The following is a 144179-nucleotide window of genomic DNA, read 5'->3' as shown; positions in this document are numbered from 1 at the left end:
GCACACACATACACTTACATCCAAACAGTTAAGGTTGATAAGCGAATAATTAACAAGGTCATAATGTGACTGAAGAAGAATGAATAAATTGGCTTGTTAGGAAGCCAAAATAAGTCATGTGGGCTTAAAATAGTAATTGACACTACAAATTTCTTTCACGTTTTCTTCAACTTTGTGAAAGTGAATAATGAAAAAATGTAAACGGCTTAATACCATTCATAATGCCCCCAAATGCCTTGGTACGGCCGAGAACGGGGTGGACCCACCCTCCCTCTCCAAATACTCTCACATGGTCACGCGTATATAGCCTCTGTCAGGGAAGTCCTACTCATTGCCTTCTCGTGACGAGGGTGTTGTTTACGAAAATGAGAGGACGAGAAGCGAATGTCCAGCGCTTTAACCGGATTCCAAACCAATGTTGCACATGGGCTCCAGTATCCTGTGGGAACAAATGGCGTATGAATCAATTCCTTGGTCACCGGCTACAATCGGACTGAATCTTCTCATGATGCTCCATTGCCTTGTGGGTAAGACCTTCAGGTCGAAGGATCAGGGTGTGGCCCCCTAAGATAATCACCTGCTTCGGTCTGGGCACCCGGGCAGTATCACAGCCCTCACACAAATCGAATGATTTATGTGGCGCATATGTATTTGGTGCCTCCTTGTACCAATGTTTATGTGTTTAGATAAATAAAATACCATTCATAATGAATTCGAACAAGTTATGAATAAGTAATATATTAGTCAAGAAGACATATATTTCGATAATTACTTATCAGTAACATTATGAGTTGATTGAGGTTATACATGTAGACCGTTGAATGTCAAAGTAGTAGTCTAGAAGTTAAGCTGTTTCAGTGAGATATAATCATCCTAAAATTCACTCCTCGATGATATTTCGAATTCTTACTACTGAGAAATCCTATATAAAGATGAAATAGCTGTTCAATCTTTTCAGATCCCGATCAATTGTTTAAACAAGATCTGTTCATGATGTAGATTATAAGCAATTAATAATTGGGTTGAAAGTATTTGTATAAAATTTTTTATCAATGATTCTGGTTAGCGTTTTTTTTAGTGAGTTAGTTTTCCACGGGATGTGGCCGCTAACATCATGCCCAACTCTCTTCCTTTATTCGGGCTTAGGATCGGCAGTAGTCCAAGAGGAGCTCGAAGCGGAGTTCTGATTGAATGTTACTTGAATTTTTCATAAAGTGCCAAAGTAACACAAGAATTCTTCTATAAGTTAAGTTTTACAATTAAGTAGAATCAAGCGTTGACTGTCTTCAGTTATCCGATATTGAAATCAATCATTAAGTCCTTTCACTTAATGGTCATATTGAAAAAGACTAGTCTATAGAATCCATTATGTGTTGATTGTGTCGACTGTTTGAAATATCAATTCTTAGATACAAGTGATTGCTTACTGAACTAGTCATAGGATTACTCCAATGGAATATATGTTTGAACTGTTTTATCTTATACAATATCTACAATATCCTCCTAAGTGTTGAGTCGGCTTTCCGAGAACTGCAACGGAGCCTCCAGAGGCCTTAGAGGAGCCGAAGAATCCTAGCCAGTCAGAGCATGATGGAGCTTTCTAGAATGTCAACGTGGCGTGCTACTATTGGTCAGTAGCATAATATGTCTTTTAGCGAATTGGCCAGAATATGATGTTGATTTAACAAATGTTAACATCTATAAATACCCGTGTTTTCTGTACAAAAATGAACCTTGGAGTAAAGTATTTCTAGCATACTGTGCGTCTTCTCTCTTGTGTTCAGGTCGCTGTATAGTTCTAGCTTGGGGGTTACAAAATAGCTTAGGAGACGAATATAGCGTTCGATTCGCAAGACTTATCACTAAGAAATACAAGTTAATTTGAAAAACAAACGCTTTACATTAGGGACACATCTTGATTTTATTTGAATTCGAAACTATTCATAATATACACATATATAGCCATTTTGGGAGAATTCCATTTTTTTGTGTCCCTGTTTGAGTGTGCAGGGTATGTAATTCACTCACAGAAGAAATCTTGCTAGGCTGACTCTTTCTAAGGAAGGTTTAGGATTTACTTTCATACTTTATGATAAGTCTTGCTAATTGAACGTTGTATTCAGTTCCTAAGCTATTCTCGTAATCCCCAAGCTAGAACTACACAGAGACCTAAGTACGAAAGAAAAAGCGCAAAATATGCGAGAAGCACTTTACTTCAAATGTTCATTTCCGTACATAGAATATAGGGTTTTTATAGTATTTTAGATGTCCTTGGGTTTCCGAAAAATTCTGGAATGCTACTGAACATAGTAGCAGTATAGTAATCAGCCAACCAGAAACTCTACATGTGACTTTTAACTTTCTTGATGCTTCTGACTAAACTTCTAGTGGACGCTATTTGGATAAAATGCATCTTAGTGCTTCCTGAGTCTTTCTTGTCTTTTGCGAGAAGTTTTCTGGACCGCCCCAACACTTTATAGTAGTGACAATGAACATTCTAGGCATCAATAATTTTCCAAACATATTGACCCATCTGGAGCTTTCCAGGTATATGTAGAATCGGAGAACTAGAACATTCCCTTTTAGACCCAGGAACCATCTTCACTAAATATGATAAAGATGCTTAAGGAATATTATACATTTTTATTTCTGGATGTCTAGGATTTACGATTAGTAGTAAGCCAGAATATGGATGGCGTTTTTTTAGCCAGATTATTTCCTACGGGATGGGGTTGCCGACTTCATGCCCAATCCTTCTCTTTTACCTGTACTTGGGACCGGCAGTAACTGTAGAAGAGCTACACGCGGGCCGCATTCCTACAGCTGAAGAACATATGGAACTAGAAACAACTTTCAATCCATATCAAAGTCACAATCTTTAATACGAACGTCAAGACACTTCCACTGTACTGAGCTGAAGCTTGCAGAACTACCACAACTATCATCAAAAAGGTACATCAAACTGCATCACAAGGCAAGTCTTAACATAGAATCCGGGATGGAGACGGAAAAGAGGAATACCAAGGAACACACTGAGTCGAGAATTGGAAGTAGAAATGAAAAGAATGAATAGCAAGTGGAAACAACTGGAGAAATTGGGCCCAGGACAGAATTGGCTGGAGAGTGCTGGTGGTTGGCCTATGCTCCTCCACGAGGAGTAACAAGCGTAAGTAAGTAGTAATCCAGAATACTGAGCAATACACAGATCGGATCCTTCTGTAATCTCAGAGATTTTAAAATTGCTGGAAGTATGTAATACCTTTTGTGATACTTCTAAAGCATCTATCATAACACGCTTTTGATACATTCACTTCGAATTATTTCACTATGAAAAAACATCCTTTCAATGTGAAACTAGAAAAGACGTGTTGGAAGAATAAAGAATCTCTATTAACCTTAGTAAAACATGGTTTTCACATTTTATAAAATTATAAAATACGACTTTCAACAGTATTTCTATGTATATTACTTTATCGACATTTAAATGACCACTGTTCAAAAGGAATTAGAAAAACGATACTTTTTTGTTTAAACAATTTAACTACTAACAAAATATTTAGTAGTAGAATAATGTAAAGCTTCATTATATCAACCTGTGTTATACATTTCATTTATTTAAATTTACCACCGATATATTTATTTCTTTTGATAGCTCAGATTTTCTTCATTAGAAGGTCATAGAAGATTACTCCTCCAAAGTTGTACTATTCTGTAAATAAAATATGGCCAACCATAAATATCAAAGAGAATTTACAAAGAAAATAGTTTCAACAGTTGAGATCATGAGTCAATTGAAGCTAGACCACCATGGACGGTTTTTCATGGTGGCCTAGCTTCATTTGACTCATCATCTCAACTGTTGAAATTACTACAATCACCACAAAACCCTTTCTGGCACTAAAGAAAATAGTGTGTTATACGAATGTTTCTCTTTCCCCCATGAGTTTTTTGAAGCTCGAGATTTCCATATCCATGGTAGACATCATGATAAATCAACTCAAATGGAAGGGACTAGGGTGTCTATAATATATATGTTTGTATTTTTCTGTGAATAGATTCTTAATCTTTTTCTTAGATACCTGAAATATATTTAGTCCTTGTAATCAATACGCTTTAGTGTCAATCGAATATTGAAATTTTATCAATGAAGTTAGTAGAGAAAATTAATGAACAAACTGAAGCAATTTTCAATACTTTGTAGATGATCTTGTAGTAAGAAATATGATTTAAACGAAACTGTTAATATACAATAGAAGAATAAAGTTTTGAACTTCTTCAGAAATAGATCCACCATTGGATATCAGTAACTTTATTTCGACGAATTGTTAGTATAGTGAATGAGAACACAATTGGGAACAATCAAATGTATTTGAATACAAAATTACAGAACATTTTAGTAGAATCTGAGAACCATACAGTAAATACTTCATTTATAAGATGTCAATCAATTGACTGTCCCTTTGTTTCCACACCAATCATTCTCTGTCCTCGTTCTGTTTTCTGTGATCTTCTTAACCTTCTACTGTGGTGAACACGAACACCACTGGGGACAATCGAATGTATTAAACACAAAATTACAGGACTTGTTAATAAAATCTAACAATCATAAAATAAATGCTTAATTTGTAGAATGTCCATCAATTGTCTCATAATGACTCAGACTTCATTGTTCTAGCATTTTCATACAAATTGCATCTTGTTTCCATTCTTTACTATTCGGTCCTCTTGTCCCTCTGCTGTCAGACCTTCTGTTCACGATTAACATCATCTACTACCTGTGTCAATATAATTAGCACACACCACACTACCACTAAGCATTTCACATTTGATTGATGATATATACTACTTATATCTGTCGACATCAGTAGCACACACTGCAATGTGTATATTCACCAAATATATAAATTCCGTTGATTTCAAAGCAGTTGCTTTACATAGTAAGTAATGTAAATGGTCTTATCTAATCTAAGCTATTGGTAAAAAGAACATGGTGTCTATGAGACAATACATGAAGTTGACTGCACACTAATTGGATTAAATATCTAATTGCTGGTCATTTTGAAGTAACTTATTACTGATTATATTGTCACATTCAAGAGTATCAGCTTTTTAGGCATGAACTAATTACAATGCACATGTTGACAATGTTGTCAAAATTAACTGTGTATCATCTGTCTTTTCACTCATTGAACACTTACATACATTTAGATTTTCTGTATTCCCTACATGTACGACATACAAATTATACACTGCAATTAAAATTTGAAAAGTAGATTATAAATCATCTTACTTCTAGTTGTAGTTCATTATAAGTATTCTGTCAGTGAATTGAAATTGGTCTTTCTTATTCAATTCATTCACAAGCATGACATTACAGTCTTTCTACTAAGAAAATATTGGTTCCTAACTTTCACGTCCCATACAACATCGATTACTTTAAAAACGCTTATGTCTTTGTAGATGTATCACTTTCATAGTTTACTTATATTCTTCTTATACTACTAACTAAGAACCACTTTGTGTTTATGTTGGGATATTCAGGAAAATATCCCAAAAATTATCCTGTTAAGGCAAATGCTATCCTTGGACATGAAATGGTATCATCTTATTGGCCAATATTTATTTAACGTGTCATTTTCCTGTTGGCCATTATTGTACAATGTTATTTTTTATTTTATGGTACGTTGTCGTCTGCTTGATTGGTATATAAACAAAGTATGTTTGAAATATAATGATTCATATATCCGAGGCTGACACTTGTGTTCTGGACTCAACTGGCTGGGTTAGACAGGGTAAGCGGGACCAATCAGAACCCTAGGCCGTTCTACGTGTTCGCGCGTCTTTGGTCCGATCAACAATTCGCTACCCCTTAATCATTAGCATATATTTTTCACAGTCATAACAGTTTACTAAGCTCTGATAACAATACTGTACCCAAAAATGTTACCATCTATGATTATGCATTTTGTTATCTTCCCCATTGTTAAAATCCTTGTGAGAAATAGTCAATCAAAGTAAATTAGGAATCATTACTTATCAAATAATGTACACTTTTTTGTATTGAATTAACAATGCTCATAAACTGATATTCATTATTGTCAGAATATAAATGGTATATTGTCATTATTCCAATTCGAAAATGATGACATTCTATTAACTAAAAGAGTTGATGAATGAATAGGAAGACGCATATTTCCTTAACTATGTATCTCTACGATACAAAAGACGTTTGATAAAAACTCTTAACTATCAAATATGTACTATATGTTTTATCAATATAGTTGAAAAACAGCTAAACGCATTGAGTAATACACTTAAGGAAAACAGGTACCCCGGGAAGTTTATAAACAAATATATGATCACAAAGATTAGAACTAAGTGGAATACAAACGACAGATAAGAAAGTCCTGTTCATTTGCTTAAAAACTCAGAGGTAATGTAGTCAAAGAAACATTAATTCAGAGATTGCATAGAACAATCCAAAGAATATTCAACACCAGAAAGCTAAAACTGGTGTTTTCTACTCTCCTGAGATTCAAAGATGAATTAACTGGAATGATCACTTTGTTTTGTATTTATCAATTTGACCGCTCTTATGAAGCACGTTATGTTGGCAAAAGTTCTAGAAATCTATATCTTCGTGCTCGCGAGCATCTCCGAGAATGACTAAATAAAGGCGTAGAGTGAACAGCTCAATACTGGCTATCTATTGTAAACTAGTCACAGTGCCGGTATAAACCAATCCTTCGCAATAATTTATCGGATCAGTAAATTTTCACCAAAGTCGGTGCAACACAAAGTCTTCAAATGGCAGAAGCGATAGTCATTAGGATTAAAAAACCGGTGCTACGTAGGAAAGAAGAGATCTTCAACCACTCCCCTTACCTTGGCCAACTTCAGGACCAATTAATCATTAGTAATCTTAGCAAAAAGGGAACTGAATAATAAACAAGATTTCGAGTTCAGTAGGTGTTTTGTAACTTTAAACTATTATTATTACTGTTATATCTTGTGACCGCCGATTAGAGAGCAGTGACTTAACGATCGGACCAAGGACGCGTAAACATGTGCGACAAGCCTAAAGTCCAGATTGGCCCTGCTTCCTGTCTAGCCCAGCCAGTTAAGTCCAGAACACAAGTCTCAGCCTCTGCAATATTAATCATGTATTTCAAACATACTCTCTTTATATGCCAATCAAACAGACCACATCGTACCATAAAATAGAAAATAACATTTCTACTTGATTTGGCCAAATGTGGCTGTGAATGTGGGAGGTAGTGATTAATAGACAGAGAATAATTCAAGAATGGAAAATCTTATAATAACAGTTCGTAGGTTAAAATAAAGCTTATGATAAGAGAGATATGAATACGAATAGTTTAGTTAATTAACAATAATACGGTAAAAATATACGCACAGTATTCGTCCGTAAATAGATCCAAAAAATCACCACTCATTATGCAACTCGGGACACAACAATTACTTACGCCTGTTACCACTCGTCGAAGAGCATAGGCCGCCCACTAGAATTCTCCATCCAACCCTGTCCTGAACAATCTTTCCAAGCTCTTTCCCGTTGTTATTCAACCTTTTCATATCTGATTCTATTTCCCGATGTAATGTGTTCTTTGGTCTTCCACTTTTCCGTTTCGTTTCAGGATTCTAAGTTAGGGATTGCCTCATGATACAGTTTGATTATTTACGTAATGTATGTACTATCCATTTCCATCGTCTTTTCCTAATTTCCTCTTCAACTGCAATCTGGTTTGTTCTCTCCCACAGAAGGCTGTTGCTGATGGTATCCGGCCACTGGATGTTGAATATCTTGTGTAGACAACTATTTATAAATACTTGTACCTTCTTGATGATGGTTGTATTACTTCTCCAAGTTTCAGCTCCGTACAGTAGAACTTCCTTTACGTTCGTATTGAAGATTCTGACTTTGATATTGGTTGATAGACAGTTGTTTTGAGTTCCATATGTTCTTCAATTGTAGGAATGCGACCCTCGCTTTGCAAATCCTCGTCTTTACGTCTGCATCTGAACCTCCTTGTTCATCGATGATGCTTCCCAGGTATGTGAAGGATTCTACATCTTCCAGAGTTTCGCCATCAAGAGTGATTGGATTTTTGTTCTTCGTTTCGAATTTGAGGACCTTGGTTTTCTCCTTGTGTATGCTGAGGCCTACTGATGCCGAGACCGCTGCTACACTGGCTGTCTTTAACTGCATTTGTTCATGCCGCTTTACACAACCTTAAACAAATTTCAGATACATATAAGTAAAACAATTCAGCCGATTTGAACCAAGTATCAGTCATAAATAAAATAAAACTTGGAACAAATGTGATTCTATCCAAGACGGTATACCATATTAGAATAACGAGATGAAGTTATAATGGTAATTTATATGATGAAGAAAAATTTCATGAATCTCTTCAGTTATTGGAATCATTGTCTTTCATTTGTTCACTTTTATCATTCTTACACAAACCTAAACCAAACAACAAGGTTGATTGTCGAGATGAGAGATGGTTAGACGTATGAACCGTTTCACTTAAAATACTCTAATCATAAAATGTAAACATTAGAATTCAGTAATCTCAACGATTGTGATTTAGATAATTCCAGAGTTTCGTTCAGTCAATTATTTGGAACTTCTTCAAAGGAAATATGATCGAAATCAACATTATCATATACATATATAAGGTATAAATCATTAAATAACACTAAAAGTTTGTTCAATGATATTGATCAAATCGTAACATGAGGCGAGATCGTAGATGCGCACTGTTGAGGGGTCCCACAATAGGATGATAAAGCCATCCAATGCTCCCAGGTTTTCTATGATGGTATAACTTCAATTGACTCATAATCTTAACTATTACAATAATTAGTTATTATCATAGTAACTATTGATTAACAAGTCAATACAAAGATCGTAGGCATCCATCAATTAGAATTTATTTATTTATTTATTTCAACACATAGATATTGGTACAAGGAGGCACCAAATAGATATGCGCCACACAAATCTCATTCGATATGTGTGAGGGCTGTAATACTGCCCGGGTGCCCAAACCAAAGCAGGTGATTTTCTTAGGGGGCCATACCCCGAGTCATTGACCTAAAGGTCTAACCCACAAGGCAGTGGAGCATCGTAAGGAGATGCAGTCCCATGGAAGCCGGTGACCAAAAATTGGTTCATACGCTATTTGTTCCCTCAGGATACTGGAGCCCATGTGCACCATTGGTTTGGGATCCGGTTAAAGCGCCGGACATTCGCTCTTCGTCCTCTCATTTTCGTAAACAACACCCTCGTCACGAGAAGGCAGTGAGTAGGACTTCCCTGGCAGAGGCTATATACGCGTGGCCGTGTGAGAGCATTTCGAGAGGGAGAGCGGACTCTCTCCACTCTCAGCCGTACCAGGGCATTTGGGGGCTATCAATTAGAAAATGAATATCAACAATAACTGAATCTTCATATATATTTGATTTATTGATCATTTTCATTAATTGAATTGAATTTCAATTCAACTGATTTATATTACTCAAATATACTTTCAGATCATAAATAAAGATAATGATAACAATTACTTATTGTTCTCTAATAACAACAGTCTGCAGATACATTCACACACACACATACATACATACACAGAGAGACTTACTGACATGTATAACATGAATAAACAATTACTATATCAGTTGGTTTCATTAACCTATTATAAACAAAAGTGAACTTTTACTGGATAAGCTTTAATTGTAATTTTATTACATTGATGAAGTCTTGGCACTTAGATCAATCAGCAGACATATTGAAATCGATTCAATTTATCAACCAATCAGAAAAACTATGGACAAATATAGGACCGAGAACCGAAGCAATGGGAGATACAATCAAAATAAAGTAAACAATGTGCTATTTTGGAAGAGATTACGAGTTCACCTAATCTGAGAACGGAACGAAGACCCTGTGACACAATCACTAATAAGCTAGCTATTCCCGACGCGTACCAGCCCTACTAACTAGAAAGAGAAGTCCAAGTTCAGAAGAGGGAAATATATTCCACAAACAGCTAGAAGCACTAACAACAACAACAAGCACAAATCAAGAGTATATATACAGTATAAAAACGTCCTTAGGAAGCGTTAAAAAATAGCATACTAAAACATACAACGAACCAATAGTGTTTAAGATCCCCTCAGGTAAGAAATACAACATGAAGGCGAAAGTGAACGTCTTTGGCGCGAAAACAAGAAATCCAAATTTTTAAAATAGAATTACAAAAATGAAGTATTCAACAAGTGAGTTCTGTGGATCTAACATCTCCAACTCAATAACAGGTTAAAAGTCAACAGTAACCAATCAAGACCAAGGTCTACAAGACAAGCTAAAAGTCATATGTGAAGAGATTCGAACACATCACTTCTACCTGAAGTTTTTGCTGATATTGTTGTTCAGAAGAAAAGAAAACACAACGAAAGCACCACGACATAACCATCTAACTTAGACAACAAAACTCCATCAAAATCATCCGCCTAAACTACAAATTCTTCTCCATTATCGAAATTTTAAAATTTCTATATTTATTTCTTTGACCATTTCCTTTTGAAGAAGTGAAGACAAGTTTTACCAAGATAAGAAACATTAGAATTATTTAAATTGAAATCAATCAAATTATTTAAAACATTTACTAACTTTCAGGTATTCAATGTTGAATTTCTGCTGAAATCTTGACGACGACGACGACTGGATTACTTAGATCATTACATAACTTGATTCACTACTTGATCCACTACCATTATTGTTTACAGAAATAAAAGAACATAAATAATAATCGGGAGGGAGAAGTGGGGAAGAGTGAAGGGGTGGATGAGCATAAAATTTCATTTTAATCACAGCTACAAGTTTTATTCAATTTTTCTAATGTTGTATATGGAAACTATACAAAAATTACATTAAACATATTGACTAGAAGAATAAAGTACAATAATACAATGAAACATCTATACAAGATGTTTGTTTTTACAATAGATTATTTATGTAATAATAAACAAATTCATTAAATTAGCTTTTTAATTTTGGTAAATGAATTTGTTGAACATGACTTCGTAGAAATGGACGCCAACCACGAATTAGTTGTTGATTTTGACTAAGATAACGTTGACATTCATACCAATTATGAAAAGAATTCGATTCAGTAGCACCAATTAAATTTGCACCATGTACAGCCATAACACAACCGGTTAACTAATGAAGAGAAAATATATTGATAAAATAAGATATACTATTGATGATAGTTAATAATAATATTTCTAAACTATAGTATCAATTCACTACTACTCAAGAGTTGAAGATTACAATGGTTGAGATCATGAGTCAATTGAAGCTAGATCACCATGGAAAACCTGGAAACACTGGATGGACTTAACCAGTTCTATGAATCTGATATTCATCTTGTTGTGCTAATGAAGTATGGCAACTTAGACCGACGCATATATGTGCCTGCCTGATCCTACGTTGTAGCTGACTGACTGACTTAAACAAACTAAACAACACAAAATCAGTTTTTAGTGATATTTTACTCTTTGAGTGAGACAGTTTAATTGAAAGCTTCCACTATCGCTATGCTAAATATCACATAGGCTTCCATACAACAAAGTATAAGTTGATAATTTTGTTCAGAACTATAATGAACATAACCCTAACTAAAAGTATCCATTTAAGCTGAATATCTTCTGAATCATTTCAAAACAATTATCAACTGATTAATACAACGGTAAAAATTGAAGTCTTTTGATGTGATCTTACTTTTACAATGATTGGAAAGTAATAATTCTGATTCTTAACAAAAAAAAAACTTATATCAACCAGTCAAATAAAAGAATTCCTCGACACTTCACATTACTACTACTACTACTACTCATCACATTAAACTTACTTCAAATGGATAAGTATAATTATGTAATGTATAGTATAATAATACACGTAAAATATTCATATTTTCAGTAGATCTTCTACCTAATCCAAATATTAATAATCTGACCAGACGACAAGAACAATAATAAGCTGATGTTAAAATCATTTCACCAATTAAACGTGGTATAAAACCCTTTGAATAATAAAAGAAAATAAAAGAAGAAAAATCAAGTGAAAATAAATAAAAATAAAACGTGACTATGACATTAGTTCATGAAATCCATCGACAATTGAACTTAACCATCTTAATAAATACAGATTATCTGGTTGGATTATCGTAACCAATGGTTAAAGACTATTAAATTGCGATACAATGAATCATTGTTGGACAATCTGTTGAATGAAACTCGTCACTATACATCAACTTCCTTGACTATGTGAAAATAGATAAGAGAACCTTATAGAACCTTCTTCGACACTATGGAGTACCTAAAAAAAAGTCGTCAATATCATACGGAATTAATACGACGGACTATATTGAAAAGTGGTGAATGAAGGATAGCTGATAGACTCATTCCAAGTGATGACCGGTGTCAGATAAGATTGTCTACTCTCCCTGTTTCTCTTCTTTCTGGTGGTTGACTCGATTATGAAAGCCTCGACATCTGAGGGGAAGCGCAGAACACAATGAACAGCATGGATGCAACTGGATGACTTGGACCTTGCAGATGACCTATCTCTTCCATCCCATACACATCGACAAATGCAGGTAAAGACAAACAGTGTATCAGAGGTCTTTACGGCAGTAGGCCTCAACATACACATGGGAAAAACCAAGATCCTTAAATACAACATAGAGAACACCAAACTAATCACACTTAGTAGAGGAACTCTGAAAGAGATGGAACCTTTCATATGTCTAGGTAGCATCATTGATAAGCTGGGAGGATCTAATGCAAAAGTAAAGGCAATAATTGTCAAAGCAAGGACAGTATTCTTACAGTTGAAGAACATATGGAACTTAAAACAACTATCAATCGACATAAAAGTTGTAATCTTCAATACGAGAGCCAAGACAGTCCTAATGCACGGGGCTGAAACTTGGAGAAAGCTTCCAACTAAAGAGGAAATTAAGAAAAGACGTTGGAGGTGGATAGGTCAAACACTGTGGAAATCACCAAACTGAATCATGAGGCGAGCACCAACTTGGAATCCTGAAGGAAGAAGAAAAAGAGGAAGACCAAGCAACACACTGCGTCGAAAGGTGGAGGCAGACATCAGAAGAATGAATAGCAACTGGAAAGTATTGCCCAGGATAGAATTGGTTGGAGAATCCTGGTGGGCAGTCTATGCTCATCTACGAAGGGTAACAGGCGTAAGTGACCAAGTAAATTAATTGATTATCGATCGTGAATAAAACTATAAATAGTACAAACACACATCTGTCAAAGTTGTTTGACAACATCAGCACTATAAGTTAAAATTAAAAAGATGGATAGAAAATAATTTGAAATAACAATAACAGTGTAAATTACGTTAAGAAACTAAACATAAAAATATGGTTTGCAAACAAAGAATACAAGTGAGAAATCAAAACACGAGGTATTAATGAGACTGAATTAGTATTTACTTAGTCAAAATGTTGGCTTATAGCGACTCACGTGCAAATGAGTTTAGTCTCATCTAACGCAGTTAACCCCTTTTGCTAACTCATTTAGCGGACAAAGTCATCCGCACTATAACAACTTATTGTACCCTTATTATTTTGTGCTTGTATGAAATACGTATGCTTGAATATTGCTTACGGCCTACGCATTTATTCACTCTGCTAGTCTTACTACTAACTGCTTATTTGATTCGATTGCTCATTCGTTTCACATGGTATATATATGTCCATGTTATTCATATTCAACACACACTCTCGTCTCGCTCTTGCTCTGGCTCCCGCTCGCTTGCTTGCCTTTCGGCACAACTCTTCTATGCTTGTTTAACGCATCTGTACATTTGGATATATGTGTGTGGTCTCGTAATAAACGTAATCAACACTTCGTATTTGCCTTCTGATTAATATACCGTTGGGACGTTATATAGAACGGTTATCAAGACGAACTGTATACGAAGTTTAAGGATTATATCGAATACCGACCACCACAGGCTCTCATATGATACATTTAGCTTACAGGCTAAGTATGCTTGATCGGTATACGTCTCAAGTTTAGATTAATCTAATAGTAGCTGAGTAGTACATGTTTGTAAATTTAACTTTGAATTCTACACATTTTACGTACGATGGTTACCCGAATCGAAGTGCAGGAAGCCAATCATTAGACGAGAGAACGAGACAGGAATCAATAAAACGTATCATAGGATAAAACAATCATCGCCTACCTGGAAAAATCCTAAAATACCATTTTCACGATAAACAGCTCGAACAGCCATAGGAAAAAATGTATACTGAGTTTCCTTGCCAATCAAAGCTGCAATCTGTCGAACAGTAATCACTGAATTAATAAAACATAGACTATTATGTGGTTTCTAACATTTTAAAAGATAACAAATTAAAGAACAAGAATTAGTAGATGTCTAAAATACTTTTTTTGTGTGATCTACAATCTCTATGCAATATATATACTTTACCTGTTAATACATGTAAACGTTCTTGAATAAGTTGCATGTTGAATTATCTGCATAACTCTTAAACCTTACCATTAACGCTGTGGATTTGGAATCTAGGAAAAAGTATGTTACTTTTAAAGTCAACAATTCTGAACCCTTTCTTCTGTCTTTGGGAAGATAGCATCACTGCAGATGTTGATTGTATGTCGAAAATACTGATTCGCTATCAAGTCTTAATTTAATTGACTTGTTAGGAATTATAGGATCTCGATAAAAACGAATGTTTTAATCAATACAGCTTAACTGGATCACCGTGATGAAGAAACTTGACCACCACGTTGAAACAGTAATCAAGATTGAAAGACATTTAATAGGCTTTAACGGACAAGTTGACATTTAGACAAAAGTATATTATTAGCCTAAGAAAATATTCAAAATTATGATCACGGATATGAATGGGTTATTCTAATATTTAGCAGTTCATAAAGAGATTTGGTATAAAAATAGAATGATTGATTGATTACTGACATAATCAAATGAATATGGTTTGAAACATGGTGTGACGTTGTAGATGAAGGTGCACATAATCTAATATTTGTAACAAAAATACAAATCTATCCAAAAATTTGTTGCATACGTATCTGTTTAGATCTATAATTTTGACTGGAATATTAGAAAGTCCCAAAGTATCTAAGCTCCAGAAAAGAATTAATTTGTAATAATAATTAGTAGTTCTCAGCAGTCACCTTGTGCTATTGCTATAGTAAGGATAATCTGCTGAAAATCTTATGCAACAGGTTAATCAATCTTAACAATAAGTTGAAAGAAGTTTAAGAAAGGCTACAAAACAACATGATACTAGTCTACAACATTAGTCCCAGATGTGTAAAAAGCTAGAAACTTTCAGGTAGGATTGCGTGAGATCCTCGTAAATCGTGATTATAGAACTTAAGGAGCCATAGCTATAACTTAGTTGCCCCCAAATGCTCTGGTATGGCCGAGAATGGGGTGGACTCGCCCTCCTCGAAATGCGCTCACATGGTCACGCGTATACAGCCTCTGCCAGGGAAGTCCTACTCACTGCCTTCTCGTGACGAGGGTGTTGTTTACGAAAATGAGAGGATGAAAAGCGAACGTCTGGCGCTTTAACCGGATTCCAAACCAATGGTGCACATGGGCTCCAGTATCCTGAGGGAACAAATAGCGTATGAAACAATCGTTGGTCACCGGCTACAATGGAACTGCATCTCCTGACGTTGCTCAACTGCCTGGTGGGTCAGACCATTAGGTCAATGACTCGGGGTGTGGCCCCCTAAGAAAACCACCTGCCTCGGTCTGGGCACCCGGGCAGTATCACAGCTCACACACAAATAAAATGAAGATGACGATATTTACGGAAAATTCTATTTTTGCTTCGATTTCCAGTCAAACAATTCACATTATTATTATTATTATTAGTATTATTATTATTATCTTTATTTACTACGTCACTTATTCCCACTCGGTGTATCCTTATTTTTTGACTTATACAGTAGCTCCCCTGTGGTGGAAACTCGGTTCTATCTAAACGTTCTCGAGTCACTGTCCGGTTGAAAATTGAGTGCAACCACCAAATATGAATACTGAAGCAGTTTTTCTGAAACCACGGGCATCATTCAAACTGGCTGCCTTCAACGTTCGCACACTTATGCAGATCGGACAACAGATAGGATTAGCTATGTCATTAGAAAGTCTTAATATCGACGTTCGTTGTCTATCCGAGACCCATATTCAAGACTCTGGTGAAGTACTGTAAATGAGCCCTCCATCTGTCGCTTCAAAAAGCTTGTTTGACGTGCGCTTATCCGGAGACCCAGTGGAATCTTCTTCTGGTCTTGCTGGCGTTCGTGTCGCACTAAGCGCTAGAGCTGAGGCAGCACTAATCGATTGGATCCCCATTAATAGTCGGTTATGTGCTGTTAGATTAGAGAGTTCCATCAAAGTGAGAAACTGGTGTGAGAAACGATGTCTTTTCGTTATCTCCGCCTATGCCCCGACAGATTGCAGCCCGGATGCAATCAAGGATGTTTTACCACCAGTTATGGGCACAATTCTTCGAAGGGCAGTTCAACTGGCCTGCTGCTCCGGAAACATCGGTCAGACTGTCCTACCCTCCACGAACCGTGACGACTGATCCACCAAACGAGGAGGAAGTCCGCAAGGAAATCCAACTCCTGAAGCGTTACAAATCACCGGGCACAGATGACTTACCTCCGGCTCTTTTTAAAGATGGTGGTGACTTTCTGACTAAGGGACTGACGACGTTGTTTACAAAAGTCTGGGAACTAGAGAGTGTACCAACATCATGGAATGAGTCGATAGTTGTCCCTATCTTTAAAAAGGGTTCACGTCGTTCCTGTAACAACTACCGGGGGATAAGTTTAGTTCCGATTGCATCCGAGCTATTGGCTTCCGTCATACTTCGTAGGTTGTTCAAAACCCGAGAAAGATTGACTCACGAGGAGCAGGCTGATTTTCGTTCCAGTCGAGGATGTATTGATCATATCTTCACCCTCCGCCGAATGTTAGAACACCGCCATACTTATCAAAGGCCAACAATCGTAGTGTTTCTTGACATCAGGGCTGCCTTCGATTCGTTGGACAGGACTGTTCTCTGGGATTGTCTATTGAAGAAGGGTGTGCCTGAGAAGTTTATTAACATCCTAAAAGCCCTATACACAAACACCTCAGGCAGAGTGAGGGCATACAACCACCTCTCTCCATTATTCCATTCGAGCAGTGTGGCTAGACAGGGTTGCCCAATCTCACCATTCCTCTTCAACTTTGCCATCGATGACATTCTGGAAACTGCTCTGATGGAAGTAGGTAATGATAGTGTGGATCTGTTGCCTGGAGAAAGACTTCTCTACCTTGAGTATGCGGACGATATTGTCTTACTGTGCGATAATGCCCAAGGCATGCAATCCGCACTTAATCAGTTGGCAATCAGTGTCCGTACGTATGGTATGTGCTTTTCACCTTCGAAGTGCAAAGTACTTCTACAAGACTGGCAGGATTCTAATCCTGTACTCACCCTGGATGGTGAGCAGTTAGAAGTAGTCGAGAAGTTCGTGTATCTAGGTAGTTGCATAAGTGCTGGTGGCGTGAGTGATGAGATCAATGCACGTATAGTGAAAGCCAGAGTGGCTTATGCCAATCTGGGCCACCTTTGGCGCCTTCATGATTTTAGTCTGACTGTAAAATGTCGGATCTGCAACGCGTCGGTGAGAGCAGTTTTGCTCTATGCATGTGAAACCTGGCCTCTCCGAGTTGAGGATGTTAGACGACTCTCTGTGTTTGATCATCGCTGTCTCCGAAGGATTGCTGACATCCAGTGGCAACACCATGTTGGTAATGCAGAGGTTCGGCATCGTGTGTTCGGTCACAGAGATGATAATGCAATTGGTGTCACCGACTTCGGTGGCTTGAGCATGTTCTACGAATGTCGTCCCAGAGAATTCCACGTTGTGCATTATTTGCCGACGCTGGGACTGGTTGGAAGAAGCGGAGAGGTGGTCAGTGTATGATATGGTTTCGTGGTATGAAAGAAAGCTGCAAAGGGCTGGCTCCTAATGGTCCTTCACGACTCCCTGGTTGGGGTCCTAGAGATGGTGCGACGCAGTGACTAGAGACGTCATCAGATATGGCTCAGAATAGAAGCCAGTGGAGATCCTGCTGTAACCTTTTACTTCATAAAAAGTGGTTGTATCTTCCTTAACTGAAAGATTTCTCCTGATTGTACCTTTCCGTTTCCCCCATTATTACTATCATTATTATTACTACACTACCTTACACTAATCTGTTCTTTTCTTTTTTTCCTACACGCACCTTACCTTCTTTCTCTTCCCATTCTCATTGCTTTGTGTGGCACATATACATTTGGTGCCCCCTTGTACCAATATTTATGTGTTCAAATAAATAATAAATAAATACCACCTTCAACACAGGCGATATATCTATCTGCCTATCAGAGCACGAGTACACAGCTTGGTAGCCAACTCTCTATTAAATCGAAAACGGAAATTGTGTACGTTATTGGTTTGTCTTGGCCAGGAGGCTTCTAGTTCTATCCTGAAACCAGCTACCATAGTGATTCAAGGTAGGTTGAACGGTATACATAATATGTGTTCCAGCTACCTCATTCGATGAAGACTCACTACTTCATAAATCGATTCACTACTTATACCTAATAGCCTACTTTTAACCTCGACATCGCTTACTCAGTGATCTAGAAATGCTAAGCAAGCATCTATGGCCAAAAACTAGTGGTCTACGAACATCCTCTATCTCTCTAAGTTCACATTTCACGGCCATAAAGTAAAACAAACAGGACTTATTGTGAAGTATACTCGTTACTTTGTTGGTAGGAAAGTATTCCACCTAAACCACAGGTGACTTAAGTTGGTGAAAGTAAAGTTTCTAGATCCATGGTGAGATTTCGCCAGACACCAGCCCATTAGGGTTTATGAAAATTACAAAATAAGTAAAGTGTTCATAATATATTTAGTTCCTTCAAATACTTTTGTCCCAAACCCCCATGTTCTTAAAATAATCAACTGGATAATATCTGGACAAAAAAGAATAAGTACGAATTCAAACTAAAAAATACCATTCTTTGAACCGTATTAAGGTCTTGATTCTGAGTATCTCCATATACATCCCTTTACATTCCATGTTTTTTAACCATATTTCCAATGTTTAATCGTTCTTATTACCATTTTCACTACTAGTACTTGGACTTCTTAGCCACTCATCTTGTTAATTTCCTTTCGTTGGGCTGATGTGGTATGGGAACATGGGCCAACACATTTGTGCTAGGCTCTACGTTATGACTAACTGACAGTCTCTTTGGGCTGAGATTCCAAACTACTCGGTATGAAACTCTACTTGACCTAAGTTTCTTGACAGTCTGGATTTGTCAGGTGTAACTGTAATATTTTGGGAACGTGGTCACGGGGCAGTCAATAATCTCCTATGAGACAGAAGTTTAAACTGGTTGATCACTGGGTAAGTGACCAATGTCATGTTTATCCATTCCTTAGTGATGATTAAGTTCCGTCGATCGAGTTTCAATGAATTTATTGTCCTACGTGACTCGACATCACGAACACTATGTTTTGACACCAGGTGGTCGGTAAAAAACCGTGGACCTGAGCACCGTGCTAGTTGGTACCCATTACCAAGGGATGCCTGAATAATATAACAATCAGATGATACATAAATACATATATACACATTAATGTTGATATGACAGTTCTACGGAAATGGGATATGCAAAAGAAATAGAAGTATACGAGATAAAATAGAACATACCATAAAATGGATGACTGACTAAGACTTCCCAAAGTTTCAGTGATAATATCTCAGTAAATCTTTCAAAGAAAACTGAAAGTCTTGACTCTTCCAAAAGTCTTTCAGCCTGAAATTCTTTATTGGTTTGTTGATTAGTAGTAGTATGAATGACGATCTGTTTTTTATTGTGAAAATTATTTTCTGTTCGCATCCATATATTTGTTCTTCGTCTAAACGCTGCACGAAATATTTCCACAATAAAATCATGTGTAGCATTTGCAAACAATCCTGTTGACAGCACATTCCAAACACCTATTGTTTTCATTAAATGATAGGTATACTTAAAGAAATTCGGATAGACATAAATTGGAGATGATAAACCAAATAGAACAAGAGGCGAACTGAACTGAACTGGTGCCAATGGTTCATAGCCCAACTTGATAAGCGTCCAGGCAACACGAAAAGGATTAGCCAATTGTCTCAGGAAGTAAACTTCAATACCAGCTACAGGTTGTTGTTCTACATAAGGTACAATTGTACACGATACATGTTGTGAAAATTCATCAGTATCACTGTCAATCATGGAGTCTAGGAAATAGACAAAAATATAAATAATTTATATAGTATTTGTCATGCATATGAAAAACTATGATTTAAAATATATTTACCACGTCACAATATTACACCATCAAATGATAAATTGAAAATAAGTATAAATATAAATTGAACAAGTTAAAATAATGGTCACTTATTATTAACGTGGCGGCCTATGCTCCATTGGGAGTAACAGGCGTAAGTAAGTAAGTAATTATTAACGTGGAACCTTGGATGAGTGTATTTTCGGTCTAAGTTGGTGCACCACAAAATGAAGCATAGGAAGGGGAAATTTTTCAAAATCAACGAAAACTTAAACATGAGAAATACATTCCAAACCAAACAAATGGAACCACAAACTGAATAGTTAAACACAATATTAAACAGACGTTTGAGAGAAATATACAAAATAAGTGCAACTACTCCATTTTGACTGAATTACAACCAATATTATTTGAATTATCTGGGATTATTTTTGCAGATAATGGAAAATTTCGGGGAACGAGTAAACCGCTTCCTTTTGCTTCATTATAGAACGCAAGATCTTATTTATTTCGTACTTTGAATAATGACTTGGGCACTAAAAAGTCCTGTATTATTCTTTCCTTAAAATTCATCTCTGAAAGCTTAAAAGTCATGATCGAATACTATCCTCTCCCCATAATACTGGGACGCTACCTTTTATCTTAGTCATTCGGTTCGTTTACAAATTTAAACATGTAGTATAATCTACAGACCCCTTAACAAGCTTTTCTCCATACAATCTTCTAGACTTGCAGAGGGTCGAGGCACAAGTATTACGAACTTCTTGATATTGAGATTTTTTCTAGTCAGTATCCAGTAACCTAAATCTCTTCCACCTCCTCTTACGGAGGTTACTAACCTCATCACTGAACCAGTGGCGAGTTTCTCGGATAATTTGATGTAGTACAAGGAATGTGAGGTGCGGTAAACTTTGTGCATATTTCTGAATACCTTCTAGGCCGTGTCAACGGGGGATTCTGGTTCTAATATCCTATCTACCGAGTGCATAATTTCTTCTACATCTGCTTCAAAATGTTTGATTTAGCATGAGCTGCTCATCACTGTTGACAACAATGTGGAATTCAAAGACTAGAACTGCATGGTCAGTATTACCTACGGGTAGTATATAATCAAGGTCTGCAAAACCATCTTGATAATATGAGATCTAGTAGAAATGATTCGGAGCCCGTGTCGTACCTAGCTGCTTCCTACACATTTTGAACTAAGGGATGTGTAGTAACCACGTCAACGAATTTTCGTTCGAAAGAATTTTCTGACATCTTAGCACTCAGATTTTTCCAGTTTACCTTAGGTGAATTAAAGTCTCCTAAAACTAATCATCGACCGCTTGATAACCATGTGTTAAATCCGTCTAGCAAGACCTCATTCACCTTACAATTTGGACTGGCAAACCGAACCAATCAACAGCTCCTTTCCTTTGCATCTCGAGCAGTGGCTAACTAAGTTGCATGTTCCGCTTTTGTAATATGTTATCGATAACGGCAAAGAAGATGGTATAATTATTATTTATTATTTATTTATTTGAACACATGAATATTGGTACACAAGAGCGCCAATATATATGCGCAACACAAAACAATGAGAATTCGAAGAGCAATAAAAAAAAACTAAGGAGCGCAAAAAGAAAAAGAGAACAATAACGAAGAGATTGGTGTAAGGTAGTGTGGTAGTAACGAGGGAACGGAAAGGTACAACAGAAGAATTCTTTCAGGTAAGGGAGACACAACCACTTTTTATGAAGAAAGTAAAAGAAGGTTACAGCAGGATCGCCACTGGCTTCTATTCTGAGCCATATCTGATGTCGTCTCTAGTCACTGTGTAGCACCATCTCTAGGACCCCAACTAGGGAGTCGTGAAGGACCGACAGAAGCCAGTCCTTTGCAGCTTTCTTTCATACCACGACACCATGTCATGCACTGACCACCTCTCCGCTTCTTCCAACCAGTCCCAGCGTCGGCAAATAATGCACAACGTGGAATTCTCTGGGACGACATTCGTAGAACATGCTCAAGCCACCGAAGTCGGTGACACCAATTGCATTATCATCTCTGTGACCGAACACACGATGCCGAACCTCTGCATTACCAACATGGTGTTGCCACTGGATGTCAGCAATCCTTCGGAGACAGCGATGATCAAACACAGAGAGTCGTCTAACATCCTCAACTCGGAGAGGCCAGGTTTCACATGCATAGAGCAAAACTGCTCTCACCGACGCGTTGCAGATCCGACATTTTACAGTCAGACTAAAATCATGAAGGCGCCAAAGGTGGCCCAGATTGGCATAAGCCACTCTGGCTTTCACTATACGTGCATTGATCTCATCACTCACGCCACCAGCACTTATGCAACTACCTAGATACACGAACTTCTCGACTACTTCTAACTGCTCACCATCCAGGGTGAGTACAGGATTAGAATCCTGCCAGTCTTGTAGAAGTACTTTGCACTTCGAAGGTGAAAAGCACATACCATACGTACGGACACTGATTGCCAACTGATTAAGTGCGGATTGCATGCCTTGGGCATTATAGCACAGTAAGACAATATCGTCCGCATACTCAAGGTAGAGAAGTCTTTCTCCAGGCAACAGATCCACACTATCATTACCTACTTCCATCAGAGCAGTTTCCAGAATGTCATCGATGGCAAAGTTGAAGAGGAATGGTGAGATTGGGCAACCCTGTCTAGCCACACTGCTCGAATGGAATAATGGAGAGAGGTGGTTGTATGCCCTCACTCTGCCTGAGGTGTTTGTGTATAGGGCTTTTAGGATGTTAATAAACTTCTCAGGCACACCCTTCTTCAATAGACAATCCCAGAGAACAGTCCTGTCCAACGAATCGAAGGCAGCCCTGATGTCAAGAAACACTACGATTGTTGGCCTTTGATAAGTATGGCGGTGTTCTAACATTCGGCGGAGGGTGAAGATATGATCAATACATCCTCGACTGGAACGAAAATCAGCCTGCTCCTCGTGAGTCAATCTTTCTCGGGTTTTGAACAACCTACGAAGTATGACGGAAGCCAATAGCTCGGATGCAATCGGAACTAAACTTATCCCCCGGTAGTTGTTACAGGAACGACGTGAACCCTTTTTAAAGATAGGGACAACTATCGACTCATTCCATGATGTTGGTACACTCTCTAGTTCCCAGACTTTTGTAAACAACGTCGTCAGTCCCTTAGTCAGAAAGTCACCACCATCTTTAAAAAGAGCCGGAGGTAAGTCATCTGTGCCAGGTGATTTGTAACGCTTCAGGAGTTGGATTTCCTTGCGGACTTCCTCCTCGTTTGGTGGATCAGTCGTCACGGTTCGTGGAGGGTAGGACAGTCTGACCGATGTTTCCGGAGCAGCAGGCCAGTTGAACTGCCCTTCGAAAAATTCTGCCCATCGTCCAAGACGTCGATGGATGTTAGTGATTGGCATCCCATCATCCTCGCAGATTGTTTCACTCACACCAGACTTCTTGCTGCCAGTGGCTCGGATGAGTTAGAAGAGCTTCCGGTAATTACCAGATGCAGCTGCTGCTTCCAGCTCATTAACACGCTCCGACCACCAGGCTTCTCGGTCCTTACGCAAGCTTTGCCCAATTTCCTTACGTAACATCCTTCGTTTGTGGTCAAACTCATGGTCACCCGGGGTAGACCGACGGGCTTCAATGAGTTGTAAGGAACCTGCAGAAACCCAGTGCTTTTAAGCGGGACGTTTTGCAAACCCACAACTGACTGTACCCGCCATTTTCATGGCGTCATGCAATTGCAACCAATGCTCATCTATACTTTTCGGTGGAGTGGTAGCTAGCCTAGAAGCTAGCTCGGTTCGATACTTACTTGCAACAGGAGTTGCAACCAGCTTGCTCATATCAATCAGTTGATGGCGGTCACTTCGTTGTCCACTAAAAAGTAAGGTAAGATTGGCGCAGACCAAGGCATGGTCAGAGTCCAGATAGGTATTCCAAAAGGAGCGGCAGTCTTGTACACAACCACGCCAGCGGTAGCTGATCGCAATGTGATCAATCTGAGTCCAGGCTTGGGATACAGAGGGAGGACGCCAGGTGGCACATCGGCGACGACTGTGCCGAAAGTTAGTGCTAGCCAGAAACAGGTTGTGGTCTGTGCACAGTTGCAGTAGACGATCCCCGTTATCTGTCCTGCGACCAACAAGTCCCTATCGGCCACCTAAACGACTCTCTTCTGTGCCTAGACGCTCGACCTGAGCATTCAAGTCTCTGGCTAGTACTACAATATCTGTAGAACGCACTCCCTGGAGAAGAACAGATAACTGGTGGTAGAATTCATTCTTGGTTGCATCCGGGTTGCAATCTGTCGGGGCATAGGCAGAGATGACAAGAAGATATCGTTTCTCGCGCCGATTTCTTCTCACTTTGATGGAACTTTCCAATCTAACAGCACATAACCGACTGTTAATGGGGATCCAATCGATTAGTGCTGCCTCAGCTCTAGCGCTTAGTGCGACACCAACGCCAGCAAGACCAGACGAAGATTCCACTGGGTCTCCGGATAAGCGCACGTCAAACAAGCTTTTTGAAGCGACAGATGGAGGGCTCATTTACAGTACTTCACCAGAGTCTTGAATATGGGTCTCGGATAGACAACGAACGTCGATATTAAGACTTTCTAAAGACATAGCTAATCCTATCTGTTGTCCGATCTGCATAAGTGTGCGAACGTTGAAGGCAGCCAGTTTGAATGATGCCCGTGGTTTCAGAAAAACTGCTTCAGTATTCATATTTGGTGGTTGCACTCAATTTTCAACCGGACAGTGACTCGAAAACGTTTAGATACAGTCGAATTTCCACCAAAGACGAGCCGCTGTATGAGTATAAAAGAGGGTGAATAATGTGGAAAATAATAATAATAATAATAATAATAATAATAATAATAATAATAATAATAATAATGACAATAATAGTAATAATAATAATAGTATTAATAATGACAATAATTGTAATGATAATAATTTGAATCAATTGATTGTTTTTCGAAGTGAGAAAAGTAATTTCCATAGACATAAAGAGTTCATCATTTGTGTGTGGGCTGTGATACTGCCCGGGTGTCCAAACCGAAGCAGGTGGTTATCTTAGGGGGCCACACCCAGAGCCTTTGACCTAAAGGTCTAATCCACAAGGCAGTGGAGCATCGTAAGGAGATGCAATCCCATTGTAGCCGGTGACCAAAAATTGGTTCATACACCATTTGTTCCCACAGGATACTGGAGCCCATGTGCACCATTGGTTTGTGATCCGGTTAAAGCGCCGGACATTCGCTTTTCGTCCTCTCATTTTCGTAAACAACACCCCCGCCACGAGAACGCAATGAGTAGGACTTCCCTGACAGAGGCTGTATATGCGCGGCCGTGTGAGAGTATTTCGAGAGGGAGAGCGGACTCTCTCCACTCTCGGCCGTACCAGGACATTCGGGGGTTCTGTCGGTTCTTACTAATGTAAAATTTTGAACATCAAGTTCCCTATTGTCTATAGACTGAGTCAGCCTAGTTTCTGTGACGACAGTTACACCCATCTAGGTAGAATATATCTGTACATGTAGCTCCTATCGCTTATTAAACTCCTGTGATTTGTGTGACAGATCCGAAGACCATTTAAGTAGCTTCATGTTGTACCCAGAGTGGCTTCGGTATCATTCTCTGTCGAATCCTCATAGCCCGAAAATTTATAGTTCTAAGTTGCCTAGTTTTAGTACCGTTACATCGTGCTTTTTTAAGCAGCCCACGAGCGATAAGACTTTACCAACAAGAACTCCTGAACTTTTTAATTCATGTACATTATATGGCATTAAGTCCCTTTCATTGGGCGATTGAAATACAATTTTTAGCAGCCTGGTTTAGTCCTATTGCAAGTCCGCTTGGCTACCTAGTCGACAAACCTTCAGCAAGGTAACCCTAGAAATACCTTGATGCATCAGCTAGTTAAGTAGATCTTTTACCAACCCAATGTCGTGCTCAACGAGTTTTGAGCTGAGTTTTTGCTCTCCTTGACTCTGAAAGATGACTGACCTGTCACTAGAATCATTCACCTATTTCTTAACTTCTGTTAACGAAACATGAGGTTATTTTTTATCCATGATTTATGTCCAGTCATCAGTTTCCACAGGGGTAGCAATCACAGTTGTGATACACACACTGGGAGACCTGGATGATTGTCGGAGTTTTGGGCGGTCAGGTTTTTGTTTCTCCTGCCAAAAACAGACCTAGCCATGAGATTGAATTTTCCAGGTGTTTTCTAAATGCTTTCACTTTGAGAGCTGGAAGCAGAAGAAATCTGCCTTCATGAGTACTTTCTCCTTAGACCCATGTAAGTCCATAGACTTTGGGATTATTTGGGATGACAGCAAATCCATCTATGTATCGACAAAGCATTATTAAATCCGTCATGATTGCGCTTACGAATATGCATTTTAGCAGCCTAAAACATTGTAGGGGTCTCAAAAGACAAGCACTTAGTATCAGAGGCTCATTGCTGGAATGACTATATTCATCCACTTTCACGCAACCTTTTGGAAGCCGCAAAAGTTGGAGTTGTATGTACTCACTGCTACCATCTTTCGTACTCAACGCACTGTATGCAACTTTCTGAATGATATTTATAGCACAGGCTAGGTATTGATAATTGCTTCTTAAGAAGCACTTATCTAAAATTTTAGTCTAAAATTTTGGACTATCTAGTCATCAGTCAGCTGTTTAAAAATAGCAAAGACACTTAAACACGTAGATAATAAAGCTGAGAACAAGCAAAAAAGGTGAATTATGAACTATTAAGTTCAAAAGTGCAACAAACAGAAACAAAACTGGTATACTCAATTAAAGAACGTGTATAAAATTACTTTTGAAAAGTAAAGATATTCTTGGTGTTGCTTCAACTGACGTTAGCTCAATTAAAGTGAATACGGCGGACTTGATCTGTAATAAACAATCAAAACTATAATTCTAACACACCTTAATCTCAAATAGAGCGCCCTTACTTCGGTAATAAGATGCTCGGCATCCTCAAGGTCGTGCGGTCAATATTTCTGAAGGAATGTTCACATGGATATTGCCTTCGAATTGGCTTGTGAAGCACTCAAATGTAACGAAGTTCCAGTAGGATGTGCTTTTGTTTATAATGGAGAAGTAATTGCATCTGGTCGCAACGAAGTAACTCATTAGTAGGAGTTTTGTGATTTCTAGGTGAATGCAACTAGAGATGCTACTCAACATGCCGAGATGGTTACTATTAGACGGCTGGAACAATGGTGTCGAAATAACGAAAAAGAGCTTGACAAGGTTTTGACCGAATGCGACCTTTTTGTTACAGTGGAACCCTGCATTATGTGTACGGCTGCTATATGATCAGTTTCAAAGTGTTTTAAGTGGTTCTGGGTGGAATAGAAGTTTTCGCTTAGCGAATGTAGCGATAAATAAATACTCAAAATCAGTAACACTGTACGTCTTTGAAATTTAATGCTGACTACATTACTTTTAATGTACTCACCCAGCTGAAGGCGCTCAGTGATGCATCTGCACCAGATCACGATTGGCACTCCGAGCTCAGCTTATCCTGCAATCTCTGGCCAATTTAGACCAGTCACCTCTCCATATATTTATGACATATCAAATATATCTTCGAAACTCTTCGCCTCTTACTTTTTATTTCACTGGGTGAGCACGATTCAATTATTGAGTGTTACTGATTAAATTGTTGTCAAACTACAAATACTTGTGGCATTCTTCACTGGTGAGCCGACGTGATCTGGTACACCGACTCGTAAACTGTAAGTCTTTTCCTATTAGGAAGTTCATATATCATTACTCTACCTAAATTTTTATATATTGTGATATTTTTTCATATTTTTGGATCTTTTTTCCCTCGTTCATTCATGTACTTCATCTTCGCCATAACAGAACAGACTCCTAAGGTACTTAAGATCAAGACTTTGACACCACCCTCATTCTAGCTAGTGCCATGCTGGCTGGACAACATCAAAGCCTGGTTCTGCTACATAGAGGCTGACCTCTACGAGCATTGAATGACCGATGCACGCGCACAATTCCTCGTAGTGGTCAAGGCACTAACACGCGAATTCTGCAGGTACAGACACCTAGTACGTTTACTAGTGATGTTTCGGAACCTTATGAAACTGTAAAACGGCCTATTCTGAAACGCGGGAATCTAACAGATCAACAAAGGTTGGATCAACTCCTTAATAACATCGATCTTCAACATGGCTCGGCAACGGACGTGTTGTTACGAATGAGCGATGTAATTGATCAAAGGACTTTCGACGATGACCTGTTTAAACAAATGCTTTTGTCTAACCTTCCTCAAGAGGTGCAAGCTGTACTTGTCTCGATTCGAAACAATACAGTAGACGAGCTGGCTGAATCTGCAGACCTCAATCTGGAGATAACCAAGTCTCCTAACTCCGATGTTTCTACAGTCAACGAAAAACCACAAGCGACACACAATGACATTACGGAACTATGTCATACGTTGACACGTTACCTTCGTATTCATAATGACCGTGAACGATCGCAAACCTGTAAAAGGAGTTCTTCACGTAAACGATCTGTCGCTAGCCCATGAGGGACAGATTACCCCGACTGGTGCTGGTATCACAATCAGTAAGGAAGATCTCGAAACAACAGTAAACCCTGTAATTTTCAGAACTCCAAACCGACCGACATTAAAAACGTTTCAGGAAACTTCCCGGCCGGTACGCTTTAACGGCAACCATAACCGGTGAACATAGCCATCTATTAAACGTCACTGATGTGATTGCGAAAATTGGCTACCTCGTCGATGACGGAGCACAAGCTAGCGTTCTTCCGGCAAATTCTAACGACCGATTGCACGAACCCGTTTTAAACTTACTGTCGTCAAACGGAAAACCGATCATCACATATGGTAAGCAGTACTTCTATCTTAAGGTGGGTTTACGCAGACCCATCCACTGAATTTTCGTTTTCGCAGACGTTTCTATGCCAACCATCGATACAGACTTGCTACAATATCATAATTTACTAATCGACACGCACAAATGTAGGTTAGCAGTCGGAAACAATAATTTGTCTGTTTGTGTAACTTCTTCTGATTGTAGACTATCCTCAGTCATAGTAAGGCACACGATCGATCCATACTACCAACATATACTCGATAAGTACCCTGCGCTATACCAAACGCAACCGAAATTTCAGTGCGTAACCAGCAACGTTACATGTCACAACACGACTACAGGATCCCCTGTATTTTCGAAAGAGCGCCGACTACCTCTCGAAAAACTGAGATTTGCTAAAAACGAATTCGATCACGTGATGGATTGAGGAATCATCCAGCAATCTCAAACCCACTCCGCCCTGGGCCTTCATTTCTAGTTCCATCCAATTCTTGTTCATTTTTCTCATGTCTATCTCCATTTGTCGACGTAATGTGTTCTTTGGTCTTCCTCTTTTCCTTTGGCCTTGAGGATTCCATACGAGAGCTTGCCTTGTGATGCAGTTAGGTGCTTCCCTCAATATGTGTTCTATCCACTTTCAGCACTTCTTCCCGATTTCTTCTTCCTCTGGAATCTGGTTTGTTCTCTCCCATAGTAGTAGGCTGTTGCTGATAGTGTGTATCCAACGAATCCGAAGTTTTTGTTAAGACGGCTATTTATAAATACTTTTATCTTCTGGGTGATTACTTTCGTAGTTCTCCAAGGTTTCGCACCATACAGTAGAACTGTCTTGCCATTCGTATTGAAAATTCTCACTTTGGTGTTTTTTGACAGCTGCTTGGAGTTCCAGATGTTCCTCAGTTGTAAATATGCTGCTCTTGCTTTGCCGATCTGCGCCTTCACATCTGCATCAGATCCAACGTGTTCATCAATGATGCTGCCCAGATATGTGAAGGGTTTTACATCTTCAAAATCTTCGCCGTCAATTGTGATTGGATTGGTGCATACTGTGCTGTATCGGAAAATCTTGCTTTACCCTTTGTATATATTGAGACCTACTGCTGCTAAGGCTGCTGCCACACTGGTCATCTCCTGCACTTGTTGATGCGTTTGCGATAGGAGGGCCAGATCATCTGCGAAATCTAGATCGTCCAAATGCATTCTAACTATCCACTTTATCCCATGCTTCCTCTCAGATCACAACTGATTGATCACTGGGTGGTGATCAATGTCATGCTTGTCTAGTCCTTATTAGTGCAGATCGAATGCTATCGATCATGTCGCAATGTGGCCACCAGTCTAGGTGACTCGACACTGCGGGCACTATGTACTGAGATTTAGATGGTGGTTGGAGGTAATCTACAGGAAACCCTGGACACGGGTTTCGTGCTACTTGGTACTCGTCAGCAAGGTGTACCTGTAATCCTGAGGGAACAGGTGCTCCCTGGCGGATTCGATCACGTGTCACCCAGCTTCACAGTCAGAGACGTTACCACTGAGCTATCCGAGCCGCGACTGACCTCCTGTAGGACTGAGATGTAATCCCGATTGATTGATCACTGAGTGCTGATCAATTTCATGGGTGTCAGGTACACCCTGCTGACGAGTGCCAAGTAGCACGAAACCCGTGTTTAGGGTTTCCTGTTGACTACCTCCAACCATCACGTGGCTTCAATAAAGCGCACTCAATGTCGAGTCATCTAGACTAGTGTCTGCTTTGCAAATCGGTCGATAGCATTGAATGAGCACTAAGAAGGACTTGACACACATGACATTGACCACCACTCAGTGATCAATCAATTGTGACTCAAAACAACTGTCAATTAATATCAAAGTGTGAATCTTCAATACGAACTTCAAGACAGTTCTATTGTATAAAGCTGAAACTTGGAGAACTATTGCAACCATCATTAAAAATGTACAGGTACTTATAAACCTTTCACTCTTGGCTCCTTTAGGTATAGGCAATCATGTCATCATAGCCTTGTAGCGACCGAACAACCAATAGTCGGATGGAACAACGGACTAACGAACTAAAATTTATTCGATTAGACCAGACCACGTTCCTCTGTATAACTCACAACGCGTTTTTGAGATACTCGTATTATATTATATCAAAACACAAACTCTGTGCTCAATATAAACGGTTCTAATTTAGAAAACAGAACAAATTACATCAAAAGTACAAAATACCTCAAACGGTACAGCCTGTGCTATACAGTCAGAAGTTTCTCTAACGCAAAGTAGCGCGCTAAACAATAAAAGAGACAGTTAATACTAAGGGGTTTGATACCTGAGAATCAATACAAATATTCCCAACAAGATGGGATCAAATATCTATCCGCAGGGATTCCAGCAATCCTCCCAAGCAGACAATCAAGAGGTTAACAATCACACACTGAACCACGCCGTGACCTTCAGCTTAGTCAAACACGACCTTACTGTCAATGGTCCGGCAACATGCAATGATAACTTAGGCAACAAAAGATAAGTCTTTAATCAAAATCACATGATAAAAGATCAGACGAGGAAGACTGAAGAACAAAAGATATGGTTAAACGAGATCTGAACAAAGGTTAAAATACACGATAGGGAGAAGGAACAAATAAATGACAATACTGTTCAACAAAGAAGCTGCAGAGGGATTTTCATCGTTCTCTTTCCGTTACAGCCTTCAATTTTATCAGCACAATTGAACTAAGACATCCTACCAACAACAGGCGTTGGATATGTCAGCTTCACAGGGCAATCCGGAGCAGGTGGACTGGGAATTTCACCCTCAACTTGATGTGGATGCTCATTAGGATTCCTCAATGCACAGAATTTTATGTGCTACAAAGTAGTCTGTTCCGCAAACGTTCCTCAGGAACTACAAGCAATCTACAGTCATCAAGAATCGCACTCTTCGTTTGCCAAGCCACAAAAGGCACCACTCGGTGGAACACAAGCGAACTGATAACAATGGTGCATACAAGCAATCCAAACAAGCAAGGAAACAGTGCACAAAGGCAGGAAGAGAAGACAGGTTTCAATACCAGGCAAAGCTTATCGATAGATTTGTATCGGACCCGAAAAGCTTATTCCACCACGCAGTCTCTCTTTGACGGGCCGAACCCGGAGTTCCCTGACTGCTAGGTCCTAATGGCTTGACCAACAACGACGCTGATGCCTCTGACCCTCTGGTAGAACAGTACTTTTAGACATTTCAACCGACCCACGCTAACCACATTGATAAAAGCTTCACCTGCAACTCCATAGGACTCTCGTAAGAGAACCTGAGATCTGGCTTCGTGTATCGGAAACCGCAGCATTTAAACAGAGACACTTTGTGGTGGCGTTGGTCTCTAACCACGCGAGCTTTGAAGCTGAGCGTATAATTATTAGGAAGATTGACATTCAATACGTAACACTAAGAGAAGGTCAACAATAGTGAATGCGGGAACAATTGATCGGTATGGCATAGCTCAGCCATGCAGACGTGGTCATCGGTGTAACAAACCCCTATTCACATTAAAATATATTATTCTATCCTCAACCTAAATGTGTTTTTCAGAAGTGCTAAATATCGTATTGCTGATGGTTACGATACGAGATAATGATGTGACGTCCATGTAATATCTTATGAACTAGGTAATCACGTCATGACAAATCCACAATTTTGGGATCAGGTCTACCATAATGGTGACAAAGATGAATGTGCTATTACCGAACCAGACCATTATTCCATAAATTATCCTGACCCGGATATGGTCCATTTTACTTTACTGAGGGAAGCAGCTTTAACCTTGGCAACACCGCATAGTGCTGTTCTCACATTCGCTAAGTCGAGGCAGCTCGATGGTACTCCTCTCAATGCCCCCAAGAATTGTGGAGTCCCTGGTATGCGACGGCATACGTAACTACTTACTATCCATGAACTTCTTTTCACCCAGACAGCACGGTTTCAGAAAGGGTTACTCTTGTATAGCCAACCTACTGACTTCCGTGGACAGATGGACAACCGTCTTTAATCATAAGGGGAAGGTTGACGTTGTATATCTTGACTTCGCATTAGCTTTTGATAGGGTTAATTATATGTCTTATCAGTAAGTTCAAACGATTGGGTATCAAATTACCTTTAGTTGATTGGCTTACTTCGGATTTAATTTCACTTTCTCTCCGGCTATGGAATATCCTAGTGGGATCTCCCAGCCATCAGTGCTAGTGGGGAAAATCGGATGTATTTGAACACAAAATTACAGAACCTCTTAGTGAAATTTGAGAACTATACACTAAATGCTTAATTTGCAAAAATATAAATCAATTGTCTCAAACTTGACTGTTCCTCTTGCAAATGGCAATCAATCGTCGCAGACTTTATTAGTCTTTCGATTCCACGCCAATCATTCTTTGTTCTCGTTCTCTTTTCCTTGATCTTCCAAACCTTCTGCCTCCATGCATTTCACTTTTGACTGATGATACACACCACTTATATCTGTCGACATCAGTAGCACGCACCACACTGGGAAATCTTCCCTCCTTGATTTACATGAACGATATTCCATAGCAGGTGTTGTCAGATTTATTACTCCTCGCCGATGAGGTGAAACTCTGGAGAGAAGTTTGCAACGAAGAGGATTATCTGGCACTTCAGGAGGATCTGAGTGGACTTTAAAGTTGAGCAGATGACAACGGACTTACCTTTAATACTTCAAACTGTAAAGTAGTCCATCTGTGACGTGTTACAGGTTACAAATACAACTTAGGCAACTCACCTTTAGAGGTATCTCAAGTTGAAAAGATCTGGGAATGTTGGTACCCTATGATCTGAAGTCTTATACTAACTACGACAAAAATGCCTTCCAAGCAAACGTTACACTAATGACGGTGAAGCACATTTCCGGCCATTCCGACGGAAGAACTTAACGCATAATCTTTAACAGTTTTATTTGACCTCATTTAGAGTACAGAAACAGTATTCCCTCCTTCATTCCAAAAGGATAAGGACACTGGGACGTATATAACGGCGAGCAACAAAATCAGTTCGGGGACTCAAGTTTAAGCCTTGTGAAGAGCGCGTCCAGTCACCGGATCTTTTATTAATTAACGTACGGACGTCTTAGAGGTAACCTTCTAATGACTTACAGTGTCTCAAACACTTCTATGCATCTAATTAAACACCTACTTAGGCTTATAACCAACACTAACCTTAGGAGTAACACCTAGAGACTGGAGACACAACACAGCAGAGTGAACTGTAGACACGCCTTCTAATCCTTAAGAGTAGTTAAATGCTTGCATTCTCTGCCGGCTGAGCTGGTCCAAGAGACTTCCCAGAAGTCCTTCAAGAGAACACTTGACATGTTCTAAAGGACTAAGGATAGTATCTTGCTAAAAACTAATTTCTTCTCTTTTATTGTTAAATATACCTAGGTTATTATCTGGAGGTATCAGTGATCCACTGTTAATGGATATGGAAGCCCGTTAAGTGAAAGCGTCTTCTATTCTAACCAGAATCGTTTGATGTTCGGCATCCTCAAGGTCGTGCGGTCAATATTTCTGAAGGAATGTTCACATGGATATTGCCTTCGAATTGGCTTGTGAAGCACTCAAATGTAACGAAGTTCCAGTAGGATGTGCTTTTGTTTATAATGGAGAAGTAATTGCATCTGGTCGCAACGAAGTAACTCATTAGTAGGAGTTTTGTGATTTCTAGGTGAATGCAACTAGAGATGCTACTCAACATGCCGAGATGGTTACTATTAGACGGCTGGAACAATGGTGTCGAAATAACGAAAAAGAGCTTGACAAGGTTTTGACCGAATGCGACCTTTTTGTTACAGTGGAACCCTGCATTATGTGTACGGCTGCTATACGGTTTTGTCTTCCAGCTCATCTGAGAAGGTAAGTTTATTTCTTACTTTGACTTTGTCACTAGTATTACGTACGGTGCTCGTAATGAACGGTTTGGTGGATGTGGTTCAGTCCTAAGTGTACACAATTCTCCTAGTCCAGTCGCTCCGCTAAACTGCATATCCGGAGTTGAAGCGGAGGCAGCTGTTAAACTGCTTAAGAAGTTCTATGAACAAGAAAACGAAAATGCTCCCGAAGAACTTCGAAAACGCAAGCGTGTGACGTAGTTGTGTTGAGTAATTGGGCATTTTTATGTTGCCATCGACTTTTTGTTGTAAATAAATGTAAGTAGTCGTTGAAGTTGCTTTCTTTTTATATGATAGTGGAAGTCGCATTGATTGTCATTTGTTCACCCCTCAACATACTCTATATGTGTTAAATTTTATCGTAATAAACATAACATATTTATTTGTCGATCTACCTTGAAGATCGAACGTCTTAAGTAGAAAATATTTTAAAACTTTATCGTCTACTCTTCTTATCATTCCGTTTATGAAGTGTGTGTTCACTATATGGTAGAAAGCCATACTCGTGTCATGCCTTTGTGTAATTGCTCCAGGTACCAACGACAACCATTTAGCGCTGCTATGAAGATGGTCGCTTTTCCCGATGAATTGCTTCGGGAGCTAGTTTGCCCTACACTATCCTACTTCACATTAAATGACTTAAAATGTGTAGGACACTAAGAGATGTCCTTATATCTGGTGTTTTCTCTTCAGTCTAGGTAACAATAAGTTATATGACGTAACAGGGAAGTTCAAAAGCCAAGAATAAGCGATATATTCATGAAGCACATACTTTCCCTTTGAGCAATCAGCACTTAGAAGCTGTTATTGGAAGTGCTGCACATGTCTCCCCTTGCAGGAGAATATGCATTTACTCCATGTCAATAGGCAGGTTCAGTTCTGCAAACACGATGTTGCCATTGAAACTTTAGTACCTAAGTGGCTTAGTGATGACTTGGAACCTTTGTCTAGTCACAGTTTTGATAGGGGATGTCTGTAGACTTGTCGCACATTCCCAAGTCTATTCAGGTTCAAAAGTTCACCAACAGACATACGCCATTTACTTAAAAGGTCCAAAAATCTTCATTTGAGGGTATGGGACTCATATAATATTTCGTAGGCTTCTATGACATGATTTTACGGCCTTACGTTTCCCGCTTAACCCCCATCTCATACTTAGCGTAACAGAGTGAATTGGTGTATATCTTCCTCATTTCCTGTAGGCATATGAATGACCCATCAGTGTCATCACTACTGTATTTGACGTATCCTGAGTATGTTGGTCGATTAATTCACTGTTTATCCCTAAAATAAATATTTGAACAAACTCTTTTTTAACTTATTGTGTGACAAACAAATCTCAGAAACACTTGGATCTTTACTGTTAATAAAATATTTTTAATCGCGTTCAATATAGAACATCTCCATTCATTGTATGTTGTTTACAGTAGAAACAGATTTTTCCTATTCCATGAGTTACTTTGTGACAAATTTATTTGGTAAAGTTGATAAATATGAGTTGATATAATGTAATGAGAAGACGAAAATTATCAGGACTATGTGATATATTAGCGTAATACATTTCGAACAATTTGATCATGCATATACTTGTTAAGAACATTCATATATCAAAATGAGAGGTCAACTAATAGAGGAATTAATATAAAAAACAATGTGGGACTCATCACGCTGGATCACACGTAATTGGCACTGTATTTCACTAAAATTCTAAGAGTATTTTTACAGTCCATTTGTAGCATTACCATTTTCTTGACAAGCATGCTATACTACTGTAAATGATTTGTGGAATTTTCAGTTTAAATCACGATTCGACCTCATCTAGATCAACATTGAAAGTTCGGAAGGACTGGACGACCGTTTCATCTCAGTATGGGACTCCCTCGCAGTGGGAACCCACGATCCTGGACGCGGGAATCAAACTTAGGGTCTCCGGCCTCGCGCACAAACACCTAATCTTTAGACCACCAGGTTGATATCCAACGGTGTTAATATCTTCAATCTAGTGCTTCCAGGTCTGCGATAGAGGTCTAGCTGGGAACTGTTTGTGATTTAAACTGAAAATAAGCTTAGCATGGATATCATCAGGGCTCCTCAAATTCATCATTTGACCACCTATTTAGGGATTCACGTATTAATTTAGTTAGCAACTGACATAGTTCTGATTGATGAGAATGCTGACGAAATTTCAGGTGTTCTGAACTCCCTCGATAACGAAATATTATTGTTTGGATTGTGTTTCTCTTTCCTTGAATCCGAAACCTTATTTCAAGGCTATTCTACGTCAGCGTATATTTAATCATAGGGATCGAAGTGGCTGACCACTTCCCTTGTCCTGATGAGTCTGTCCCTGACGAAATCATGTCGTGGATACGAAAAGAGAATTTGGTTTTCGTCAATCTGCTGATTAATATGATAGTGGACTTAAAGCCCACTAGGAGTTATGAGACCAAAAAACTGCACCATGAATTCATTGACTGTTGATCTTATCAATGCTGGAGTAGACTACATGTTTGAGATCAGCATAATAAATGCGATCAGTGGTTGGAGACCTTGCGTGGGATAGTTCAAAGTTGGTCTCAGTGGAATAAATGCATTTATCTGTCCCTAAATCGTGAGGTCAAATGCTGTTTTACCAAACGAGTGGATCTTGTCACTCCAAACGTTATTCTTTGTGTTTTCTCTAACGAGATAGATACTAAGCAAATTTGAACGGTCCTTGCTGAATTTATTGTCTATAATTTTGTATAATTATTAACTACTCAAACTATTGCATTTTTTTCCTCCTACCTTCAAACTTCCCCGTGATGCATAAGCTGATGTTATGGGTTGTACCCTTCTTTAGCTACTATTACTTCATTACGGACCTATTACTCAGCACTCTTCCATTTATGGCATGGTTACCCCTGTATTGTGATTCCTTAAATATCAGAGAGGGGATTGTAGTAGTTTTAACCGCCGAATTGAGTCTATCTAAGCTAGACCACCATTGATTATAGGAGTAGGTTGGAAGAAAGCTAGGGGCGACCAGACCAAAACATGGCACAAATCCGTGAAGTCACTGACAAGTGGACTGAGCCATGTCGGTAGGTGTAAACTACCTGGTTGGGGACCGTGAGATGATAGCAACCGATGGTTAGAGACGTTGAATGACATGGCTCAAAATCGTTTTCAATGGCGCAGGTGCATACACTCTTTGTGTTCTCTCAAATGCTATTGTTCAGAATTCTTCATGTCCTTTATTTTCTAAATTTATTTCACTGTATTATACTCCCTGAATAACATCTTCAAACCCTAATCTTTCCGATTACTGCTTATACTTTTACTACTATGTGGTTTGAGTCGACAATTGTATGTGTGTGCTAATGTGGTGTGGCAACTCGAACTAATGTACGTACGTACGAAGTTCTACGTTGGTACTGACTGATCTATAATTGGTATTATTGTTGTAGCCTGTCGGTTTCTGATACTCTGGAAGTATCCCTTTTGTGATGATCCACCATATATACGAAAGACTTGCTAATTATACTTAATGAAGTATTAGTTACTCAGTCTTCTATAACACTCGTATTGAATTTACGTTTTCTGACAAATTTTTCGTCTATTCCTACGATTCTTCCAAAAGACTGATTCACGATTGTCATGTTTATTGCACATATATCTTGACAGTACTCATACCATTTTGAGATGATGGAGAAGATTTGTAGCTCAGGTGGATGATTTTGATGGATTTTTGCTCTCTGAGGTGTGTGCTGATGATGTTCGGAAGAACGATGAAAGCTCCACGACCAAACCATCCAGCTCAGAGAAAAAAAATCCAACAAAAAGTACTCATACCATCAAACTTCTAAAACTCATAATATGTGCAAAAGTTGCAGCCAGTGTTACTACCGTTCTTATTATTCAGTTTGCAAACATTGTCACAAACTTTCCATGTCAATCGGGACCGAGTGAAAAAAGTTCCCGTCCTAGTAGACTTTTTCCCTAAATGTATATTACATCGAAATACAACATCGTCAGAATGTTCAGCAGTCAGTCACTGCAATCATAAATAAATGAGGCTCTCAGTAATCCCATCCATTGAGATCGCTCACTTCTAACTTGCTGCTTAAAAACCGGACGTCAACCGATCTACATAAGCATTGGGTACTAAAATAAGCACCGTGACCTTGAACTCGTTCACTTGATTCTATAACACATTGCTTTAACTTTGATAGTTTTAACAAATAATACAACCTATTCAAGATGATCTATTCGACACATTGGATCCACATTTTAAAAAAAAAGTTCACAGACTAAGGATATGTTTTATTGATTAGTTAATTTGTGTTCATGTATATATATACGTGTGTGTGCATGTAGCCCTTTTAGCAGTATTATAGAAAATTGCTTTTATAATAGTCTAATGATATGCAACAGATATGAATACCCGCCGGTAAACACTCATACGCACAACTTTTACACCTAGTATAGTTTCAAAATAACTCCGCCTGGAGTCCCTCCGGGGGCTACTGCCGGTCCCAAGCCCGGATAAAGGAGGAGGGTTGGGCATGGGGTTAGCGTCCCCATCCCGTAGAAAACTAACTCGCTAAAAAAACGCTAAACAGAAAAAATTATTCAAATCTTTTAAACTCTGCCCTGGGAGTCAGAAGGTCTTCATTTAGAAGGATTATGACGCCTCATGATGAAAGCCGAATTCCTTCGGAAGTTACGAGGCCGATGCCCCTTCTGACAACCAGAGCGACCATTTATTTAGGTACATGGAATGTTCGTACAATGTGGGACACCGGAAGAGCCTTCCAAATTGCTGCAGAAATGAGAAGATGCAACCTAGAGGTACTTGGGATCAGTGAAACACATTGGACACAAGTTAGACAACAACGACTAACTACAGGAGAGCTCCTGTTATACTCCGGCCATGAAAAAGAAAATGCACCACACACAAGGAGTTGCATTGATGCTGTCCAAACAAGCGCAAAATGCACTTATAGGATGGGAATCTCATGGACCAAGGATCATCAAAGCGTCGTTTAAAACAAAGAAAGAGGGCATTTCAATGAACATCATCCAATGCTATGCGCCTACCAACGACTACAATGAAGACGCTAAAGGTCAATTCTACAATAGGCTGCAGTCAATCGTCGAGAAGTGCCCAAAAAAGGACCTGACCATTCTGATGGGAGATTTCAACGCCAAGGTTGGAACGGACAACACTGGATATGAAGACATAATGGGATGACACGGACTGGGAGAAAGAAACGAAAATGGTGAGAGATTTGCAAATCTATGTGCCTTCAATAAACTGGTCATAGGCGGCACCATATTCCCACATAAACGCATACACAAAACCACATGGACTTCACCGGATCATACTACACAAAACCAAATCGACCATATTTGCATCAACAAAACGTTCAGGAGGACTATAGAGGACGTGAGAACCAAGAGAGGAGCTGACATAGCATCAGATCATCACCTACTGGTCGCTAAGATGAAATTGAAACTCAAGAAGCACTGGACAACGGGGCGGACAGTATCACAAAAGTTCAATACGGCCTTTCTCCAGGATACTAGCAAACTCAACAAATTCAAGATAGTCCTCAGCAATAAGTTCCAGGCCTTTCATGATCTACTCAATGGAGAAGGAACTACTGTGGAGAGCAACTGGAAGTGGATCAAAGAGGCAATCACTTCAACATGTCATGAGGTCTTGGGTCACAAGAAGCACCATCACAAGGAATGGATCACTGTTGATACACTGGATAAGATTCAAGAAAGAAGGAACAAGAAGGCAGCAACCAATACCAGCCGAACAAGAGCAGAAAAAGCCAAGGCACAAGCTGAATACACGGAAATAAACAAACAAGTGAAGAGGAGCATCAGAACCGACAAACGTAAATACGTGGAAGATTTAGCAACGACGGCGGAAAAGGCTGCAAGAGAAGGAAACATGAGACAATTGTATGACACGACAAAGAAACTCTCTGGAAATCGCCGCAAACCAGAACGACCAGTAAAAAGCAAGGAAGGCGAGGTAATCACCAACATTGAAGAGCAACAAAACAGGTGGGTAGAACACTTCAAAGAACTCTTGAATCGACCAGCTCCACTGAACCCACCCAACATCGAAGTAGCACCCACGGACCTCCCAATCAATGTTGGCCCACCAACAATTGAAGAAATCAGCATGGCCATCAGACAAATCAAGAGTGGCAAAGCAGCAGGACCAGACAACATCCCAGCAGAGGCACTAAAAGCAGACGTAGCGGCAACTGCAAGGATACTCCACATTCTCTTCAGCAAAATTTGGGATGAGGAAGAAGTACCAACAGACTGGAAAGAAGGACTTCTGGTCAAAATACCGAAGAAAGGCGATCTCAGCAAGTGTGATAACTACAGGGGCATCACTCTTCTCTCAATACCGGGAAAAGTCTTCAACAGTGTATTGTTAAACAGGATGAAGGACTGCGTAGACGCCCAACTTCGGGACCAACAGGCAGGATTCCGTAAGGATAGATCGTGTACAGACCAAATCGCAACTCTACGGATCATTGTGGAACAATCAATTGAATGGAATTCATCACTCTACATAAACTTCATTGACTACGAAAAGGCATTTGATAGCGTGGACAGAACAACACTATGGAAACTTCTTCGACACTACGGCGTGCCTCAGAAGATAGTCAATATCATACAGAACTCATATGATGGATTACACTGCAAAATCGTGCATGGAGGACAGTTGACAAAGTCGTTCGAAGTGAAGACCGGTGTTAAGCAAGGTTACCTACTCTCACCCTTTCTCTTTCTCCTGGTGATCGACTGGATCATGAAGACGTCAACGTCTGAAGGGAAGCGCGGGATACAATGGACATCTAAGATGCAGTTGGATGATCTAGACTTCGCAGACGATCTGGCCCTTCTATCCCAAACGCAACAACAGATGCAGGAGAAGACGAACAGTGTGGCAGCAGCCTCAGCAGCAATAGGTCTCAATATACACAAAGGGAAAAGCAAGATTCTCCGATACAACACAGAATGCACCAATCCAATCACAACTGACGGAGAAGATTTGGAAGATGTAAAAACCTTTACATATTTGGGCAGCATCATTGATGAACAGGGTGGATCTGATGCAGATGTGAAGGCGCGGATCGGCAAAGAAAGAGCAGCATATTTACAACCGAGGAACATCTGGAACTCAAAGCAACTGTCAACCAACACCAAGGTCAGGATTTTCAATACAAATGTCAAGACAGTTCTACTGTATGGGGCAGAAACCTGGAGAACTACAAAAGCCATCATCCAGAAAATACAGGTGTTTATCAACAATTGTCTACGCAAAATACTTCAGATCCATTGGCCAGACACTATTAGCAATAACGTACTGTGGAAGAGAACAAACCAGATCCCAGCGGAGGAAGAAATCAGAAAGAAGCGCTGGAAGTGGATAGGACACACATTGAGGAAAGCACCCAACTGCGTCACAAGACAAGCCCTCACATGGAATCCTCAAGGCTAAACAAAGGAAAAGAGGAAGACCAAAGAACACATTACGCCGAGAAATGGAAATAGACATGAGAAAAATGAACAAGAATTGGAGGGAACTAGAAAAGAAGGCCCAGAACAGAGTGGGTTGGAGAATGCTGGTCAGCGGTCTATGCTCCATTGGGAGTAACAGGCGTAAGTAAGTAAGTAAGTAAGTAATAGTTTCAAAATGAATACAAATCATTCAATAAATGTTAAAGTAATAAAGAATAATAATAATGATTATTTTCACAGATTGAAATCATGAGTCAATTGAAGCTAGACCACCATTGAAAACCTGGAAGCACTGGACGGCCGTTTCGTCCTAGTACGGGACTCCTCAGCAGTGCGCATCCACGATCCTGCACCCCGCGGAACCCGAACCCAGGACCTATTGGCTTCGCGCGCGAGCACTTAACCACTAGACCACTGAGCCAGCATCCAACGGTGTTAATGTCTAACTTCAACCAATCCACGAAGTTGCGCCACCGTACACCATTGTCTTCAGTGAGCTGATATCTCACAACAGACCTGGTTAAGCTCCACTGGTAACGGCTTCCCACTAGAACTCCAGGAGTATCTCTTGAAGTCAGTCACTAGTGAGCAGATGATTATTATCAGAAGGGGTTTCAATTGACTCATGATTTCAATCTGTGAAAATTTCTAAAATCTCCACAAACCCCTTCTGATAATAATGATTATTATTACTTAAATGAACAAATTCTGTTTGTTTGTTCCGTTAAGAAAGAAAGAAAACAACAACAACAAAAGATCATTTAACCACGGGATAGAAATAAGTGAATGACAATGTTGATCAAACATATCCAAGTCAGAACTGTAATACAAAATAAAGAAAGAGAAGTCTAAGAAGCATAAAAATGAACTAAACTATAAGATGTTCACTAAGTGACTCCAATATATAGAAGAAATCATAAAAGCCTAATTGTAAATGTGATATATATATATATATATATATATATATATATATATATATATATATATATATATATCATGTCTTTCACACTATGTCGCTTTATATGTATCGAATCAATTATTGAATAATTAAACTAAGATATAAATACAAAATTAGTCGATATATTGTCTGTTTGTATCTATGTATATAAATATTTGTTTCCAAGCCTGTATACATATATATATATGTGTGTGTTAGTTAGTTATAATGAATGTACGTGTGTATACTTATGTTCTTTAGTGTTGATACCTTCAACTAACAATAATGTGAGTAAGAGTAGTGAGACAGAAAGTTTATGTATATTTATATATCTATCTATCTACATATATATACACTTATGCATATAGGACAGAGTTTGATGAAGAATGCTAGTGAGCGGCGGCCTATGCTCCTCCATGAAGGGTAACAGGCATAAGTAAGTAAGTAGGTATGCATATATTTGTAATATTTAACAAGGGAATAATAATAAATAGATATTCATTAATACATATACATACAAGACATGATTATATATTTAGAAACATTGAGATATATATATATATGACTATTTTATTCTACTCCATTTCTCTACTCAGATTTACAAATACATACTGGAAAGAAACAACAAGTTGAAGTATTTAGTTTAAAATAATGAAGAAGGAAAAGACAAAGAGATGTCAGTATAAGGAGGTATGTATATATATATATATATATGGTAGATAAAGAAGTTGTTTGCTTGTTTGTTCTTATTTTCAATTAATTATACCGAATTGTTGCTACGACAAAAGAAAGAACATTAAATACAAAAAATCAATATATTGGGAAATGAATCATATTTGCTTGAATTGAACTATATTGTACAACTTGTACAAAACTTGGCACAAGAATATAGTTTTATTCTTTTTGTTGATGTTGTTGTTGTTTACAAGTAGTAGTGATCGAAACTACATATTGCAAGATAAATGTGAATACATATCAAGGCCAAAGAAGAAGAAGTGTGTGTGTGTGTGTACGTGCGAGATATATATATATATGAGTAAACGGAAAGAGATATGTAACAGGTTGCTTTGTGAACTGATCCCTCACTTTGTTTTTTTAATGTTGGGATATGAATGAAACAAAACGAAAGACAAACAAACCATAGATATACATAAACACATATATATAAATATACCAAGAAGAAGAAGAAAAAGAAGACCTAATCAACAATTCATGATAACCAATTGTGATGATACATTCTTTTGGTGTCTATTTATTATTCACAGTTTATATTATTTTTAATAGTTCATTTAATTTCATTATCATGATCAATATTAGTGTTTTGTTTCTAATTGTCAGGTTGATCGATTGTCCAAAGTAGTAGTAGTAGTAGTACTAATCATGGTAAGAGTAGTACAGATTTTGGACAAATGGTTCACATGTATTAGTAACTGAGTTATTGTTGTTGTTTGTTTGTTTTGTAATCAAACTAAGATGAATTCACAGAAAGAAAAGAAACTACATTTAGTGTACAGTATGAGCATACACAAATATTAGTCATTGAGTTTATAATTGTTTAAATAAATAAATAATTAGGTATGTATAATGTGTGTGTGTGTTTTTTAAATACAGATCACTAACTAATGAAAGACAAGTAAATTTATGGAACAAAAAGAAAAGAAAAGAAAGAAAGAAATAACAATCAATAGAAGCATTGACCGAAGGGAATTTTATTGTCACGGTTATATACTATTCCCGAAAGTTGACGTTACTGTAGATGATGATGAGGATGATGATAATTGTGTTGCACTTGGATTTGTATACTGCATCAAGTAGGCTAGTGTAGAAGAGGTTAGAGAATATGAAAAATAAAATTAATACATTGACTGGTAATGAACAAATTAACTTATATGATGAACAGTTGAAAAACAAACAAACAGGGGTAATTGTTAAGTATGAGACTTCAGAGACAGTAATATTCTCACAATTCCTCATGGGAATAAACTCAAAGATATTAAAGTAAGAATGATATCTTAAGATGTTTCAAACTAAGTTATAGCAGTTGTCCAATGTGTGATCGGAATAGACAAGGATTCATATTGACCACTTTAATAAATGTGAAGTATTCAATAAATCAGCAAACCTACATAATACAATCAAGTAATTTTACAAATATTTCTAAACTAAAATTCTGATTAGATATTACACTGAGACCCCAGTAACAAAACTAAACTTTATGTATTTTTCAATCTTGTTAATCAACCAGTGTTACGATCTTCATATAACTCCATAATTCCACTTCAATGACTAAGAATTTTAATTGACCAATGGACCTAATCTATGTCGGGTAGAGACAGGTATCTACCTCAGTACAATGAAAGATGGTCGCTCAATTTCGTGGATTGGTTGAGGTTGGACATTAACACTGTTGAATGCCGGCTGGCTCAGTGGTCTACAAGTTGGGCATTCGCGCGTGAGACCGAAGGCCCTGAGTTTAAGTCCAATAAGCGGGGTCGTGGATGTGCACTCCTGAGTGTCTGGCAATAGGACGGGACGACCGTCCACTGCTACCAGGTTTTCGATAATGGTCTAGCATTAATCGGTTCATGATCTCGATCAAAAACTTAATAATCTCCACAACGCCATACTGATCACAATTGATATGGTTGATAATCGGTTTAAAATATCACACAACATGTACACATTCCTTATCTTTTTCCTAAATGTTATCTGTGACAGCCTAATCAATTTTTTTCCAGCCAACTATATAACTATTGATAAAAAACCTTCCCATTCTGTATCTATTTTGACTGACAATAGATATAATAAAGGTAATTGTTACATCTAAAACGTGGTTGAAAAAAATTACGGTTCAAAATCATTGAAAGTTAATCACCACAGAAAAGCCTATTTATGGATATCATGAACCGATTTAAGTTAGACCACCAGTGAAAACCTGGAAGCACTAAGACCCTTTAGAAGTACACATCCACGATCCCACATGTAAAACTCGAACCCAGGAACTTCGGTCTCGCGCGCCAACCTCTAGACCACTGACTCGGTATCCAATGATGTTATTGTCTAACCTCAATCAGTCCATAACATTGCGTTAAATTAGTAACTATTTCACATCCGATATAGATTGGCTTCCCTGTTCACGGCTTCTCACTAGAAATACTGAAATTCCCACTTGAAGCTAGTCACTAGTGAATCTCATACTATGACAAAACAGCTGTCCATTGCTTCCAGATTTTCAGTAGTGGTGATTTCAATGAAATTAAACAATTTCCACAACCCTATACTGACTATTTATGGATAGTTTTTTTCCTAAGATTCACGACCTATTTCTTATTCCGAATAAAGTGAATACTATTATTCTTTCATGAGTAGGCTCCTACCAGAATATTTGCAACTACCGATTTGGCTCAAATTAAAAGTTCGTGACTTCATAGACTAATATTATATCTTGATTTGGTCACCCCTTAATTACTTTTCTAAATTGCTTCTATGCCACCTAACATTCTGTGTCGAAATAGGTGATTAGGACTTGTGTTAAGCATATCATAAATACTGGTACCGAACACGTTCAAGCTTCAACATAACTCTATTTCTATTCTATACTTACCTGCAGATAATTTCAATGGATCTAATCTTTCCGGATTTAAAGTTAGATTACCGCTGTTATTATTATTACTACTACTATTAAATGATTGAAAATTTTGTACATTCGAAAGATTATTCCCATAATTTTGAAAGAATTGTGGATTAAAAAATCGATTATTCATTGTACCATCCAATATTCCTGAATTTGATGAAAGTGACATATTTGAAGAGGATAAATTATTTGTTTTACTTATAGAATTACCATTACTATTCATATTACTAGTACTAGTAGGATTAGTCGTATTGTTCATCAATGAATTCTGATTAAAATATGATTTAAAAGCTTCCGGTATACAGGAATATGATGAAGCATTTGATGCTAGTGTACTTAAAGCAGCAACTAAAAAGTCTGGTATACCATAATACATACTATTAGTAGTACTATTAAGATCTGCACTCTGATTTGAAGTAGTATTTAAACTTGTACCAAGTGGATGATGATTAGACGGAATATATTGTTTTGAATCATTGAATGGTTGCAATGTTGTGGACATTTCATGCATGGATAATGACGGTGTGGACGAACATGGCATAGTGTTTATGGGATTGTTATTAACAAGACTGCCCGAAGAAGTAAGTGTTGACATATTCGGATATGTGGGCAGATATAATGAAGACGGTAAACCATTAGTTAATGAATTCATAGTAGATTTCAATTCATCATCTTTACTATTATTATTATTAAACGACAATGGCATAGACTGTGTGTACGTAGACGAATTCGGCAGTTGAAGATTCCATGCATTTTGGAAAAGTAACGATGGGATCATATTATTATTATTATTAGACAGTGATGTATTAAATTCTTGCTGGTTAACTGTTAAATTCTTCAATTTCGACATTGTACTCATAGTAGTAGTAGCGGTAGTATTCGATAAAGCATGACACATTGTTAAATTCATCATATAATCATTGTTCAATTCACTTTTTATTGACTGTTGTTCTAAACTACCACAATGATGAGTACCACCACTGTAACGAGAATAATTCATCACTGTAGAATTATTATTATTATTAATATCGGTTTTTATATTTTGATAAGACAATTTATTTGATAAATGTTGTTGTTGTCCTCCTTTATGTTTACTACTGAAATCACGTGGAGTAGCTGATGATGATGACGATGATGTTGGAGTTGTTCGCTTAGAGCAGTGAAATGAATTACCATTGTTAGTTTGATGGTTTTGTTGTTGTCCATAATGATTTTGATGTTGATTAGATCGAGAATTTGAATTGCCAGCAATGTCTAATGAACCATGAGGCACTGATACTGTATGCGCTGTTACCGTACGTACATTATTACCATTATAATTACTCAATGAAGTGATATCAATAACTGGACTATTGTTATTAGATGACATGGATGTAGATAAACGTTTCTTATTGCCAGAATGCTTATTTATTTCATTATTCCGTTGTTTACTAACTGAATGCATCACATTATTCATACTATTATTATCATTATTCGTATTCATCATTACATTTATATAATCATTTGATATATTTGTATCAAATAATTTCTGTTCATTTTTATTATACAATTTATAATTAGGATGATGAGTAGGCATGTTATTTTGTTGTACATGCATAGACATTGTATCTCGATTATATTCAGATGTTAATTGTGGTACTGGACAACTTTGTAATTGTGGATCATATGGATTGGATTCTTGCTTTAACTGATGCTGCAACGACGATGATGATGATGATGGCAATAGTGGTCCACCAAATGAATTCAGTAGATCTGGAGTTGTTATTCCTGTTGGTAATGGGGATGAACTGGAAGGCTGACACGGTGAAATAGTTGGTGGACACTTCAAATGTGTTGAACTACAATTCCCTGCATTGCTATTATTCTTATTATCATTAGTACTGGTAGTAGTTGTAGCTGTTGATGTTGTTGTAATATAGCTGGCATTAATGAAATCTCGTTTCTTTAAATCAATACTAGAAGGACGTTTCTTATGAGAATCTAATAAATTACAATGTGATGTATGATTCAAATGGAAACGTAAAGCTAGAACATGTGAGAAACGTTTTTTACAACCATCAATTGGACAACCAATTGGAAATGTTTCATGTAATTCATCATTTTCTTCAAAACAAACACGATCACTACTATTATTATCAGTGTTATTAGTATTCATATTATTATTATTATTTGTACATAATGGAGTATGTGGTCGAGAATGATCAGGATTTTGTGGATCACAGAGTATTCCATCAGTTTTACCGGTGAAATCTCCAATTTCAGATAATTTCTCAAGATCCGGTAGAACTTCCGATGGACAATCGCTTGATGATGTACTACTACCTCGAAAAAGTTTACGACTTTTATTATGTAACTTAATTTTTCTATTATTACTACTTCGTGTTAGTTGTTCTTCATCAGATACATGAGGAAGACATTGAGTTAAATCAGTATCCTCTTGAATAGCATTATCATTGATTAATTCTTTCTCAGTATCGATTTTTGTTAGATTATGTGTATTGCAACGATTTGTTGTTGAACTTGTCTCAATCCCATTACTATTATTGACTGCAGGTGAATTTGAAGCTCGACCACGTAATCGATGTCTTCCAGTTGAAGTAGATTTCCAATTACAATCATTAGTTGTAAGATGATTCGTTAAATTTGACTTATAATTTGTTCCAACTCCAGTTCGACGTTTTGTACGATTACTAGATCGTATTGATGATTTAAATGGAGGTACGTAATCTCGTGGACTATAAAATAAATATTATGAGGAAATACATGAGTAAATATAAGTATCAGTAGTTATATAACTTAAATATTGAATTGTTCATAGGTTGGAAAAGAATTTCTTCATGGATATGAATAAGGAACTTATTTTTCAAGAATAAAAACGAAGATTACACTGACCAATTATTATTCACTTATCAGTAACAGTAATTTTAATGAAATTCAATTTTTAAAAATGAAACAGTTCTAATAAAAACTACTTATATTTGTCACAGTACAATTCGAACTCTTACACACAATTGGTTGAAGTTAGACATTAACACAGTTGGATGCCGGCTGACCGGCTCAGTGGTTTAGAGGTTAAGCGTTCGCGCACAAGACTGATAGGTCCTGGGGTTCGAATCTCGCGGGGGGCGGGATCGTGGATGCGCACTGCTGAGGAGTCCCACACTAGGACGAAACGGCCGTTTAGTGCTTCCAGGTTTTCTATATTGGTCTAGCTTCAAATGACTCATGGTTTCAACTACTGAAATTAAATAGAACTTAAAAGAATAATTATACGTTACATGTAGACCGATAACACACAGGTTTTATCCCATATATCCCATAGCACACATATATGTATATCCATCTACCTGGGAGTGTAGATTTTCACCACTCCTTTGGAAATGTATTTACTACCCCAGACTCTCTTTTACACATTACAAGCACATCATTTACCCCATGGCTACCGCCGCAGTACTTCTTGACACATACATAAGCATATGTATTCTCTCAGAGGAGGTTGTTGGTCACCTCTCCCTAGTATTTGCTAACATTTTATTATGTCTTCGACTTGGCAGATTAGGCAGACAATATTTTAGCTGTCGTTTCCTTTATACGACACCACACGCACACCCGTTGCATATACCTACATACAGAAATACATAGGTTCGAGGACCTCTGCAATACCTATATATAAACATACACATCAGGAAGGTTAAGTGAGTCTCGAGTGGAACCCGAGTTGGCCCAAGATACAACAGTTGGGTTATTATTCCGATGTCTGTCGATCGCCTAAGTTGGCTAGCAAGACTGCCCCTAGTATTCAGCAACGCCATGAGGAGGTCTTAGATCGGATTATGCAACAAAATCTCTTCTCAGTTAAGCAAAAACATAAGACTTGGTTAAACGATCGCGATAGTTGTATAAAATCAAAAATTTTCACTTCATACATAAACTTTTCTAATTGATCTATTAAACTGATTAATTATGGATAGTTCTGTTGAGATGACAATCATCTAGATTCGTGTATTTATTGAACATATTTGTCTCTCATTGATTCACTCCTATTAACTAGAATGCCCCCAAATGCCCTGGTACGGCCGAGAGTGGGGAGAGTCCGCTCTCCCTCTCGAAATGGTCTCACATGGCCACGCGTATACAGCATCTGTCAGTGAAGTCCTACTCACTGCCTTCTCGTGGCGCGGTTGTTGTTTGCGAAATTGAGAGGACGAAAAGCGAATGTCCGGTGCTTTAACCGGATTCCAAACCAATGGTGCATATGAGCTCCAGTATCCTGAGAGAACAAATGGTGTATGAACCAATTTTTGGTCACCGGCTACCATGAGACTACATCTCCTCACGGTGCTCCACTGCCTTGTGGATCAGACCTTAAGATCAAAGGCTCGGGGTGTGGCCCCCCTAAGATAACCACCTTCTTCGGTTTGGGCACCCGGGCAGTATCACGGCCCTCACACAAATCGAATGATTTATGTGGCGCATATCTATTTGGTGCCTCCTTGTACCAATATCTATGTGTTAAAATAAATAATAAACTAGAACAGTTTGTCTTGTACAATACACTGTACACAGATGGGGACAATCAAATGTATTTCAATACAACATTGCCGAATATGTTGGCAAATCTCAGATCTATATAGTAATACGTCATCTGCAAAATATTCATCAGTTGTCTCGGACTTTGTTGCTCCTTCGTTCCCATATCAATCACTCTCTGTCCTCGTTCTCGTCAGTTTTTTTCAACCTTCTGCTGTTAGGCATTCCACTTTCGATTGATGATACATACCACTCATATCTGTTGACATCAGTAGTACATACCACAGTACTACTGTAGTGAACAGAACACGGGTAAGGAAAACCAAATGTACTTGGCACAAAATTACAGAGCATCTCAATAAAATCTGAGAACTATATATTAAATCATTAACTTGCAAAATGTCCACCAATTGTCTCAAAATGCCTCAGACTTCATTGTTCTTACATTTTCATACAGATTGCATTCTATTCCCGCTCTTGCTTTCTTGATCTTCCCTCATCTTCTGCTGCCAGACATTACATTCCTGACTCGCATAATATACTACTTATATCAATATAAGTAGCATGCACCACACTACTACTACCTCTACTGATATTTTAACTGATATTAATTTTTCTATGGAATCTAATCTTCCTTTTTTGGATTAGATTATTAATTTTCTAGAAATGACAAAATTGTCATGTCAAACTAATTAGTAATTAAGAATAATCAATATTAACTTACCATGGTGGAGCGAAATCATGTTGTGTTGCATCTAACAAAGTACCAATATACGTTCGACCTCTCCATGTCACATTGACAACTAATACTCCTTTGAAAAAAAAGAAACATGAAGATGAAGTAGGGAGAAAAAAATTAGAAATAATTTCTTTCGGAAAGGGGAATTTTTTAAACAATTACTAAGTGACACACCTACATGAAGTAAAAAGAAAACAATTATGTTCAGTATGGGGTTATGGAGATGGTTGAATTTTACTGAAATCATGTTAGACTACCACTGAAAACTTGGAAGTATTGAAAGGCCATTTCACTATAGTATGGGACTCCTCAAAAGTATGCATCCACGATCCCACATGTGAAACTCGAACCCAGGAACTTCGGTCTCGCGCGCCAACCTCTAGACCCGGATAGCTGAGTGGAAACGTCTCTGACTGTGAGACTGGATGACTCGGGATCAAATCCGTCAAGGAGCACCAGTTCTCTCAAGATTACAAGTAAACCTTGCTGACGAGTGCCAAATAGCACGAAACCCGGCTTCAGGGTTTCCTCTTGACTACCTCCAATTACCATCTTATCTCAAAAACTTTTAGTCCTAAACTTAATTCTTTTTAGATCATTGAGTAGTAAATTATATCAACTTCATTTTGATAAGCTAAAATTGACTTTGCGTCCATTTTAAATATTGTTAAAAGTAATCAGTTAAGTATACTTTCAGCTACAAATTATCTGTGGAGCACAAGTTTTTGTATGTAGATTTAAGCCTTATCTATTTTTGTGTGACAGTTAGTGATATCACCAAATTCGCCTGGTGAAATTATGTGGAACGGGTTTCGAACCTGTGACTTAGTGATTAAAAACTGAGTCATATAGTTACCAAGTCACTAATCCATTTTGAGATGTATTGAATGTGCATAATTGACCAACATTGTCATTTCATAAAATACCAATTTAATTGAGATGGTGGAGAAGATTTGTAGCTCGGGTGGATGATTTTGGTGGAGCTTTGTTTTCTGAGTTGGATGGTGCACAGAACAAGCTTTGAAACACATATGGAGAAATTCAAACACTTCACTTCTAATTTAAGTTTGTGCTGATGATGTCGTTCAGAAGAACGATGAAAGCTCCACGACCAAACCATCCAGCTCAGAGAAAAAAACTGCACCAAAACCAATTTAATTACAGTTAAAAAGTAAAGTAAAATGAAATCTACAAACGAGTTGATATCGTGATCGACTTTTATCATTTCAACAATAATGACTGTTAGTATCCTCTAATGGAGACTTCAAATCTAAAGAGAATATGGTTTGATATATCAGTGTTGCTGAAGTTGAATCATACAAAGATGAATATTCATCTAGATAAAGGACTGAAATTAATTTCTTTTGGCTTACGTGAATTCTGTGCGGACTGCTTGCATATTTTCATTAAGTTACAAGTCTCCTTTTAATGACGCTAAATAGAAATCAGTAGTGGAATTGAGGATGACTGTTGCATCTTATTTCAGGGTTCATCACATGGGTGTTCTCATATTTCGCTGTTGATGTTCACATCAGGACTTGAACTCAATACCTTCCCCTCCAAATGCCTATCAGTTTATTCATTGAGCTATTGAGTCCATATAACCACTAACGACAGGTACATAGAACTTACTTATGCCTATTACCCTTCGTGGAGGAGCATAGGCCGCCCACCAGCCTTTTCCATCCATAGAACTAATATGTCTTAAATAAGATGAAATGCTCTATCTGTTAGTCACTATTCAACATTAGTAAGACGAAATGTAACTAGTGGAGCTAATCTGTACCAGGTAGAGATAGTTATAAACCCCAGACAATGAAAGATGGTCGAGCAATTTCGTGAATTGGTTAAAGTTAGACATTAACATTTAGATGTTGTCTCCGTGACCTAAAGTTTAAGCGTTTGTGCTCGAGACAGAAGATCCTGAATTCGAATCTAGAGAACTGAATCGTGGACATACACTGCTCAAGAGTTCCATACCAGTTTAACATCAATCGATATATGATCTCAATCAAAAGACAAAACATACTTTTCACAATAATAAGAGCCCATTACAACACAATAACATTAAAATAACTCAGTTATATTATCAATTATGTTTTTATGTATCGACTACTTCATTTATGCATATTTATTAATAACATGTAAGTAAAAATAAGTTTAGATACAAACCATACAAATATACACTACAAACACAATGTACCCACCCATATAAGACAAGTGCACATACACAAATCAAAGATACCGTGATTTGTATCTGTGTCTGTAGCTAGAATGTATATGCATGACACACACACACACACGAAGGAGAGAGAGGGAGAAAGAATTTCACATATTTACAATATTCAACCCAATTGTTATCAGATGTATATACTGACTTTTCTTCGTCTTACATCCATCCAACCACACACGGATGCACATACAAACATACATACATAGGAATCGTGCACACATACACACACAAAACCGTTACAGACCAATGATTTCCGTTTTGCATTGAAATCAAGTTAAAAATAAATAAATTCTGTTTTTCATTTGTTTGTTTGTTGTCATAGTCAATGTGAAAACTACTTTGTATGTTTAAAAATAAAATTAACAAAGAACAAAGAAAAAAAAAAGGAAGTTAAAAGAAGGAATTTCTAGTTTAGACCATTTCATGAAATGTTTAGGTGACAATTAGTTTAGTGTAAGTAGTTAAGATGAATTGAATAGATTTGTATATCCCATAGTTGAAATCATGAGTCAATTGAATTTAGACTAACATGGAAAATCTAGAACTATTGGATGGACAACTTATCCTATTATGCAACTACTAAGTAGTGCTCATCATCCACGATCCTATCTCGTGAGATTCGAACCCAGCACCTATCAAACTCTAGACACCACTGAGCTAGTCGGCATCCAACAGTGTTAATGTCTAACTTCAACTAATCTATGAAATTCAGCGATGTACATCCACCATTGTCTTCAGTGAGTTACTATCTCATTACAGACCCGGTTTAATTCCACTGGTCACTGCTTCTCACCACAACTTCAGGAGCATATGTTGATTCATATTAGAAGGGGTTTTGTATTTGTTCTATTATATAACTAAGATTAAAAATGTATAGTTTAATCACATGTCAACTTAGCTGATTTATATTGTTGTGAAGTTTTCTTGAACACTGGAAGGTTAGGATTCAATCTCTAACGTGGTCATTAGTAATGTATTATTGTCGAAATTCCTAACAGTTAATTAGCTTGTTAATCTTTTCCCTTTAAACTAGAAACCGATTTGTGAATCTGAAGAAAATCGAAAGAGCCAGAAAGCAATAAGATGGTATCAAAATGAACTGACCCTCTTATTTGCCTTAGGTTAATTTACTATGTAACATTTTTGTTACTTGACGAAAAATACTGAATAAGTCGTGCAATGTTCAGTATTTCGCACAATCAGCTGGCTATCAGGACTTAGTAGCCAAGTGGGTAATGCGATGGCGTTTGAAGCAACCAGTACTGGGTTCGAGTCCTGGAGTCAATATCAACTGTGATGCGGGCACATCCGGCTGATGAGTTCCGAACGGGACGAAACGCACGTCCTGGATTCCACTGTTAGCCACTAACCATCTTTGCTTAAAAAGAGGCATACTTTGTGTCTGACACAATGTATGCATATATGCGTATCTGTACATTGGGATTTTAAATATATAAATGTGAAAATTAAAGGCTTTTCCAACTTCTAGCATAGATGGTTTTTGGTTAGCAGTGAAATCCATATAATGAGTTCTCATCTAGTATGTAAACTTATGACAGAATGACTATACCGAGTAAGTTCTCAAAGGATGCACATATACCAAATGAGAATGATCAGTTATAACTCATCACATTAACAACAGGAAGATACAGACACTTAGGAATTAAAATTTATACCCGTTAAACAGGTCAGGGATTATCTGAACCGAGTAGCTTAGTGGATCACTTGATGGGTATTTAAAACGGAAGGTACTGAGTTCGAATCCTAGCATTAATATCTACACTGAGGTGTAAGTAGACCTTACTGACTAGTTCGAAATAAGACTTCATTGTTAACCAGTATTCTAACTGTAATCATAAAACCTTTTCTGTCTATGTATATATGTTTGTTTATCCATTGATATACATATATATTCGTGATAAACCAGCTGGTGGTTATTTGTTGTTCATTCACAGCTTGAAGAAGGAAACCATAAATAAGATTGATACCATAAGTTATCATCTATAGGTAACATACACATTCATTATTTATGCATAAGTAACTGACGTACAGGAATATATGTGGTGTGTGTACATGTGCATATGTATGTGCTTGATAATGTCAACTGAAGTATAACTGGAAACATGCTGTGTGTGTGTGTATGTAGGTTTGTATTTAATGAACATGATCGTCTTGGCTATTATCATTGTCATAGTGTTATTCGAGGTCAATGAATGTTTTGTCTAAAATACACAAGTGTTAATCTAATTTTTAAATGAAAACATTATGAAATAGAATGTTAAGTAATGGGAATAATGAAAATAGTTGAATTCATGAATCGATCTAAGATAACCTGGAAGTACTAGATGGTTGTTTCGTTATAGTATGAGATTCCTTAGCATTATGCATCCACAATCCCACATATAGGACTTCAATCCAAGATCTTCGGTGTCGCGCGTGAATGCTTAAACTCTAGACTATTGAACCAGCATATGCAGACGTAAAGGCGAGGATTGGTAAAACAAGGACAGCATTCTTACAATTCAAGAACAAATGGAACTCAACCAATATCAAAGTCACAATCTTCAATACGAACGTCAAGACAGTTCTACTGTATGGAGCTGAAACTTGGAGAACTACTACAACCATCATCAAGAAGGTACAAGTATTTATAAATAGCTGTCTACGCAGGATACTCAACATCCATTGGCCAGATACCATCAGTAACAGCCTGCTGTGGGAGAGAACAAACCAGCTTCCAACTGAATTGGAAATTAGGAAAGACGATGGGAATGCATAGGACATACATTTAGGAAATCACCAATTTGCATCACGAGTCAAGCCGTAACTTGGAATTCGGAAGGGAAGCGTAAAAGAGGAAGGCCAAAGAACATATTACGTCGGGAAATAGAAGCAAATATGAAAAGGATGAATAACAACTGGAAGGAGCTGGAAATGATTGTCCAGGACAGGGTTGGATGGAGAATGCTGGTGAGCGGCCTATGCTCCTTCACGAGGAGTAAGTAAGTAAGTAATTGAACCAGCATCGAACAGTGTTAATGTCTAACTTCAATCGATCCATGATCTTGTGCAACCATTCATCCATTATCTGAGATAGATAACTGTCTTTACCCGACACAGATCGGACTCCATTGGTCACAGATTCTCATTATAACTTCATGAAATCTATCTTGACTAAAATTTTGATTTATAATATAAATTATTCTGTTTCTAGGTCATCTACTACTATTACTACTGAATACTTTCTAAAATCGTGAAGATTACCTACTAATCAAGTGTCTTAATCATCATACTTTCGTTTGGGTGTTATGGCTTAAATTGCATGGATGATAACAATTAAATTGTTTGATTCAAAACTGTGACGAAGGACCACGGGTGAGCTCGAGGAATCTGTAAGAGGCTCAGAAGGAGTCGAAGATGTTCCATCCAATCACCTTTCGGAAGAATATTCTAGAATTCCTACGTGTAGCTCCCCGATTGGACAATGCTAATAGTCCCTTGTACTATAATTGACACTGTTTGGAATAATATTCCTTTCATTAGTCTTTTATCTTCTTATTGAGACTTGGAAGGGTTTTGGTGTTCTAGTGTTCTGTTATACGCGGTATATCAAGAAATCAACATTCAAGATATAACAAAAACTAGTTAGAAATCGATGTTTTTCAATTAAAATTGACATTTTAAAACAATCTTATGAACTCCATAACTCAGTGGATAACCTGTCTATGTTTAAAGAGAATGATATTAGATTCGAGTCCCAATGTGAATATCAACACTAGGATGAAGAGAATCAAATATCCCGAAATAGGATGAAACGCGATTATTAGATTCTATAAATAGCAACATATATGCAACAATCCAAGTTGCTACATGTCACACCACAACTCGAAAATGGAATAAAGGATAGTATCGAATCTAATAGTAAGTTATACAGACCTCATATGGAATAAATGTAATCGGTGCTATGAATGACACACAATTGAAGATCTATTTTTAGAAGACACAGAATAAATACAAATATGCTTTTATGATCGATCTTGAATTATGTTACTCAATGTCTCCACAATCATAGATATTACAACTTCCGTTTATTGAAAATATTAGTAATGTCGAGTTTAATTAATGAAGTACAATCTTTATGGGTGATGAATGTAAGATGATATTGATGTCATGTTATACTAAATACACCTAGAAAATGACTAACATGTTTTTTTGGAATTAGAAGGGGTTAGTCACTAACCAAATCTGTCAGTGATCATATTTATGTAACTATGACACTAGATCTTGAATTTTAATATTCCGCTACATAACATTTTTCATTCTATCATTTTGAACCACGTTCTCATTATAATTGCTACTACATTATTTCGATTCGTTTGCTAGTCATCGTGCTAATTTGATATAATAACATAAGTTAACACAAATTTATGTCACACTCTACGTTGATTATTTGGGGATGGTTGGAAGAAAGTTAGGGGCGGCCAAACCAAAACGTCGCATCAGTGCTTGAAGTCACTAACTTCTAGTATGAGCCATGTTGGTAGATGCAGACTACTTGGTTGGAGTCCGCGTCACTATCGTAACCAATGGTTGGAAACTGTGAGTGGAATGGCTCAGAATCAATCACAATGGAGTAGGTGTATACATTCTCTATCTTCCCTTAAACTAAGAGATTAAAATCGCTTCATATCTTTCTTTCTACGAACTAATTCTTCCTTCCTGTACTATATCCTTATTGCAATCTTTCCTTTATATGTTACCCCCATTGAATTAATTACTTCTATGAATCCGGTTTTCATCTTGTTGTGCTAATGAGTAAGGTATGGCAACTTGGACCGATGCATCTATGTGCCTGGTCCTACGTTGTAGCTGACTGACTGACTACATTGATTATAACAGACTAACTGAATGTTTATGACTAAGACATATTAGATAGCATCGATTCGAATTCTATAGGGAGTATTGGTCTCCAAGAAACTAGAGATACACCAGGTTGGTGACATCTAGTATGAAACCAATATTATCCTAGGTACTTCATCTTTTTTTACCAGTCACCACCCATAACTTGATTAACTTGTCTGTAAAACTTTCGAAATTAAACATCGAAAAAATAGAAAGAATTTATGGTTTCAGTTTAGGTCTATTTGATTTTTCATTTTGCGTCATTTTCATATTCAATATAAAACGTAACGTTAATGAACTGTCTACTACTATTACTAGTACCACTACTACCAATGGTGTATAACCATTCTTCTTTCTTTCGCTTTCTCTCTCTCTCTCCCTCTGTCGCTCTTTCACGATCACTCGGCCTATCTGAGCAATATTGTACTTACTTAGATGCATACACATACACAGACACACATACCTTTTTATGGATGATAAACACCCTAAATCAGCTGATTATTTTTAAACATGGTTATAATGCAAAACAAGGCGACTGATTAGAGCCATAGAGAAGAAATCAATAAAATAAAGAAAACAAAAACTAAATGTTTTCTTTAAATTACCCATATAGATGACAAAATAATTCCAAACAAAATTACGACAATACTAATACTACTACTCCCTTCTGATAATAATCATCATATGCTCACTAGTGACTGGTATCAAGAGGTATTTCCTAGAGTTCTAGTGAGAAGCCGTGACCAGTGGAGTTCAACTGGGTCTGTTGTGAGATAGTAACTCACTGAAGACAATGGTGGATGTGTTACTGAATTTCATGGATTAGTTGAATTTAGACATTAACATGGTTGGATGCTGACAGGTTAAGTGTTCACTCGCAGGTGAGACTGATAGGTGCTGGGTTCGAATCTCACGAGGCAGGATCGTGGATGCGCACTACTGAGGAGTGTTATATTAAGACGAAATAACCATCCAGTGATTCCATGTTTTCCATGGTGATCTAGCTTTAATCGACTCATGAATTCAACTATTAAATTACTAAAATCTCCACAAAACCCCCTTCTGATAAAATTTAAAAATAATGGTAAAACATAGTTAACTACAATTAATCGGGAGAAAAATGGTAGAACAATCTCGTTTTTTTAAAACGATTCTCCTGAGGTGATTCTCTCCCATTTTCTCTCTCTGTGACCAACTATCAATTGATATGTGATTTTAATTATTCATGTGGTTTGTTTAAAAAGGGATGATATAAAAGTTCAGTTTAATGATTATGCATAGATTTTCTTGATTGCAAGAGTTGTTGAGGTTGAATGATTTTTTCAGATGAAGGAGGATGATACCCTAGGTCAGTCAGACATAGACCAAACGATAAATAATTCATGCTGATGGTTGTATACTATTAGTTAAGACTTGACTTGACTCTCTGAGGAAAAAGACTTGTTGGTTGAAAATGCTTCTTTATCTTCCGAGGGAGAGAGATATATATTTATGAATGAGCTCTACATGTACTCTCAAATCGATCTGATTCTTTTTTAGTGAGTGTTATATCCACTAATGTAAGATAAGACTCAATATATCAATTTCGATTGATCAGTGATGGTTTAATGGTTATATTATTCGGCTTTTGACTACTGAATCGCATGTTCGAGCTCATCTCCGTTTACTTCAGTTTGAGCATCCAGCTACCATCACAAAGTATTACATACATTAACGGAGTAGCTGAAAGCGGATCACACAAACAATCAATCATGAACAACGTTGAGTCTAACAGAAGTTTGTATTAAACCAAGTTACCATACCATATCAATACAATGAAGTAGGAAGTTAACAAAATGAATAACCAAGTAGTTGAAATAACTGCAGTAGAAGGAATAAAAATTTAAAAAAATTACTTCGAAAGGAATAATCGAAAGGCGTATATGAAAAGATACTATAATTAAAAACCTAGAGGAAGACTAAGATTGAATTTATCTGCTTCACTGTGACTGGTTTTAAGCCACATCACCTAGCGTTGCCAACCATTGGTCACGATAATTGCATGTATCCGTCTCATGATACGTGAACAATCCTTCAAAGACACATGAGATCAAAAATTTGCAACCTACACATTTCTTGCATCTATATGTACCCTGTTTCATAGTCACTGAGTAGTACAGGGTAAACTGCTGCACAATATACTCAACATTTGGCCGGTAAGGGGATATTTCTCCTAGGCATTAATTGACGAAAGCTAGACAAAAGCCAGAGTTTTCTATATACGTATTGAAATTTCGTCAGCAACAACTCTCATCAAGTCTGAAAGGACCTCAAAGACAAGTGATGTAGTCAGTGCGCCCAAATATTTCACTTGTTGGCCAAGGAATTGACGTAGGCCATCAGTGAATGGCATTCGGTCACATATTGTGTGATTGGCTCTTAACTATGGTTGAACTGTATGGAACAACTTGGAATTTAGAGTCATTACAATTCTGAAAAAAGAAACCCTGACATTTTGACTCACTCTGTCATGTTAGTTAGTTAGTTAGGAACAACTGACAGGCAGCTTTATTTAACAAAAAGTATTTACAATCTCCATGGAATTCGAACGATATCTTACATCATCTTGTGATAAGTCTAGTTGATATATTCAAGCTCATTCGTATTCTTTTCAAAAAAAGACATTGTTGTAACTAATAGGTCATGAATTCTAGTCATGTATGTTGAGTTGGAGGTAAAAATGAGTAAGATATTAAACGTGGTATTCTTAAACAAAGAGAAGTTATTTCCGAGATGGGTAGACAGATAGACAGTAGGACATGTATATAACTAATGCAATTATACAAAATACAGTGGAGTACAGACAACGATACAATTAGACTATTTGTATTACTTATGGATATAGATTCGAATAACCATGGTAATATTATTGTAACGGAAAGAGAACGATGAAAATCCCTCTGCAGCTTCTTTGTTGAACAGTATTGTCATTTATTTGTTCCTTCTCCCTATCGTGTATTTTAACCTTTGTTCAGATCTCGTTTAACCATATCTTTTGTTCTTCAGTCTTCCTCGTCTGATCTTTTATCATGTGATTTTGATTAAAGACTTATCTTTTGTTGCCTAAGTTATCATTGCATGTTGCCGGACCATTGACAGTAAGGTCGTATTTGACTAACTGAAGGTCACGGCGTGGTTCAGTGCGTGATTGTTAACCTCTTGATTGTCTTCTTGGGAGGATTGCTGGAATCCCTGCGGATAGATATTTGATCCCATCTTGTTGGGAATATTTGTATTGATTCTCAGGTATCAAACCCCTTAGTATTAACTGTCTCTTTCATTGTTTAGCGCGCTACTTTGCGTTAGAGAAACTTCTGACTGTATAGCACAGGCTGTACCGTTTGAGGTATTTTGTATTTTTGATGTAATCTGTTATGTTTTCTAAATTAGAACCGTTTATATTGAGCACAGAGTTTGTGTTTTGATATAATATAATACGAGCATCTCAAAAACGCATTGTGAGCTATACAGAGGAACGTGGTCTGGTCTAATCGAACAAATTTTAGTTCGTCAGTCCGGTGTTCCAACCGAATACTGGTTGTTCGGTCGTTACAATTATAATGACTGAATCTTTTGTAATAACCTTATCTCTATTAGAAAATAATTTACCGTATGTAACAAGAGAATAAGATACATATCGAAGTGAATCCATGAGTCGATGTAAGCTAGATCACCATTGAAAATGTGGAAGCACTGGAAGGATGTCTAGTGTTCTAATATGGGACAACTCAGCACTGTGCCTCCACAATTCTGTACGCGCGACTCGAACAATAGTAAATTAACTAACTATATACAAGAAATAATGTAATTCAGAATGTGTATATGTTATATTTATTAAATGTAACATCTTTACCAATAATGATAATAATTAGAAACTAAATTTGATTTATTTTGATGCAAACTATTCATTTAATCAATTTAATAGAAGTGAAAAAACTTACCAGTTGTAGTCTCTAACCAAACAATTCCATTTAAACAAATTGTAGTGCCCGGTTCACATGGTCCTAATAAATCTGGTTCAGTTAATGTAGCCTTGGAATTATCTAATAGAGTATTGACACCGGTACATCGTCTTTCCGGTAGAATTGTTGGAAACGTTGTGTTGGTAGTAGTAGTCGACGACGACGTCGTATACAGTTGACTAGATGAGATTAATGATGTTGTTGCTAATGAGGATGACAATGCAGAGGAGAGAGAAAGGGAGGTGGTGGCAGGTAACAATGTTGAGGTAGTAGTTGATGACATCATCAATGGCGATTTAACTGAAGATTGTATTGATGATGATGATGACGAAGAGGGCAAACTATTCGATGTTACTTGCGATGAAACCACTGTTGTTGGTGTTGTTGCCATTGTTATCGTCATTGCTAATGGTGGTGGTGGGGATGGTGGTTGGGAAGAGGAGAAAGAGGAAGAGGTGGGGGAATGTGAAATAATCCATGTTTCTGATGGGTGACTTTTTTCGAAATTATTCAATATTGCATTCGATGTAAAAGATGAAGGATTGTGCATACTACTTAATGTTTGATTATTATCATTAGTAGTGTCAATATTGCGACAAATTTTAATAGATATATTATCATTTTTATTCTTATCAACAGAGTTAGTGACATTAGATGTAGTATCACATAATGAAGGGTCACTAGCTGGTATGGTAGATGGAGTTTCGGCTCTGGTGTCAGTCAACTTTGACTGTGTCGGGAATGACATCAATGAATCTGATGTAACTGATATATTTGCATTGATCTCACTGGTTGTATAATAATTATGAGGTGATGATGATGTAGACGAATTTATTTTCATGTTATCAGTAGTACTAACAGGAGTAGCATCTACAATATCTGATTTACGGCGTGTAATTCCACTTCCAATACTACTTCCGTTAATGTTATTATTATTAGTAGTAATAATATTGTTGTTACTATTCGAACTAGAGAAATCAGTGAATACAGACAATGGACGTGTACAGGACTGAGCAAGTGGTGAAGAATTGGGACCAGGACTTGAATGATTAAAGGAATTATCACTACGATTAGTATTAATGATTGTAGTAGTATGTAACATTGGACTACTTCTAGCTGAATCAGTAGTCAGTGCGCTACAACGTTCATCATTCTTTAGAAGAAAAAAAAACAAAGAATGATTAATAATAGTAATAATTGTAGAACAGCATATAGTCAAGCGTAACAAAATTCATTTTCAGATAGAGTATGGATTATCATTAAGTTGTAAATCTCTAAGCCTGCTTTGCAAATTGGTTGGTTTATCTTCATTAAATAACCATAGTAATTTACACAATTGTCACCAACTGGCTCATACACATACACATACATAAAAACACATTACTTCTTGGATGTAACATCCTTATGCCCCCAAATGCCCTGGTATCGCCAAGAGTGGGGCGGACCCACCCTCCCTCTCCAAATCCTCTCACATGGCCACGCGTATACAGCATCTGTCAGTGAAGTCCTACTCACTGCCTTCTCGTGGCGCGGTTGTTGTTTACGAAATTGAGAGGACGAAAAGCGAATGTCCGGTGCTTTAACCGGATTCCAAACCAATGTTGCACATGGGCTCCAGTATCCTGAGAGAACAAATGGTGTATGAACCAATTTTTGGTCACCGGCTACCATGAGACTACATCTCCTCACGGTGCTCCACTGCCTTGTGGATCAGACCTTAAGGTCAAAGGCTCGGGGTGTGGCCCCCCCTAAGATAACCACCTTCTTCGGTCTGGGCACCCGGGCAGTATCACGGCCCTCACACAAATCGAATGATTTATGTGGCGCATATCTATTTGGTGCCTCCTTGTACCAATGTTTGTGTTTAAATAAATAAATAAAATAACATCCTTATAAAATGAATGCAAACTTATTCATATCTAAACGTTGTAACACATAATCATTGATAAGGTTATTCAGTGTTTAAGTGTTTCGAGCCGTGTTGTATATATTCACTCTAGTGATATAGTCTACCTAGTCAAATTGTAAAGTTAGATAGATAAAGTTTTAGAATTTACAACTGTCCGATCAAGAAGCGAATCCATTAAACACTACGGCATTAATATACTTTCTTATTGTGTTTATAACTTACTCTATAATTGGTTGCATTAATCGTTTTGAAATGAGCTTAACAATCAGGAAATTCATTGATTGCTTCTGTGAAATTCGCTTTAATCTAACTGTAAATTATTTTGAATAGTATCCAAAAGGAACTGTCACAACTGAATATTGTTATCAAATTACGATTACATTATTATTCATAGTAACACATTATTTTGGTAATCTTTGAGAGGTTCTTGTTTATGCAATTCCCCCCTCCTTATATTTGGAATCAGTCAGTCAGTTAGTTAGTTAGCACTGCGCGTCGTGGTAATCGTAGTTCAGGCATACGTAATACGTGGCCCAACCATCTCGGATGGTGAAGATTCACAACCTCATCAACTGATTTATCATCATTCCGTAATACCCTGCGTCTAACGTCACTATTAATTACCCGATTATCCCAGCAGATGCGAACAATATTTCTAAGATATCTGTGATCAGATACTAGTAACTTACGAGTATTTTCTACTCTTAATGGTTAGACACTAACACCATTGAATGCCTAATCAAGAATCTGGAGTTTAGGCATTCTCACGCGAAAACGATTGTTACGAGTTCGGCGACCGGATGTGGGTTCGCTAATATGCATTCCTGAAGAGTTTCATACTACGATGAGACGGCCGTCCAAGTTTCTAATGATGGTATAGTTCAGGTCATTCCATATTTTAAACCCTCAATATTTTAAAATCACACACACGCCCTGTACTAATAAGAATATTAAATAATTATTCACTATTTTCAAAGTTAAAAGACCTCTATAGAATTAATTCTAACAATTGTTTCGTATTTCAATATGGCGAGCTTATCCGGGATGAAATAGTGTCATCTTGATTTCACTATCCTGAATCCTGTATGACTACTACCAAAAGGAGCAAATATTCTACTATGAGTCTAGATACAAATTTGTACAGTCGGTCATTTGTTATAATCAAAAATAGTTGACAGGAAACTCCACCCAATTTGAATTTCGTATTAGTTGGCACTCGTCAGTAAGATGAACTGATTCTCCATGTGAAATTCGAATCAACATCATTTAGCTTTACAGTCTTAAACTTTACCATTGAATGATCAGGGCCGTAACTGACTTCTTATAAGTCAATTGTACTATCTAACAAACAGCTCAGGCTAAAATAGGTGATTATCAGTTTAAGGGTTGTGGAGATTGTTAAGTTTTTTTTATTGGAATCATGGGTCAATTGAAGCTAGACCTGGAAGCACTGGACGGCCGTTTCGTCCTAGTATGGGACTCCTCAGCAATGTGCATCCTGGCGCCTGGCGTGAGACTGATAGGTCCTGGGTTCGAATCTCGCGGGGTGCGGCGCCGTGGATGAACACTGCTGAGGAGTCCCATACTAGAACGAAACGGCCGTCCAGTGCTTCCAGGTTTTCCATGATGGTCTAGCTTCAACTGACCCATGATTCCAATCCATAAAATAGGTGGAATAGGGTTCGAATCCATAAACCACTAATTCACAAGGTTAAAAAAAGGTTACGTAAGCGCTATTATTGTCACTGCTTCACTTTAAAATAAGTAAGTATCAGATATGAATATCAGTCAATCAGATCAATTATGATTAACCTTAAGATAGATCGAATAGTGAAACATTGAAATTAATTAAAATTGAAATAAAGATTAAATAAATGAGGTTAATTTTTTGTTTCTTTATTCTCATTCAGGATAATTACAGAAGGGGAGAATTTATTATTTTGTAAAAAAAAAAATACCCAATCTACTTTCATTGCAACCCCCCCCCCTCAAACACACACACATACACACTTTTATACAAAGAATTCTAAACATATGTATGTGTATGTGTGTGTTTTAATGTGACAGTGAACATTTGAATAGTTACTGACAGTGGAATTCAAGATGTGTTCATTTCGTTCTGTTTAGGACTAATCAAATGGATGTAACTTGGATATTTTAATGTTGATAATTACAAAGAAACTGAAACTTTTAGTCTATCATTTTGAACACCAATGCGTTATTCACTAAGTTACTGATTAGATAAATAACCACTAATTTGTTCAACAAGTAAATGAATCTCTTAATAAGCGTTTGTAATTTCACCTTCCCCACCCCCTGTTGATATATCCAGTACTGAAATTGATCAGTTCTTAAAATATCAACTTTGGGACATTAGTAAACCACAGGTATACAAAATATTATTGTTTATTGTCATTTAATTTTTGTCAATCAGTCAGACAGTAACAACGTAGGACCAGGCACATAGATGCATCGGTCCAAGTTGCCATACCTTACTCATTAGCACAACAAGATGGACAGCGGATTCATAAAAGTAGTTAATTCAATGGTAGTAATATATAAAAGAAGGATTGCAATAAGGATATAGTACAGGAAGGAAGAATTAGTTCGTAGAAAGAAAGATATGAAGCGATTTTAATCTCTTAGTTTAAGGGAAGATAGAGAATGTATACACCTACTCCATTGTGATTGATTCTGAGCCATTCCACTCACAGTTTCCAACCATTGGTTACGATAGTGACGCGGACTCCAACCAAGTAGTCTGCATCTACCAACATGGCTCATACTAGAAATTAGTGACTTCAAGCACTGATTTTTGTATCCTTCTTTGATATTATTGTTATCATCGAGAGTATGAATTAGATAAATAATGAAAATAAATTAATTGATTCAAAGATTTCCATAGCTATTCCTATTTATACCGTAACAGAGGTACTGTCATTAACAACCGGCAAACCTACTCATATTATACACGCATAAATGTAAATTATTACATTTTCAGATGTTCTTCTAATGTGAACGTGTTCTAAGACGAACTTGATGGAACAGCAAATGACTAATATGAGATAAAGAAGGTATAACTTTCAGAATAGTTTTATATTCCTAATAGAATTCGAAGATTGAAATAGAACAACTGTTTATTTAGCAGCATTCAGTAACCTTGGGGTACATAATGAATTTAATAAGCAAAAGAAAAGAGCAACGACCAATCAGATAACAGCAAAAATCATTTCAAGGATGTGAATTAAGTCTTGGGTTCGAATCCCGTGTGCGGGATCGTAGATGCGCACTGCTGAGGAGTCCCATACTAAAACGAAGCGGTCATTTACCGCTTCCAGGTTTTCAATAAAATAGATTCTTTCGTGTTTGATTTAAATGTGGCTTTTAAACAGGAAAAAATATTTGGTACATCATCATCATCAAAGATTAGCCGCGAAAATTGTAGTCCCATCACGATTATTTTGTCTACATATTGTCTAACTCCAAACAATCCACGACATTGAGCGACACATCAATCATTGTCTTCAGTGCGTTACTATCTCACAACAGACCCAGTGCTTCCGGACTCTCCATGGTGGTCTAGCTTCAATTGACTGATTATCTCAACTATTTAAAAAATATTATATATTTGCTGCGAGACAATTGTGTTCGATCTTTTTTTCAATGTTTTAACTATTTTTTTCGGTTTTTATTCAAATGTATCACTCTGAGTTTTTGTCTATCATACATCCTTCTCATCACTCATATTGTCCTCATCTAATAAAATAGTCTCATACTGATCAACTTATGGTATGTATATAACAAACAATTTTAGACTTAACCTCTCTCCTATTACCTATTAGATTCTGTCAGGTTGACTTTCATTTAGACACGTCAATTTCATTCTCCCATATCCTCTCCCCACTTCTCTCTCTCTCTCTTTTCATTGGGATTTTCCGTTCATCAAAAGAAATTAAAATATTTACAATTCATTAGTCTTTACTCAAGTGTGTGGGGGGGGCGGATTAATACTTGATGTTGTCAATGATAATATCATGTTTAAGTAGCAGCTAATTTACAATTAATTTAAAAGGTATTCCTAACTGGAAAATTAAATGTTTATTCCGCTATAACAGAGATCTGTTAGTTATTCGGTTGTTTTGTTGTTGTTGTTGTTGTTAAGGAGAACGTTGTTCATTTGTATTTTGGTTTTTTTGTTATTCTGTCCCTATGGGTGTAAATATATTTATTTGTGAGACCTCTATAGTCAGTAATATTCCATATCATTAACTAAATAAATCATCTCTAAAACAGAATATGGTTAGTCTCTAGTTAATGGAGACAACAGAAGAGGATAGGAAGCAGTCTCATTCATTGTCATGTGAAGTCGAAGTAAGAGATTGTCAAGTTATTGTATGAACGTATTAAATGTATAAGATGCTAAACGAATGTAACTACTTATTTAGTAATGGGATATACATTGAACACAATTAAACTTGGGTGAAAATATTAAAATCAGTATCGATCAGCAATCCCATAAGGAACATGATTCCTATCAAGATTATAATTCAGGACTTTCTGATGAGTACTAGTAAAAATGAAGTCAAAAAATCAAGGCTTCCTGTTGACCATAACAGTCAAATACGTAAAAATATCATTAGAGGGTTTTGGAAATTATTACGTTTTTAATTGAGATCATGAACTGATTGATGTTAGACCACGATTAAAAACCTGTTTCGGGGAGAGACAGGTATCTACATTAGTACAATGGAAGATGGTTGCGAAATGTCGTGGATTGGTTGAGGTTAGATATTAACATCGTTGGATGCCGACTCAGTGCTCTGGTGGTTAAGCGTTCGCGCGAGAGACTGAAGGCCCTGGGTTCGAATCCCGCGAGCGGGATCATGGACAGGCACTGCGGAAGAGTCCCACAATCGGTCATGGTCTCAATCAAATTCGTAAAATATTTACTATGAGTAAACCAGTTTCAATGATTCAACTGATAAACACTCAATGTTATAAATCAATAAATTATGATCAATTTTGGTCCATATATAGGTAATTTTAAGACGGAACAATAACTAACTAATTAAAATCACTCGAATGGTCATTCATTCGGTTGGAAGTTCAAGTCCGGAATCTTAGTAGTAATAAAGAAGTAGTATCTTTCACATTGATAGAAAATATATGACTCCAAGCTGAATACATTGAAATTGTATTTAATTACGATTTCAAGACATCATGGCAAACCTAGTCAAATATGTATTAATGGTGTAATTTGATACAAATAAAGTTCGTGTCCTCTTAATCGAGTATGGAGTTATCCCTTGGTAACGATATAATTGTGTGGGGGGGAAGAGTTGAACAAACAGTTTCCTGTTGTTATTGTGCACTTTGTATCATTTTTTAAAATTTTATCACTATGAGCAAAAAAATATTATGATTACTAAGCATATTAAGTGAATTGCCAAGTTACGAATAATAATAATAATAATAATAATAATAATAATAATAATAATAATGGTACACACACACACACGTACACCAGATAGTTATCCAAATATGAAGGAGAAGAGGGTCAACAAGACTCAACACCAAGGTGAAAGGAGAAAGAGCGAAAGATAGAGAATGAAAAAATAGCTTTCTCCAACTTTATCCACCACTCCTGATACAAACACTGACCACTAGACTTTTTTTAGATTTTCTCATTGCACTTCATACACAAATACACAGACACTCTGTGTATGTATGTGTAAAGTATGTATGGGTGAGTGGATGTTTATATGTATGTCTCATTTTGATTGATAGTATTATTAGTTAACAGTTGTAAGCAGATGGATTGAAGCCATCTGGTATATATATGATTTTATTTACTTTAACACATAAATATTAGTTCAAGGAGGCATGAAATATACATGTACCATACCTCGACATTTGATTTGTGTGAGGGCTGGGATACTTCCCGGGTGCACAACTCGAAGTAGACGGTTCTCTTAGGGGGCCACATCTCGAGCGTTTGACCTCAAGGTCTAATCCACAAGTCAGTGGAACAACGTTATGAAATTCCGACTCATGATAGCTGGTGAGCAACATAGGGTTCGTACGCCTTTTGTTCCTACATGATCATGGAGCCTATATACACCATCGGTTTGGAATCATGGTTTTTCAACTCACCTAATTGGATCCTCCATATTTACCAACCGGGTTAAAGCGCCGGACATTCGCTTTTCGTCCTCTCAATTTCGTAAACAACATCCTCACCATGAGAAGGCAGAGAGTAGGACTTCCCTAACAGTGGTTTTATACGTGTGGCCATGTGACAGCATTTCGGGAAAGAGATAGAGATAGAGAGAAGACTCTCCTCACCCCCCGACCGTATCAGGGCATTTAGGGGTCATATATACAGACACATGTTTATTAGTTTATATCAAATCCATACATACATATTAACAAAGAGGGAAGAGAAAACAGGCTGATTGGAAAAACCAAATAGTAGTTATTTCACGTCATAATAATAAACATTGAAATAGGAATAAAATTTAACTTATGATGCATGAAACAAACAAACAGCAACAAAGAATCAAATAAACTATGATTCATAATATGGTTGGAATTCAATGTATAATTATGATTATGATTATTGGTATTATTATTATTATTATTATTATTATTATTATTATTATTATTATTATTATTATTATTATCAATGGCTTCTTATCAATACTATTACCTCAGGGATTTCTTCATTAAATCTGAATCATTACAAATAAGGGGTGTTTGTGGATTATTAAAGTAATTTCAATAGTTGAGATCATGACTCAATTGAAGTTAGATCAACATGGAAAACCTGAACTATGACACTCAGTCTCTAACTAATAATCATAATAATAGCACGAATTAGAAAAAGATATTCCTGCATATACCAATATAACTTAGATCAATAGTTATTGATCGCATAGATTGATATCAAGTCTTAGTTTGGCTATCCCTATCATTTTTCTGATATACTCCTATTCTATCTACATTATTATATGTATGATTTAGATTACTCAGAAGTATACAAAAATAAAACAGATGGTAAAGAGAAAAATATACATTTACTAAGATAGAATGGTGCTTGGTGGTTGACAACAAGAAACACTGGACCCGGGTTCCATGCTATTTGGCACTCGTCAGCAAGGTGTACCTGTAATCTTGAGGGAACTGGTGCTCCCTGATGGATTAGATCCTGTGTTACCAAGCTTCACAGTCAGAGACGTTACCACTGGGCTATCCAGGTATGTTAGACATTTTATATGAGTATGGCTAATTAATTTGACTTTCAAAGAGGGATTGCCACCCAGTTATCTTTAATCCGTTTTAATGCATAGGGTGGTGCATGGTTGGTCTTATCCTCAGTTTTGTTACGTAATATCTCTCTCTCACACACACACACACACTTTCTTCCTTTATTTCTAATCATCATTTGGTCATTATTTGACCTTTTATTCATTAAATGACCTTCATTAGTCTCCACATTAACAAAACATGACAAGTAAGTATATGCCTGTAAACAGATTGTTCGAAGTGTATATTACGCAAAAATGAGACATCTTACAAATGATGTCTGGTATATCTCTACAGTAAATTATCGTAATTTAAATCATATTACAGTCAAAATGAAACAGCTCAATAAGCAACGAACTTTCTATATAAAGAATCCTATTATGAAACCATAACTATACATACATATGTATATACTTTTAATTAAAGGTTAGTTTTCATGGGGAAATATAAAACAACGTCCCTACCTAAGTCAGTCAGTCAGTCAGTAACAACGTAGAACTTCGTACGTACGTACATCAGTTCGAGTTGCCACACCACATTAGCACAGAGATGCAGTTGTCGATTCAAATCCCGTAGTGGTAGAGGTAATAAGAGTATAAGCAGTAATCGGAAAGATTAGGGTTTGGAGATGTTATTTAAAGAGTATAATCCAGTGAAATAAATTTGGAAAGAGGAAAAAAAGGGACATAAAGAATTCAGAAGATTAGAATTTGGGAGAACACAAAGAGTGGATGCACCTGCGCCATTGCAAACGATTTTGAGCCATGTCATCCAGGGTCTCTAACCATCGGTTGCTATCATCTCGTGGTCCCCAACCCTACCTAAGTAAGAAATAAATAACTCTGAGTAAAAAGTATTATTTTTGTCAAACACTATTTCTAATTGGAAAACCATCGAATGAATGTTTCGGTTTAGTTTAGGGACTAATTAATCCATAACAGACCTCTCTGACCTCATGGGATTGTGCATTTCCAACTCTCCCATCAATCGTTTGTTCAAGTCTAGTATGAATAAGTAGGGATAAAACAAGTGATGACTAACCCTGTCATTTTAACCCTACACTAAACCATATACTCTAATACAAACACACTAAAAACATGATTACACAATCACATATGCAATTGGTTAGCAACAATAAGAAATATTCACGATGATTTGCATTAGAATATTTCTATCCAAGTTTTTACATAATAGATAAATACAACTGTATTAATTATCATGACAACATTTCTAATCTGTCTTCATGATGAATCAAGTTAACAGATATATAGAGATGGACATTGTCAAACACAATTTCATTGTTCTAGTGTGAATATCTTCAAAGATATATTCATTGAATGTCGTTGAAACTCAAACGGCTTTGCTGTTTTACAAGATTAGCTTCCATCATGGATACATGTAAATTGATCAATATAGTTTATCTTTATTTGAGAACATGAACCGATCACTGTCAGATCACCACTGAAAAACCTGTAAGCACTAGATCGCTATTTCGTCCTAGCATGGGACTCGTCAGCAGTGCGCACTCACGGCGCAGCATGTAGGATTCGAACCTAAGAACTTCACTCTCGCGCGCGAACGCCTAACCTCTTTTCATACTCCACAAATAAGTTCGATAAAATAGAGGCATCATACGAATGATAATATGCATAAGTTATGCGTTTGATAATATTAATGACTAACAACATTTACAGAACTATTACATATCAATGATATAAAGTTATCACAACCACTTTATGAGACTTAAATTTAATCACAAGTGGTAGTGAATAGGCCATATGACTACACTTGTGTTAACCGGTTATACTAAACTATCATTTCATTGATATACGAAAAAAAAACAATTGTGTATTGCCATATGCAAAATGTATAAATAATTGGAAAAAAAACTGAACATAATCAGAGATAATACATCACATGAAATAATCACATTATTTACATAAGTGTATGGATGAGTTAAATGAATGAGTGAATGAATGAATGGAATAAGTAAGCAAGTAAGTAAGTAATTGGAAACACTAGACACCGCGTGAGACCGAAGATCTTAGGTTCGAATCCCGTGTGCGGAATCGTGGATGCGTACTACTGAAAAACCCCACACTGGGACGAAGCGGCCGTTCAGTGCTTCCAGGTTTTCCATGTTGTTCTAGCTTCAATTGACCCATGATCTCAATTACTGAAATTACTATAACATCCACAAAAATCCCGTATGATATTAATTGATTAATCATTTACGAAATCGAAAAAAAAACATTCCATTGCCACTATAACAACACTTGACACAAGCTATTTATAGTCGTTTTTGTTTTACTGTTGTCAAGGTAATGAAAGAAAAACAAACGTTCAAGTCTGTGTATGAACATCAACATTAGAATGTTCAGTTGACAAGATTCAAATAGAAGGATACACTTGTACTGTATGCATTTCACTTCAATTCAATATCAAATATTAATGAAAAAATATATATCAAAAGGGCTTTTGTGGATCTTTCAGTAATTTGAATGGCTGAGATCATAAGTCAATTGAAAGCAGACCAACATAGAAAAACCGGAACTACTGGACGGCCGTTTCGCATCCGCGATCCCAACTCGCGAGATTCGAACCTCTAAACTACTGAGTTTGCCGGTATCCAACGGTGTTAATGTCTAACTTCAACTAATCCACGACATTGAGCGACACATTCACCATTTTCTTCAGTGAGTTACTATCTCACAACAACAACTTCTCACTAGAACTCCAGGGAATACCTCTTGATGCCAGTCACTAGTGCGTTTATGTTGATTCATATCAGAAGGATACTTCACAATACTAATTCATTATAAATTATTCATTTATTACGTTGTTTAATACAATTATTGTCATTATCGTTAATGTAATCGTCACAAGAATGACTGTTATTGTGATTAAAAATTGAACAGCTTATGAACAAAAGGCCAGCAAAATAAATAAACGTAGTGAAAAATGTAAATTAGCCAGAACATGGTTATACACGCACGCGCACTCACAAAAGTACACATGTGCACAACAACAGAGAGAGAAAGAGAGAAAATCAGTACTGCTTGTTATGCGTATACACTATACATCAATAGTATCCATATACTTGTATGTATAAAGAACTTTTTTTTGGTAAGATAAATCATGTGTTTGGAATTAAACAGTTTCATTGTTACTAATTGGTCATGATTGTTTGTTAATATCGTCTATTTTTTTTTTCTTTTTGAAAAACAAAAAATAATTTTCTCACTCTTCTTTTATTTGTAGCTGTAATCTGTTGTTTACGCTTTTCTTAGATTAGACCATTTTATCTAGATATTTTGTCTTTTTGCATTGACTATTTTGTTCGTCCATGGATGGAGAGGAAGAGGGAGAGGGAAATGTCACTATTCATTTATTTCATGTTACTTCTTTTTATTTGCATTCGATTGAATACACTAGCTACCTGGTTCATTTACTACAACAACTTTGATTTCTTCTATACAGCATTGGATACATGTGTGTGCGTGTGTGGGTGTATGTAGCCGAATTCATGTGATTCTCTCAATCAGTCATTCAATCAAGCACATACACACTACTCTGTCTTTCTTGTATAAACATGTGTTTATCATGCAAACTTATCATACATGACCTTTGTTATTATTATTATTATTGAAAATCTAATATGTAAACATTTAAATAAAGAAACAAATTTGTTTCTATCATTTCAATTAGATTGTAGTTGTAACCGTAATTGTAAGTTAATGTCAATGTGATGATAATCATAAAGAAATTCACAGTAATTTTGACAGATTAATAAGAATAGATTAAGATCAGATAGGGTTTTTGTGGATATTTCAATAATTGAAATCATGAGTCAATTAAAGAACCATTAGATGTAGGCTCAGTGGTCTGGAGGTTATGAATTCGTTCGCTCGTGAGACTGATAGCTCCTGGATTTGAATGTTACGAGGCGTGATCGTGGATGCGGAGTGTTGAGGAGTCCCACGATAGAACGAAACAGCTATCATGTACTTTCAAGTTTCCCATGTTGGTCTAGCTGCAATTGACATATGATTTCAGCTATTGAAATGCATTAAGAGTTACATTGTGACCAGAGTATGTGAACACTAATGAGAAAAAAAAATCTGCTTAAAGCAAGAATAAGAATAAACAAAGATGGGTAGTGTAGCAAGCTCATTCAACTAATTTGTCTACTCCTTGCAACTCAGACACTTCATTCACTATGTTCATTTCTCTCTGTGTGTGTATGATTGAGCACGTGTCTGCACATCAATTCTTAACCTATTCTCCTATTCATTGTAACATACAGATAATCAATAATTTATCCACACTTGATTGACACTCAGAAATATATATGGATTTTTAACTCACACACACATACACACACACACACACACTCGTGGTTTCACAGTGTGCTTGCTCGCTGTACGCTTGTGGATTTTATTCATGTTTAACAATAAAATAAAATATCTCTACAACTGATGTTCAGGCTTCTGAATAACCTCGAGTAAATCCATAATCCTACTAGGAGATTAAGCCTACCTTAAATACTCAGTTAACGGGATATCATTTATTGGAGTCAGATATAGAGGAAATTAGTCCACAACATTTGGTGAACCGCTTTTAGAACACACATCATTTCTCTACAAAGTCTGCTGCATACTCTCCAAGCGTATCTTAAAGAACTTCACATTGGAATTACTATTACAATTATTAACAATTCATTGACAGTCATAATAAATCCATCCATAACATTGTTCCTTTGGAATTATTGCTGTATATTCGCATATTTAAACCCAAAGTGACAGTTTTTCTTTTCGGTGAGTCTTATATATTTTTCTTGTTGTTACTTTTGATTTCTCTTTATATTGTATATTACAATCCTCAGCTTATTATTACTATTGCTTCTTCGTATCATGGCACTTGATAATTCGCTAAGCCTTTAATTTAAATCTATGTCCATGGGTTCCATCTCTGTACCTTTACCTGTCTTTAAACCACGAAAGTCCGAACTCTGGTTTGCACGTTTAGAAAGCTTTTTTGTTGCAAACAGAATCACAAATCAGAGCACGAAATTTAGTTACGCAAACTCATTGCTACCGGACGACGTTATTGAACAAGTGCCTGACATCGTTTTTAAGCCGGATCCCGACTCATCATACGATTGTCTAAAAAGGGAGGTCATTCGTGTTACATCTCTCACCGACCAGCAGACAATCGATCAACTTTCAGTTAATGTGGAGCTAGGTGGCAGTACACCATCTCAATTAAAACGCCATATGACAAATTTATTAGCAAATCGTACAGTAGACAAACGTCTATTATATCAATTGTGGCTCAGACGTCTCCCACAAAACATCCAACAGATACTTGCAATTGGAGACGAAGATGTCGATTTTGGTAGTCTAACAGACATAGCCGACAGAATTTACGAGCGGTCTAAGACTCACTCTGTATCTCACATACAACCAAGCTCAACTTACGAGATCGCCGAGTTACGACGAACAGTTGATGCCTTCACTAAACAGATAGCCCACCTCCAATTATTGAATATTCCCCACAGTAAGTGTAGAGGAACATCCAGAAGCCGTAGACGTCGTAGTCCAAGCACTACCAGGCGGTCAAGACGCCGTACGTCTTGATGTCAGACCTGTTTGCTGCTTGTAGTTTTAGTTTGGAGTCAGGTGTGTTTTTCTCGAGTGTAGTGGGTGGTACTACACTAACCGCTGCCTCTGTGTCGACTAAAAACTGTGTGCCGGTTCTTTTGTCTGTAACAGATAACAGTCGGCTGTCATGAGAGTTGTGGTCAGTGAATGCAGTCGTCACTAACCGGCGGTCTTGACGTTCCTTTTTCTGTGTGCTTGCGAAGCTACAATGCGGAGTACATTTTTTTAGCTTGTTTGCCGTACGTTCTATGGTACCAACAAATGTTGTGTCTGGTAGTGCTTGGACTACGACGTCTACGACTTCTGGATGTTCCTCTACACTTACTGTGGGGAGATGAAAGGCTTAGCGAATTATCAAGTGCCATGATACGAAGAAGCAATAGTAATAATAAGCCGAGGATTGTAATATACAATATGAAGAGAAATCAAAAGTAACAACAAGAAAAATATATAAGACTCACCGAAAAGAAAAACTGTCACTTTGGGTTTAAATATGCGAATATACAGCAATAATTCCAAAGGAACAATGTTATGGATGGATTTATTATGACTGTCAATGAATTGTTAATAATTGTAATAGTAATTCCAATGTGAAGTTCTTCAAGATACGCTTGGAGAGTATGCAGCAGACTTTGTAGAGAAATGATGTGTGTTCTAAAAGCGGTTCACCAAATGTTGTGGACTAATTTCCTCTATATCTGACTCCAATAAATGATATCCCGTTAACTGAGTATTTAAGGTAGGCTTAATCTCCTAGTAGGATTATGGATTTACTCGAGGTTATTCAGAAGCCTGAACATCAGTTGTAGAGATATTTTATTTTATTGTTAAACATGAATAAAATCCACAAGCGTACAGCGAGCAAGCACACTGTGAAACCACGAGTGTGTGTGTGTGTGTGTATGTGTGTGTGAGTTAAAAATCCATATATATTTCTGAGTGTCAATCAAGTGTGGATAAATTATTGATTATCTGTATGTTACAATGAATAGGAGAATAGGTTAAGAATTGATGTGCAGACACGTGCTCAACCATACACACACAGAGAGAAATGAACATAGTGAATGAAGTGTCTGAATTACAATGAGTAGACAAATAATACACTAAGTTGAATGGGCTTGCTACAGTAGTAGCTAGATTTGCTTATAAGGATTGTGACTTAAGACAAAATCGAGGCAATACTCACATATCACAATTGATTGATCACTGGGTGGTGATCAATGTCATGCTTGTCTAGTCCTTATTAATGCAGATCGAATGCACCAGTTCCTTCAAGATTACAGGTACACCTTGCTGACGAGTGCCAAATAGCACGAAACCCGAGTCCAGGGTTTCCTGTTGACTACCTCCAACCACCATCTAAATACTCACATATGTTAATAAGAGACTGACCAATTACAGTCCTAAACATCAATAAGAAGATTCTAGTAAACAATACCCCAAATGAGAAGAATAATATTTGCATAATTTAAATGTAATTCATTAAATGTCTAAGCTTGTTGTCAGCTGGAAACGGCCTAAATTTACAATGGACCTATTATTATTATTTTAAAAAGATGTTATTACGTAATATGGTCAATGAAGTTGAGTTAGAAACAACTTTAGAATCACACGAAGAAACAACATGTTTTGACACAATAATTAAGATTTCAAGAAGAAGAATGTTTAAAGGAATTAGTCCTTTTGATAAATTTCGATAGTGTAGTAGTGGTAAGAAGAAGAAGAAGATTATCAGGATTAAGTGATAATAGATTAACGGAATACATTTCGAACGATCTGATCACACACACACACACAATATACTTGTTAAGAACATTTATATGTAAAAATAAAAGGTCAACTAGACTAGAACTGGAGGGTAATAGAACATAAGGATAACAAAGGAAATGATGTGAAACCAGGGTAGGTTTAAGGTGAGAACAAACAAACAAATTTACGTATGACTAAAGTTTCAATATAAACCTTGGTATATACCTTTTTACACTTGTGTACAACACCATAAAAGCCAAGTTAAGATTAATTTTATTGCCTGTTTGTTTGGTAATAGAGGATGATTAGGTGTTTATTCTCATCTATTTCTAAGGAAGAATGCATATATGACATATGAGAGACTGAATTTTAAGTAATTCCAGCGATTCACTTAACAATTTGATCTCATACAACTCAATGCTCCGATACTATGAAACTATACATTAAAATTTACATAAAAGTGGTTGATTAAAAGTATTCATAATGAGAATGAAATCATGAAAGGGGAAAAAATGGTAATAAAGAGACAATCAATAAAAACAAATGATTGGATAATCAAGCCATATATTTGGCATAAAATCAATATAATTTTTCTTCTTTTTAATATTCACGTCGATAAATTGTATTTAGAATTTTATGGTTGTTTATGGTTGGACAGAAGCATTGCTCATATATCCTGAGACCATCGAGTAAGTAATGCAGTTGTTAGGAAACAAGTATTAGGTAAGAATGGTAAATCAATTGATGGAGTGGTGAAACTTCATCAGTTGAAATGGCTGGGACACGTGTTACGTATGCCGAACGACCGACTGCCCCGACGTGAGATGCTTTATGGTGTAGAAGTAGGTTGGAAGGAAGCTAGGGGCGGCCAGGCCAAAACATAGCACAAATCCATGAAGACACTGACAAGTGGACTCAGCCATGTTGGTAGGTGTAGACTACCTGGTTGGGGACCGCGAGATGATAGCAACTGATGGTTAGAGACGTTGAATAACATGGCTCGAAATAGTTTGCAATGGCGCAGGTGCATCCACTCTTTGTGTTCTCCCAAATTTTGATCTCCTTATTCCTTCTTATCTCTTTTTTTTCTCTTCCCAAATTTATTTCACTGTATTATACTCTTTAAGTAACATCTCCAAACACTAATTTTCCTGATTACTGCTTATACTCTTATTACCTCTACCACTATGGGATTTGAATCGACAATTGTATCTCTGTGCTAACGTGGTACGGCAACTTGAACTGATGTACTTACGTATGAAGTTCTACGTTGTTGTTGACTGACTGATGTTTGGACAGATAACACAAAAATTCTAACGTATGGTGGTGTCATAGTTCATGTTACTTGATGTTTTATAAATTTGGTTCCGCATAAAGATACTAGTGTATAGTTCTGATGAGACGATAAGTTGAGATGGAACACTAACACAGAACTCTCTAATAATTTGAATAACTATTAGACAGCTTGAAGTCGATTTATCTGAATCCATTGTATTAAAGATATTAAAGATAGCTAACAGTGGAAATGCGTTTTCTTCCTATTATAATTCAACAGCCGAATGTATAGTACGTTCACCTATACTTGAGTTTTTTACAAGTTTAAATTTAGTGAGCCCTTAAATTAACTTATCCAATGGACAGTGTCATTTCTGTCCGTAACAATTCGCTTATATCTGTATACTATTTGCTTAATGATTCTATGATCGTGTACCGAACATTCGCTTTTCGTCCTCTCAATTTCGTAAACAACACCCATGGCACGTGAAGCCAGTGAGTAGAACTTCCCTGGCACTTGTTGTATGCACGTGGTCACATGAGAGCATTTGGAAAGAGAGAGAGAGAGCTGACTCTCTCCACCCTCGGCTATATCAGGGCATTTAGAGGCAAACAACCAGCTTAGAGAATGAAACTTCACTAAAATCGTTGTCTTGACCGACAAATATAATTCATTACTGCCTCACATATCTATTACATCGATTAATATAACTGTAAATATCGTTAATAATGTACTTGATTTCAAGAAGAAAGAAAGAAAACAACTATGAAATGTTGATATAATGACGAACTTCGTTTTAATTAATGTTTACAATAGATGCACCTAACCCTTTACATAAACACAATCAATATCACTCAATAAATAAGTACATGGTAATGTACTCGAATTAGAGTTACACTTTGTTTTTTCGAATAAAAACTATGATTACGATATGGCTATTTAGTTGAGGTAAAAAAAAATAAGGGAGAGAGAACTTGAGTTTGAGCTACGATAGCTAAAAGTATTGAAGATATATTACTTACACCTAGATATGCATAACAGTGAATAAAGTGTATACGCAACATAATCTTAAGTGAAATTCCGATAAACATAATACTGAGTATTACAATTACATCTTTAAATTGTATATAATATAAGGATTATATTCACTTATATGAAGAAGAGCGCATTTGACCAAGTTTAACTAGATATTACAATAGTAAATGATATTTATACAAATGGTAAGGGCCATTCGTCGAGGTTAAGCGCTCGCGTGCCTGACTGATAGGTCTTTGGTTCGAATCTTGCGAGGCGGGATCGTGGGTGTGCATTGCTGAGGAGTCTCACAATAGGACGAAACAGCTGTCCAGTACTTCCAAATTTTCTATGTTGGTCTAGCTACAATTAACTCATGATCTTCAATAATAATCTATTTAATTGTAAAAACGATTGTCACTCTAGTCGGGAATATATATCTGCAAAAATTTCATACTGTAATTTAATTTAATACAGGATCAAATGACTTTTAACAGTATCTATTAATCTATATGACCAATTTACTGAATACAGGTTTATGTAGTCGTATAGAGACTACTTAATTTCTGTGTTGAGAATTAGTAATACTACTAACCGGTCACTTAAATTGAAATGGTACAGGGTTCTGACCTCCAAATTATTGATTCATAGTTGATTGATTTGATCACAATCAAGTCATCTAGTAAAATATTTATAGAAAAGTCATAACTTGAGCGGAATGAAATGAGCATATAACTGATTGTAAAACAAATTACTGACAAACTACAAACATGATTTTAGTCAAATTTATTCACCATACAATGGAAATTCATCTTAAAACTGAAGGCTTAGATTGAAAGTATCAACCGATCAACATTAAACCACCAGTGAATATCTGGGAGTACTGGACAGTCGTTTAGTCTAAGTATGAGACTTCTTAGCAGTGTGCATCCACAACACCCCATATGGAACTTGAACCCAGGACCGTTGGCGAAGATTAGTAGCTCAGGTGGATGACTTTGATTAAGTTTCATCTTCTGAGTTGAATTAATTGGTTATGGAACTTCCCCTGCTCATCTCAAAGACATCATCAACACCAACTCCTGCCTAAATCATATGCTCCACCAAGAATTCAGGATCTTCAGTCTCTCATACGTACCAATCACGTCTATACACACATACAATGTCGGACCAGGCACATAAATACATCGGTCTAAGTTCCCACACTTCATTAGCACAGCAAGACGAACACTGGATTCATAGAAGCAGTTAATTCAATAATGTGAAGATATAATACAGAAAGCAAGAATTAGTTCGTAGAAAGAAATATGTGAAATAATTTTAATCTCATAGTTTAAAGGAAGACAAAGAGTGTATACACCTACGACATTGTGATCGATTCTGAGCCATATCACCCACATTCTTCAACCATTCGTTATGATAGTCATGCGGACCCCAACCAAGTAGTCTACATCTACCGAAATGGCTCAGACTAGAAGTTATTGACTTCATGGACTGATGCGATGTTTTGATTTGGCCTTTTAAATACACAACACAGAAATATAGTGCAAATATATTCTGCAATAAAAAAAATATTCAGTCTACTACGAATACTAATACCAATGTAACCATTATTATAACCATTTAAACTGTCCTAGTTTCAATGTGTTTGTATTTATGTTTGCTGATTTTTGTTTTCATTATCCTGTTGTAAGTGAATAATTTCACAGTTGTATGTCTCTTCAATTAATCATTTTCTTTTTTCTCTCTCTCTCTCTCTCTCTCTCTCTGTAACTCGATCGTTTCCCCGACTTCTGTTACTTGAACATTTTAAATGAATCTATAGGCATGTATACAAATGTTATTCTTTAATATGAAAGTAAATAATACAGTTAAACAAAACCGATAGAAGATTTAAGTGAACAAGGAGTAACAAGAAAATAAAAAGACACATACAACATTGGATACTAAAAATGAAACCGGTTAACAACTATTGAGTAACTGAATGAAGTGATTGAAGGGATAAGAGAAACACACACATATATATACACATACACATACACATACACAGATACACAAACAAAGAAATCATGATAAACGATATCAATATGATCATTATTATCAATGTATTCGACCTACCAATATAACAACAGACAAAATTACTATTTAACAAGAACAAGAAGAAAAGTGGTGAGATGACAGTGAATAAAAAAACAAACAAACACACAAACAAACAACATAATGATCATGGAAATTTCCTTTACATTATTGAACAATTAAAAGAAATATCAACTTCAATTAAAAAGATAACCAATAGTGACAGGAGTTTGGAAAGATTTGGGAAGACATAAGTATATCCAGTTAACAAGTCTCATATAGGACGAAATGTACATCCTGGATTCTACTGGTAACTACCATCCACCATATTTGTTTAGAATGTTTGTAAAGATTGTTGAATTTTATCACTTACATGATGAATTGATTCAAGTTAGAACAAGCATAGAAAACTATGGCTGAGAGAGGGGGACCCGCCCTCCCTCTCGAAATGTTCTCACACGGACACACGTATATAGCCTATGCCAGGAAAGTCCTACTCACTGCTGTCTAGCGCCACGGGTGTTGTTTACGAAAGTGAGAGGACGTAAAGTGAATGTCCGGCTCCTTAACCGGATCCCAAACCAAATCAATGGTGCACATGGGCTCCAGTATCCTGCGGAAGCAAATAGCGTATGAACCAGTTTTTGGTCACCGGCTACCATGGGACTGCATCTCCTTATGATGCTCCACTGCCTTGTGGATCAGACCTTTAGGTCCAAGGCTCGGGGTGTGGCCCCGTGAGAAAACCACCTGCTTCGGTTTGGGCACCCGAGCAATGTCACAGCCCACACACACACAAATATGGCGTGGCGCATGTATATTTGGTGCCCTCTTGTACCAATATTTATGTGTTCAAATAAATAAACAAATAAAACTATGTAATGAATACTCATTATTGAGGAGGTATATATTAAGAAGAAACAACTAAATGTCTTAAACTTCCTTGAATTTTGTAATTGATAAAACGAGGTCAGTTCTTGATATAAACTGTAAAAGTACTAATATTTTGTACAATGAAAAATAGGGAAGATTTGTAGCTCAGTTGGATAATGGTTGACCATCCATCGAGCTCATGGAACGAAACTCCATCAAAAACAACGAAAAATAATCTGAGTGAAATAAGAACTTGTTCATCTAATCAAATTTAAAAATTCCCATTATATGAATTAGAACAATACAGATAATAAAGAACAATAAAGTTTTGGATAGAGTTTTGTTCTCTGAGATAGATGGTTTGGTCGTGGAGCTTTCATCGTACTTCTGAACGACATCACCAGTACAAACTACAGGTAGAAGTGAAGTGTTCGAATTTCTATACATATGGTTCATAGCTAGTCCTGTATAACTCGATGTTGATTGGTTCTTGTTGACCTTAAGCCTGTCATTGTTTACTTCTTTGTTTTGGTTGTAACTCCTATCAGCACCAGCTCAGAGAACACTCCATCAAATTCATCCACCTGAGCTACAAACCTTCTCCATCAACTTAGAAAAATAAAGTTCACAGTTATATCCACATCGGGCTTTACTCTAACACACAATAATATTTATATGCGTATACGAAATAATTAAACTAATCAGGATATTTCATACACATAGTTCCCTTTATTATCTTAGAGAGAGCAAGAACGAAAATTGTTGCACTAGTCTGATTGTACGTCTAATATAGCTTTCGCCATAGGAGTAGCTGAATTCGTAGAAACATATGGATAATGCAAAACCAAGTAACTTGTCCTTTAGTTGAGGAGTAGCCATAGATCTGTTAGAAAACGATAGACAGAGGTTAGGTGCATTAAACGTTCTCTCTATTGGTACAGTCAATCTTGTTGTACATCACTAGCTATTATCATCATTGGGTTATAGATTCAGGAAAAGAGGTTTCCTACTAACTATGGATATTCTTCAGAGACTGATCTCACTTGAGGTACCTCTGAAAATCAGGAAGGAGTACATATCTGTCTCGTTCTGGCATGAAACTGCTCATTAATGAGAGCTTAGGAACTACAACGAATCTAATTCAAGAACTTTATAAAAACTTCAAATCTTACACTAATGAATCTGATACCCAGAATTACACATATTCAACTTCAGTATCAAATCAACTGATATGAACTGCTTCAAGATGAGTTCTCGAAGATCCAATGATAAGTTGTGACTGTTAGAGTTAAGCTATTGTCTAGGATTAAACAACTACCATTACTTCAAAGATGGATAGTGGCTAGCAGTGGAATCCACGACGCGCGTTTCCTCCCATTTGGAACTCGTCAACTGGATGTACCTGCATCTCAGAGTTGATGTTCACTCTGAGACTCGAACTCAGTGCCATTCGCTTCAAACGCCATTGCGTTATCTACTTAGCTATTGAGTCCTGATAGCCAACAAATAAACAATACCAAGTGAACTATCATTAATGTTAATGGATGATAATCGTGATACATAATAAGTTGATTGCAGTGATTAAATCACAACTAAGTAGTTTAAAAATCACGCACTCGTCTTAATATATGAAGATCCAGGACTCGATCGATAAATAATACAAGGCACAAGTGCTGTATCGACTAATCTATAGTCTTAAAATACTAATCCATAACAAAACATATCTATCCGTCTTAGTGATAATCGAATTCTATCGATCAAATTGTAATGTGACCTATCATTGATCGAATTGACCATGTATTGTATGCACTATATTGAGATATAATGAATTTATACAAATAAATACAAAGTTTTACCAAAAAATATTTTGTGTGTAAGTAGTTCATCAATGTAAATGAGAGAGAGAGAGAGCGTGAGGGAGAGAGAAAGGGTTACATTTATTAATACAGAACAGTAAATAATAAGGAAATAACTAACTCCATGAAAAATGTTGACATCGATTCAGAATGTTTTTCTCTTAGCAACAATATTTTATTGTTAGGGATTGAATATTACTGAATTACTATTTTCAGCCAATATTTTTGTGTGTATTTCTATACCTTGTTTAAAAGAATTTCGATTAGGTAATTATTATAATCATTTTGTGTGAGGGGGAGAGAGAGGGGGGGAAAGAGGGATTTACCTTTTCACCTACTTAACACAATCATACTGTTTCACAGATTATTAATTATATTTCTACTTTATGAATAAAAATTAAACTGATATTGACTGATGGATACATTCACGTGGCAATAATCACCATGGCAAGTCAGATGTTATATATATACTATGATTGTGCTATTAATAGTCAACAACTAGTAAATAGTACCCTAGTGACTGATTCATGTATTAATTAATTTCGTCAATAACATATTGATTAGTACTACCATCAATAACAGTAATAATAATAATAAACTACAAAGAGACATTCATACATAGGTTTCCAGTGTAAGGAAACTAGAAAACCAATCAATTACCAATGCAATATTATTAGTTTAAACAGAGTGAATATTTCTTTTCTACTCTATTTCATTTGTTCTAATTTGATCCTTAGGAATGGATAACTTAAAATCAGATGCATATTACCTTCATACCGATTGAACAAGTTAATGAATATCTAGATTTACTAGTTTAGTTGATAATCCCGACCGTTGTTGCTACCTTGACGTGATGGTCGGGCTTTCTTATCGTGATGAAGCAACCGAGCTATACCGGCTGGAACAACTGTTCTTCAAGGTCCTACCATGCCAGACAGGTCGGTTGAAGAGCAGTAAGATTAAAAGCAACAAGTCCAAGGTCCGAAGTCGTACTACTGACTGTACAGAGGTGTGAAGGTGTTTCCTTTAGACAAACAGCATAACAGAGATGCTGCCTTCCCACAAGAAAGGGTGGGGTTAGAAAAGGTCGACCCTAAAAATGCACACCTCGCCTTATCCCACGGATATCCGTCTTCGGCGGTAAAGTCTCAACAAGTACGGAGATAACACGAAAATTACTCACAAAAAGGTCGTGTGTGACCGACCTCAAGCAGTTGTCCCTTGGGCACTACGGTCACGCTCTCAGGTCACTAAGACCACCTCTAATCTAATTTCCTTTTCGGGCACCTCCAGAAGAACCCTTCCACGGTGTGAGCAACCGGGAAGTGATAACCGTCCTCATACCTCTAACAGCACTCAAGAATTAGTTGATAATACATCGACATAGAAACTGAATTTTAATCTTAATGCGGAATATCAACAATTGTATATAGGTACATGTAGTTGATAAGCTCCATACAAGATGAAACCCATATATTCCTGAATTGCACATCTAGTCACATAACACATATTCCAAAGTATAACATAGTGTTTCAATGTGTAAAGTGTGAATTAATTAGTTGTACTTTAGTTTATTAGGATTATTCAAAGTATTGTTTGTATGCGATTAAAATTATCGAGCGATTAATAAGTATTTATATTGTAACTGATTGATTATAGCATACGTTACTGAATTCGTCTTTCAACCAGTAAGTTATATATTTGTCTCCGGGTCACGTTAATTTGTTGTTCTTTTTTTGATATCTCAACAAGTATCAGTGGTCCATTATACGGTATAGTTAAAAGTAGAACAAACAAGGCTGTAGTTGATAAAATAGTTTAGTGTGAAACATTATATACCTCAGATGAAGGGTTGTGCAAAATTATGGATCGATTGAAGTTCGAAATTAACACCGTTGGATAGCGGCTCAGTGGTATAAATGTTAAGTATTCGCGTGTGAAACCAAAGATCCTGTGTTTGAGTCACGTGTGGGGATCGTGAGGAGTTCCAGTCCAATGCTTCCAGGTTTTCCATGGTGGTTTAGCTTAAATGGACTCAAGAATTCAACTGTTAAATTACTGCAAACCCCACTAAACCCCCTTTCTGATAAGAAAATATTATTGAAGCTATTCTTTGGAAAAAATGATTGCGTAATAACATCAGGCTAGATCATCTGATCTCTTCTTATCCAGTATAAAGAAAGATTGGAACTCAAGATCTAAAGGAGGATAAAATGAGAATACATCTGCACTACAGTGACCTGACATCTCTAACCATAGACTACTATGATTGAGAGGACTCGACAGAGGAAGTCTAGGCTTAATAACAGCTTAGACAAACGATCTTATCATTCATTAAATTAGATCACGTTCATTGCTTTCAATATTATGTAAATTAAAATTCGTGATCTGTACGATCATGTTACTGCGTAGTTGTTTAAAATTACTGTATTCAACAGTCAGTCAGTCAACTGCAATGTAAGATCAGGCACATACATGCGTCAATCCAAGTTACCACACATCATTAGTACACTAAGATAATAACCAAACTCATAGAGGTATTCACTTCAATGGTAGTATTGTATAAAAGAAAGATGATGTATAAAGATTTAATACAGAAAGAAAGAATTAGTTCGTAGAAATAAAGGTATAAGGCAATATTAATCCCATGCTTTAAGGCAGGACAAACAGTGTATACACCGACGCCATTATGATCGATTCTGAGCTATGTCGCCCAAAGTCACCACCGATATATGTTGTATAACTCAACTCGGAATATAAGAAAAACTCTTCTTCAATGATATTAGGTAGATAACAATTTGAAAGGCATTGAATAGATAGTATGAATGTATAACCCGGTTACTATATTGGTTGGTATATGTGCGACAAACAGAAAGTGATATAAACAAGATAGCATAATAATGATTACAGATAAATGAAAGAACAAATAATGTTACAATTTTCGCCAAAAAAACTCTCAACGATGATTAATCTGTTAAGGCTATCTATTATAACAACAACAATACGAATTCGACATAATCTCACATAGTTGTACATGTGTATAGTATCAATAGTGAGACAAGTATATATATAAATAGAGAGACGAAAGCAAACATACCTCTTAACATACATGTAACTGTATATACGCCAACCAATAAAAACGACTACATATTGTATGTGGTTATGCCTACTGGTGCCTAGTTCATTTTATGGTTACTTTTTTTCTATTTTACAAGTACCAACATGTAAACCAACTAATTTTAATTAAAATTTAATGTATAGTTTAGTATATTAGATCATCTATAGACTAGTTAGATACATATCGTAATATGTAAAAGAATGTTGACAATTACTTACTTACGCCTGTTACTCCTCGTGGAGGAATATAGGCCGCCCACCAGCATTTCTTGTAGAAAACTAACTCGTTAAAAAAACGTTAACCAGAAATGTTGACACTAAATCGTTTAATTTGTTTAACCTGGTTGGCGTTTTTTAGCAAGATTTTTCCTAAGGGATGGGGTTGCCAACCTCATGCCCAACCCTCCTTCTTTACCCGAGCCAGGGATTGACAGTAACTCGAGAAGAACTACAGACGGAGTATTTATAAATAGTTGTCTACGCAAGTACTTAACATCCATTGGTCGAATACCATCAGTAACACCATTCTGGGGCAGGGGACAAACCAACTTTCAGATGAAGAGAAATTAGGGAAATATGTTGAAAGTGGATAGCACATACATTACGGAAATCACCAAGCTGTATCACAAGGCAAACCCTTACTTGGAATCCTGAAGGGAAACGGAAAAGAGGAAGGCAAAGGAACACATTATTTCGGAAAAGAGAAGCAGATATGAAAAGGATGAATAACAACTGGAAAGAACTGGAAAGGATTGCCCAGGGGACAGTGTTGGATGGCGAGTGGTGATGGGTGGCTTATACTCCTCCACGAGGAGTAACAGGCATAAAGAATATTAAATAATATGTTGACACTACAAACATTGTACACAAAACAAGTGATAATGTGAGAAAATTGGTTAAGATTTTCTTTTTTTTTTGAAGTGTCAAACATGATTACATTCGAGTTATATGGATTGGCACTAGATAGAGAAATATTGAACACAATAAATGAACGATACTATAGTGACTTCGATATTTTGGACATGTTTTACGCATACCAATCCAACAAAGTACAAATCGTGGATTGGTTGTTGACTCTAGGGAACAAGTGAAGTTAGTCTGTATAAAACATGTTACTGTGTCATGAAAGAAAATCTATAAGGGACCGACATTTGTCTGTTTATTAAAACCACTTAATTGGATTATTAGAAATGGCATAATTCAGTGGTATGAGACATTATCAGGCATGTTTGAGAATAGAAGTTAATACCGATCATGGTGTAGTATTCGTTAACAGTTTACATAATAGTGAAAGGAACTCCTACAAATGAAAGAAATCACACAGCCACATTGTATGTTAATTCCAAGGACTAAGATTTCCATAAGTTTAGATTGAAGAACTTCATGTTATTTGATACTTAGTCATACAGTCAGCTACAATGTAGGACTAAGCACATAAATACATCGGTCTAAGTTGCCGCTCCTCATTAGCACAACAAGATGATCACCAAATTCATAGGAGCAGTTAATCCAGTCGTAGTAATTTATAAAAGAAAGATTGTGTATAAGGATTTAATACAGGAAGAAAGAATTAGTTCGGAGAAAGGTATAAAGCAATTTTGATCTAATGGTTCAAGGGAAGACAAAGAGTGTATACACCTACGTCATTTTGATCGATTCTGAGCCATGTCATACAGAATCTCCAACCATTGGTCATGATAGTCACGTGGACCCCAACCAAGTAGTTTACATCTACCAACATGGCTCAGACCGGAAGTTAGTGACTTTGTGAACTGGTACCATGTTTTTGTTTGGCCGCCCCTATCAATGTGATTTCGTACTACATGATAATTCATCAGTGCTTAATAATTCTGAAGAAAAACAAGCTACACCTGTCCTTTTCATCACAAACTATTCGAATTGTTCCGATAAGACTAAGAGACAACATTGAATTAAACTTGTGAGACTTTATGGAGTATTAGATATAGAACACATTTGAAGTTTGAAGTTTGTGATGGTGAAGAAGATTTGTAACTCAGTTGGATGATTTTGATGGAGTTTTGTTCTTTGAGCTGAATGGTTTGGTCATGAAGTTTTCATCGTTTTCCTGAACGACATCATCAGCACAAATTTTAGGTAGAAATCTGACATTTGAATTCATTACAATACTTGTCGTTTATTGAATTGACATACAATGGGTCATACACTTCTTACAATCAGTTTATTCATGGTATAGAATAATTCTAAATGATGGACAATCTTTTCATTACCAATTCTGTTTTATAGTTTAACTAAGTGACAACTGGTTTCAACTTATACTAAATATGATTGATCGAAATACACAGCAAAATAAATGAAGCATAGTGATTAAATATAAGTCATGTAATGTTTATGTGGATTGAATCGGGAGTGGTAATGTTTGATCCTGTTGTTATCAGCCTCCTCTCCCCTACTGTTAGTGTTGAAGTTGAAGTACCAATCTAATATTCAGATTTGAATCCCCCTCTGTAGATTTATTTTTAATTTGGACAGACGAATAGTATTACTCATCTGTATAATGTATGTACAAATTAGTCAATCTTAATAATGAAAGACATGACAGTAGTATTAGCCTAATTTGACAATATTACGTCAATAGAATGAGATGAACTTACACTAAGAGAAATGAATTGAACTAGTTGAAATGATATGTTTCGAGAAGGTATCAGTGATATACATTTTCAACTATATTACCTACAATGTGGATCATAATCAACCAATTTGTATTTACTATCAATAGCTTACATTAACAATCAAAGATTTCATGAACTGCCATCCAGTCGTGTTTCAACCAACTTTGAAATGTCCTCTAATCCAGAACATTTAGCCTACTACTATAGACACTCAAAGTAGATGATGGTCCAATAAATGTAACACATATCTATCTATACATGCATAAATTACAACTCAAAACTTATAAGCATACATACATACATGTATGTATGTACGTAAGTGTGTATGGCATACTTATACTTTCTGTGAAAAAAATATCGTGGAAATTTCTTTCATCTTTATATAAAATCTTTTATTTGAATTATGATGATGACTAGTAACTATGACAACTGATCTATTCTATGCTATTGGTTTCACACAGTTTGTATCCTACTCTTCATTTTCTTATGATTTCAGTTACATTTAAATTTCACAAGTCAAAGTTGTATCCATAGCATGAGATACAATGAAATAGATGGATAAATTTATTTTTATTTCTCTAAATTTTGTTGTTGCGGTACTGTTCACTAATAATTGATTAAAACCAATATGAAATAAATAAATCGATCTAGTCATAGATACAATTTATTCACTATAATCTCTATCTCTCTCTATCTCTGATTTCTTAATACATGAATTGAGTTAATATAACAAGTTGTTGATCAAATGATTCACATATAGTCCATATTACATACTTCTTACATAATAATAATGACGATGAAATTTTCTCATAGATTAAGAGTTTTGAAACTATTTATATTTGTAATGTATCTGTCTAACAGAATGATTCATAATGATCAAAATAGCAACAACAACAACAACAACGATGATGACGATAACAACAACAATAGTGTTCTACAAAATGTAAGACTCATATCATTTTTTTTCTACATATCAAGTTAGTCATTATCAGTACCCAATGAATTTGACACAACCATATCAAATATGAAAGGTTGAGATTATTCAGTCAGTCAGCTACAATGTAGAATTAGGCACCATACCTCGTTAACACAACAAGATGAACACCAAATTCATAAAAGCAGCCACTTCAATGGTAGTAATATATAAAAGAAAGATTTCATATAAAGATATAGTACATGAAAAAATGAATTGGTTCGTAGAAAAAAAGATATTAAGTGATTTTAATCTCTTAGTTTAAGGGAAGACAGAGAGTGTATACACCAACGCCATTGTGATCGATTCTGAGCCATGTCACCAAGGGTCTCCAACAATTGGTTACGATAGTCATGCGGACCCCAACCAAGTAGTCTGCATCTACCAACATGACTCAGACTAGAAGTTAATGACTTCAAGCACTGATGCCACGTTTTTGTTCGGCTGTTACTAACTTCCATCCAACCGTCTCCAATACTAATCAGCATTGACCATCGTAGTAATCGGTGTTCAGGTATACATAACACGTGACCCAACCACAACCTCATCAACTGATTTACCATCATTCCCTAATACCCTGTTTCTAACGTCACTATTACTTACCCGGTGATCCCAGAAGATGCGAACAATATTTCTAAGACATCTGTGATCAGGTACTAGTAACTTACGAGTATCCCTTAGTCATGTCTCGCAGTCGTAATGTAGAACAGAATGAACTGCCACGCAGTATACTCGTTCTTTTTATTGATAGATGGATATCTCGCCAAACGAGCTTTCTAAATCCATTCACAATGTATTCAATGTTTAATAAATGTATTTCATCTAACAATTTTGAAAAAATATATATATATTCTCCTTTCATTTAATGAGTGCTGCTTATCACGACAGAAGTTTCACATAATAAAAGATTTCATTTCAAGTTTTTCTTTCACTCTATTGCTTTAGATGTTTCTTTCTTATGTTAGGCTTCATCACTACATTGGATATGCTCATAGGAGACAATTAAAGATAATCAGAGAGGGGTTATTATGGAAATTGTAGTAGTTTGATAATTGAATTCATGAGTTAATTGAAGCAAGATCATTATGGAAAAACTGGAACTAAAGATAAATTTAGACACTACAACTGAATTCATCCATGTAAATCTTATTATAATACTAAGAAGCTAAATTAGACATAATCGTACTAATTATGCATGAAATTATGTATCAATTTGATTCACAGTATAGGGGTTGTAGAGATTGTTAAGTTTTTGATTGAGATCATGAAGCGAATGATGTTAGACCACCATTGAAAACCTGGAAGCACTGGACGGCCGTTTCGTCCTATTGCGGGACTCCTCAGCAGTGCGCATCCACGATCCCGCTCGCGGGATTCAAACCCAGTCTCGCGCGCGAACGCTTAACCTACTAGACCACTGGAGCCGGCATCCAGTGGTGTTAATGTCTAACCTGATTTGATTCAGTTAAACAGAATATACGATTTAGAATTTCTAGGTTAATTTCACAAGTGAATTTATGGTAAGAAACAAATTTTGTCATTCACTATAGGGGCTAATGTAATATCGTTATTATTGTCATATAATGTTTCCCATTTACATCAACACTGTTATCTATTAATATGTAACACTAGTGATCAACGTCTATTAAGATTACATAATCATTTTCATTGGTCCTCTCTTTGTCTCTCTCTACAAACATACATATATTATAACTATCATAATGAAACATGATCTAGGTGGATACGTCATATTGAAACAAAATAATGATAGAAACTGGTCAGTTTCACTCAATCTCAGTTTCTTCACTATACACACAGACAAACACATAAATCTCTCTCTCTCTATATATATATATATAGTTGAGGTATATACATATTTCAACGAAAAAAAATATTGAACGAAACTATCATCACATGATGACACAAATTACTATGTGCGTCATTGCCTAAAGACAATAATCCGATGACAATAAATAGTCACTATGACAACAAATTATTTTCCGAAAACGCATACAAAAGATGTTCTGATAAAAAAATAACTAATGATAATGCATACGTGTATATATATATAGTGAGGTACAAAATAGAGAATTGATAATTAGATAAATAGAGCATTTGATCTAAACAAGAACAAGTTCCAAAGGGTAAAAAGGTATTATAACCGTAGAAAGAAAGACAAACAAGTCATTTGAATGGATACATTGTCATAATGTTGATGATTATTGTTATCAATAAAATAAAAACTCAAATATTTATGAAATCAGAATACTAATAAGGGCATTATAGTTAGCCAGTTATAACCAGTGAACAATCTGGCTTATATGTAAATCAATTAAAATTATTATCATATAAGAACAACGAGACAAATGTCAGAACATTAAAAGCTAGATACAGAGGTATTAGGGAATGATGGTAAATCAGTTGATGAGGTTGTGGTTGGGTCACGTGTTATGTATACCTAAACACCGATTACTACGACGCTCAATGCTGACTAGTATTGGAGACGGTTGGATGAAAGTCAGATGCAGCCGAACAAAAATGTGGCATCAGTCCATAAAGTCAATAACTTCTAGTCTGAGCCATGTTGGTAGATACAGACTACTTGGTTGGGATGCGAACGACTATCTTAGCCAATGGTTGGAGATTCTTGGTAACATAGCTCAGAATCGATCACAATGTCGTAGGTGTACACACTCCTTGATTTCTCTTAAACCGTGAGATTAAAATAGCTTTATATCTTCCTTTCTACCAACTAATTCATTCTTCATGTACTATATCCTTATATTCAGTTTTTCTTTTATATATTACTACCATTGAAGTGGCTGCTTTTATGAATTTGGTGTTCATGTTGTTGTGTTAATGAGATATGGCAACTTGAACCGATGTATATATGTGCCTAACTCTACATTGTAGCTGACTGACTGAATAATCTCAACCTTTCATATTTGATATGGTTGTGTCAAATTGATTGGGTACTGATATGTCTCAGTTTCATAGTAGCTGGTGACCAACCATTGGTTCATAAGCCATTTGTTTCTTTAGTATCCTGCAGTCCATATGCACCATTGCTTTGGAATCTAGGTTTCCAACTCCCCTAAGTGGATTCTCCATATCCATCAAACTGGTTAAAGCTTCGAACATTCGCTCAACTCATCCACGCTTCTCAAAAATAACTTAGAGAGGGATATACATTCAAATTCAGTATTGTATTCAAATAATTATCTGAAAAGAATCTATTAGCTATTAGAGCTCAGTAACACAATAGGTTTGAGTTTCACTACAATCATTAAACCTGAAATGCAAATACAACTAATTAATAAGTTTCAAATTATAAAAAATATACAACTTGAATTTAACTAACAACCAACTATCTGAGTTTATTAATTGTGTTTAGGCCATTCGAGAAATTAAGATATCCCTTTTATCAATGTTGGTTATTTTTACAATCATAAGGAATCCTCGCATCTTTTTTTCTAATTACTTTTATAAGAGGGATTTTGTCGACATTATAGTAATTTTAATAGTTGAAATCATGAGTCAGACCATCATGGAAAACCTGGAAGCACTGGATGACTGGTTCGTCCTAGTATGGGACTCCTCAACAGTGTACATCCACGATCCCACCTCGCGAGATTCGAACCCAATACTTAGCAGTTTCGCGAGCGAACACCTAACCACTAGACCACTGAGCCGTTGTTACATAGTGCTAATGTCTAACTTCAACCAATCCACGATGGATCTGCACTGCTGAGAATTCCCATACTAAGACGAAATAACCATCCAGCGTTCCCAGGTTTCCCATGGTGGTTTAACTTCCATTTGACTCATAAAATTCAACAATTAAATTACATATATATACATAAGTAAATTTATACTATCCTGATGAATCATCTATAGTCAAGGCTAGAACTAAATCTTTATCCATATGAGAAGACGACAAGGATGAATTTCGTATTGGTTAGTTAGTCACTTATCAAATAGGCTTAGTAATAAAAAGAAGAAGAAAAAAAGACTCTTTCATGTCATCTTATTATCTCATTGAAAAAAACTTTAACTTATCAAGACTTATGATAAGCACATGATTTGCGTCATGTTCATATTGATTTAGTTAAGGTTGTCTGTTTGATACCGCTATTTTGTTTGTATGAGTAATTGCAGTGTGAACAACTGGGATGAGTCAAGTAAACATGTCTGAAATGACCAGATATATCAGTTAGTTGTCATATACAACATAAAACCTTGTAAATGTGTGCTCATCAATTCAAATGACCACACTCAATTAACACACACACACACACATAGAGAGAGATGAAATTGTCAAGACAAATCTTAGAATAGTAAAGGTAGTTACATTATTATTGGGTATCGATAGTAGGATTCAAGAAAGACACCGCTGTATATATATATATATATATGTGTGTGTACATTTGAAGGTGAATATAATTGCGAAATGTTTAAATGAAAGGTTTGCACAAAATCAAAGAACGCTTGAATGAGCAACTGTTTTCAAACAATTTCATCAACATGTTTTATAAATATAATCTATAATTATTTATATTAAGACGTTTATTCAACAATTATGTCCCAAACCTCCTACTGGTTAGAAACGTTTTAGCTGACTGACAGACTAGTTACAAATGAAGCCTTAGGCAGTTAAAAAAATTTTATATCTAAACTAGTGAAAGAGAAACAATCATCTGACAATTATTGAATTGAGAATAACAATATTGAAGTATATATGTAACGAACATGCTAATTAATATCTAAAGTTTATGCATAAATCTACGCTAATGAAGAAAACACAAGTTCGAACTGACGATCTATGGGTCTTTCAGCCCCCAAATGTCCTGGTACGGCCGAGAGTGGGGAGAGTTCGCTCTTCCTCTCATAATGTTCTCACATGGCCACGCATATATATAGCCTCTGCCAGGGAATCTCTCCTCACTGCATTCTCGCGCCACGAGTGTTGCTTACGAAATTAAGAGGACAAAAAGCGAATGTCAGGCGCTTTAGCCGGGTTGGTGAACACGGAGGATCCACTTAGGGAAGTTGGAAAACCGTTATTCCAAATCAATGGTGCACATGGTCACCAGGATCCTGAGGAAATAAATAGCGTGTAAACCAATCGTTGGTCACAGGCTACCATGGGACTGCATGTTGTTACGATGCTCCACTGCCTTGTGGATCAAACCTTCAGGTCAAAGGCTCCAGGTATGGCCCCCTGAGAAAACCACCTGTTTCGGTTTGAGCACCCGGGCAGTATTCGAACCCTCACACAAATGAAACGAGGTTTGTATGGCGCATATGTTTGGTGCCCCCTTGTACCAATATTTATGTGTTCAAATAAATAAATATGAGTCTTTCAGCTAATATAACAGTGAGTTGGAATGCTTAATTTTTTTTAAAAAAAAACTGTAGTTAATGTAAAAATCATCTACGCACATACAGACTGATGTAATGTTAACTTAAAGTATTTCTAATTACTAGTTATGTGGTGTGTGCTACCGATGTCCATAGATATAAGTAGTATGCATCATCAATCGAAAGTGAAATGTCTGGTAGAAGAAGGTTAAGATCAAAGAAAAGAGAACAAGAACAAAGAATGATTGCTGTGGAAACGAAAGAACAATGAAATCTGAGACGACTGATGGACATTTTGTAATTGAAGTATTTACTGCACGGTTCTTCAGATTTTACTAAGAGATTATGTAATTTTATATTCAAATATATTCGATTGTCATCACTGGTATTCTCGTTCACTACAGTAGTATTAATGATATATACATACACCCCTATTACTTACTTATTCACTTACGCCTGTGTACTCCTCGCGAAGGAGCATAGGCCACTCACCAGCATTCACAATTGATTGATCACTGGGTGGTGATCAATGTCATGCTTGTCTAGTCCTTATTAGTGCAGATCGAATGCTATCGATCATGTTGCAATGTGGCCACCAGTCTAGGTGACTCGACACTGCGGGCACTATGTATTGAGATTTAGATGGTGGTTGAAGGTAGTCAACAGGAAACCCTGGACCCGGGTTTCGTGCTACTTGGGACTCGTCAGCAAGGTGTACCTGGGTGGACTAGACAAGCATGACATTGATCACCACCCAGTGATCAATCAATTGTGAATACATCTCAGTCCTACAGGAGGTCAGTCGCAGCCCAGATAGCCCAGTAGTAACGTCTTTGAATGTGAAGCTGGATCACACGGGATGGAATTCGTCAGGGAGCACCAGTTCCCTCAAGATTACAGGTATACCTTGCTGACGAGTGCCAAATAGTAAGAAACCCAGATCCAGAGTATCCTGGTGACCACCACCAACCACCATCTAAAACTCACCAGCATTCTCCATCCATCCCCATATGATCTAAATTTCCTAATGGTTTCACTAGAAATGATCTTTCATGACCTGATTTGGATTAAGACCATATTATTATACTATGTAAATTTAATTGAAATGTACTCACTAAGTTTGACATTCACTGTCACTACGTCATATCAAATGTGTATAATTGAATTATATGAATTAACTATGCAGTAGAAACGTATGACGACGTTGTCATATCCATTACAAAACAAGGACAGACAATTATCATATGAAATAGTAAGGGGTGGGGGGTAAGAACAAAAAAATGACATAAAATATACACATTTACACAAATATACACATACACACGCACATATAGGAAATCAATAATTATATAATAATAATAATAATAATAATAATGATAGAACTGACATTTTCAAGGGGTAGTATAGATTAGTAGTTGATGTCTAATTGAGACACATACAAAGAAGGGCTTTTCAAATCATCACTAAACTTCAATTTTATTAATTATTAGCTGAATAATTGACTAGTATTACCGCCACCACCACCACCACTACTACTACTACTACTATTACTATTATTGACCAAGACTTAATACATTTTGTGCTTTGTCTTCCTTTCTCTTTTTCAACATATTTGATGTCAAACAAAGAAAACGATATCAAACATACATACATACCTACATACACATTATAGACACACACACACACATATATATATATATATACAACAACAACAGACGAATACTACGACCTAGAATATAAAGTTAAAAGAGTGAATAGAAAAAAACTGGCGGAAATGGAGATTGATTATTGACCTTGATGTAAAATTCATTCTTCCCAAATAATAGAACTAATGTATCATAGACAAATAAGTGAATTACTATTATTAGTAGTCATTATTATTAATAATAATATTAATGGCTTTATTCAATATTGTATGTTTGGTACAATCTAGAATATTCAGCACAATGTATTTCAACAAGTTTCTTTTACAAAAAAAAGAAAAACAAAAAGAGAAGAGAGGAAAAAGATGGAAAAACTGGACAACGTTCCAACTTAGAGACATGTTTAAGAATACAGAATATTGACTAGGTTAACTCTTGTAACCTGTTCGTTACAGAGTATAATTACTAGGTAACGTATTATAGGACTTTTATACTATTGATTGCGTGCATGGATTTTAATGTATTAACGTCTCATTCTACCAGAAGATATCAGTGAATGGGATGGGTAGTATCTGATAAGACAACACCTACCGGAAGTTTGTAAGAATTTATATGCCTATCTACAACTATATTAATAATGACCTAAAAAAGTTTACCACATACCCTTTTGACTGTCTCCAGCACTCTCCACAATACAAAAAAGTCTTTTCTGAAAAGCTCGAGGAAGAACAATTGAGAGCAGTAAAGAATAATAGGTGATATGAAGGGATTGACAAATTGTAAGAGTAAATGTTGAGTAATCCCAAAAGCATGTAGTCAGACGAAAGACTTCCATAGGTGATAATAAAACATAAGAAAATCAAGAGAGATCAGAGGAAAAGATAACGCCATGATAATTGCCCTTTGACACTGTGTGTTTATGAAAGAGTCTCCAATGGAAAAAGCATTATGGGATCCCCTAAATTGGTGTTTAGATGCCATTCAAATTTCATGCTAAAATTAACAGTCCATATGGAATGAAACTTTATTTAAAAAAGTGATTCACACAAGTTTTTCTTTTTAAACAAATTGTCATAATATTTGTAACTAAGTCAATATTGATCATTTTAAGGGTATACTATAGGAACTTGTTAATTATAATAATGATATTGATTATATGAATATAATAATATACCAAGCCTATTTGTTTAAAATAGATCAAAGAAATCGGTGCAATAATCAAATGATGTAAATACAAACAAAAATTGACAGCTAATTCAAAGTTTATTTTTATACAAATTTTCAATTAGATAAAGAAAACCATCTTCAATATTTTATGTCACTAGTTCTCACTAGAACTCCATGAAATACCTCTTGAAGATTGTCACTAATGAGCATATGTTGATTAGTATCAGAAGGGGTTTTGTGGATGTTCTGTTAATTTTAATAGTTGAAATCATGAATCAATTTGTAACTAAGTCAATATTAGTGGTCTAGTTGGTTAAGCGCCTGGAGCAAGACTGACAGGTCCTGGGTTCGAATCCCGCGAGGCGGGGTCGTGGATGCGCATTGCTGAGGAGTCCCACAATAGGACGAAACGGCCATCCAGTGCTTCCAGGTTTTCTATGGTGGTCTAGCTTTAATCGACTCATGAATTCAACTGTTGAAATTACTACAATCTCCACAAAATCCCTTCTGATACTAATCAATATTGATCATGGGAACTAAATAATTATAATAATGATATTGATTGGTATGAATATAATATATACCAAGCTTATTTGTTTAAAATAAATCAAAGAAGTCGGTACAATAATCGAATGATCTTCATAGAAATTTTCATTTAGATAAGGCCAAAACTAATTTCAGTATTTTATGTCTAGACTATTCAACTTTCTTTATTATTGAATTCATATTGTCAATTAGTGAATTATTGAAATGAACAATAGAATAGAAAAGAATTAACAATACATAGTATAGAATAAATAAAATAGTTAAACACCGTAACCAAATCGTATGTTCATTATTAAGTTGACTATCCGTAGTATGTATGTAGAGTTGTGTGTGTGTGTGTTTGTGTTTGTGTGACAGAGAGAACGAGAGCGAGAATGAGAGTGAAAGAGACGAGACAATTAAAGCAAATGATTCAATCTAGTCGAATTGGATTAAACAAACTGCATTTCTAATCTTTGAAGGTCAAGAGGTTAGTTAAGTTAAAAGGATAGAAGAAATGAAATTGCAATAAGAAAATATCATATCGGTTTTTATTCATCAAAACACAAATATTGCCTATGGGATTTAATGGAGTAACTAATAATAATACTCAGAATTAATCGTGGCCAATATAAATGATGATCATTAGAACATAAGCTAATCAACTAGGATTAGAAAATTAAATAGGAAACTATTGCTAATGTCACCCCCTTGTTTCGGTGGAAATAAATACTTGCTACAAATAATTAACCAGGTCTGTAGTGACTTCGTAGATTGATTGAAGTTAGACATTAACACCTTTGGATGCTGGCTCAGTGGTCTAGTTAGTTAAGTGCGTGGTGCGAGACTGACAGGTCCCGGGACCGAATCTCGCATGGGTGCGGGGCCGTGGATGCGCACTGCTGAGGAGTTCCATACTAGGATGAAACGACCGTCCAGTGCTTCCAGGTTTTCCATGGTGGTCTAGCTTCAATCGACTCATGATTTCAGTCAGTGAAATTTCTAAAATCTCCACAAAACCCCTTCTGATAATAATTGTCTCTGATTAGTTTAACGTTAAAAGAATGATATAGTAATAATAAATTGAAATTTAACACTGATATGATAGTTTGTAACCCTCTTCTAATGATCGTATTAGTTTATTCAAGCGATTGAACAAACCTGTTCTGTTAATAGAACTGGAACATCATATTAGTACACATTCAGGATTAAAATATTCAATGTAATATAAAGTATCAGAAGGGGTTTTGTGGAGATTGTAGTAATTTCAATAGTTGAAAGCATGAGTCGATTGAAGCTAAACCATCATGAAAAACCTGGAAGCACTGGATGACTGTTTTGTCCTATTGTGTAATGTAAATTACCTCACATAATTCAGAGGACGGGATTGATAATCAACAGTATTTGGATTTTGTCTGTTTTTATCATTAACAATAGCGGTTTAGTAGTCGAAATATACGACTAGTTAAAACTGTTAGTTTGGTTCTGGCTTACGTTGTGTAGGTGGGAGTCAAACGCACAGAGAGAGAGAGAGAGAGTGGATAAGTAGCACCATATGAAACCATAATGGCACATCTTATTATATTCTTCAAAGTAGCATACACAGAAGCAAGCAATGGCAAAGATAATAAAGAACAGTGAAGACCAATAGAATGAGAATGACACATTCTTTCTGAGTAGAATATTATACATGTTTAAGTTAAACTAAAACTTTAATAAATCAATTCAGTATTCAATAAGAATATTAATCCATCAACAATTAAAGTTTGAATTAAATATATTCAAATCCTGATCCCTCTATTGATTTCCAATCATTTGAGTAGTATTGTAAGTAATGCAATCTACAATTTATATCTCCTCTTAATCAGAGCTTGCTATTAGCTAAATGTACATGAGGGCTTTAGTATTCGTTTTGCAACGCCTAATATTAAATTCTTAACAAGTTATCTACATTTAATAACAAAATCATAAAAGTAACCAACTTGTCTAACGAATATGGTATTACTTCTAAGTGTTTCCATATGTTCCCGTTGTTCATGTTCCATATAAATGTGTATCGATTCATACAGGTTTAAGGCCTAATACTTACCGTTTCAAACTCCAACACGTTAATTATGAGCCTAAAGAGTCCATAATGGTTCACGCGTAGTTAGTCAGTTATACTTAACGTAAAACCTGGAACGTGTGTACATCAGTTCAACTTGCTACACTGCATTAACAAAGTAAGATGAAGTTGTCAAGACAGATCTCAGAATTCTGGAGATTGTAACAATATTAATGACAATAGAATAGATCAGATAATGAAGATACGATTCAAGGAGATATGGATTAGTGGGATTTTTTTAAAAAAATTATAAGGTAATGCATAAACTTACAATTTTAAAGAAGATAAAGAATAGATGTACCTATGTCACTATGAACAATCTTAAGCCATGTCACACCGATGATAATGAGACACTGATCAAATGACATCCTGGAGATGTAAACAACATCAGAAAAAGTCCGTCCATCAAACTGATCATTCGATAAATAGTTTAAAAAAAACACTATTCTATCAGTGTTTATCGAAAATTGAAAGGAAAAGAAGATGATTACCTTCTATGATATAAACCTATGACATCATGATTTATTCTACGTAATATAAACACCTAACCTTTTCAAAATGTAAAGCGTTAATTTAATAATTGAATGAAAGCTAGACCACCATGGAAAATCAGGAAGCACTGGATAACCGTTTCGTCCTAGTATGCGACTCCTCAGCAATGCACATCCATGATCCTGCTTCGAGAGATTTGAATCTAGGACTTATCCGTTTCGTGGACAAAACCACAAAACCTCTTTCTCAGTATAATGTTAACTCAACAGTATGTGTATATAAAAACTGTATTTATCATAGAAAAATTAGCTAGTCAAGTGATTTCATTTATATGAATCATAGAAATACAATAAGACATTCATTTCTAGTGATGAGATTAAGTTATGTAAACAACAGTGGATAGTTAATGTATGTGAAAAATTTACATCACTTCTATCAAAATATCAATCTAAGATTAAATGTGTTTTGTGCATAACCTATACCTGTACCTCTGCCTGTGTGTGTGTGTGTATGAACAACGGCGAATCACATTTTTCTCAGTAAATAAGCAAATTGACCTCGTCTCTCTCTCTCTCTCTCTCTCTCACTCCCTCACTCGTTCTCATACAGACATATATACCTGCATGAAGAAGTCAATAATGATAGACTCCTTTTTATTCATTGTCTATATGAACAACTCAGTTGGATATGATGTCCTGGTGTTAGTCACTACCATCATTGAGTTATTTCAGAAATTAATGTTTTACTATTATTATTATCTACATCAGCAACAACTTGTTTGATACTGCAAAATTACAAAAAAAAGTAACTAATTTGTTCCTTTTTGAATCTAGAATGTACACTACTAGTGACATAATTTAGAATGATTCATTCAATGAAATGTTGGATGTTTTAGACACAGTAAAACTATTCTCTTAAGTATAGAAACTATTCAAATATTATTAATATCTATGGTTTTAAAGAATTTTGCCATTTCACACCATTGACAGTGTTTCAATTCACTTGGTATTGTTTGGCTTGTATCTTCCCATTGAGGTTTAAGACTGCAATTGATCAGTCTCCTTTTTGGGATATGTGCATACTGTGTGTATTACTTCGATATCGCCTTAATTCATAAGTATTATAAGAATAGATGAATAGAGGCTAGTAGTTGAATTCAAGACACAGGTTTCATCCTATTTGCAACGCATTGCTGGATGTACATACATCTCAGAGTTGATGTTCACTGTGAGACTCAAACCGAGTACCGTTCACTTCAAACGCCATCACGTCATCCACTTAGCTACTCAGTCCTGACAACTACTAATTTATACAATAGGGTGAAGTTTAAATTGCTGGGTTCCACTACTTGCTACTATTCATCTTTGCTTAAAAAGTAAGATGGTTCGCTTTATTTTGAAAAAACATTTGAGTGATTATTTCATGAGAGATTCAGTCAAACCATTCCATACATTGATATGATGTGAAAATTTACTTCTCATTGGCGAACTCTTACGATTCTACATTCGATATGCTCCAATAATAATAATAATGATAATAATAATAATAATCATCTAATTCATCTGGCAAGTGGTTGGGATATATATTCATTTTGCCTAACTATCGTCTACTGTTATGCATGCTGTTGTTTGGAAGAAAGACAGGAGAGACCAAAGTATAATGTTGCATCACTCTGTAAAATCACTGATTGTTATCTGAGAGTTATCGATAGATGAATACAACCTGAGTGAGTTTCGTTTGACTACTGTAACTAATATTCAGGAGTTTTAGATGACATGTCTTAAAATCAATAATAATAGAACAGATACATTTAGTCTTAATCCAGCTAACGTATCCCAAATAGGACGAAATGCACATCTTGGAATTCACTGCTAGCCACTACCCATCATTGAAGGCATTCGACAGAAACTGGTAAGTATAAGTATTATGCTGGTTTACATCATTAGTAAGATGTAATATACAATATTTGAGGAGATTGATACTTTGTTACATATTTAAACCCGTTCATCGGCTAATAACTGATGTTATCACTAAGATATTCAAATTATAAATGATCTTCCAATGGATTTAAACGTCCAAATTGTCATGTTACGTAATAATCACTTCCATTAACAAACCTTTTTTCTTCTTTTTATACAAAAATCATACTGGTGTTATATTGTTTAAATCTAAAGATAACAGGAAAAGGTGAAACATTTTCTAAGATAAACATCAATAAGCATATAGATTACGAAAAAAAAAGAGAAGGTAAACAGAATAAAATGACATAACCATATGAGATGGTGGAGAAGATTTGTAGCTCAGGTGGATGATTTTGATGAAGTTTTGTTCTCTGAGCTGGATGGTTTGGTCCAGCTCAGAGAACAAAACTCCACCAAAAGACATAACCATATGTTTTATTCGTTATTACCATTAAAAAAAGAGAGAAAAGAAAAAAAGAAAAACGAGATTGATAAAGCGATTAAATGCAACAACATCTGGTATTATTCAAAGCCTTAGCAACTAAAATTAAAATCAATATTATTATTTATAATACATACATTAAATTAGTAACAATCATTTAAACTTTAATTGATTAATATAAATCTTATATACAATTGTATGAGTTATTGATTTACCTGTCAATTAGGACTGTTTAAAGTAAAATATCAACAACAAAAAACTTTAAAAGAAACATAAAAGTTCAATTGTTAAATTAATCAATTACAAGTTTGAAAACGACTTAGTCACATGGAACATAGAACCTGGCATATATGTGTGTATCGATTTATCCTGTTGTTGTTGTTGTTGTTGTCAATATCATATTAGTATAATAAGATTAAATGAATACAAGACAAATCTTGAAGTAATAATAGTAGTAATAGTATCAGACGTTAGAAACAACTATGCATACATTTTATCTTCTATTATATATATATAACAGTTAGGTAATAACAATAGTTTCTTGGTAGAAATTGTTTATAATAATAATAGTCTTATTTAAGGAAGGTTAAATATCATCAAAATAACTTAATCGTGATATCATATTTCAAGGACAGTATTCTTTAATCGTTTCGTCACATTTGCCCCCAAATGCCCTGGTATGGCCAAAAGTGGGGTGCACCCGCCCTCCTTCTCGAAATGCTCTCACACGGTCAAGCGTATACAGCTTCTGCCGGGGGGTCCTACTCACTACCTTCTCGTGGCGGGAGTGTGGTTTACGAAATTGAGTGGATGAAAAGCGAATGTCCGGCTCTTTAACCGGATCCCAAACCAATGGTGCACATGGGCTCCAGTATCCTGTGGGAACAAATGACATATGAACCAATTGTTGATCACCGGCTACAGTGGGACTGCATCTCCTGACGTTGTTCCACTACCTTTAGGTCCAAGGCTCGGGTTATAGCCCCCTAAGGAAATCACCTGCTTCGGTATGGGCACCCGGGGAGTATCCCAGCCCTCACACAAATCGAATGATTTACCAATGTTTATGTGTTTAAATAAATAAATAAGTAGTAAGTTTGTCATATTTAATCTTAGCTCATTTTACGACTGGTATATATAATTACATCATAAAATGAATCCAAATATTATCTAACAGCTAGAGGTAATTCAAAACGCGCGTTTTTGGATTCAACTACTAGCCACATTCCATCTATTTTATATGAATGAAGGAAAGTTAAACTTTTCATATCAATAAAAACATCATCCAGATATATAACAACTAGTAAACTTAAACAAAGTAGGTTAATGACAATGAATGGAATCTGTGATTCACGTTTCGCCTTGTATAAGATTCAACAACAGTATATAACCTTAACATCGCAGTGCTGAAGTTTCACTCTCGGAAGCTTACAAAAGTAATTTTACGCATGATTTTAAATTGATGAGAAGAAAAAAGTACACAATTACAAGACAATAGATTCAGTTATTCTAGTTATCATCATCAAGTTGATGAATAAACTGTCGACGAATGAAACAGAAAGGATAAAACTTTTTTAGAAAAAAAAACCAGGTAAAATGAATCAAAATTATTTACAATATCATAATTGGCTTTATTAAGTAAAACAGTGGTTACGTAACCAGTCAGTTAGTCAGTCAGTAACAACGTAAAACTTAGTACGTACTTAAATCAATTCAAGTTACCATACTAAATTAGCCCAGAGATACAATTATCGATTCAAATCCCATAGTGATAAAGGTAGTAAGAGTATAAGTAACATTAGAATGGGTTTTATGGAGATTTTTAGAAATTTCACAGGTTGAAATCATGAGTCAATTGAAGCTAGATAACCATAGAAAACCTGTAAGCACTGGACGGCCGTTTCTTCCTAATATGGTACTCCTCAGCACTGTGCATCCACGATCCCGCAACCCGCGAGATTCGAACCCAGGACCTACTGGTTTCGCGCGCGAGCACTTAACCACTAAACCACTGAGTCGGAAGCACTAAGGTTACAAAATCAAACAACTATCAATTATATATTCATCATAAAGTATAAAAACTCCGCCTGAAGTCCCTCCGGGGGCTACTGCCGGTCCCAAGCCTGGATAAAGGAGGAGGGTTGGGCATGGGGTTGGCGTCCCCATCCCGTAGAAAACTAACTCGCTAAAAAAAAAACGCTAAACGCTAACCATAAAGTATAAAATTACAATTTAGAAAAATAAATAATAATCATAAACTTACTCTATCTAATTTTAATCGTTTAATTGGTATTAAACTATCATTCAATCCACATGGATTAATTGATTCATCAGTTTTTACAGCAAATTCATATGGATCAATTGGTTCATTAGTTCCACTAGAAATAATTGATGATGAAGTCGATGTAGATGATGAACAACAATTTGATTTGGAATTAGATAAACGTATTGTATTTGAAATTAAATTATTATTACTATTATTAGTATTATTAATAGTAGTATTAGTATTAGTAGTAGTGGGATTAATAGATGATACATGTGTACGTCCACCACGATGTGTAATTTTCAATGATGTTCCACTTACTTGTGTTACAGTACTATTAGCATTATTTGAAATAGAAGGTGATGATGATGATGAGCAAGAGGAATTTGTATGTTTACTTGATTTATGACGTGTTTTAGTATTTTTAGTTGTTGAATTACAAGTTTTTTTATGACTTTTGTTCATAGCCTCATTATCATTTAATGAACTGTCTGTTAAAATAGGATAATTGTTATTATTATCTGATTGATCTAATTGTTCATTTAATTTGTTAGGAATGTATGTCGATGCAGTATTAGTCCCAGAAACTGTATTACTATTAGCACTACTTCGTGTACATGTCTCTGACCTGTTATATGGACGTTTGTTTTTAACTTTCATTTCTTCTATTTATGTATGTATGTATGTATGTGCGTGTGTGTGTGTGTGTGTGTGTAGGGTTCAATAAACTGAAATTATCCACAATCGATTATCTTTTATTGACATTTGTTTTAATTGAAATATCATATAATGGATACGGATAATGTTGCTGATATATGAATATACATATACTCCACGAACCGAATGATAATCTTAATGATAAATCCAATTATGTAATGTCAAATCCAAATATAATTTGTATATTTTCAAATAAAGTAAACTTGACAAATTAAAGGTATTTAATTGTGTATTACATAGAAACCACTTATGGATTAGGTCATGTAAATAAAGGGTGTTCGCTTTAGTGTGTCCGTTTAAACGCCTGGAATTAACCAAAGCAAATTGTAATTAATGATTATTAATTAAATTGAGTTAGTTTTCCTCTATCTATTTTCCTTTAAAAAAAAAAGTATATCCGAATACGATGAAAATTCCCCCCGAAGAAACAAATAAATAATAATAACAAATCACTTGAGTGATATCATAAAGTGAATATGTAACTATCCACAATATATATAATCCAATATAGAACGACTCCAATGGCTTTTATTATTACTATCAAGTCAACAACAAAAAGTATTTATATATATAGAAGGGAGGCTAATATGATTGGTTAATAAATATTAACCAATCAGAGATGAGTTGTCAAATAAGATAAACACCCTCGTTCGTTTTTTTCTTTTCTTTTCTTTTCTTACTGTTTATTTTCTTCTCCAATAAATTATTCAAGGTGTGAATTTACGAGGAAAATAAAATAAAGAAATAATGATAAACATTAAATATTTAAAAAAAATGAATATGGTTGTTTGTTTGCTTGTTTGCTTGTTTATTATTTTATCATTACATACATACTACACACGGACACACACACACACATTTATACAAATAAACATGCAAACACAACCCAATAAATGGCTGTTAGTATAATGTTTAGTTAGATTAGGTTTGGTAACCTGATGTGAAACAACAACAACAACAAAAAACACATATCCCTAGTTCATTTATCAAAATATAATTTTCATTCTTATATTATATTGATTGATTTGTTTGTTTGTTTTCTTCGAAGGTAATTTAAAATTCAATGAAGAATAGAATATATTGCATAAGCTTAATGTGATTATAGTAGTATTAACTTATCATTGCTAATAATAATAATAATAATAATAATAATAATAATAATAATAATAATAATAATAATAATAATAATAGTAGTAGTAGTAGTAGTAGTAGTAGTAGTAGTAGTAGTAGTAGTAGTAGTAGTAGTAGTAGTAGTAGTAGTAGTAGTAGTAGTAGTAGTAGTAGCAGTAGTAGCAGTAGCAGCAGCAGCAGCAGCAGCAGCAGCAGCAGCAGCAGCAGCAGCAGCAGCAGCAGCAGCAGCAGCAGCAGCAGCAGCAGCAGCAGCAGCAGCAGCAGCAGCAGCAGCAGCAGCAGCAGCAGCAGCAGCAGCAGCAGCAGCAGCAGCAGCAGCAGCAGCAGCAGCAGCAGCAGCAGCAGCAGCAGCAGCAGCAGCAGCAGCAGCAGCAGCAGCAGCAGCAGCAGCAGCAGCAGCAGTAGCAGTAGCAGTAGTAGTAGTAGTAGTAGTAGTAGTAGAGTAGTAGTAGTAGCAGCAGCAGCAGTAGTAGTAGTAGTAGTAGTAGTAGTAGTAGTAGTAGTAGTAGTAGTAGTAGTAGTAGTAGTAGTAGTGGTAGTAGTAGTAGTAGTAGTAGTAGTGGTAGTAGTAGTAGTAGTAGTAGTAGGAATATGAAATATACTCATCGTTAAATAAACTAACTCTGTCATTATATTCGCTTGGTGTTATTTACTTTTATCTTCCCATTGCACAACGAGGTGGCTATCAGGACTCAGTAGCTAAGTGGATTACACAATGGTATTTTAAACGAACAGTACTGGGTTCAATTCGCAGAGTGAACATCAACTGTGAGATGCAGATATATCCAGCTGACGAGTCCCAAATAGAACGAAACGCGCGTCCTAGATTCCACTGCTAGCCACTATCCCTCTTTAACCATGTTATTAGTTTTAAATTTCAGGAAAATATTTATGTTTTAGTGTTAAAATAGATGATGGATACAGAGGATGGTAATTATCAGAGCCTATTAAGTATGGTAATTTAAATAACTAATTATATCTGCCAGCAATGTGTAGTTATGCGATTCCATATTAATATTCAAAAACTATCGAGAATTTAATTATTGAAAAATCTAAGAAATAACACTGTAATAGTTCATATATATATTTATCCTCCTCTATCATTTATGGGATTACTATAGGATTCATATACTTTAGATGACTAATATAGGACAGCAGGGTGTTAAGGCGGGTTCCAAACAATTACTGATTGTTATGAATCCAGTAAACCACAAGCTTTTTGAAGTTTTTGGTACATATCGTTTGAATATTCAGAAGTTAAGTGATTCTGAAGAAGAAATTTTATTAAGATTTTGCGCATGTTATATATACTGTAATCGAACTTAAAGGACTAAATCAAGCCAAAGTTGTTATTATTACGTCACCTTGTCAGTCAGCTTCAAAGTAGGATCAGGCACACATGTACATAAGTCGAACTTGACACACCTCATTAACAAAACAAGATGAACATCAAATCCATAGCAGTAGTCACTTCAATGATAGTAATATATAAAAGAAAGATTTCATATAAAGATATAATACAGGAAGAAAGAATTAGTTCTTAGAAATAAAGGTATAAAGCGATTTTAATCTCTTAGTCTAAGCGAAGACAAAGAGTGTGTATACACCTACTCCATTGTGATCGATTCCGAGTCATGTCATCAGAGTCTCTAACCATTGGTTATGATAATGACTCGGACCCCAACCAAGTCGTCTACATCTGTTAACATGGCTTAGATTGGAAGTTAATGAGTTTGTGAACTGATGCCACGTTTTAACTGCATTACAAGTATTAATTATTTTAGTGTAATATAAAGGGTTCAATGAAATTATTTGTTAAGAAGATAACCAACAATAACCAACAATATTTAAGATTATTATTGAATGGACTTTGTAAAGAATAGTTTGATGATGGGTTGAATTTCAAACGGAATTATGGATATGCAGTTCTTTAAAAGCCCTGTTATCGGAAGAAATAGATTTCCAGAGATCGCCAGTTTTCAATGATTCTTTCAACTAAGGTTAATCTTTTAAGAATATCAACTAATTTAAGACTATTCCTTAGTTGGATGAGAGAGATGACAGAACAAGATGAACTATTTGCACTGTCATAGATTCTATCTAAAAATCCTAGCTAGATAGGTATTACAAGAAGGAAGTATGCTCAACTGACTGGGTATATTTCGTTTTTATTTGTCACAGACTGATATCCGTTAAAATACTATTTAAAATCAGAAAGCATCATCAACTGTCTCACCTTACTAAGGAATTCTTTAGTAGTCCATGAATATAACATCACCAGGAATCGAAATTCGTACCCTTAGATTTCTCAGAGAACGCTTAATCATTAAGACCGCTATTCCAAATTTTCTTAGTATAATTTGAACTGTGTTCAATTTGTGATCTAACTCAGTGAACATCCAATGCCATTAGTGAAAACCGTTTTATACCAGACATTTCTTAACTACAACAGTCATGATTTCCTATGAGAACCTCAGGAATATTTTGCAATATGTTACTAGTGATCTAAATATTGTAGTCAAGTTAAACTGATTTTATATAATTTAAGTTAGATTCATGGTAAGATAGAATATGTGCACTGTTATACAGTCCTATCCTATGATAAAAACATCAGTCCATTGTTTCCTGTTCTTTAGAGATACCATAACAGGGGTAAAAATTTGTTGAACATAATCTACAAATTCAACAAATCTTCATAATAAATATAAACATACATTTAAATATTCAATCAAATTCGTATAATGTGATAGATAACAAATGAAAATCTATTTCGAGATGATGACGATGATGTCGTACAGAAGAACGATGGAAGCTCCACAACCAAACCATCCAGCTCAGAGAACAAAACTCCATGTAAATCTATTTCAGATAGTTACCATTGTTATTGCAGAACTGTCCAGGTTATCAATTACCTCTTTTTTTTTATTACTGTGATACATGTGTGTACCGACCATTAGTTTCATTACATTTCGCGTAATTTTTGTGGACCTCACTTCCTATTTGGTTTTATGAGAAAGAAAAACTATCAAACTAAACTTGTGATTGTTTGGAAATAGTAAATAATCACATAAATGTTGATTTACGGAAAAGTAATTGATATAATCTTCCCCTGAAAAAAATGTATACCGGCTTTTCTCGAAATGTCACTTTAGGATACCAAACCGTTGGAAGGCGTCATGGTTAAACATTGAGAATGAGTCTATTAAAAAGATAATCGGAGATGTAAAATATAAGGTATGGTATGGTATGGTATATTATCATTGGAACATTCTCAACAAAATATGAACTCCGAAAACCTAACTAGTTATAAATCATACATCATATGACTCTTTATTTGATAATATTATCATAACAAGTATACATGGAACTGATATTACTAACAAAGATGTACAAATATATCATTATTATAAGCGGAGATTGATGGTGGTTTGTAGTAGAACCCTGCACGCTCGTTTTGTGCTATTTAGGACTTGTCAGCATGATATGCCTACATCCCAGAGTTAATATTTATTCCAGGACTGTAATACAATACCGTTCGCTTCAAGCGCAATCGTGTTATCTATTTAGTTGCTGAGTTCAGGTTATCACTGGCTTGTTGACAAGAATGAATTTTAACTCATATGTATTAGTTGTTTGGATCAATTATAAACCTGAACATCAATATCAAAATCCAAACAAGTATATATATGTATGTAGATTCACTTGATATTGTTTGGCTTGTATCTTCCCATTGAGGTTTAAGACTGCAATTGATCAGTCTGTTATTGGCATATATGCATACTGTAGCTGAGTGGATAATGCGATGGCGTTTGAAGCGAATGGTACTGTGTTCGAATCCCATAGTGAACATCAACTGTGAGATGCAGGTACATCTAACTGACGAGTCCCGAATAGGACGAAACGCGCTTCCTGGATTCCACTGCTAGCCACTATCCATCATTACTTACAAAAAGCTTGTGAATTAAGGCTATATGTATGTAGTTTTCCGTTTATTTCCCATTACATATCAATTACTAATGTAAAACATTGTTAAACAAAACAATTAATGATATTTTAGACAAACTGGCAGTACTGAATATTCAATAACTTAATATATGGTAACAGGATACGTAGTTAGATAAACAGGTAGACATTAGATGGATGGATGGATAGATAGATAGACAGACAGAAAGGCGGATGGACATGTAAACATGTAGATAATTTACATATATAATCCTAGTTCATACTTATGACAATCATCATCTTCATCATAGGAGTACTCAAAATATTCCCTTTAGAAGTGGAATATCCTTTTACTATTATTTGACAAATTGAATTGTACAAATAAACCATTCAGTTGACGGAACATAGAAATTTATTTAAAAAATTGTTTGAACTTAACTCTAATATCTTTTTGATGGAGTTTTGTAACAAACTTCTACTTGAAGTTTATGCTGATTCTGTCGTCCAGAAGAACGATGAAAGCTCCACGATCAAACAACCATCCAGTTCAAAGAATAAAACTCCAATGAAAATCATCTATCTAAGATGTAAATCTTCTCCACTAACTCTAATATCACCATTAATACGGGTGATATATGATGAAGTTTCCAGTTTTAAATGGAAGATCATTTTGATATCACTATTGGAAATGCGCCAAACTGAAAAATATCAATTTGCATGAAATTTAACCTTACTGTATATTCCTTAATATCTCTAACTGTCAAGAAAAGTCTTTCATGTACAATCATCTAAACTAGGTACTAGGTAAGGATGGCAAATCCATTGGTGAAGTAGTGAAACTTCATCAGTTGAGATGGCTTGGACAAGTGTTACGTATGCCCAACGACCGACTGCCTCGACGTGCGATGTTCAGTGGTATAGGAGTAGGTTGGAAGAAAGCTAGGGCAGACCAGACCAAAACATAGCACAAATCCATGAAGTTACTGACAAGTGGACTGAGTCATGTTGGTAGGTGTAGACTACCTGGTTGGGGACCGCGAGATGATAGCAACTGATGGTTAGAGACGTTGAATAACATGGCTCGAAATAGTTTGCAATGGCGCAGGTGCATCCACTCTTTGTGTTCTCCCAAATTTTGATCTCCTTATTCCTCCTTATCTCTTTTTTTTTCTCTTCCCAAATTTATTTCACTGTATTATACTCTTTAAGTAACATCTCCAAACACTAATTTTCCTGATTACTGCTTATACTCTTATTACCTCTACCACTATGGGATTTGAATCGACCACTGCATCTCTGTGCTAATGTGGTGTGGCAACTCGAACTGATGTACGTACGTACGTACGAAGTTCTACGTTGTTATTGACTGACTGATCTAAACTAGGGATGATGTATTCATCTTGACTGACTGAATAGGATTATGACTATGATCTGTACAATATGATTAGATTTTTTTAGAATTATATTATTGTATTGTAATTATTATACACTGATAAGTACCAAGTGATTATTTAAACAAGTCAGTCTAACAATAAGTCAGTAATAGAGTGAATAACTCAATGTCATGAATGTTGAGACTGTGTGATACAAGTTCGAATCGTATGAAAGTTGTTAGTTCCAACAAAAGTGGAGATGAAACATAGATCTATGACTTCTTTGAAACTATTGTCACCAAGCTAATATGCAGTTTGGAATGTGTAATGTTACAAAATAGCATACTTTATTTCAAAAATGGTTAGTGGTTCATAATGTTTAATTATTGTACATCCAGTATTAATGAAACATCATTTTTATGTAATTATCTAATGTATCATTGAAGGGAAAGACTACGTTACTGAAGAATCAAGCATTTAATTCAATATGTATTAATCCTGACACTGCTTCCCAGTGAAGGTCCAGCTCCTCCTTGAAAGTATTCACTGATGGGGCTGATACCACTTGTTCGGGTAAGGCGTTCCAATGATTGACTATTCGATGAGAAAAACGGGACCCCACTTTAAGTTTATTAGATCGTGGTTTACGAACCTTCTTGCTATGACCGCGGAGATTATTAGTGCTTGAGGGAGCAAAAAGATAAGACATATTAACACTCAAATCATAATTAAAGATTCGAAATGCCAGTATAAGGTCACTTCGTGTCCTACGATACGACAAGGGGAAAAGATTTAGGCGTTTTAAACGCTCATCATAAAGGAGTCTAGAAAGACCCTTCACTAATTTCGTTCCTACACGCTGGACACGCTCAAGGGAGTTAGTATCCTTTACCAGACACAGGCTAGCTGCTTGGATGCATTACTCTAAGTGTGGTCTAACATATATGGGATATAAAATTCGAAACGTTTCCTCGTCAAAAGATTTGAACGCTCGGCGAAGTGACCATAACGCACGAAAACCTTTGACTAGTTAATATATGTTATACTGGAAAGTGTAGACAATGACCTTCTAACTATATTCTAGTCATCATAATACTTCAAATCTTGAACCCTAAAGTGTAAATAAGAGTTGAGAAATATAAAGAAAACTTAATTTGAAGGGTACTTTTATGTACCACAAGAAAAAAACAACACTTGTAATTACAGGATTATACGTAACCATGACATTCTAAAAATGTTCTGAGAAACATGTGAACAAATTCAATAATAAATAGTAAAAAGCGTAACCCATCACTATTCATTGTTCCCTTACAGATATTTAAAGGATGCTAATCAATGAAAGTGCTACTTTAGTATCTCTTATATCTTTGAAAACTTTTCAAGGAATTATTAAGAGCTTATTACAGTTATCTTCTTAAAACTCCACATATAAACCATTATGTACTGCCACCACTCATGTTAAAACTGGTAGCTTAAATCAAATGGTTTACTGAAAAATTCACTGATATTTATTATTTCACAAGTTGAAATCATGAGTCAGTTGAAGCTAGACCACCATTGAAAACCTGGAAGCACTTGACGGCCGTTTCGTCCTAGTACGGGACTCCTCAGCAGTGCGCATCCATGATCCTGCACCCCGCGGAACCCGAACCCAGGACCTACTGGCTTCGCGCGCGAGCACTTAACCACTAGACCACTGAGCCGTCATCCAACGGTGCTTATGTCTAACTTCAACCAATCCACGAAGTTGCGCCACCGTACACCATTGTCTTCAGTGAGTTCCTATCTCACAACAGACCTGGTTGAACTCCACTGGTAACGACTTCTCACTAGAACTCCAGGAGTGTCTCCTGAAATCAGTCACTGGTGAGCAGGTGATTATTATTATCAGAATGAATTTTGTGGAGATTTTTAGAAATTTCACAAGTTGAAATCATGAGTCAATTGAAGCTAGACCACCATGGAAAACCAGGAAGCACTGGACGGCCGTTTCGTCCTAGTATGAGACTCCTCAGCACTGCGCATCCACGATTATTATTTCACTTAATTAAAAATACTAAGAATGATCTCAGATGTGACTATAATTTATGAATGAACCAATCTGGTATAAGATAACAGACCTCGAATTTTGGCGCGAAATTCATTCATCCATTTGGATAAATAGAGTTTTGACATTATTACTGAAATAAGTTCGTGATAAAAACGCTAAATCTAATTCTTAACCTTAACCATTAACTGTAAAGCTTAATTCTTATTCCTTATATTGGTTTATAACCTTCATTTGGTCACTTCAGCGTTGTTCAAAGGTCGTCCATGATCTTACCATGATCTCAGTTTACCACTAATAATAATAATAATATTATTATTATAAGCAAAGATGGATAGTGGCTAGCAGTGGAATCCAGGACGCGTGAGATGTGTCACTTATTTCTTAACTTTGAGAAGATTGTAATAAGCTTGGTACTTCCATAATTTATATGAGGTAACTAACTAAGATAAAAAGAGTATGAATACATTATTGAATAATAAATGACAGTAATTGAAAGACTAGTAAGACGTAGGGAGAATTCGACATTGCACATTCTTACGTACTTACCTATTTACGCATGTTACTCCCAGCATTCTCTAACCCATTCTCTCCTTGGCCTTCCTTTCCAGTTCTGTCTAATTCTTGTCCATTCTTCTCATATCTATCTCCATTTCTCGGTGTAATGTGTTCTTTCGTCTTCCTCTTCTCCTCCGTTGACCTTGAGGGTTCCATGTGAGAGCTTGTCTTGTGATAACGCTGTTCGGTGCTTTCCTCAATGTGTGTCCTATGCCACTTCCAGCAATTCTTCCTGATTTCTTCCTCCATTGGGATTTGGTCTGTTCTTTCCCACAGTATGTTGTTACTCATAGTGTCTGACCAACAGATCTGAAGTATTTTGCATAGACAACTGTTAATAAACAGTTGTATCTTGTGGATGATGGCTTTCGTAGTTCTGCAAGTTTCTATCCCATACAGTAGAACTGTGTTGACATTTGTATTGAAAATTCTGACATTGGTGTTGGTTGACAGACATTTGTTTAATGTTCCAGATGTTGTTCACTTGTAAATATGCTGCTCTTGGTTTGTCGATCCTCGCCTTCACATCTACATCAAATTCACCGTGTTCATCAATGATGATGGTTAGATATGTAAAGGTTTCGACACCTCATGTCTACAATATATTCAGGTATGATATGATATCATGATACTAGTTAACTAGTAAACCAAAATACAGCAGTTCATATACTATGTTAGTTGTTATCAAGCATGTGTTATAAAAGGTTAGAAGCGACTAGAACGTGTCAACACTTCGTAGATTGAAATATTCCTTTACCTTTAACATTAACCATAGTCTATCCAAATGTATGAATTACCTATTTTTCAACTATGTGAATATTCTAATATAGACCTGTATACTGAAAAATTCTGTATGACAGACAAACTGTTACAATGGAAACATAACTACATTTCTTTCCTTACCTATCTTTCGGATAAATAAACATTAAAAAAATATTATAATTAATGTCTTTTACATAGGATAATACAATACACTAATATAAAACTGTTGATAGAATACGTTTATGGTTGTTAATGAATCAAAGTGAAATACTTATAAACTGTTTTGTTATTATTGTCTAACATGAATGTATATTAAACGGAAATCTATTAGTATCCATAGGGGTTTTAAGAATATTCTATAGATTCTAATAGTTGACATCATGAAACAATTGAAGTTAGATCGGATGCCGTTTCAGTGGTCTAGAGGTTAAGTGTTCGTGTGTGAGACTGATAGGTCCTGAGTTCAAATCTTGCGAAGCGTGATCGTGGATGAGCATTGCTGAGGTGTCACACAACAAGACGAAACGGCCGTCCAGTGCTTCCTGGTTTTCTATGGTGGTCTAGCTTCAAATGACTCATGAAATTTATTAAAATAATCCACAACTGATAGGGGTAAGAATTATTTAGTTCAATGAAATTATTATTATTATTATTATTATGTTTTGCCGGTCTGCTTAAATATCTGAGCTACTTGTTCCTTCTATCTAGATATTTCAACCAGTTATCTATCTTTCGTTTATTCGTGTCCGTAGGTACGGTATGTGCTTTGCACTTCGAAGTGCAAAGTACTTCTACAAGACTGGCAGGATTCTAATCCTGTACTCACCCTGGATGGTGAGCAGTTAGAAGTAGTCGGGTAGTTCGTGTATCTAGGTAGTTGCATAACTACTGGTGGTGGCGTGAGTGATGAGATCAATGCACGTATAGTGAAAGCCAGAGTGGCTTATGCCAATCTGGGCCACCTTTGGCGCCTTCGTGATGTCAGTCTGACTGTAAAATGTCGGATCTACAACGCGTCGGTGAGAGCAGTTCTGCTCTCTGTTTGTGAAACCTGGCCTCTCCGAGTTGAGGATGTTAGACGACTCTCTGTGTTTGGTCATCATCGTCTTCCGAAGGATTTCTGACATCCAGTGGCAACACCATGTTGGTAATGCAGAGGTTCGGCATCGTGTGTTCGGGCACAGAGATGATAATGCATTTGGTGTTGCCATCTTGAAACACCGACTTCGGTGGCTTGAGCATGTTCTACGAATGTCGTCCCAGAGAATTCCACGTTGTGCATTATTTGCCGACGCTGGGACTGGTTGGAGAAAGCGGAGAGGTGGTCAGTGTATGATATGGTTTCGCGGTATGAAAGAAAGCTGCAAAGGACTGGCTCCTAATGGTCCTTCACGACTCCCTGGTTGGGGTCCGAGAGATGGTGCTACACAGTGGCTAAAGACGTTATCAGATATGGCTCGGAATAGAATCCAGTGGTGATCCTGCTGTAACCTTCTTTTACTTTCTTCATAAAAAAATGGTTGTATCTTCCTTAACTGAAAGAATTCTTCTGATTGTACCTTTCCGTTTCCCACATTAATACTATTATTACTATCATTAAACTACCTTACACTAATCTGGTCGTTATTGTTTTTTTCTCTTCGAATTTTCATTGTTTTGTGTGGCGCATATACATTTTGTGCCCTCTTGTACCAACATTTATGTGTTCAAATAAATAAATAAATAAGTAATTTGAATACACCATTATGGTTATTAATCATAGAACCTCTTCAGATGCGTTTATGAAGCGTTAGCGACCTTTCAGTGTACAAGTTACAAAAAAGTTCATCCAGAGACATTGTGGTTGCTGGTTATATGCATCGACAAGAATGTACATTATTCAGATATCGATTTCTGAACTATTAACATCTAACTGGCGACTAATCAATATTTATCGTCAGGATTGATCAAGAAACGTAAACTTGTTGAAATACTTTGCTGAAAATTCTATATTATACCAAAGAAATATAATATTGAGTAAAGCTAATAATAATAATGCTTTATTTAAAAATGCTATTATTGAAATTATGACCCGTTCTAAATTAGACAACCACTGAAAATATGGAAGTACTGGATATCCATTTCGTCCTTATATGGACCTCCTCAGGAGTAAGCACCCATGAACCCACACGTTAGGACTCAGGCTCACGACTTTCAATCCATACATAAACCATGAAAGCTAATAGAATATTTTTAAAAAAAAACAAAAGAGAAACTATGTGTTAACGATTCTATATAAGATTTCAATAGTTGAATTCATGAGTCAATTGAAGCTAGACCACCATGGAAAACCTAGAAGCACTGGATGGCCGTTTCGACATAGTATGGTACTCCTCAGCAATGTGCATCAACGACCCCGCCTCATGAGATTCGAATCCAGGATCTATCAGTCTCGCGTGTGAGCTTTAACTGACACATGATTTCAACTTTTGAAATTACTAAAATCTCCACAAAACCCCCTTCTGATAATATTCTATATGTGTTTAAATAAACCGTATGATATTCTACACTTTAATCTTGAGTCACATGTGTAAAAATGTAAATTATACAAACAATAGAACAAAATAAACACAATGATAGTACACATACAATAAATCCTATAAGTAACTTTACTCATCATAAGAGAAAAGAAACAATTAGAAGTTGACATTTGAACAAACATAAAGTGTATTTTTCTTTAAACAACAAAACATATCGAACATTAGGCATCATTTAAAAAGTTATATTCACAATAGAATATTGATGAGCATCAATTAAACTAAATAAGTAACTGTAGGGTATTTTTGAATGGTTACTCCGGGGAATAGAGACAAACATGAGAAAAATGAACAACAAATGGATACAACTAAACAGGAAAGTCCAGGACAGAGTAGGTTAGAGAAAACAGGTCAGCAACCTATGCTCCGATGGGAGTAACACGCGTAGTAAGTAAGTAAGTAAGTAAGTAAGTAAGCAAGCAGAGCAAGTAAGGAAGCGCGCGTGCAAGCAAGGAAGCAAGCAAGTAAGCAAGCAAGCGCGTAAGCGCGCGCGCGCAAGGCGCGTGGAAGTGGGGAAGGCAAGCAAGTGGCGGCAAGGGCAAGGCAAGCAAGCGCGCGGCAAGCAAGGGCAAGCGCAAGCAAGTAAGTAAGCAAGCAAGTAAGGCAAGCAAGTGCGCGAGCGCGCAAGCAAGCGCGCAAGCGCGCAAGTAAGGCGGCAAGGCAAGGCAAGCGAGCGCAGTAGGGCAAGAGCAAGTGAGCAAGGCAAGTGCAAGGCAAGCGCGCAAGGCAAGCAAGCAAGGCGTGCAAGCAAGCAAGCAAGCAAGGCAAGCAAGCAAGGCAAGCAAGCGCAAGTGTGGAAGCAGGCAAGGGAAGAGCAAGCAAGTAGCAAGCAAGGGAAAGCAAGCAAGCAAGGGCAAGCAAGGCAAGCAAGCAAGCAAGCAGCAAGCAAGGCAAGCAAGCAAGGGCGCGGAAGCAAGGCAAGCAAGCAAGTAAGAAGGCAAGTGCAAGGGGGAAGGAAGAAGCAAGGAAGCGAAGGCAAGAAGAAGAGAGGGGGAAAGAGGAAGGAAGGTAAGTAATTAAGTAAGTAACTGGAAACTCTAGAGAGCTCGCTAGATCGAAGATCTTAGGTTTAAATCCCATGTGCGGAATCATGGTTGCTCACTGCTGAAGAATCCCATACTAGAGTGAACTAGCCATTCAATGCCTTCAGGTTCTCAATGTTGGTTTAACATTGATCAATTCATGCTCTTAATTAAAACTTAACTCTCTTCATCAACCTATTCTGATAGTTATAACAATTTTTTAATTTTATCAATTATAAGTCAGAAATTTGTTTCGATTTCTGATTCTATTTGAAAGCTTCATTAAAATATTCCAACTTTTATTCAATCATTGAAAAAATTTCTTCAATTTGATCGTTATACTCTGGTAATCAAAATAAACGAATCATATTTGACAAGCCTATTTAACTTTTAAGCAAGAGAAGTATGATATTATTTTCGTGTCACTATGAGTTTATTAGGGAGGGAGGGGGTTGATATTTGTTACCATCTCTTCATTTCTATTCATTACAAGCTAATAAGTTTAATTATTATCCAATTATTTATATAGTAATATTGAAAAATCAATAATCAATCAATAAAGAATTAGTTATTATTTGGAATGTAAATGAATTTCATTTTCATCACAGGTCTTTTTCTTTAAATAATTGAGTTGGTTAAATTCACTTGATATTGTTTACTTGAAACATCTGATTGATGTTTAGGACTGTGTGTATTGTCTCGATATTGTCTAAATTCACAAAAAGGTATATTCAACTGACGAGTTCCAAATAGGACGAAACGTGCATCAAATAGGATTCTACTACTAAGCACTGTTCATCTTTGCTTAGAATACTGGTGAAGATATGTTGTATATGATTGTTAGGTTTATTTCATCTACTACTTTTGTCAATCCATTGATATCGTTCAGTTTGTTAACTAACCATAGTGTTAATTTATGGTAAAAAAAACAACCAACCAATTAATCAAGGTGATAAATGATTGTATTAATGTATTAGAATTCTATAATTTATCAGTTAAGGGGTTGTAAAGATTGTTGAGTTTTTGCTTGAAATCATGAGTTAATTGAAGCTAGACCATCATGGAAAACCTGGAAACACTGGACGGCCGTTTCGTTCTGGTATGGGACTCTTCAGCAGTGCGCATCCACGATCCTGCCACGAGAGATTTAAATCGAGGACCTATAATTTAAATTGTCCATAAATCAATAATAGGGGTAAGCAACATGATATGAACTGGTTAAATGTCAGGTATCAAAAACGTAATTTTTGTATTCATAAAGAAATTGTAATTAACCTTACTTTGCTTAATTAACTTAAATTGTAATCCATCATTATCGTTTGTCAATAAACTTTCAATAAACTTATTCTTATATGACACGTTTTTTATTCACTCATTGTGCTTGACTCATTTTATTCCCATTGATTATTACCATTTAGCTATTACGTAATTATCAGAAGGGGTTTTGTGAAGATTTTAGCAATTCCGATAGTTGAAATCATGAGTCAATTGAAACTAAACTATCATGGAAAATTTGGAGGTACTAGACAGCGCGCGAGACCGAAAATCTTAGGTTCGAATCCCGCGTGTGGAATCGTAGATGCGCATTGTTGAGGAGCCCCATACTAGAACGAAACGACTGTCCAGTGTTTCCGGGTTTTCCATGGTGATCTAGCTTCAATTGACTCATGATTTCGACTATTAATATTATGCAACTATCTATTTCTGATTATGGTTTTCTTTTCTAATCTGATTAAATGTTCTTATACATATGTATATTAGGAATTTGTATTTGATCCCTGAAATTTATTTTCATCTTTACTATACAATGAATCTCAACTTAATTCAAGATAGATTTCCTGGAGTTTAAGTGAGAAGTCATGACCAGTGGAATGCGACCGGGTCTTTTTTGAGGCAGTTACGCAGGGAAGATAACAGTGGACGGTCGGACAATATCATGGATTTTTTGAATTTCGACATTAAAACTGTTGGACGCCGGCTCAATGATCTACAGGTTAAGTATTAACGCGTATAACCGAAAGTTCTGGGTCCGAATCCCGCCTGAGGTATCGTAGAAACGGACTTCAAAAGAGTCCTATCATAGGACGAAACGATCGTTCAGTGCTTCCAAGTTTTAAATGATGGTTTAACATCAAATCATTCATGATATCAATCTGAACTCAACAATCTCCACAACCCTATATTGTCAATCCATTTATGTCAGTATTTTCGATCCATTTTACAATTTTAACTTTTCAGTATTACAAGTTGTAAACGGTGAAAACAAACCTGACGGGATAAAATGAATTCATATTATTCAGCTCAAATTTTTGTGCTTACTCTATTCAATAGGATAAAAAGAAATCTATCTATCTATCTATCTATCTATCTATCTATCTATCTAACTAACTAACTAACTAACTAACTAACTAACTAACTAACTAACTAACTAACTAACTAACTAACTAACTAACTAACTAACTAACTAACTAACTAACTAACTAACTAACTAACTAACTAACTAACTAACTAACTAACTAACTAACTAACTAACTAACTAACTAACTAACTAACTAACTAACTAACTAACTAACTAACTAACTAACTAACTAACTAACTAACTAACTAACTAACTAACTAACTAACTAACTAACTAACTAACTAACTAACTAACTAACTAACTAACTAACTAACTAACTAACTAACTAACTAACTAACTAACTAACTAACTAACTAACTAACTAACTAACTAACTAACTAACTAACTAACTAACTAACTAACTAACTAACTAACTAACTAACTAACTAACTAACTAACTAACTAACTAACTAACTAACCATTTGTACTCTGGGAATTCTGTTAAGAAGTTATTTCGATCAATTATTTAAGTGTAGTTATTTATCTGTCATCTTATTCAGTATTCACATATCGATTAAAATAGTAATGAATATGTGTACAACTGTGAATACACAAAGCTATACTTATACACACATACATCCAAAGTAAATTAATACGGATATTAGATGGTTATCATTTTTGCATTTCATTATATTGACCTCACTTTATTGTTAACTTCATTATACAGTCCATAGATGTATCGTGATTCATGTGTAGATCACAAATCAAATTGTCTCTTTCTACTTTAAATTAACTAAATTAATTGAAATGGAATCCTGTTTAAAACAAAAAAACAAACCACCTATCCTACATTGTATCATTTAAAATTGAATAGATATGAATCCTTCACAGGTTGAAATCATGAGTCAGTTGAAGCTAGACCACCATTGAAAACCTGGAAGCACTGGACGGCCGATTCGTCTTGGTATGGGACTCCTCGGTAGTGAGCATACATGATCCAGCCTCGCGAGATCCGAACCCAGGACCTACTGGCTTCGCGCGCGAGCACTTAACCACTAGACCACTGAGCCGGCATCCAACGGTGTTAATGTATAACTTCAACCAAACCACGAAGTTGCGCCACCGTACACCATTGTCTTCAGTGAGTTGTTATCTCATTAACGCCGTTGGATGCCGGCTCAGTGGTCTAGTGGTTAAGTGCTCGCGCGCGAAGCCAGTAGGTCCTGAGTTCGAGCCCCACGTGGTGCGGGATCGTGGATGCGCACTGCTGAGGAGTCCCATACCAGGACGAAACGGCCGTCCAGTGCTTCCAGGTTTTCCATGGTGGTCTAGCTTCAACTGACTCATGATTTCAACCTGTGAAATTTATAAAACTCTCCACAAAACCCACTCAGATATGAATTCTTTATTTAGATAAATATCAATACACTTAGTGATAAACCTATTCAAAGTTTTTTCATTAATGAAAGCTCCATGATCAAATGACTATCCAACAAACTAATCCACTTGAGCTATAAATCATCTCCATCATCTCATATTCAAAGATTATTTCTTTACTATATCAAAAAGATTGAAAACCACAATGAAATTGACTAAATTATTCTTGAAAGATATTTGTATTCTAATTATTGATCAATATTTAATATAAATAAACAAATAGAGAACCTAATTTTCAGGGGTAAAGTTCATTCAGATGAATTACAAAATGATTGAATTCATGAGTCGACCTAAGGTAGATCACGATTGATAATCTGGAAGTACTGAACCTCCGTTTCGTCCTATTGTGGGACTCCTCAGCAGTGGGCATCCACGATCCTGCTCGCGGCGAGATTCTAACCTAGGACTTGTCGGTCTCGCGCGCCAACGCTTAACCATCAGATCATTGAGCCGGTATCCAACGGTGTTAATGTCTAATTTCAACTAATCCACGAAATCGAGCGAAACATCAACTATTGTGCTCAGTGACTTACTATCTCACAACAGACCTGTTTGAACTCCACAGGTCATGACTTCTCACTAGAACTAGAATTATTAGACAAATTTCGCATATAACTGCTAACTATATTGATTAACTTACATGTAATCCATGATGGAAGCTAATCTTGTGAAACAGCAAAAACGGTTTGAGTTTCAACGACATTCAATGAATATATCTTTGAAGATATTCACACTAGAACAATGAAATTGTGTTTGACAATGTCCATCTCTATATATCTGTTAACTTGATTCATCATGAAGACAGATTAGAAATGTTGTCATGATAATTAATACAGTTGTATTTATCTATTATGTAAAAACTTGGACATAAACATTCTAATGCAAATCATCGTGAATATTTCTTATTGTTGCTAACCAATTGCAGATATGATTGTGTAATCATGTTTTTAGTGTGTTTGTATTAGAGTATATGGTTTGGTGTAGAGTTAAAATGATAGTGTTAGTCGTCACTTGTTTCATCTCTACTTATTCATACTAGACTTGAACAAACGATTGACGGGAGTTATAAATCTTAGGAGTTCAGAGATGTATAAATAAGAACTTTCGTCTACATTTGAACGAATAGTTTCACAATATTTGGGCGCCGAATTAATGTGAAACATTAAAAAGGAAGAATGTATTTGTAAAATCTCAGCGAAAGAATTTGAGATGTATGTTATGGATTTTCCTAATAGCTGTCAGAATGGAAATTTTCTAGAACTATTTGTGGAAAGTCGAGTGCAATTAGACTCATCCTGTAGGACTGAAATAATTACATTGGTTGATTATTAAATAATAATCAATTTTATGTTTGTTTAGTCCTCAAAGTTGATGTAACTCCATCGACGAAGTTTCGAACTGCTCAAATAGTTTAGTGGTAAGGTTTCAGAATGTGAAGCTCAGTCACTTCGGTATGAACCGGTAATTTTTGTTTCTTTAAGATTGTATATATGCCTTGTTGTTTAGTATGAACTAGCATGGAATCTAAATACAGAATTTTTAATCGACTACCACAAGTTATCCATAACCAGTAACTCTATTATTAACACAATGCTCTGAAGGATTTAAGCTGCATTATATGAGTATATGGAATGAGTAAATGTTAATTTCATTAATAAATAATCCATCATAGTATTTCATTTACATTGTTGTATAGAATTGCAATTGATCATCAGTCTCTTATTAGCATATATGCATCCTATGTGAATAGCTTCAATATGACCTTAAGTCACAAGTTATTTTAAACAAAGATGAATAATGGTTAGTATCGGAATCCAATTTGACTCATGTTTCATTTTATTTAGGACTCGTCAGCTGAATGTATATACATTCGAGAGTTGATGTTCACTCTGGGACTTGAACTCAGTTCCGTTTGCTTCAAACTCCATTCCATCATTCACTTAGCTACTGAGTCCTAAATGCCATTTGCTTGTGCAATGAGGTAAAGTTTTAAATTCACTTGGTATTGTTAACTTAAATCTTTCCATTGTTATTTAGAATTGTAATTGATCATCAGTCTCTTATTAGTATATATGCATCCTGTGTGGATAACCTTAAGTCATAAGCTATTCTAAGCAAAGATGAATATTGGTTATCAGTGGAAACCAATTTGACTCATATTTCGTCCTATTTAGAACTCATCAACCGGATATACCTACTTCCTTTCTCTCTCTCATCTCTCTTTACATTATAAACAAAAACTATTCACATTAAATAACTAATACAAAATGTATAAAATCACGTAAAATAGATTCACAATTATTCATAATAATGATAAATAATTACTCGTCCCAATCATAACTATAACAGTCTACTATAAATTGAAATAATCCGGTATCTTTATTATTATTGTTAAGAGAAAAGTATTAATTTATTGGTGTGTGTATCTATGTGTGTGTGAATGTGAATGTAGATGTTTAATGTAAACGACTGTCATTTATTTTATAGACTGACCAAAAACAACAATAACAATAAGAAGAAGAAGAAGAAGAAGAAGAAAGAAGAAGAAAGAAGTATACATGAACAAAGACTAGACGAATAGAAATAAACAATAAAATTACTTCTATTGATCAATTTTTTATATCTTCTGACTGATTGATTTAATAAACATTGGGAACAAAGAATCTTTCTCGCTCTCTCTCTCTCTCTCTGTGCGTGTATGTATGTATGTATGTATGTATAACGCTTGTGTCTATGTATTAGGCGTGGCAATATATCACAGAGATGAAGATGGAGAGAGTGAGAGAGAGGGGGAAAGGGAGAAAGAAAGAAAGAAAGAAAGACCGAGAGAGAGAGAGAAACAAACATATATTCCGAATGAACATAAACACTAATTCACATGCACTACATATATTATTTATACGCATGCTGATTTATCAATAAGAATAAGAATAATTGACAATTGAACAGATGTTTTAAATAAACGAAAAGAAAAAAAAAAGGCTGAAAAATAAAATTCTTTCAACAACAACAACAACAACAAAAAATGGATACAATTGATTAGTTTTATGTAAAGTAGAGATTTACTCTGGATACTTCCGTTTTAGGTTTGTTTGTTTGTTTGTTCTCCTTACAAGGGAATCATTTTAATGAATTGATAACTAAATGGATAGAATTAATGAAATGAAATGATTATGGATAAAAAGGGTGGATGGGTGGGTGGGTTGTTGTAAAAGAATTTTTATTTTGATAAACTAAATAATAATAGACATAGTAACATAAATCATTGGTGAGAGATTAATTGTGAATGAAGAATATATGTAGAGAATACCGGCATCTTATTTATATACTTGGTATATATATCTATTGTATTACATAAATGTCAATCAATCAGAGTAGATATTCATATGAATGTTAATAGGAGAATGATTAGTGTAAAACATTTATAATTGGATAAATAAAACATAAAACTAAGGTAATTAGAATGGTTGAAAATAATCAGTTGAGAATATATGAGTATTTTGATGAATAGAATTCGGGAGATCAATCTAATTCAATAGAGAGATTAACATGAGTTGGAGTATAAAAGACAAAAATAAGAGAGCATTAATATGAGAAACCACCATACGCATTAGTCAACACCATATCCATGACTGAACTCGTGTAGATCGTGTACTTGAAGAGTGTGAAGATTAATGTTTCTGAAAGATTCTGGAAGTGAGAGATTGAGTGAAAGGATGACTCGAAAAAATACATCGAATCAATTTACACCAAATAGTGAAAATAGTGAATAATAATTATTTTCAAAAAGAACAAGTATGTGATTTGGATAATTTGATAAACGAAATGATGATGATGATGATGATGATGATGATGATGATGATGATGATGATGATGATGATGATGATGATGATGATGATGTCCATATGGACTTACACATGGAAACATCCAATACTATATTTTTCATTTGTTTGCTACCATTGTGTTCATTCATATTATTGTTTCTTTATTGAACGTCAGCTTACAAGCATAGGGTGATGACAATCTATAAAGCGTATATTACATTTATTTATGTATAGATTTGTTTGTTGTTGGAAATATTTCTTTGTATGTGTGTGTTTGTATAACATTAAATACAATACATACAACCGAATAGTCTCTTAAGGAAAATGTCAACGGAATTGATTTTTTTTCATAAAAGGCAAACACTTCTTAGTTGTTGTGTTGTTTAGATTTCTCATTAACTAATAAGTATACTTTTCACACTTTGAAATTAAATCATTTTTATGACCGATAATTGACTTGTGTGTTTTCACTATCAAAATCATAACATACAGTGATATATAGTTTGAAGATTAGGTGCTCAGTCATATAGAAGTTATGATATAGTCACTATTTAAACATTAATTCACATTGTTGAATAGAGTGTTTGACAGTTCTTAAAGAGATTCCTGACGTTAATTCGTAATATGTTAAACACTACAGATCATATAACATAGCATATATCTTCCATAAACCAAACTCCTGTATGCAGATAATTGGGAATAGGCCCTAAAATTGCGGATAGAATATTCGTATATATATATATATAGGCTAGCAGTGAAATCCAATTTGACGCGCGTTTCGTCCCGTTGGGGATTCATCATCTGGATGTACCTTCATTTCAGAGTTGATGTTCACTCTACGACTCAACATCAATGAGACGATTCAAGTAAACAATACCAAGTGTATTTGAACTCCCCTCATCGCATAAGCAGATGACTATCAGGACTTATTACCTAAGAAGATAACACGATGGCGTTTGAAACGAATGGTACTGGGTTGTAGTCAACCTGGATTCCACTGATAGCCACTATCCATCTTTGCTTATAAAGCATGATATTTCATTGCAAAATATAAAATAATTTAATATGATATTATTTGTTATTTCTTTACGTTCCATATTTATTAATTTTTATGGAAATAAGAAATACCACATATACAATCTCAGTAAAATATCAGCCGATTATTGGTGTTCGTAAACATTATCCAATGTCAGGTGGTTTGAGATAATCGATAGGAATGCCTGATTGACTTGTATCGCATTTTAATTGGGACTATTCAGTGAGATATGCCCAAAATCTTTTAAGAAATAGTGATTCATATAGGCTTAGAAACCATGTCACCCAGTTTTACAATTTAAGATGTTAGCGTTGAGTTATTAAACAGCAACTGACTTCTTATAGGGTTCATATTTTTACATTGAATAGTCACTGAGTATTGATCAATACCGTATCTTTTTTCTAGTCCATTAGTGCTATTCGAATTATTTCAATTCAGTTGTAGTGAAGTCATTTGTTTAAGTGATTAAGTGCTTTATACATCCCGACCGAAGCTGTCTCTTTTTTTTCTCCTCTCAAATTTATTTCACTGTATCATACCCTTTAATTAACATCTCCAAACCCTAATCTTCCCGATTACTGCTTATACTCTTATTACCTCTACTACTACGGGATTTGAATCGACCACTGCATCTCTATGCTAATGTGATGTGGCAACTCGAACTGATGTACGTACGTACGAAGTTCCACGTTGTTACTGACTGACTGCTTTATACATGATATTTAGTTGAAAAAAAAAACATCTTTAGTAAATCCAAGGGAATAAATCCCTATTACAAGAAATAAATCAATATAATGTGTTATGCAAAGATTTTCTTCTTTTTTTAAAAATTTGTTGTTACTCACTAATTATGCATCTTAATCGCATATTGGGATGTTTAACAAATAAAAAGTCTTACTATAAATACTGAAGTATGGAAACATAACCCCCCTCTCATGATTGGCAATTTCTTTATTTCATTAGGAAACACCAAGTGATTATAATGGACCGAAGGCCCTGGGTTCGAATCTCGCGAGCGGGATCGTGGATGCGCACTGCTGAGGAGTCCCACAATAGGACGAAACGGCCGGCCAGTGCTTCCAGGTTTTCAATTGTGGTGGTCTAACATCAATCGGTTCATGATCTCAATCAAAAACGTAATAATCTCCACAACCTCTATACTAGTTATAATGGAATAGTTGTGTTCTTTAAACAACTAAATCTATATTTATATTTACATAGAGAGTCCATTATGAATTAATCGTTACCATGATCAATTCATAATTTTGTTTAAAATCATCACCAGCTACTATTGTTTATATTTTCTTATATAAACTTAATTTAGACAAATGTTATTTATGAGTCAATTAAAGCTAGACCACCATAAAAACCTGGAAGCACTAAACGACCTTTTCGTCCTATTGTGTCACTCCTTAGCAGTGCACTTCCACGATCCCACTCGGAGTATACGAACACAAATGTATCGGTCTCGCGCGCGAACGTTTAACCATTAGACCATTGTTCTGGCATTCAACGGTGTTGATGTCTAATTTCAACTAATCCATGAAATTCAGCGACACATCAACTATTGTGTTCAGTGACTTACTATCTCGCAACAGACCTGTTTGAACTCCACTGGTCATGAATTCTCACTAGAACTCCAGGAAATACCTCTTGAATCCAGTCACTAATGAGCGCATGATGATTATTATTAGAAGGGGGTTTTATGGACTATAGTCATTGAATTCATGAGTCAATTAAAGTTAGACCATTGGTCCTTTGTTCTAATCCCATGGGCGGGCTCCTGGATACCCAATACTGAGAAGTCCTATACTAGGACGAAACGGCCATCTAGTGTTTCCATTTTTTTCATGGTGGTCTAGATTGGCTAGTGAATTCAACTATCAAATTGCTAACTTATCTGTGATTCCAATCTACTTATTTCTTAAAACTAATGTAAACGATTTGCATCTATTATAATTGCTATGTAACTCAGGTTATCAGTTTTAAAATTACTACTACACTATTTTTATAGTTTTGGCAACCTTTGTAAATTGTTCACGTGATGTTGTTTTATTTGTATCTTCCCAATGTTATTTAGAACTGTAATTGATCAGCCATTTGTTGGTATATGTGCATCCTATACGAACTGCCTGAAATCACAAGCTTTATAAATGTTTGTTCATATTAACACCGTTGGATGCCGGCTGAGTGATCTACTTGGTTAAGCGCCTGGCGTGAGACTGATACGTCCTGGGTTCGAATCCTGCGGAACGGGGTCGTGGATGCACACTAATGAGGAGTCCAATACTACGATTAAACGACTATTCAGTGTTTCCATGTTTCCCATAGTGGTCTAGCTTCAACTGACTCATGATCTCAACTGTTGAAATTACTACAATCTTCACAAAACCCCTTCTGATACTATAATTTCTTTTTACATTCACTAATATCTACTTCTTAATATTACATCATCTAAGTCATTACAAAATAGAGGTATAAATAGATGAACAGAAATAATTCAATAAAATGAATCCATATTATTCTATCACAGTTACTACTCTGACTTTAGTCAGATTATAGTATAATTTAGATATTGGAATTGAACACAACATTTGTCTCCTTCATATTGAAACATACATACACACGCACATACATACATACATACATACCTATGCATTAACATTCACACACACACACACATGCACATGCACATGCACGCACACGCACACACATAGGTAAAACAGCTTTGAAAGGTTATAATAATATCGAGACAACTATAGTAAAACTGAATCCAATCGATTAATCATTTAATGTTCAATATTGAATAGTTTTTTTTTTAATTTTTTTATTTTATACGAAAGAAAACCGCAAAGAAAAAAGTTTTTTTTCTTTTTTTTGTTTTTAGTAGAAAAATGGTTTACCATTTAATTCATTTAATTACTGTCTTCCGTTATGTTTTATTTTAATGAAGTATACAGGTCAAAAGGTCATTCGATAAAGTAAAAAAAAATAGAAGGTTAAAAAGAAAAAGAAAATAATAATAATTAATAGATAAGTTTTTTCATTCAATATAAGATCATAACGACACAATGTAGAAGAAGGAAAGGAAGAGGAAGAAGAAGAAGAAGAAGAATGGAAAAAGATATCGACTTAGTGGTCTAGTGTTTAAGCGTTCGTGTGCGAGATCGATAGGTACTGGGTATGAATCGTGTGAGCGGAATCGTGAATACGTACTGCCACAGAGAAGTTCCACAATAGGATGAAACGGCTATCCAGTGCTTCCAGGTTCTCAACAATGATCCAGCTTAGATTGGCTCATGATCTGAACTATTAAAATTACTATTAATATCCACTAAACTCCTGAATTAAAAGCTATTTGTTTATTATACTGTGGTCTATAAACAAACGAACAGATATTGAAATGTATTAATTAACTGTTTGAAATGTAGTACATGTTATTGATACCTACTACTAATAAGTGAATGTGATGGGTACTATATTGAATATCATAGTATGTATTTGTGACTGAAGGCAATATCGAAACAGTTCACAGAGGATGCACATACCGTAACAAGAGATTGATCCGTTGTAGTTATAAACAAAGGGAAGATACAAGGAAACAATATTAAGGGAATAGTATTTCATAAGCAGCGCATAATATAACAGAGAATATTTTTAGACATGCCCATGTGTCATACAACAATGATTATTTGATGTTAGCATGACTTTAAGCTTTTATTACATTGCAGGCTAATTAGGAGCATTTATTTATACAGTCTAATTGTCACAAGTTCTCTTAACTTCTGTTGTATTAATGACTTACATTTGAACGATAACAGAAATAATCCACCACCACCACCACCACAACAACAACAACAACCATTAAACCATAAATCGTATTCGTCCAATGAACTCCTTCTATCACAAATAGACAGTCAGAAAATGAATATAACAATCCGATAAACCATCGACATTTATCAGCCAAAAAAAAACAACTCATAAGAGTTTATGTATTAATCACATGAACACAACGTAACACAACTAAGAAGTCATAATCTGTCTCGTCTGATCTGAAGATAATTTTATATTGAATAGAGTTGGTGTTTATTTCAGCTTAATATTGATATTTATGTTACAAGATCGGAATACTACTATGTACTATTAGGGGCTTTAAGTCAGTTAAAAGAAAACTCTCTTTAAACTATATTTGATGTTAGTTTACACCTATCAATTAGGCATATTTGTAATCGTTATCGAATTGATCTGACTAGTTGATTTCGAACCTATGTTACTCAACTTCACAATTTGAGATGATATCAATGAGGTATTCAAACCTCAACCGACATCGTGCAGGATATATGACAATAATTTGTAATTTTAATCAATAAACTTCATCAGGCCGAGGAAGTGATAGTCAGATCTCCCTCTCCAAATGCTCTCACATGACCACGTGCATAAAACCACTGCCAGAGAAATTCCATTCATTGCATTCTCGCAACACTGGTGTTCTTTATGAAATTGAGAGGATGGAAAGCGAATGTCCGGCACTTTAACTGGGTTTGTGGATATGGAGAATCCACGTAGGGGGGCTGGAAAACCCTGATTCCAAATCAATGGTGCACATGGGCTACAGGATGGTGAGGGAACAAATGGCATATGAACCTATTGTTGGTCACCGGCTACAATGACGCTGTATCTCCTGACGTTGTTCCACTGCCTTATGAATTAGACTTTTAGGCCAAAATCTCGGGGTGTGGCCCCCTAAGAAAACCACCTGTTTCGATTTGGGCACCCGGAAAGTATGTCAGTCCTCACATAAATCGAATGATTTACATGGTGCATGTCTATTTGTTGCCTCGTTGTACCAATGTGAATGTGTTTAAATAACTACACAGAATAAGATTTATAATAATGGAAAGCTTTTCATTTTCAATTCGTCGTTTCCTTTTATTCTTGTTGTTTGTTTGTTTGTATTGAAAAATCTCACGACATTATGGTACTATTAGTTATTCACATTCAATTTGTTTTAATAGTCATAAAATTAGGTATTCTACATTCTCACCATTCAAATGAGTAATTAATTGTATAGGCATCAATCACACACCCATGCACACACACACACACACGTACATACATTCATACATGTAAACATAATACATACCCATAGTGTTTATAGTTGATATACAGTTTTTCCTAAACCTGAAATGAATTCATGGTGGCGACTAATTTATCATATTCAATGAATTGTATCTGTTATTCTTTTTTGTTTTGTTTGTATTATCATATGGATACTAATATGAATACTACTAATAGTAACAAATATTGATTCGTTTAAGAGAAAAAAAAACTTTTCCCTAATGTATAGAAATGTATCTAAATCATTTTGTTATCCTATCATGTCATATTGTTACGGTTAGATAGGCAAAACAAAGTGTTTACTTCAATGTGTGCACATTCAATTTAGGATTTCTTAACTGAATATAATAAGGATTGATTGTGTACAGACTAAATTGCAACACTATGGATCATTGTGGAATGGAATTCATCAATTTATATCAATTTCATTGACTACGAAAAAGCATTTGATAGCGTGGATAGGACTACACTATGGAGTATTCTACGACACTACTACGTGCCTGAGAAGATAGCCAATATCATACGAAATTTCTATGATGGATTAAACTGCAAAATCATGCATGGGGGACAATTGACAGACTCATTCGAGGTAAAGACCAGTGTCAGGCAACGTTATTTTACTCTCACCCTTTATCATTCTCCTGGTAATCGACTGGATCATAAAGATATCAAACTCTGAGGGGAAGCATGAGATATAGTGGACAGCTTGAATGCGCCCGGACGATCTAGACTTCGCAAATGATCTGGCTCTTCTATCGCACATGGAACAACAAATGCAGGAGAAGACGACCAGTGTAGCATCAGCCTCAGCAGCAGTATGTCTCAACATACACAAAAGGAAAAGCAAGATTCTCCGATACAACACAACACGCACCAAAAATATCACACTTGACGAAGAAGATTTGGAGAATGTAAATACGTTTACATATCTGGGCACCATCATTGATGAGCACGATGGATCTGATGCAGATGTGAAGGCGAGGATCGACAAAGCAAGAGCAGCATATATACAAGTGAACAACATCTGAAACTCAAAACAACTGTCTGTCCACCAACACCAATGTCAGAATTTTCAATATAAATGTCAAAACAGTTCTACTGTATGGGGTGGGAAATTGCAGAACTACGAAAGCGGTCATCAAAAAGAAACAGATGTTTATTAACAGCTGTCTATGCGAATTACTTCAGATCCGTTTGCCCAGACAATATCATCAACAACCCACTATTGTAAAAGAGAACAAACCAGATTTCAGTGGAGGAAGAAATCAGGAAGAATTGCTGGAAGTGGCATAGGACACACATCGAGGAAAGCATTGAACTGCGTCATCACAAGGCAAGTCCTCACATGGAATCCTCAAGGCCAGAGAAGGAGAAGAGAAAGCTCAAAGAACACATTACACCGGGAAATGGAGACAGACATGAGAAGAATGAGGAAGAATCGAACAGAACTTAAAAGGAAGGCTGAGGACAGAGTGGGTTGTAGAATGCTATTAGACGGCCTATGCTGCATTAGGAGTAACAGGCGTAAGTAAATAAATAAGTAACTGAGTATACGAAAACATCATTGTGTTGATATTTACACTAAGACTCAATTATAGAACCTTTTGCTTCAAACTCTGAGTTTCTGTGTTCCGATTGTTAATAATTTGTTAAGCAGATATGATTGATTTGAATGATCCTGTTGTTAATTATTCACAATGGAATCTGGATTGATACAAAAATCCCACCATGGAATTTCACTATTAACCACAATTGACCTTTCCCAATATTTCTATAATTCTCTTGTAAATATTGATTATATAAAAATGAAACTGTTCGGATATTTGAATATTCTTGTTACGTTCTCCCTTATTGTATTACTGAATACCCAGTTATACATTATGAACAGAGATAATGATTTATATGAATATTCGTCAAGATTAGAACTAACAGTTTGACGAAAATTGGGCACCGAATACGTAGAGAAGTCGCTATATGTGGAAACGATATTTGAAATAATCTCAGGGATTGAAGTTTTAAAACAATCATCTCAACATTTCATTCAACCAACTTAGCTGGACTTCTTTATGGGAGAATAATCAAAATCATCAAAGAAATATATAGAGTTTTAACTGTCAAATCAAATCACATCTATACTGTGTTAATCCAGTCATATGTTTATTTATTTTCAATACATCAATATTGGTGCAAAGGGGAACCGAGTACATATGCACCACATAAATTATTCGATTTGTGTGAGAGCTGGGATAGTGCCCGGGTGCCTAAACCGAAGCAGGCAGTTTTCTTAGGGGGCTACACTCTAATTCACAAGGCAGTAGAGCAATATCACAATATGCAGTCCCATTGTAGCCGGTGACCAACAAGAGGGTTTTGCAACTCCTCTTTGTGGATCCTCCGTATCCACCAACCCAATTGAGGCGTTGAACATTCGCTTTTCATCCTCTCAATTTCATAAATAACACCCGTGTTGGGAGAATGCAATGAATGGTATTTCTCTGGCAATGGTTGTATGTACGTGGCCATATGAGAGCATTTGGAGAGGGAGATCTGACTCTCCCCACCCTCGGACGTACCAAGGCACTTGGGGGCAAAAAATGAAAAAAATCAAATAAATAAAAAATTATCAGTTTAGGGGTTGTGGAGATTGTTAAGTTTTTGATTGAAATCATGAGTCAATTGAAGCTAGACCACCATGGAAAACCAGGAAGCACTGGACGGCCGTCTCGTCCTAGTATGGGACTCCTCGGCAGTGCGCATCCATGATCCCACACCCCTCGAGATTTGAACCCAAGACCTATCAGTCTCAAACCAGGCGCTTAACCAACTAGACCACTGAGCCGGCATCCAATGGTATCATTTTTGTCTAACCTTAACTAATCCACGAAATTGCGCGACCATCTTCCATTGTACTGAGTAGACACCTGTTTCTACCCGACACGGATTAGCTCCACTGGTCACAGCTTCTCACCAGAACTCCGAGAACTTGTGTTAAATTTGTAAGAAATAAAAATAATTCAGAGAAGAAAATTTTTTACGACGAAATCATTTGCTTACGCGTTAAATTTCTATTGTATGGTACATATATAGCAACATGATAACAACGACGACATTAAAGATCAATTCTATGAGAGGCTGCAATCAATCATAGAGAAGTGCCCAAGAAAGGACATCACCATTCTGATGGGAGATCTAAATGCCAAAGTCGGAATAGACAACACGGGATATGAAGATATCATGGGACGACATGAACTGGGAGAGAGAAACGAAAATGGAGAAAGATCTGCAAATCTATGTGCATTCAATAAATGGGTCATGGGGGGCACAATATTTCCACACAAGCGTATACACAAAGCTACATGGATCTCACCGGATCACACTACAGAGAACCAGATAGATCATATTTGCATCAACAAAAAATTCCGAAGGACAATCGAAAATGTGAGAACCAGGAGAGGTGCTGACATAGGTTCAGATCACCACCTAGTTGTGGACAATTTAAAACTGAAGCTAAAGAAGAACTGGACAACTGAACAAACAGCACTTCAAAGGTTCAATACAACCTTCCTTCGAGATACTAGCAAACTCAACGAATTCAAGATAGCTCTCAACAACAGGTTCCAAGCCTTACAGGATCTACTGAAGGAAGAAGAAGCTAATATGGAGGACAACTGAAAAGGTATAAAGGAAGCATTGACTTCAACGTGTCAATAGGTTCTGGGCTTCAAGAAGCATCATCATTAGGAATGGACCTCTATAGAAACACTGGACAGGATCAAAGGAAGGGAGAATACTAGGGAAAAAATCAACAACAGTCCAAGCACAAGCTGAGTACATAAAAGCAAACAAGTAATGTAAGAAGAGCATTAAAGCCAACAAGCAGAAATACGTGGAAGAACTAGCAACGATGGCGGAAAAAGCTGCAAGAGAAGGAAAAAATCAGAGTGGCCATCAGACAAATCAACAGCCGGAAAGCAGAAGGACCTGACAACATATCAGCTGAACCACTGAAGTCAGACATCAAAGTAACTACAAACATGTTTCACCTTCTATTCAAAAAGATTTGGGAGGAGGAACAAGTGCCAATGGACTGGAAAGAAGGACACCTCATCAAGATTCCAAAGAAACGAGATTTGAGCAAATGTGAAAACTACAGAGGCATTACACTATTGTCAATACCAGGGAAAATCTTTAACAGAGTGTTGCTGAACCGGATGAAGGATGCAGTAGACGCTCAACTTTAAGATCAACAATCTGGATTCCATAAGGATCGATCGTGCACAGATCAAATTGCGACACTACGGGTCATCGTTGAACAATCAGTTGAATGGAACTCGTCACTGTTGTATATTAGTTTAAAGAAATGTACTTACTAATTACTACGATTGTGAGGAAACACATAGAGTTCTAGTGAGAAGCCGTTGAAGAATATATGGAACTCAAAACAACTGTCTGCTAGTCAATATCAAAGTCACAATATTCAATATGAACATCAAGACAGTTAATTCTACTGTACGGAGCTGAAACTTGCAAAACTATTACAAGCATCATTAAGTAGGTACAAATATTTACAAATGTATATGTCTACGCAAGATACTCAACATCCATTGGCCAGATACCATCAGCAACACAATTCTGTGAGAGAGAACAAACCAACTTCCAGATGAAGAGGGAATTAGGAAAAGACGATGGAAATGAATAGGACATACATTACAGAAACCATCAAACTACATCACGAGGCAAGCCCTAACATGGAATCATGAAGGGAAACGAAAAAGTGGAAAACCAAAGAACACATTAATTCGGGAAATGGAATCAGATATGATAAGGATGGATAGTAATTGGAAAGAACTGGAACGGATTGCTTGGGACAGGGTTGGATGTAGAATTCTGGTGAGCGGCCTATGCTCCTTCACGAGGAGTAACAGGCGTAACTAAGTAAGTTTCATTTTATTGAGACTCTGATCTAAGAACATTAAAGAATGTACATGAATTCTGATGGAGTTTTGTTCTCTGAGCTGAATGGTTTAATCATGGAGGTTTCGTCGTTATCTGAACGACATAATCAGCATAAATCGCAGGTAGAATGTACTTACGCCGTTTACCACTCACAGAGGAGCATAGATGAACCACTAGCAGTCTTTATTCAGCTATGTTCTGGACATTCCTTTACAGTTACTATTCATCATTTTCATGTCTGCTTCCTATTCCCAAATAGTGAGTTACTTGTTCTTCCTCTTTGTACTTTCCCTTCAGGATTTCAAGTTAACACATGTCTCGTGATTCAATTTAATGATTATTGCATTTTATTTCTTATCCAATCCACTTGTATGTCTTCTAGGCTTTCTATCGATTCCAAGTTCGAGTAAAGAAGAAAGGTTAGCCATGAGCTTAACAACCCCATCCATCCCCCCAAACTTGCTAAGAAAAAAAGAAGTCACTAACAAGTATAAACAAATGAGCTTCATTAAATTCTAGTTATCATTTTGCCTAGTTTATAAACAACAATTAACAAATTCCTATTCCAATTCGAATCCGTTCCTTTCCTCTCTCTCATTTCTTCTTCTTCTTCTTCTTCTTCTTCTTCTTCTTCTTCCTTATTCACTTTAAATTAACAAAATGGCAATTGTATATACAGAAGAAATGACTTCATTCATTCAGTCATTGATTCATTCATTCATTTGGTAAATTTCATAATAACACAGTTACAGTATTTTGTTGTTGCTTTTTCTTTCATGTTCACCGTAATGTCGTTACCATCTCATGAACAATGTAGTTTAGTTCTCAGACAGAAATTGGTTATTATTACATAATCATTATTATTATTATTATTATTATTATTATTATTATTATTATTATTATATAAATTGCATTGTCACTATTATGTCTTACCAATGAAAAAAATTAACTGCCGATAATTCTGACATTGAATAATGAATGTTTAAGGTCAAACCAACTATGATAATCAATCTATCTGTATCTAGATAGAT

The 144179-nt window shown here is 36.0% G+C and overlaps 4 protein-coding genes across 5 annotated transcripts; 2 read left to right on the top strand and 2 right to left on the bottom strand.

Annotated features, from left to right (window-relative positions):
* Positions 1-3709: 3709 nt before the first annotated feature.
* On the bottom strand, positions 3710-27507 carry MTCH-1 (mitochondrial carrier). The gene is made up of 6 exons (XM_035731078.2): positions 27371-27507; positions 19889-20455; positions 14309-14421; positions 11943-12113; positions 10700-11251; positions 3710-8253 (listed from the first exon to the last, which is right to left on the bottom strand). Exons 2-5 carry the CDS (start codon positions 20448-20450, stop codon positions 11069-11071), a joined length of 1029 nt encoding a protein of 342 aa, XP_035588501.2. The 5' UTR covers positions 20451-20455; positions 27371-27507; the 3' UTR covers positions 3710-8253; positions 10700-11068.
* Positions 27508-34969: 7462 nt separating this feature from the next.
* On the top strand, positions 34970-59387 carry ADAT2_1 (tRNA-specific adenosine deaminase 2). Of its 2 annotated transcripts, XM_051215424.1 has the most exons (6): positions 34970-35120; positions 35154-35341; positions 35376-35634; positions 44449-44542; positions 49047-50204; positions 58203-59387. In XM_051215424.1, the coding sequence occupies exons 1-3, from the start codon at positions 35013-35015 to the stop codon at positions 35575-35577; spliced, it is 498 nt and encodes a 165-aa protein (XP_051065925.1). In that variant the 5' UTR covers positions 34970-35012; the 3' UTR covers positions 35578-35634; positions 44449-44542; positions 49047-50204; positions 58203-59387. The 2 variants fall into 2 exon arrangements, with proteins under 2 accessions (XP_051065925.1, XP_051065926.1); XM_051215425.1 differs by lacking the exons at positions 44449-44542; positions 49047-50204; positions 58203-59387 and having other exon boundaries at positions 34970-35096; positions 35376-35650.
* Positions 45574-110971, bottom strand: MS3_00007170 (uncharacterized protein; the record flags this gene model as incomplete). Its single annotated transcript, XM_012938438.3, has 5 exons — positions 45574-45668; positions 47457-50221; positions 52741-52828; positions 63871-65044; positions 110312-110971. 5 exons carry the CDS (start codon positions 110969-110971, stop codon positions 45574-45576), a joined length of 4782 nt encoding a protein of 1593 aa, XP_012793892.2.
* Positions 78058-78744, top strand: MS3_00007171 (uncharacterized protein; the record flags this gene model as incomplete). The annotated part of the gene is made up of 1 exon (XM_012938440.2): positions 78058-78744. One exon carries the CDS (start codon positions 78058-78060, stop codon positions 78742-78744), a length of 687 nt encoding a protein of 228 aa, XP_012793894.2.
* Positions 110972-144179: the final 33208 nt, after the last annotated feature.

Source organism: Schistosoma haematobium, chromosome 4 (genome assembly GCF_000699445.3).
Source record: "Schistosoma haematobium chromosome 4, whole genome shotgun sequence".
Classification (NCBI taxonomy): Eukaryota; Metazoa; Platyhelminthes; class Trematoda; order Strigeidida; family Schistosomatidae; genus Schistosoma; species Schistosoma haematobium.
This window is presented reverse-complemented; position numbering and strand designations above follow the sequence as displayed.

Coding starts and splice junctions, on each gene's coding strand:
- MTCH-1 (XM_035731078.2), bottom strand. CDS start 20,450: ATGATTGACAGTGATACTGATGAATTTTCACAACATGTATCGTGTACA. Junction 14,422..19,888: donor AGTCAGTCATCCATTTTATG/GTATGTTCTATT, acceptor TTATTAATTCAG/TGATTACTGTTCGACAGATT. Junction 11,252..11,942: donor ATTATACTTATCCATTTGAA/GTAAGTTTAATG, acceptor TCTCTTCATTAG/TTAACCGGTTGTGTTATGGC.
- ADAT2_1 (XM_051215424.1), top strand. CDS start 35,013: ATGGATATTGCCTTCGAATTGGCTTGTGAAGCACTCAAATGTAACGAA. Junction 35,121..35,153: donor TTGCATCTGGTCGCAACGAA/GTAACTCATTAG, acceptor TGTGATTTCTAG/GTGAATGCAACTAGAGATGC. Junction 35,342..35,375: donor CTTCCAGCTCATCTGAGAAG/GTAAGTTTATTT, acceptor CTTTGTCACTAG/TATTACGTACGGTGCTCGTA.